Source organism: Bos javanicus, chromosome 3 (genome assembly GCF_032452875.1).
Source record: "Bos javanicus breed banteng chromosome 3, ARS-OSU_banteng_1.0, whole genome shotgun sequence".
Lineage (NCBI taxonomy): Eukaryota > Metazoa > Chordata > Mammalia > Artiodactyla > Bovidae > Bos > Bos javanicus.
In genome coordinates this window covers 83456738-83600916 of record NC_083870.1, presented here as the reverse complement: position 1 = coordinate 83600916, position 144179 = coordinate 83456738, and the positions used below count along the sequence as shown (strand labels likewise).

General features: G+C 44.3%; 1 protein-coding gene and 1 long non-coding RNA gene across 3 annotated transcripts; one reads left to right on the top strand and one right to left on the bottom strand.

Moving 5' to 3' along the window:
• Nucleotides 1–56298: 56298 nt before the first annotated feature.
• Nucleotides 56299–131929, bottom strand: KANK4 (KN motif and ankyrin repeat domains 4). 2 transcript variants are annotated; one of them, XM_061411760.1, is made up of 10 exons: nt 131669–131929; nt 91901–91988; nt 82901–84841; nt 81532–81643; nt 78463–78681; nt 76650–76737; nt 74348–74567; nt 68225–68367; nt 64635–64835; nt 56299–58399 (listed from the first exon to the last, which is right to left on the bottom strand). In XM_061411760.1, exons 2-10 carry the CDS (start codon nt 91914–91916, stop codon nt 58295–58297), a joined length of 3045 nt encoding a protein of 1014 aa, XP_061267744.1. In that variant the 5' UTR covers nt 91917–91988; nt 131669–131929; the 3' UTR covers nt 56299–58294. The 2 variants fall into 2 exon arrangements, with proteins under 2 accessions (XP_061267744.1, XP_061267745.1); XM_061411761.1 differs by lacking the exon at nt 131669–131929 and adding an exon at nt 97902–98395.
• On the top strand, nt 87849–91479 carry LOC133244496 (uncharacterized). The gene is made up of 2 exons (XR_009735417.1): nt 87849–88176; nt 91229–91479. It is a non-coding gene; the product is annotated as an uncharacterized LOC133244496 (long non-coding RNA).
• Nucleotides 131930–144179: the final 12250 nt, after the last annotated feature.

Below are 144179 nucleotides of genomic sequence, written 5' to 3'. Positions count from 1 at the left end.
TGTTCAATCCCTAGGTCAGGAAGATCCCCTGGAGAAGGAAATGGCAGCCCACTCCAGTATTCTTGCCTGGAAAATTTTATGGACGAAGGAGCCTGGTGAGCTACAGTCCATGGGGTCACTAAAGAGTTGGACATGACTGAGCGACTAAAGAACAACAACATACATGAGAGAAACCCAGAAAAGCTGAATAACTCACAAAAATAGCCAAAACCCTCAACTTAAATGATGACAAAGAGGATGTTAGGGGTATTGTACTGTGATTTCAAAGGGGGAGGAATGCAATTTATATGGAGAAGGAAAAGCAAATATTTGGTAAATAAATGTTTGCTGGATCCTGCAGAGACATGGGACACAGAGAAATTTGAACAGACTTTACTAGATTCCTCCCCGTGTACGCACTTAGTTCACACAATAGTTCTATCCATGGTGACAGCTCTCTTTCTGGAATAGGTCCTTTATCTACAGTCTTTAAGGCAGTCAGAGAGAATGTCAAAGTGAGGCAGAAAGGGAGCAAGACATAATCGTTAAAAGAACGACATAGCCATTGAAGACACAACATAAAATGCTTAGAACCAACTAGGTCCAAGATGGTGGACAAGTCAACTCCCACTACATACTTCAGTGTATGCTCATTGTAATACATCAGCTGCCAAATGACACACTCACAGGCACCATGACACTTCTGAGGCCAACCATGAAAGGCCAAAAAGTGGGAGGTGACCCAATTCCAGGATATCTCCACCCCTTCTTCAAACTACTTGGAATAATCCTCCTACTTATTAAGTTATCCAATCCATAAGAATTAACCACCCCATATTTGGGGGCCTCTCACCTTCTGAGATGGCCCACACTCTCCCAAGGCCACTCTCACTCTCTGAGACTGACAGCACACCGTCAATGGAATATGCATCTCTCTAAATAAACCTGCTTTCACTTTACTATGGGTCACTCTTGAATTCTTTCCTGTGTGAAGCTAAGGATCCATACTTGGCAGCCCATCCCAGGGACTGGCCTGGGACATAACTATCCACTCTTGCCCCACTTTTTCCTGCGACAAAAGATTCTTCTTGGTCTTTTGGGCCTCAAAATTAATCAGCCTAAATTAATACTTATGCCAAAAAAAACCACATTTTGGGGTGGCACACTTCACCCTGCTATATTATCCATGAAATTTTCTATCTTTGTATTTATACTGATTAGAAACTTAAAACAGTAAAATGTCTAGAGGAGGTAGGGGAAAGATTGACAAATTATAGTGCATTCATTTGAGGAATTATGCAGCAAATAAAAAAAAAATGAACTCAGTCTTGTCTTAACAATAGGTTATCCTGGTGCTCTTTGGGGGAAAGGCAACATTTAACAATCTCATCTGACATCTCCACCTCCCCAAAAGTTCTGAAAGCCATTTGGATTTCAGACAAAGGTGGTATGGGTTAGAGGTGCTCTGGGCAAGCCGATCAAAGACCTTAGACTTATCTTCAGCATACATGACCATACGTGATCCTCCTGGTCCCACATGTATATTCAATGAATTGCTGCTGCTGCTACTTCTCAGTCACTCAGTTGTTTCTGACTCTTCACGATCCCATGGACCATTGCCCTCCAGGCTCTTCTGTCCATGGAATTTCCCAGGCAGGAATACTTGAGTGGGCAATTAAATTAATGGTCATAAAGACTATTAATGAAACAATAGCATTTATGAGGGGACATATGCAGAAAATAAAGTTCATTGTGCTCTAAAATTATTAAATTAAATTATACATATTTATATATATAAATTAAATTAAATTATGATATTTAACTCAAATCATTTTTTTTTTAAATTAGGGTTCTAATAGAAGCTATGATGTTTTGGTGGTAAAGTAGGGGTTATTCCCCTTCCCTTTGTTATCCCCATATTGGGTTCACTTCTTGATGGATGTCAACCAAACCAGAGATAAGGAGAAGGAAGTGTTTGTTACTTACAGCAAGTAAGGAGACCGTCAGAGATCTTTCCCAAAGCAGTGTCTCCAGGAACAGCAAAATTGGGGAAGTTTTAAGCTAAGGATATATGCATACTCATTAAGGGACTTGAGCAGAAGAGAAGTCAGCAGAGAAATTGGGCAAAGGTTGACAGAATCCCAAATTCTAGTAGATTGAAGTCACAAAACTCAGGAAAGGTCAACATCATCATCCTTTTGTTGTTGTTCTTAAGTCTTTAAGTCATGTCTGATTCTTTGTGACACCATGGACTGTATCACACTAGGCTTGCCTGTCCTTCGCCCTCTTCCAAAGCTTGCTCAAACTTATGTCCATTGAGTCGATGATGCCATCCAACAGTCTAATCCTCTGTCGCTCCTCTTCTTTACCTGCCCTCAATCTTTCCCTGTATCAGGCTCTTTTCCAATGAGTCGGCTCTTCACATGTGATGACCAAAATATTGGACCTTCAGCTTCATCATCAGGCCTTCCAGTGAATATTCAGGATTGATCTCATTGAGGATTGACTGGTTTGATCTCCTTTCTGTCCAAGGGACTTTCAAGAGTCATCATCCCTTAGGTTCCTGTTGATGTAGTGATTGAGCGCTGGAGTGGGGCTTAAATTTCTGCAACAAAGCTTAAGAAAGTGCTTCAGGCTAATCTTTACCATTGAAATAGAGCTGGGAATCTTTAGAACTCATTTGTTATCTTTTCTATTCTTACTTCTCTTGCCTGATAACAGTAGTTTTGTTCTTTCAAAAGCATTATTGCTGAGACCATTTCAAGGGGAGCATTATAGCCAGGCTTAGATCATAAAATATCGTAAGGTCTAACATGGTTTACCCAATATCAAGATTTACCTGGTTCTTTTCTTCTGAGGGCCCTCTAGCCTATCTACTTCCATTTCATGAGATAAACCTTCTAAGCCTCCTCAATTCATTTTCTACAGGTTCCCAGAGTATACAGTGTACAGCACACAATTTTCATTTATAAAACTCACAATTCCTTCTTTAATGCCTGCCTTTCCCACTATGGGCTTCCGTGGTGGCTCAGATGGCAAAGAATCTGCCTGCAACGCGAGAGACCCGGGTTTGATCCCTGAGTTCAGAAGATCCCCTGGAGAAGGCGATCTTACTTAGAGAATTCCAGGGACAGAGGAGCCTGGCAGGCTCCATGGGTCACAAAGAGTTGGACACAACTGAGTGACTAAAACTTTCAGTACTTTTTCCCACTTTGAACATAAACTATATGAAGTCAAGGAGTATCTCTTAGAGTAAAGAAGATATTCATACCCTTGGTATACAGTTAGCAACTTCTGTTGTTACAATGAAAGATGGACATCACAGTTTCCAACAGCCCAGCCTTTGCTGACTGACTAGAGAGTTTAAAAGTTTAAACATAAAAAGTTTAAACATCTGCCTACTCCAAAGAAAAGCTAACAATTAAATAGAAAGTCAAAATTGCAGATTTTGACAAGATTTCTAAGCCCCAGTCATACTGAAGAATCAGGAATTCTCTGTATGAGTCAAGTCTTCTCTTCTCTGGGTTTTTCCTTGCTGCCCTATCAATCTGGAAGCCCTTCTTCCTGTCTTACTCCAGCTAGGACCCTTCAAGGCTTAGTGTGCATATCACCTCCTTTAAGACTTCTTCAAATGCAGTGCCATGCTGGATGAATCACAAGCTGAAATCAAGATTGCCAGGAAAAATATCAACCATCTCAGATATGCAGATGATACCACTTTAATGGGAGAAATCAAAGAGGAGCCAAAGAGCCTCTTCATCGGGGTGAAAGAGAAGAGTGAAAAAGCTGACTTTAAACTTAACATTAAAAAAACTAAGATCATGGCATCCCATCCCATCACTTCTTGTCAAATAGAAAAAGTGGAAACAATGACAGATTTCATTTTCTTGGGTTCCAAAATCACTGTGGACGGTGACTTCAGCCACAAAATTAAAAGACGCTTTCTCCTTTGGAGGAAAGCTATGACCAACCTAGACAGTGTATTGAAAAGCAGAGACATCGTTTTGCTGACAAAGGTCTGTATGGTCAAAGCTATGTATTTTCCAATAGTCATGTACATATGAGATCAGTTCAGTTCAGTCGCTCAGTCGTGTCTGACTCTTTGCAACCCCATGAATCACAGCACACCAGGCCTCCCTGTCCATCACCAACTCCCGGAGTTCACCAGACTCACATCCATTGAGTCAGTGATGCCATCCAGCCATCTCATCCTCTGTCGTCCCCTTCTCCTCCTGCCCCCAATCCCTCCCAGCATCAGAGATAGTTGGACCATAAAGAAGACTGAGGGCCAAGAATGGATGCTTTCAAATTGTGGTGCTGGAGAAGACTCTGGTGAGTCCCTTGGACTTCAAGGAAATCAAACCAGTCATTCCTAAAGGAAATCAACCCTGAATATTGATTTGAAGGATTGATGCTGAAGCTGAAGCTCCAATACTTAGGCCATCTGATGCAAAGAGTCAACTCATTTGAATAGACCCTGATTCTGGGAAAGGTTGAGGGCAGGAGGAGAAGAGAGCCACAAAGAATGAGATGGTTGGATGATATCACCAACTCCATGGACATGAATTTGAGCAAATTCCAGGAGACAGTGAAGGACAGGGAAGGCTGGAGTCTGTAGTCCATGGGGTTGCAAAGAGTTGGACATAATCAAGCAAATGAACAATAACAAACCCTTCTTTGACTCCCCAGACTATACACCTTTGCATGAACCAGTGAAGTTGCTCAGTAGTGTCCAACTCTTTGCAATCCCATGGACTGCAGCCTACCAGGCTCCTCCATCCATGGACTTTACCAGTCAAGAGTACTGGAGTGGGTTGCCATTTCCCTCTCTAGGGGATCTTCCTGACCCAGGGATTAAACCCAGGTCTGCATTGCAGGCAGATGCTTTACCATCTGAGCCACCAGAGCAATTAAATTATGAGAATGGATGCAAACCATTTAATGACTGTCAGAACCACAGTTCACTTCTTACCTTCTTCATGTTCTGTATGTAAAGACAAGGACACTATGTGGGTAGGGATTTAGTCCCTAGGGTGTTCATATTTCTTTAAAAATCTGGAAGTAGTTGGGAATGTAAAATGGTACAGCTGCTATATCAAACAATGCCAAGCTTCCAGAAAATTTTTTTTAATGCAAGTGCTATAGGATCCAGCAATCATACTTGTAGGTAGATATCCAAAAGAATTCAAAGCAGTATCTCAAAGAGATATTTGCACAGTAAAGTTCCATGGTGACTCAGGCAGTAAAGTATATACCTGCAATGCAGGAGACCCAGATTCAATCCCTGAGTTGGGAAAATCCCCTGGAGAAGGGAATGGCAATGCACGCAATACTCTTGCCTGGAGAATCCCATGGACAGAGGAGCTTGGCAGGATACAATCTACAGGGTAGCAAAGAGTCAGACATGACTGAGCAACAAAGCATGCACACATTCATTGCAACCTTATTTTCAATAGCCAAGAAATATAAGTAACCTAAATTTTCAGAGACAGATGGATAGAGAATAAGTGGTATATACATTCAATGAAATACTATGCAGCCTCAAAAAGGAAAATCCTGTCGTATGTTACAATATGGATAAACTTTTAGTATAGTATACTAAGTGAAGTAAGCAATTACAAACTTTTAAATATTGATGATTTAATTCATATGAGGAATTCTAGAGTAGTCTAGTCATAGAAACAGAAAACACAAAAGTGGATGGGGAGGGAAAATTAATGGCTGTTGAGTTTCGGGTTTGCAAGATAAAAAGTTTTAGAGATCTATTGGGAAATAGTTTGAACATATTTAACACTACTCAACTGAATATTTTAAAATGTTTTAGATGGTAAATTTAATGTTATGTAACTGCAACCACAATTAAAAACAAAATAAAATTTTAGACCCCTGAGGCAGTATGCTAAATAAAACACAAAGTGTAAGTTTGCAAAAGATATGTAGGCAACCATTTGGAATTTCACATTATTCATATTGCTATCTACTTCAGTAATGTGAACAGTTAGATAATCTGCATGATTTTTCATTTTGTCATCTGTAAAATGGTGGATAACAGCAGAGAAGACGTTTGTGATGATAAAGGAGATTATGTGTGTATGCAAAGCACCCTAGTGTCTACCATACAGAGAGGTTCAGGGGTCCTTACGTGTTCTCCCTCCCTGGTCCTCACCAGACTGTTCATGTGCTCAGCTGACTCCAAGGAGGAAAGAACACAAATGTCCAATAAAGGCAGATTAGATCCACAAATAAGTTGATATAAAAGGGCACTTTAAGTCATGCTTTTTATTTTATAAGACTAGTAAAGAAGATTTATGGATGGAGAGAAAATATTTTGCTTTTATCAAATCTCCAGCGATGGAGCCATTTGTGTGCATGTGTGTATATACACATATATGTCTATATATATATATATATATACACACACATATATAGAGAGAGAGAAGAGCATTGCTGTGTTTAAACTAACAACCTTCAGGGCATAAATATAACCATCTCTCTGAATCTATACATGCTTCAACTGCACACAAAAACAAAGAAGTTGAGGGGCTTTCTGTTCCCCTGAATGGTTCAAGCTCATGAAAAGAGTGGAGCTGGGATGTGGGTGACTTGGACCTGGCAGAGTCAAGCCTCTCCCCATGATGGCACAACTACAAATTATTTGGATGCTTCTTCGTTTTCATAATGCTAGAACCACCCTGAATATATTGATAGCTCTAAATCAGCAGAATTAAACATAGGCTTACTTTATGCAGCCAACAGAGGGACACTTACTCAGGTCCCTAAAGGAGGGATGGGGTGAGAATATTCATAAGTAGCATTGTTTGCAGTGGTGGGATGTTGGAGGCAGCTTGGTGTTTATCACTAGAGAAACTGATAAATAAAATATGGCAGATGCATAGAGTACTTTATTCAACTTATAAACAATGAATTATATGTGCATGAAAACCCACACGGATCTTTTTAAAAGAATGTTGAGTATAAAAGAGGTATAAAACATAGATTTACATAAAGTAAGTTTACATAACTTAGTTTAGATTTATTTACATAAATTAAGCATAGTTTAGATTTACATAAACTAAGGACAAAAGCATCCACAAAATGACATATTTTAGAAGAAACTCATATATCCAAGGACTTACACAACACACATTACAGTGGCTGAATACTGGGAGATGGGAAGTGCAAGTGAGGATAGAGAAGAAAAATGAAAATGGAGAGGGGAACCTTTTGTAGATTTAATGATAGAGGATCAGAGACTAAAGGATATTATAAGGGTATTATGAACAGCTTACTTTTAGTAGAAACTCTTACCTCTCTCCTAGTCTTGGAGAAAAAACAACTTAATAAGTATCCCTAAATAAATCTTACAGGACAAGGAGTCTTGAGGTTGTGTGGTTATATCAACGTAAGCATCCCTATTGGAGGATGCTGCAGAAGGCTTGTCTCTAGATTTGGTTATTGTAACTAAATGTGTCAGCAGACTCCTGTGGCGTGACATCCTCCGATCCTTCTCTTCTTGTATCTAGGCAGGAATTGGTTATTAGTCTAGGGGATAATAGCACAGGTTTGGAAGCTAATATGAGTTCATGACCACTGTATTAGGTTTCCTAGTACCAGAAACTGGTGGCTTAAAACAAAAACATTGTCTCCTAACTCTCCAGCGTAGATGTCTGAAATCAAGGTATAGGCAGGATCATCTCCTCTTCAAAGGACCTAGGGAAGAATCCTTCCTTGTCTCTTCTAACTTTTGGGTTTCCAGAAGTAAATGGTTCTTTCTTGGCATGTAAATGCATCACTCCAGCCACTGCCTGTCTTCACACTGCTTCCCACTGTGTATGTCCACATGTCCTTAGTTTTCTTTTCTTATAGAGACACCAGTCATACAATTAGAGGTCAATTTCATAGAAGAAAAACTACATTCAGTTCAGTTCAGTCACTTAGTCATGTCCGACTCTTTGAACCCAATGGACTGCAGTGCACCAGGCCTCCCTGTCCATTACCAACTCCCAGAGCCTACTCAAACTCAACTCCATTGAGTCAGTGATGCCATCCAACCATCTCATTCTCTGTCATCCTCTTCTCCTCCCATTTTCAATCTTTCCCAGCATCAGGGTCTTTTCAAATGAGTCAGTTCTTGGCATTAGGTGGACAAAGTATTGGAGTTTCAGCTTCAGCATCAGTCCTTCCAATGAATATTCAGATTGATTTCCTTTAGGATGGACTGGTTGGATCTCCTTGCAGCCCAAGGGACTCTCAAGAGTCTTCTCCAACACCACAGTTCAAAAGCATCAATTCTTTGGCACTCAGCTTTCTTTATAGTGCAACATTAAAGGGAGGGAACTGAAATGCATATTAAGTGAAAGAAATCAATCTGAAAAAGACACAAACTGTATGATTCCAACTACATGACATTCTTGAAAAGGCAAAAGTGTGTAGACAGTAAAGGACCAGTCCTTCATGCTGCTGCTAAGTCGCTTCAGTCGTGTCGGACTCTGTGCGACCCCATAGACGGCAGCCCACCAGGCTCCCCTGTCCCTGGGATTCTCCAGGAAAGAACACTGGAGTGGGTTGCCATTTCCTCCTCCAATGCATGAAAGTGAAAAGGGAAAGTGAAGTCACTCAGTGATTTCCGACTCTTAGCGACCCCATGGACTGCAGCCTACCAGGCTCCTCCGTCCACGGGATTTTCCAGGCAAGAGTACTGGAGTGGGGTGCCATCACCTTCTCCCAGTCCTTCATAGGGACTGGGAAAGAGGGATGACTAGACAGAGCACAGAGGATTTTTAGGACAGTGAAACAATTCTGTATGATACAATGGTGGATACATGTCACACATTTGTCCAAACTCAGAATGTACAACATGAAGAGTGAGGCATAGTGTAAGCTATAGATGTTGGGTGATAAGATGTATCATGTAAGTTCATGGATTGTAACAACGGTGAGTCTGGTGTGAGATGATGATGAGAGAGAGTGTGCTTGTGTAAGAGCTTGGAGTATGTGGGAACTCTGTGTACTTTTCAATTTGCTGTAATCCTAAACTGCACAAAAAAGGTTAACTCAATTAATTTTTTAAGAATGAGCATAAGACAACTTACTTGCAATGCTGAAGTCCAAAAAATGGAACACTAGAGACTACAGTAAGTCCCCTAAATATGAACCTTCAAGTTGTTAATTTTCAAAGATGGGAACATGCATTTTCATGTCCAATCTCATAAGTTATTACAGTTCATGAATCTGGCATATATTGTCTTATATGTGCATCCACTCCAAGAGGTTGTGCTTTTCTGTACTTTACTGTACAGCATTGTATAGAGTACAGTAGTACAGTATCTTTGTTTCAGGCTAGATCTGCAAGAGGGACTCTTCATTGAACTTCTTGCTGTTCTTACTCACTTACTGTGCATACTTACTTACTGTGAGGAGCTTACTAATGAAGGCCTTGTGGAATTAGAGTCCCAGAGAAAGGACAAAGAGAGACAAGAAGGCCAAGATGAAGAAGTAACTGAATAACCAAAGAGATTCAGGATGCAGGAAATGGCAAGATTCTCTTTCTTTGAGGAGGCACTGTTAGTTTTTGAGACACGAGACCTGAACTTTGGATGGTACAGGAAGGTTGCAGGCGCTGTTCAGAATGCAATCCAGCACTACTACATCATTCATGATGAGAAAAACAGAGCCACTACCCAGGCATCACTGGACCATTTTTTCAAGAGGGAAGACAGAATTGAATCCAACAAGGACCCAGAACCTGTGACATCAATGTCAGGCATGAATGAAATTGCAGCTTGCCCTCCAACTGCTATTGCTCATGATTCTTCAGCTCTTCCATCTCTCACCTCCTCTCCCTTCTCTAACCAGTAATTCTTCCTACCTTTTCACTTGATGCCAGCCACTATATGCCAGCTGCTGTACTGCACTGCCATATTTTTCAAGGTACTCTACTGTAAAATTAAAAATGTTTCCTTTTTTTGTGTTTGCTTTTTTAAATGTACTATTTGTGTAATAACTATTATAAACATATTACAGTACAGTATTATATAGCTAATTGTGTTTGTTGGGTACGTAGGCTAACTTTGCTGGACTTACAAAAAAATTGGACGTATGAACAGGCTCTTGGAATGGAAATCATTCATATGGAGGGGACTTACTGTCATACAAAAAGACTGGGGTGGAACTTCCCTGGTGGTGCAGTGGATAAGAATCCACCTGCCAGTGCAGGGGACATGGGTTTCATCACTGGTCTGGGAAGAATCCACATGCCATGGAACAACTAAGCCCATGTGCTACAACTGCTGAGCCTGTGCTGTAGAGCCCATGAGCCACAAATATCAAGTCTGTGTGCTGAAACTCCTGAAGCCTGCACACCTAAAGCCTGTGCTCTGCAGCAAGAGAGGTCACTGCAGTTAAAACCTGCACACTGCAACAAAGGCTCAGTGCAGCTAAAAATAAATTTTTGAAAATTATTTTTGTAAAGACTGTGATGTAAGACTCATATGAACAGCTAACACAACATTAATGCAAAAGCCAAGGAAAGAAGCATATTTACAATCAATAAGTTCAAAATTTTTCATTATACATGTCAACTAAACCAAAAAAAAATTAGGATGGCATAAAATTAAAAGATAAAGACTTCTATGTTTGTCATTTAAATACTGAAAGATGATTTTTAAATTCCAAAAACACCCATCAGCCAAAACTTAAGGGAAATTTGAAAATATTGGATATCAATAATAATAACTGCTTGTGGTAAAACTGGAAAATTGAGGGAAATTTACAAACTTAAAATAGTAGGAAACTAGAATAGGTGAAAATTGAACTAAATTGCAAGATTAAAAAAATGAACTCAGAAAGCTGACAACATTGAAACTCTGGGTGGCATGGACTTAGCTAGAAAAAAGGTACAAATAAATAACGTGATGAACAAAAAGGGGGTACAATCAGATAAAACAGGAATATTGTTGAACTTTCTCGATTAAATTTGAAAACTGAGACACAACATTTATCTTAGTAGTACCCAGACTCTTCTAGAGAACAGCAAAAAAGAAAGTATCTCAATATGCTTCAGGAGACTAGATAACTTCAATAACAAAGCAGAGGACAATGAGAAAAAAAGATATTTCCTCAAACTCCTAAATATATAGAAATGCAACAACCTTAAAGAAAATAGTAGCAAATCAAATTGCACAGCTATTTAAAGGGATTCATCAAGATCAACTTGGTTTATTCAAGAGTGCAAGGAGAGTCACTGAAAAACAAGGGGTATCCTAAAAAATTAACTATAGAATTACCATATAGTGCAGCATTTCACTTCTGGGAATATATACACAAGAACTGAAAACAGGGACAAGCAGTATTTATTTATATAATCATGTTCCCAGCAGCATTATTCAAAATAGCCAAAAGGTGGGAGCAACCAAGTGTCCTTCAAAGGATGAATGAATAAACAAAATGTGATTTATATATATACAAAATAGATTATACAGCTCTGTGCTCAGTTTCTCAGTTGTGTCTAACTCTTTGTGGCCCCATGGACTGTAACCTGTCAGGCTCCCCTGTTCATGGAATTTTCCAAGCAAGAGTACTGGAGTAGAATGCCATTTCCTACTCCAGGATTCAGCCTTTAAAAGGAAGGAAAATATGATACATGTTACCACATGGATGAACCTTGAAGATATAAAGGTAAATGAAATAAGCAAGTCATGAAAAGACCAGTATTGTGTGAGTCCAATATATGAGATACCTAAAATAGTCCAATTCAGAGAGAAACAAAGAAGAATGGTACTGCCAAGGACTGGGGAGGGGAAGGAATAGGGATATAGTGTTTAATGGGTAGAGTTTCAGTTTGGAAAGATGGAAAAAATTTGTTGTACCTGAAGCTACCAAGATGACTATGAAGAAGCAATGAGAAAAACTCACTAAGTAGAAGTTTCAACAGGGTTCCAGTGTTTTAATAACTTAGGGAATAAAATGCTGTTCCAGATTAGCAGATGGGGAGAATTATGTCCGTCTAGTCAAGGCTATGGTTTTTCCAGTGGTCATGTATGGATATGAGAGTTGGACTATGAAGAAAGCTGAGTGCTGAAGAATTAATGCTTTTGAACTGTGGTGTTGGAGAAGACTCTTGAGAGTCCCTTGGACTGCAAGGAGATACAGCCAGTCCATTCTAAAGAAGATCAGTCCTGGGTGTTCTTTGGAAGGAATGATGCTAAAGCTGAAACTCCAATACTTTGGCCACCTTATGTGAAGAGTTGACTCATTGGAAAAGACTCTGATGCCAGGAGGGATTGGGGGCAGGAGGAGAAGGGGACGACAGAGGATGAGATGGCTGGATGGCATCACCGACTCAATGGACATGAGTTTGAGTGAACTCCGGGAGTTGGTGATGGACAGGGAGGCCTGGCGTGCTGCGATTCATAGAGTCACAAAGAGTCGGACATGACTGAGTGACTGAACTGAACTATTTAGATCCTGAACTATTTAGATCCTGGCTTGAATAAGTCAGTTGGAGAAGAACAAGATGCCAGAGGGCAGGGGCAGCAGCCAAGAGGAGCTACCCCACATCAGAGGTAAGGAGCAGCGGCTGCACTTTGGTGGAGCAGCTGTGAAGAGAGATCCCATGTCCAAGGTAAGAGAAACCCAAGTAAGATGGTAGGCACTGAGAGACTGGATCAGAGGGCAGATAGACTGAAACTACAATCACAGACAACTAGCCAATCTGATCACATGGGCCACAGCCTTGTCTAACTCAATGAAACTAAGCCATGCCATGTGGGGCCAACCAAGATGGCCGGGTCATGGTGGAGAGGTCTGACAGAATGTGGTGCACTGGAGAAAGGAATGGAAAACCACTTTAGTATTCTTGCCTTGAGAACCCCATGAATAGTATGAAAAGACAAAAAGATAGGACACTGAAAGATGAACTCCCCAGGTTGGTAGGTGCCCAATATGCTACTGGAGATCAGTGGAGAAATAACTCCAGAAAGAATGAAGGGATGGAGCCAAAGCAAATACCCAGTTGTGAATGGGACTGGTGAAACAAGCAGGGTTCAATGCTGTAAAGAGCAATATTGCATAGGAACCTGGAATGTTAGGTCCATGAATCAAGGCAAATTGCAAGTGGTCAAACAGGAGATGACAAGAGTGAACACTGACATTCTAGGAACCAGTGAACTAAGATGGACTGGAATGGGTGAATTTAACTCAGATGACCATTATGTCTACTACCATGGGCAGGAATCCCTTAGAAGAAATGGAGTAGCCATCATAGTCAACAAAAGAGTCCAAAATGCAGTACTTGGATGCAATCTCAAAAATGACAGAATGATCTCTGTTCATTTCCAAGGCAAACCATTCAATATAATGGTACTCCAAGTCTATGCCTCGACCAGTAACTATGAATAAGCTGAGGATGAACAGTTCTACGAAGACCTATAACACCTTCTAGACCTAACACCCCAAAAAGATGTCCTTTTCCTTATAGGGGACTGGAATGCAAATGTAGGAAGTCAAGAGACACCTGGAGTAACAGGCAAATTTGGCCTTGGAGTACAGAATAAAGCAGGGCAAAGGCTAATAGAGTTTTGCCAAGAGAACGCAGTGGTCATAACAAACGACCTCTTCGAACAACACAAGAGAAGACTCTACACATAGACATCACCAGAGGGTCGACACTGAAATCAGATTGATAATATTCTTTGCAGCCAAAGATGGAAAAACTCTATACAGTCAGGAAAAACAAGACCAGGAGCTGACTGTGGCTTGGATCATGAACTCCTTATTGCCAAATTCAGACTGAAATTGAAGAAAGTAGGGAAAAACACTAGACCACTCAGGTATGACCTAAATCAAATCCCTTATGATTATACAGTGGAAGTGAGAAATAGATTTAAGGGATTAGATCCAATAGACAGAGTGCCTGATGAACTATGGATGGAGGTTCATGACACTGTAGAGGAGACAAGGATTAAGACCATCCCCATGGAAAAGAAATGCAAAAAAAGCAAAATGGCTGTCTGAGGAGGCCTTACAAATAGCTGTGAAAAGAAATAAAGCGAACAGCAAAGGAGAAAAAGACAGATATTCCCATTTGAATGCATAGTTCCAAAGAATAGCAAGGAGAGAGAAGAAATCCTTCCTCAGCGATCAATGCAAAGAAATAGAGGAAAACAACAGAATGGGAAAGACTAGAGATCTCTTCAAGAAATTTAGAGATACCAAGGGAACATTTCCTGCAAAGATGGGCTCGATAAAGGACAGAAATGGTATGGACCTAACAGAAGCAGAAGATATTAAGAAGAGGTGGCAAGAATACACAGAAGAACTGTGTATCTTGATCTTCACGACCAAGATAATCACGATGGTGTGATCACTCATCTAGAGCCAGACATCCTGGAATGTGAAGTCAAGTGGGCCTTAGAAAGCATCACTACAAACAAAGCTAGTGGAGGTGATGGAGTTCCAGTTGAGCTATTTCAAATCCCAAATGACGATGCTGTCAAAGTGCTGCACTCAATATGCCAGCATATTTGGAAAACTCAGCAGTGGCCACAGGACTGGAAGAGGTCAGTTTTCATTCCAATCCCAAAGAAAGGCAATGCCAAAGAATGCTCAAACTACCGCACAATTGCACGCATCTCACATGCTAGTAAAGTAATGCTTAAAATGCTCCAAGCCAGGCTTCAGCAATACGTGAACTGTAAACTTTCAGATATTCAAGCTGGTTTTAGAAAAGGCAAAGGAACCAGAGATCAAATTGCCAACATCTGCTGGATCATCAAAAAAGCTAGAAAGTTTGGGGAAAACATCTATTTCTGCTTTATTGACTATGCCAAAGCCTTTAACTGTGTGGATCACAATAAACTGGAAAATTCTGAAAGAGATGGGAATACCAGACCACCTGGCCTGCCTCTTGAGGAACCTGTATGCAGGTCAGGAAGCAACAGTTAGAACTGGACATGGAACAACAGGCTGGTTCCAAATAGGAAAAAGAGTATGTCAAGGCTGTATATTGTCACCCTGCTTATTTAACTTATATGCAGAGTACATCATGAGAAATGCTGGGCTGGAGAAAGCACAAGCTGGAATCAAGATTGCTGGGAGAAATGTCAATAATCTCAGATATGCAGATGATACCACCCTTATGGCAGAAAGTGAAGAGGAACTAAAGAGTCTCTTAATGAAAGTGAAAGTGGAGAGTGAAAAACTTGGCTTAAAGCTCAGCATTCAGAAAACTAAGATCATGGCATCTGGTCCCATCACTTCATGGCAAATAGATGGGGAAACAGTGGCTGATTTTATTTTGCTGGGCTCCAAAATCACTGCAGATGGTGAATAAAGCCATGAAATTAAAAGGCACTTACTCCTTGGAAGGAAAGTTATGACCAACCTAGACAGCATATTTAAAAGCACAGACATTACTTTGTCAACAATGGTCCATCTAGTCAAGGCTATGATTTTTCCAGTAGTCATGTACGGATATGAGAGTTAGACTATAAAGAAAGCTGAGCACTGAAGAATTGATGATTTTGAACTGTGGAGTTGGAGAAGATTCTTTAGAGTCCCTTGGACTGCAAGAGGTCCAACCAGTCCATCCTAAAGAAGACCAGTCCTGGGTGTTCATTGGTAGGACTGATTTTGAAGCTGAAACTCCAATACTTTGGCCACCTGATGCAAAGAGCTGACTCATTTGAAAAGACCCTAATGCTGGGAAAGATTGTGGGCAGGAGGAGAAGGGGATGACAGAGGATGAGATGGTTGGATGGCATCACCTACTCGATGGACATTGGTTTGGGTGGACTCTGGGAGTTGGTGATGGACAGGGAGACCTGGCGTGCTGCAGTTCATGGGGTCGCTAGGAGTCAGACATGACTGAGTGACTGAACTGAACTGAACTGAAGGCATTTTCAATGTAGATTGAGTATTCAACATTACAGAATATGCACTTTATTAGCTGGGACAATCATATTGTGATTATTTAAGAAAAAAATATATTTTAAGAGATAGATACTGAAATTTTTAAGGGTGAAATGGCATGGTGTATGTGATTTACTTTAAAATATTTCAACAAAAAGAAAAGCATAATAGATTAGGCAAATGAGGAATATAGTTCTTTTTGAATCTAGGTGATGGATATGAGAGTTTATACTTTTGTATGCTTGAAAGTACTCCTAATCTTCAAAAAAACAAAAGTCATTAAGAAAAACCACTGAGCTCTCCCAATTAAAACACAGATTGCTACTAAACCAAACTTCAGTTTTCTTACCCAAATGAGCAAATCAATCTATTGACACACAATTGTGGTGAAAGAAAGTACAGCATTTATTTGCAGGGTGCCAAGCAACAGAACTGGACATGGAACAACAGACCGGTTCCAAATAGGAAAAGGAGTACATCAAGGCTGTGTACTGTTACCCTGCTTATTTAACTTCTATGCAGAGTACATCATGAGAAACACTGGGCTCGAAGAAGCACACGCTGGAATCAAGATTGCCAGGAGAAATATCAATAACCTCAGATATGCAGATGATACCACCCTTATGGCAGAAAGTGAAGAGGAACTCAAAAGCCTCTTGATGAAAGTGAAAGAGGAGAGTGAAAAAGTTGGCTTAAAGCTCAACATTCAGAAAACGAAGCTCATGGCATCTGGTCCCATCACTTCATGGGAAATAGATGGGGAAACAGTAGAAACAGTATCAGACTTTATTGTTTTGGGCTCCAAAATCACTGCAGATGGTGACTGCAGCCATGAAATTAAAAGACGCTTACTCCTTGGAAAGAAAGTTATGATCAACCTAGATAGCATATTGAAAAGCAGAGACATTACTTTGCCAACAAAGGTCCGTCTAGTCAAAGCTATGGTTTTTCCATTGGTCATGTATGGATGCGAGAGTTGGACTGTGAAGGAAGCTGAGTGCCGAAGAATTGATGCTTTTGAACTGTGGTGTTGGAGAAGACTCTTGAGAATCTCTTGGACTGCAAGGAGATCCAACCAGTCCATTCTAAAGACATCAGCCCTGGGCATTCTTTGGAAGGAAAGATGCTAAAGCTGAAACTCCAGTCCTTTGGCCACCTCATGCGAAGAGTTAACTCATTGGAAAAGACTCTGATGCTGGGAGGGATTGGGGGCAGGAGGAAGAGGAGATGACAGAGGGTGAGATGGCTGGATGGCATCACTGACTCGATCGACGTGAGTTTGAGTGAACTCCGGGAGTTGATGATGGACAGGGAGGCCTGGTGTGCTGCGATTCATGGGGTCACAAAGAGTCGGACACGACTGAGCGACTGAACTGAACTGAACTCAACTGTGTTCAAAAAGAACCAATACCAATTGGTAGCTCCAGTACCAATAATAAAGTAAACTTGTTTGTTTCCCACAAAAGGGAGACCTGGTGCTCCTGGTGGGAAGTGGGATGGAGCATGTTTCCCCAAGTGAACTCCCCAGCTTTCTTCACTCTGTCACTTTCTCTTGTTTCCAGTGAAGAATAATTTCTCCTCCTCTTCTGCTTCCTATTTTTATGTTGGGACAAATTTCTTTTCAGTGACCCTCTTGTCTTACAATAAGCACTGCTGGGCACCCACTATAACACGTCCCCTTACGGTTTCTTTTTGCAGGCTGCCCTTCACTCTCTTGAGTCCCTAGAATCTTACCCTCTGCTCAGTTTTTTGTCTCCCCATTTTTCTCTGGTCAGTGAGTATCGCTGCCAAAATTGGCATCTGCTGCTTCATTTAAAGGGTCTCTTTTTGGTCTTGTATGCCTTCTTGACTGTGAAAAACTGAAGGCAGTTTCTATTGTATCAAAAGAGATATCAGCAGGGGGAAAAGACCCTCTATCTTCTATCAATCCAAAGAAATAGAGGAAAACAATAGAATGGGAAAGACTAGAGATCGCTTCAAGAAAATTAGAGCTACTAAGGGAACATTTTATGCAAAAATGAGCACAATAAAGGACAGACATCATATGGACCTAACAGAAGCAGAAGATATTAAGAAGAGGTGCAAGAATATACCAAAGAACTATACAAAAAAGATCTTCATGACCTAGATAACCACGATAGTGTGATCACTCACCTCTCACCTAGAGCCAGACATCCTGGAATGCGAAGTCAAGTGGGCCTTAGGAAGCATCACTATGAATAAAGCTAGGGGAGGTGATGGAATTCCAGTTGATCTTTTTCAAATCTTAAAAGATGATGCTGTGAAAGTGCTGCACTCAATATGTTAGCAAATCTGGAAAACTCAGCAGTGGCCACAGGACTGGAAAATGTCACTTTTCATTCCAATCCCAAAGAAAGGCAATGCCAAAGCATGTTCAAACCACTGCACAATTGCACTCATCTCACATGCTAGCAAAGTAATGCTCAAAATCTTCCAAGCCAGGCTTCAACAGTACATGAAACATGAACTTCCAGACGTTCAAACTGGATTTGGAAAAGACAGAGGAACCAAAGATCAAATTACCAACATCGCTGGATCACTGAAAAAGGAAGAGAGTTCTAGAAAAACATATACTCCCGTTTTATTGACTATGCCAAAGCCTTTGACTGTGTGGAGCACAACAAACTGTGGAAAATTCTTCAAGAGATGAGAATACCAGACCACCTGACCTGCCTCCTGAGAAATTTGTATGCAGGTCAAGAAGGTACAGTTAGAAGTGGACATGGAACAACAGACTGGCTCCAAATCAGGAAAGGAGTACACCAAGGCTGTATCTTGTCACCCTGCTTATTTAACTTTATGCATAGTACATCATGTGAAATGCCAGGCTGGATGAAGCACAAACTGGAATCAAGATTGTCGGGAGAAATATCAATAACCTTAGATATGCAGATGACACCATGCTTATGGCAGAAAGCAAAGAATTAAAGAGCCTCTTGATGAAAGTGAAAGAAGAGAGTGAAAAAGTTGGTTTACAACTCAACATTCAGAAAACTAAGATCGTGGCATCCAGTCTCATCACTTCATGGCAAATAGATGGGGAAACAATGGAAACAGTGACAGACTTTATCTTGGGGGACTCAAAAATCACTGCACACAGTGATTGCAGCCTTGAAATTAAAAGACACTTACTCCTTGGAAGATAAGTTATGACCAACATAGACGGCATATTAAAAAGCAGAGGCATTACTTCATCAACAAAGGTCCATCCAGTCAAAGCAATGGTTTTTCTAGTAGTCATGTATGGATGTGAGTGTTGGACTATAAAGAAAGGTGAGCACCGAAAAATTGATGCTTTTAAACTGTGGTGTTGGAGGAAGACTCTTGAGAGTCCCTTGGACTGCAAGGAGATCCAACCAGTCCATTCTAAAGGAAATCAGTGTTGAATAATCATTGGAAGGACTGATGTTGAAGCTGAAACTCCAATACTTTGGCCACCTGATGCGAAGAATTGACTCATTTGAAAAGATCCTGATGCTGGGAAAGATGAAGGCAGGAGGAGAAGGGGACGACAGAGGATGAGATGGTGGAATGGCATCTTTGATGCAATGGACACAAGTTTGAGTAGGCTCCAGGAGTTGGTGATGGACAGTGAAGCCTGGTGTGTTGTGATTCATGGGGTTGCAAAAGTTGGACACGACTGTGTGACTGTTCTGAACTGAACTGAGACAAAGGTGCTCAGGAATCTGCTGGACAGAATCTTAGAGCCACTTCCTTCCAAACAGCCATCTGCCACAAACCTGGTTGGGATGGTGGTCCTTTTATGGTCACCAAAACTGTTACATAGTTGAATTCAGGTTCACTTGCAGCAATGCAAATCTATTGACACAGGTTGTAGTGAAGGAAAAGTAAAGTATTAATCTTCAGGGCACCAACCAAGGAGTTGAGGTCCTTTGAGCATTAGCTGCCTATTCTCCTTCAGTTCAGTTCAGTTCAGTTCAGTCACTCAGTCATGTCCGACTCTTCGAGACCCCATGAATCGCAGCACGCCAGGCCTCCCTGTCCATCACCAACTCCCGGAGTTCACTCAGACCCACGTCCATCGACTCAGTGATGTCATCCAGGCATCTCATCCTCTGTCGTCCCTTTCTCCTCCTGCCAGCATCAGAGTCTTTTCCAATGAGTCAACTCTTCGCATAAGGTGGCCAAAGTACTGGAGTTTCAGCTTCAGCATCATTCCCTTCAAAGAAATCCCAGGGCTGATCTCCTTCAGAATGGACTGGTTGGATCTCCTTGAAGTCCAAGGGACTCTAAAGAGTCTTCTCCAACACCACACTTCAAAGGCATCAATTCTTTGGCACTCAGCTTTCTTCACAGTCTGATTCTCATATCCATACATGGCCACAGGAAAAACCATAGCCTAGACTAGATGGACCTTTGTTGGCAAAGTAATGTCTCTGCTTTTGAATATGCTATCTAGGTTGGTCATAACTTTCCTTCCAAGGAGTAAGCGTCTTTTAATTTCATGGCTGCAATCACCATCTGCAGTGATTTTGGAGCCCAGAAAAATAAAGTCTGACACTGTTTCCACTGTTTCCCCATCTATTTCCCATGAAGTGATGGGACTGGATGCCATGATCTTTGTTTTCTGAATGTTGAGCTTTAAGCCAACCTTTTCACTCTCCTCTTTCACTTTCATCAAGAGACTTTTTAGTTCCTCTTTACTTTCTGCCATAAGGGTGGTGTCATCTGCATATCTGAGGTTATTGATATTTCTTCTGGCAATCTTGATTACAGCTTGTACTTCTTCCAGCCCAGTGTTTCTCATGATGTACTCTGCATAGAAGTTAAATAAACAGAGTGACAATATACAGCCTTGATGTATTCCTTTTCCTATTTGGAACCAGTCTGTTGTTTCATGTCCAGTTCTAATTATTGCTTCCTGACCTGCATACAAGTTTCTCAAGAGACAGGTCAGATGGTCTGGTATTCCCATCTCTTTCAGAATTTTCCGCAGTTTATTGTGATCCACACAGTCGAAGGCTTTGGCTTAGTCAATAAAGCAGAAATAGATGTTTTCCTGGAACTCTCTTGCTTTTTGGATGATCCAGCGGATGTTGGCGATTTCATCTCTGGTTCCTCTGCCTTTTCTAAAACCATCTTGAACATCTGAAAGTATAATCCACAAATATAAATATCTGTGTGCTCCAAACAACATGGCTAAGACAAAACCAAGAAAAGACAAAATGCTGAGTGAAAGTAGAAATGTAAGAGAAAACTGTAAAGAATAAAATAAAAAACCAAGTAAGAATTTTCCTTAAAGAATCACCGTGTGCAAAATTAAGCATGAAATAGGACCTAGTGTGATGATTTTAAAAGATACATCTGTATTTCCATACAAATTGTGAAATTATTTGTTCTAGCTCTGTGAAAAATACCGTTGGTAGCTTGATAGGGAGTCCATTGAACCTATAGATTGCTTTGGGCACTATACTCATTTTCACTATATTGATTCTTCCAACCTGCCTGACTTCAGGCTCTACAACAAAGCCACAGTCATCAAGACAGTATGGTACTGGAACAAAGACAGAAATATAGATCAATGGAACAAAATAGAAAGCCCAGAGATAAATCCATGCACCTATGGACACCTTATCTTTGACAAAGGAGGCAAGAATATACAATGGATTAAAGACAATCTCTTTAACAAGTGGTGCTGGGAAAACTGGTCAACAACTTCTAAAAGAATGAAACTAGAACACTTTCTAACACTATACACCAAAATAAACTCAAATGGATTAAAGATCTAAACAAAGACCAGAAACTATAAAACTCCTAGAGGAGAACACAGGCAAAACACTCTCCGACATAAATCACAGCAGGATTCTCTATGACCCATCTCTCAGAATACTGGAAATAAAAGCAAAAATAAAAAAATAAGACCTAATTAAAATTAAAAGCTTCTGCACAACAAAGGAAACTATAGCAAGGTGAAAAGACAGCCTTTGGAATGGGAGAATATAATAGCAAATGAAGCAACTGACAAACAACTAATCTCAAAAATATACAAGCAACTCCTGCAGCTCAATTCCAGAAAAATAAATGACCCAATCAAAAAATGGGCCAAAGAACTAAATAGACATTTCTCCAAAGAAGACATACAGATGGCTAACAAACACATGAAAAGATGCTCAACATCGCTCATTATCAGAGAAATGCAAATCAAAGCCACAATGAGGTACCATTTCACACCAGTCAGAATGGCTGTGATCCAAAAAGTCTACAAGCAATAAATGCTGGAGAGGGTGTGGAGAAAAGAGAACCTTCTTACACTGTTGGTGGGAATGCAAACTAGTACAACCACTATGGAGAACAGGGTGGAGATTCCTTTAAAAACTGGAAATAGAACTGCCATACGACCCAGCAGTCCCACTGGGGATTACTTTGCCAACAAAGGTCCGTCTAGTCAAGGCTACGGTTTTCCCAGTGGTCATGCTTGGATGTGAGAGTTGGACTGTGAAGAAAGCTGAGTGCCGAAGAATTGATGCTTTTGAACTGTGGTGTTGGAAAAGACTCTTGAGAATCCCTTGGACTGCAAGGAGATCCAACCAGTCCATTCTGAAGGAGATCAGCCCTGGGATTTCTTTGGAAGGAATGATGCTAAAGCTGAAACTCCAATACTTTGGCCACTTCATGCGAAGAGTTAACTCATTGGAAAAGACTCTGATGCTGGGAGGGATTGGGGGCAGGAGTAGAAGGGGACGACAGAGGATGAGATGGCTGGATGGCATCACCGACTCGATGGACGTGAGTTTGAGTGAACTCCAGGAGTTGGTGATGGACAGGGAGGCCTGACGTGCTGCAATTCATGGGGTCACAAAGAGTCGGACATGACTGAGCGACTGAACTGAACTGAACTGAACTGAATGTTCATATGTCATTCAGTTTTCATTGTAAAGTTCCTCGACTATAAGAAAGAAGATTTAGTTCACACCATTGATAGGAATTAGCTCTTAAGACTGAGATGGCTTCTTCTAGGTATTTCTTCTGTGATTATATGAATGGAATGAGTTATATATATATGAATTATATGAGTGGTGGGTTACTCATCATGTCAATTTTTTTTAAATGCACATGCCAATTATTATAATTATAATAATAGACAGGTAGACAGGTAATGCAACTGACTAGTATTTTTGAGGCCGGTAGGTTAAGCCTATGAAGTTTATCCAGCATTCAAGAACAAAAAGCCTACACAAGATATAGTATGGTGCCAAACTGGAAGGTTAAAAAAGAAACAGAGCATTTATGAATTGTTCTTTCTAGCAACAGCCATAGTGAATTTTCTCACACTTTCTCCTTGGCTTTGTACTGTATTCTCAGTTCTGAGTCTGTGCAAGAACATGAAGGAGGAAAACTAGGGGAAAGACTGTGAAGCGAAGGCCCCCCACCCTTATGTTATGGGCCCCCCACCCGATGCTATGGCCCCCACTCCTGTGCTATGGCCCCCAAAGAGTTTAAGAGGCTCAGTTTCCAGGATTCAGGTTCCATATGTTCCAACTCTTCTGAGTCCTTGTACCCTGGGACTTCTGCTATTCAGGCACTCATCCTTCCTGATTCAGGCTGTTGGGTTGAGACCACCACTGTACCAGCTCTGTGACCTGAAGTAAATTAGCAAATCTCTCTGTGCTTCCATTTCTAAAATGTATGAAGTAGGCAAAATAGTACCTACCTCATGGTGTTGGGAGAACTTGAGATAATTCAGGTAAAGTGCCCTTCATGATGCTTAGAATTCAGTAATATATGCATATTGCAATGTTTGTTAATATGTGGAAGTATAAAGAATCAAAGGTACCCTCAACATTTGATGCACATTCTTTCAGATTTTTTTCTAGGACTTATACTTGCATAAAGTATGAACCTCTTATAACAGTGAACTCTCCTTCTTTAGGGATTTTCATGAGACTTGAGTTAAATATTAAAAAAAAACAATTGAGGAATAGTTAGATATTATTCAAGTTTTTCAACAGTGAAGATGAAATCTCATCAAGCTAGTTATTTAAGCTCTTCGTACTTTCATTTCCTATGCAATGAGAAATACGGTGGTACCTACCTCATAGATTATTGATTAAATGAAGTAAAACATGAAAAAGTGCTAGAATAGTGCTATGTCAGCCTCCTATAATCATCTAATAGTCTCATTATTATCATTTGTTTAAACTTGGCCTTTTTTTTCTCAAATAGGTCTTACATATTTTCTTTCTTTCTTCAGTTAATATTATTCCTAGGTAAATATTATTTTCACTGCAATGTGAGTGATATTTCCCACACCCCAGTCTATGACTGATAAATTGGAGAGAAATAGCTGACAGCCTTTGGCTAGTAGCTCATAGTCTAACATCTCCTGGGAAAGAGAGATCTTGTATGGGGAACACATGTATACCCGTGGTGGATTCATTTTGATATTTGGCAAAACTAATACAATTATGTAAAGCTTAAAAATAAAATAAAATTTAAAATAAATTAATTAATTAATTAACATAACACCTTAATTGAAAAAGTAAAGGCAAGCATGGTTTCTGTGAATGGCAGAGAAGGCTGTCAACCACATTTGCAGGGGGTGTCTGGGCAAGCTTCTTGGAAGTGGTCATAGGGGGCTGGGTCCTCAAGGAAAAGCATTTTTCACTTGTTTTTGGTACTATGCTCCCATCACTGCCTAACTCCTGTTCAGTTGAGGTGCCAAGGTGGTGGGTTCTACCACTGATGCCAGGAGTCAGTTCAGTTCAGTTCTGTTCAGTTGCTCAGTCCTGTCCAACTCTTTGCAACCCTATGAATCACAGCATTCCAGGCCTCCCTGTCCATCACCAACTCCCAGAGTCCACCCAAACCCATGTCCATTGAGTAGGTGATGCCATCCAACCATCTCATCCTCTGTCGTCCCCTTCTCCTCTTGTCCTTGATCTTTCCCAGCATCAGGGTCTTCAATAAGTCAGCTCTTCGCATCAGGTGGCCAAAGTATTGGAGTTTCAGCTTCAACATCAGTCTTTGCAAGGAACACCCAGGACTGATCTCCTTTAGGATGGCCAGGAGTCAAAGTGGAGGCAAAAGAAGAGAACAGGTTAGAGAGTCTGTTGTATCCATCTCTATCTGCCGGGGACTAGGCAGATAATCTAGTCTATCTAGAGACCCTGTCCCTTCACTTTTCACTCCTGTTGCTCCTAAATTCCACAGAGACCCACCCTATCCTAACCCACCTAACTCTGCAGCTAACGCAGAGCTTTCCTTTGGGGTGTAGCACTGTTTTAGCATTGTGGACATATTCTAACCTAGTAATGTTTCTCTAGAGGAAAGTGGTTTCTCTGAAGAAAGGACACCTAATTCCATATTGTATTAAAGATTCTAGTTTCTCATTTCAGGGTGAGGATGCTCTCCTGTATTTATGTAGTGAGATCAAGCAATTTCTTTTGAAGGAGATTTCATTCTGATGACATGAATCAGATAATGGAAAATGTGCACCATCTTCTGGCCAAGAGTGTAAGTAGCTTTCTTGAAACTTTCTTTTTAAAACACTGTTTATTGAAATATACTTGATGTACAATATTATGTAAGTTACAGGTGTACGGTGTACACAATTTTAAAGTTTATACTCCATTTATGGTTCTTTAGTATTAAATACAGGTTTTTCTCTTCTTTTTTAGTTGCTAAATCTAAAGCTTTGTGAACTTCAACATGTATTCAGTGATAACTCACCTGTGGAATTAGGTGAAAAGTCAGATTCTGATTCCTAAGTGTGCACCTGCCTGCACCAGGATCATCATGTAAACTGTTCATGGACAAAACTCTTGATAAACAGTAAAATTAATGGGATGAATGCCAAAATGTAAAGTAATAACGGGTTTTTAAAAATCATTTTATGATTTCTTTAAAAAAAGGACTTTTTTTTTTTGGAATTGCATGGTGGTCCAGTGGTTATGATTTAGTGTTTACTTTGCTCTGGGCCTGGGTTTGTTGCCTGGTGGGGGAATCAAGATCCCACAAGTCACATGGCCTGCCAAAACAAACAAACAAAAAGCCCCACATTTTTTCATTAAAATGTGTAAGTTTGGAAAGTACAGCAGTATTATAGATGAAAATTAAAATCACATGTAACCCAGATAAAAGTATCAGTTCTTAATTTAATTTTTCTGCATTTTATTTTTTGTCTCCAACAAAAACTCCTGTGAAAATATGGTTTGAAATAACTGCATCATTTTCTGCTGGTGACTATATGCCATGTAATGTTTAACTGATTCTACTTGAGTTATGGAAGACCTTTACGCTGGTTTCACTGTTAGAAATCATAGTATGGTATTTGTATGACCATCCATTTACAATAATCTCTGTATAACGAAAGAGACTGAAATGCAGTACTTGGATACAATCTCAAAAATGACAGAATGATCTCTGTTGGTTTCCAAGGCAAATCATTCAATATCATGGTAATCCAAGCCTATGCCCCAACCAGTAACACCGAAGAAGCTGAAGCTGAACGGTTCTATGAAGATCTACAAGACCTTTTAGAACTAACACCCAAAAAAAGATGTCCTTTTCATTATAGGGGACTGGAACGCAAAAGTAGGAAGTCAGGAAACACCTGGAGTAACAGGGAAATTTGGCCTTGGAGTAGAGAATGAAGCAGAGCAAAGGCTAATAGAGTTTTGCCAAAAGAACACACTGGTCATACGAAACACCCTCTTCCAACAACACAGGAGAAGACTCTACACATGGGCATCACCAGATGGTCAATACCGAAATCAGATTGATTATATTCTTTGCAGCCAAAGATGGAGAAGCTTTATACAGTCAGCAAAACAAGACCAGGAGCTGACTGTGGCTCAGATCATGAACTCCTTATTGCCAAATTCAGACTTAAATTGAAGAAAGTAGGAAAACTACTAGACCACTCAGGTATGACCTAAATCAAATCCCTTATGATTATAGTGTGGAAGTGAGAAATAGATTTAAGGGACTAGATCTGATAGACAGAGTGCCTGATGAACTATGGACGGAGGTTCGTGACATTGTACAGGAGACAGGAATCAAGACCATCCCCATGGAAAAGAAATGCAAAAAAAGCAAAATGGCTGTCTGAGGAGGCCTTACAAATAGCTGAGAAAAGAACAGAAGCAAAGGAGAAAAGGAAAGATATTCCCATCTGAATGCAGAGTTCCAAAGAATAGCAAGGAGAGATTATAAAGCCTTCCTCAGTGATCAATGCAAAGAAATAGAGGAAAACAACAGAATGGGAAAGACTAGCCATCTCTTCAAGAAAATTAGAGATACCAAGGGAACATTTCATGCAAAGATGGGCTCAATAAAGGACAGAAATGGTATGGACCTAACAGAAGCAGAAGATATTAAGAAGAGGTGGCAAGAATACACAGAAGAACTGTACAAAAATGATCTTCACAACCAAGATAATCACGATGGTGTGATCACTGACCTAGAGCCAGACATCCTGGAATGTGAAGTCAAGTGGGCCTTAGAAAGCATCACTATGAACAAAGCTAGTGGAGGTGATGGAATTCCAGTTGAGCTATTTCAAATCCTGAAAGATGACACTGTGAAAGTGCTGCACTCAATATACCAGCAAATTTGGAAAACTCAGCAGTGGCCACAGGACTGGAAAAGGTCAGTTTTCATTCCAATCCCAAAGAAAGGCAATCCCAAAGAATGCTCAAACTACCGCACAATTGCACTCATCTCACACCCTAGTAAAGTAATGCTCAAAATTCTCCAAGCCAGGCTTCAGCAATACGTGAACCGTGAACTTCCAGATGTTCAAGCTGGTTTCACAAAAGGCAGAGGAACCAGAGATCAAATTGCCAACATCCGCTGGATCACTGAATAAGCAAGAGAGTTCCAGAAAAACATCTATTTCTGCTTTATTGACTATACCAAAGCCTTTGACTGTGTGGATCACAATAAACTGTGGAAAATTCTGAAAGATATGGGAATACCAGACCATCTGACCTGTCTCTTGAGAAACCTGTATGCAGGTCAGGAAGCAACAGTTAGAACTGGACATGAAACAACAGACTGGTTCCAAATAGGAAAAAAGTACGTCAAGGCTGTATATTATCACCCTGCTTATTTAACTTATATGCAGAGTACATCATGAGAAACGCTGGGCTCGAAGAAGCACACGCTGGAATCAAGATTGCTGGGAGAAATATCAATAACCTCAGATATGCAGATGATACCACCCTTATGGCAGAAAGTGAAGAAGAACTAAAGAGCCTCTTGATGAAAGTGAAAGAAGAGAGTGAAAAAGTTGGCTTAAAGCTCAACATTCAGAAAACGAAGATCATGGCATCTGGTCCCATCACCTCATGGGAAATAGATGGGGAAACAGTGGCTGAGTTTATCTTTCTGGGCTCCAAATTCACTGCAGATGGTGACTGCAGCCATGAAATTAAAAGACACTTACTCCTTGGAAGGAAAGTTATGACCAACCTAGATAGTATGTTGAAAAGCAGAGACATTACTTTGCCAACAAAGGTCCATCTAGTCAAGGCTATGGTTTTTCCAGTCATTGAGTAAGGATGTGAGTGTTGGACTATGAAGAAAGCTGAGTGCCAAGGAATTGATGCTTTTGAACTGTGGTGTTGGAGAAGACTCTTGAGAGTCCCTTGGACTGCAAGATCCAACCAGTCCATCCTAAAGGAAATTAGTCCTGGATGTTCATTGGAAGGACTGATGTTGAAGCTGAAACTCCAATACTTTGGCCACCTCATGCAGAGTTGACTTGTTGGAAAAGACCCTGATGGTGGGAGGGATTGGGGGCAGGAGGAGAAGGGGACGACAGAGGATAAGATGGCTGGATGGCATCACCAACTTGACGGACATAGGTTTGGGTAGACTCTGGGAGTTGGTGATGGACAGAGAGGCCTGGCGTGCTGCGATTCATGGGGTCGCAAAGAGTAGGACATGATTGAGTGACTGAACTGAGCTGAACTGAATTGTGTATAATTTGATAATTTCTTTAGAGTACACTAGTAATGAGTGTGGTACAGATTGATTCTTAAAATATTGTCAGCTCATTGTTTCCTCATTTAATATATTAGGCAGAATGTCAAAAACAGAATTGTATAGATGAAAGGAATCAATTCCTGTACAAACACAGCAATTTTTAATTAGAATCATAAAGTCTGTCCTTCCAAATGTTTGGTGGAATTTTGCAACCCAAGAGCTATTTCCTCTCCATGTATACTTTTTACTTGTGTTCTTTGTTTTCCCTTTTTCTTTTCCACAAGGTAAAAATAATGTTGCATTTTGAAGATTTGTTATTCATTATAAGCCTAATCTTAAAGAAGAGGTTTAGTAATAGGAGAGTATAATGAGAAAAAGATATAATGTTCATTTTTCATAAGTGAATGTTATATAATGTACCAAGTTAAGTTCAGTTTTATCGAGTGCTGACTTGACCAGGCACTGTGTTAGACTTCATGAGTATGAAGTGAGCAACGATCTAATTCATGACCTAGAAAATGATATAGGTATGAAAATAATTACAAAGTGATGCACACACTAGTAAAACAATGCAAAGGTACAGATGTAGTAATAATAGTTAATTTTACTATAGAGCACAAAGGTCCATCTAGTCAAGGATATGGTTTTTCCAGTCATCATGTATGGATGTGAGAGTTGGACTGTGAGGAAACCTTAGCACCGAAGAATTGATGCTTTTGAACTGTGGTGTTGGAGAAGACTCTTGAGAGTCCCTTGGACTGCAAGGAGATCCAACCAGTCCATCCTAAAGGAAATTAGTCCTGGATGTTCATTGGAAGGACTGATGTTGAAGCTGAAACTCCAATACTTTGGCCACCTCATGTGAAGAGTTGGCTCATTGGAAATGACCCTGATGGTGGTAGGGATTGGGGGCAGGAGGAGAAGGGGACAAAAGAGGATGAGATGGCTGGATGGCATCACCGACTCGATGGACATGAATTTGGGTAAACTCCGGGAGTTGGTGATGGACAGGGAGGCCTGGCATGCTGCAATTCATAGGGTCGCAAAGAGTCGGACACGACTGAGCAACTGAACTGAACTGAACTGAACTGAAGCACAGCTACTTTTACATCTATGTCAACTCATTTAATTATTCTCTGTTATGTAATCCTGTGTTGTGTGTGCAAAGTCATTTCAATTGTGTCCAACTCTTTGCAACCATAGAGACCATAGCCCCCACCCTCACTGTACCCCCAATCTCCTCTGTATATGGACGGAAATCTCTAGCCAATAATAATGCAATGATTTGCCATGCTCTTCTCCAGAGAGTCTTTCCGACCCAGGGATCGAATCTTCATCTCTTAGATCTCCTGCATTGGCAGGCGAGTTCTTTACCACTAGCACCTACATTATCTTATAAGGTAGTTATTATTATTATCATTATCATCATCTTCTTCCCAAATTTACAGATGGAAACACTAGGCAGAGGAACTTGCTCAAAGATGTAAGAGCCAGGATGTGAATCTAAGTGTTCCTGCTCCAGAGTCCATGCACATAACAACCAAACAGTAATGTCCCTCTGTAATATCAAGGATGGTGTAATCAGGGAGGGGTAATTTTGAATTCATACTGGATCTGCTTCTGTGAATTTATCCTTTATCTTGCCCCTTTTGTTATTGTAGGCACACATAATGCCCTGCTTCAGGGAGATAGCCTGACCTTGCCCAACTGTGAAGGATTGTAAGGAAGTGAAACACATTCCCCTGCCTGAGACTTCCCACTTTAGGATATATCTGGAAGAATGAGATGGTCTTTTTACTTTGTTTCCTCATCTCAGATAGCTCTGAGGAACTGCTCCAAAGAAGAAGGGGTAGAGGCCAGTATAAATGTGGGCTTGCCTAGTGATTCAGTTGGTAAAGAATCCACCTGCAATGCAGGAGACCCAGGTTCGATCCCTGGGTTGGGAAGATCCTTTGGAGAAGGAAATGGAAACCTACTCAAGTATTCTTGACTGGAGAATTCCATGGACAGAGGAGCCTGGTAGGCTACAGTCCATGGGGTCACAAGAGTCAGACACGACTTAGCGACTAAGCCAAGCCCACCATACTTGCAATCTAGTAGAGGAGCAATACAATAAACAAACAAAAATACTGAAGAATACACAACTGCCTAAGTGTACTGACGACAAAGAGGAGCTTGGTGCTAAATAATCTGCCTGCAACACCAGAGACACAGGAGACATGGGTTTGATCCCTGGGTCAGGAAGATTTCCTAGAGGAGGGCATGGCAATCCACCCCAGTGTTCTTGCCTGGAGAATCCCATGGACAGAGGAGCCTAGTCAGAATCCCATGGACACAGTCCATAGTCAGACACAACTGAAGCAACTGAGTGTGTATACATGCACTAATGACAAAGAGCCAAGGATTAATATAAAAATAATAATACCAGGATAAGGAGGTTATGCTGGTGTTATGAAGAGATATGACATCTAGAGTTAAGGGAGGAGGAGAAGTTAATTAGGCACAAAAGTGGGAAGAAGACCTTGGGTGCAGATCCTGAGTTAGGAATTCCAGACAAGAGGAACTGAAAGAGTGGTTGCAACAGCAAGGGAAATGCTGATGAGAACAGATCATTCTAGGCCACATTAAAAGAAACTGAATTTATCCTAAAGTCAATGAAGGGTTTGAAGGAGGGGTGGAGAAACAGTTACAAGGGCCTATGAACATTTCAAAAAGTTATTCAATTCAATGGAATATGAATTGAAGGTTGAAAGACTGAAAACTGAAAGAGCAATTAGAAGTAGCTCCAGGCCCGAAATGATGGTGCCTTGGACTAGGTTGGTGGTTCTGGAGATAGAGCATTCCTGGGAATGCTGCAGCAGAAATGTGGAAGCTGGGCCAGGCAGGGCCCACTCTGCACTGACATATCTCTCTACCCATAAATTTGTTCTAAAACATCTACAATCCCAGGGGCTCACATATGCATGACTTTACCTATGAATTTCTTAAACATCTGGTCTCTTATACACAAAGGAAAGACATCAAAGTTGAGCGAACCTCACATTTGTGCAACTCAAAACCTTGGTTTCTCATCTGACTCAGATACCACTTTGCTTGATGCCCCTTGGGTGAGTCATGGAACCTCTCTGGGCCCCAGTTTTATCATCTGTAAAAATGAAAATCATTATACGACCTATCTCCTGTGGGTGCTAGGTAAAGAACAGCCAATGGAAGTCTTGGAATCCAATTTGTAATCCATGAATACTGTCTACACAAATGGCACAGCAAATGTCAGTACAACTCTGTGATTCATAAGAGAGGCTCAAAGTCCCAGAGCAGGATACTTGATGTGTGATAGTGTTGCTCAGAGAGAATGGAGCAAAGAATGATCTAAAATGCTTTAAATGGGTTTATTTTGATCTCAAAGTGCATTTTAAGAGCAGAACCCTATATTTTAATGTGCTGGTCCAGTGCTTCTGAAACTTTGATGTGCATTTGAATCACCTAAAGATCTTGTTAGAGCTTAGTCCATCTGAAAGTGAAGGGAGCTGGACAGTCTCTGTTTCTAACCATTTTTCAGAAGAAGTTGACCCTGCTAGGCCACACCACACTTGGAAACCAAGACTCTGGCCTAACATGATCGTTTATGTATTAAAATGCTGTCTCTCAATCTTTTCTGCAAAAGTTTCTTTATATTTCTGTGCTCTCAGTTCTTGGGAATTTGCAAGGTGGGTCCAATTTTCTGTTGTGGTTCTGAAGAGAGCAGTAGGGGGTCATGTCCCATGCTGCCAAATTAGAGTCTGTTTCTGCATACAGTCAGCAAAAACAAGACTGGAAGCTGACTGTGGCTCAGATCATGAACTCCTTCTTGCCAAATTCAGACTGAAATTGAAGAAAGTAGGGAAAACCACTAGAAAATTCAAATACGACCTAAATCAAATCCCTTATGACTATACAGTGGAAGTGAGAAAAAGATTCAAGGGATTAGATTTGATAGACAGAGTGTCTGATGAACTATGGATAGAGGTTTGTGACATTGTACAGGAGACAGGGATCAAGACCATCACCAAGAAAAAGAAATGCAAAAAGCTAAAATGGTTGTCAAGGAGGCCTTACAAATAGCTGTGAAAAGAAGAGAAGCAAAAGGCAAAGGAGAAAAGGAAAGATATGCCCATTTGAATGCAGAGTTTCAAAGAATAGCAAGGAGAGATAAGAAAGCCTTCTTCAGTGATCAATGAAAAGAAATAGAGGAAAACAATAGAATGGGAAAGACTAGAGATCTCTTCAAGAAAATTAGAGCTACCAAGGGAACATTTCATGCAAAGATGGCCATAATAAAGGACAGAAATGATATGGACCTAACAGAAGCAGAAGATATTAAGAAGAGGTGGCAAGAATACACAGAAGAACTACACAAAAAAGATCTCCATGACCTAGAAAACCATGATGGTGTGATCACTCACCTAGGGCCAGACATCCTAGGAAGTCAAGTGGGCCTTAGGAAGCATCACTATGAACAAAGCTAGTGGAGGTGATGGAATTCCAGTTAAGCTATTTCAAATCCCAAAAGATGATGCTGTGAAAGTGCTGGAAAACTCAGCAGTGGCCACAGGACTGGAAAAGGTCAGTTTTCATTCCAATACCAAAGAAAGGCAATGCCAAAGAATGTTCAAACCACCACACAATTGCACTTATCTCACACACTAGCAAAGTAATGCTCAAAATCCTCCAAGCCAGGCTTCAACAGTATGTGAACCATGAACTTCCAGATGTTCAAACTGGATTTGGAAAAGATAGAGGAACCAGAGACCAAATTGCCAACATCCGTTGAATCATCGAAAAAGCAAGAGAGTTCTAGAAAAACATCTACTTCTGTTTTATTGACTACGCAAAAGTCTTTGGAGAAGGCAATGGCACCCCACTCCAGTACGCTTGCCTGGAAAATCCCATGGATGGAGGAGCCTGGTGGGCTGCAGTCCATGGGGTCGCTAAGAGTCAGACACGACTGAGAGACTTCACTTTCACTTTTCACTTTCATGCATTGGAGAAGGAAATGGCAACCCACTCTAGTGTTCTTGCCTGGAGAATCCCAGGGACAGGGGAGCCTGGTGGGCTGCCATCTATGGGGTCACTTTCACTTTTCACTTTCATGCATTGGAGAAGGAAATGGCAACCCACTCCAGTGTTCTTGCCTGGAGAATCCCAGGGACAGGGGAGCCTGGTGGGCTGCCATCTATGGGGTTGCACAGAGTCGGACACGACTGAAGCAACTTAGCAGCAGCAGCAAAAGTGTTTAACTACATGGCTCACAACAAACTGTGGAAAATTCTTCAAGAGATGGGAATACCAGACCACCTGACTGGCCTCCTGGGAAATTTGTATGCAGGTCAAGAAGCTACAGTTAGAAGTGGACATGGAAAAACAGTCTGGTTCCAAATCAGGAAAGGAGTACATCAAGGCTGTATCTTGTCACCTTGCTTATGTAACTTTATGCAGAGTCCATCATGCAAAATGCCAGGTTGGATGAAGCACAAATTGAAATCAAGATTGCTGGGAGAAATATCAATAACCTCAGATATGCAGATGATACCACCCTTATGGCAGAAAACAAAGAAGAATTAAAGAGCCTCCTGATGAAAGTGAAAGAGGAGAGTGAAAAAGTTGACTTAAAACTCAACATTCAGAAAGCTAAGATCATGGCATCCGGTCCCATCACTTCATGGCGAATAGATGGGGAAACAATGGAAATAGTAAGAGACTTTATTTTGGAGGGGCTCAGAAATCACTGCAGATGGTTAGTGGAGCCATGAAATTAAAAGATGCTTGCTCCTTGGAACAGAAGGTATGACCAACCTAGACAGCATATTCAAAATCAGAGACATTACTTTGCCAACAAAGGTCCCTCTAGTCAAGGCTATGGTTTTTATAGTAGTCATGTATGGATGTGAGAGTTGGACTATAAAGAAAGCTGAGCACCGAAGAATTGATGCTTTTGAACTGTGGTGTTGGAGAAGACTCTTGAGAGTCCCTTGGACTGCACGGAGATCCAACCAGTCCATTCTGAAGATCAGCCCTGGGATTTCTTTGGAAGGAATGATGCTAAAGCTGAAACTCCAGTACTTTGGCCACCTCATGCGAAGAGTTGACTCATTGGAAAAGACTATGATGCTGGGAGGGATTGGGGGCAAGAGGAGAAGGGGATGACAGAGGATGAGATTGCTGGATGGCATCACTGATTCGATGGACGTGAGTCTGAGTGAACTCCAGGAGTTGGTGATGGACAGGGAGGCCTGGCATGCTGCGATTCATGGGGTGCAAAGAGTTGGACACGACTGAGTGACTGATCTGATCTGAGCTGCGTTATCAGGACAATCACACACAGATACGCACACATGTCTAGGATTGTCAAGTATTGACAGTTGCTCCAAGGTACTTGATGTTGTGGTCCCAAGCTGTGGCTATCTGGAGTTGTTTTTTTTTTTTTCTTTCATATATGGTAATATACATGTTTCAATGCTATCCTCTCAAACCATCCCACCCTCATCTTCTCCTAGAGAGTCCAAAAGTCTGTTCTTTACCTCTGTGTCTCTTTTGCTGCCTTGCACATGGGATCATTGTTACCATCTTCCTAAATTCCATATATATGTATTAATATACTGTATTGGTGTTTTTCTTTCTGACTTAATTCATTCTGTATAATAGGCTCTAGTTTCATCTACCTCATTAGAACTGACTCAAATGTGTTCTTTTTAATAGCTGAGTAATACTCCATTGTGTATATGTACCACAGCTTTCTTATCCATTCGTCTGCTGATGGACATCTAGGTTGTTTCCATGTCCTGGCTATTATAAACAGTGCTGCGATGAACATTGGGGTACACGTGTCTCTTTCAGTTCTAGTTTCCTTGGTGTGTATGACCAGCAGTGGGATTGCTGGGTCATATGGCACTTCTATTTCCAGTTTTTTAAGGAATCTCCACACTATTCTCCATAGTGGCTATACTAGTTTGCATTCCCACCAACAGTATAAGAGGGTTCCCTTTTCTCCGCACCCTCTCCAGCATTTATTGCTGGTAGACTTTTTGATAGCAGCCATTCTGACCAGCATGAGATGGTACCTCATTGTGGTTTTGATTTGCATTTCTCTGATAATGAGCGATGTTGAGTATCTTTTCATGTATTTGTTAGCCATCTGTATGTCTTCTTTGGAGAAATGTCTGTTTATTTCTTTGGCTCATTTTTTGATTGGGTGGTTTATTTTTCTGGTATTGAGCTGCATGAGCTGCTTGTATATTTTGGAGATTAATTATTCAACAGTTGCTTCATTTGCTATTATTTTCTCCCATTCTGAAGGCTGTCTTTTTACCCTGCTTATGGTTTCCTTCATTGTGCAAAAGCTTTTAAGTTTGATTAGGTCCCATTTGTTTATTTTTGCTTGTATTTCCATTAGTCTGGGAGGTGGGTCATAGAGAATTTTCTTAATTTCTTCTATGTCATTAACTTTTTTAGGTTTTCCGTGTCTTTCTAATCTAATTTTCATAAGGTATATTTTCATAGATGAGCATCAGTTTTATTTGCATTTTCAAATATACTAATTATATTAGTACATAATAGTCTCACATCTATCTGTCCTTCCTCTGCATATGGGGCAAGTTTCTCTTTGTCATTATTTTGTGTTGCTGTGCTTTTTCCCTCCTGTTTCTTCTTTAAAGGTAATACCGCCATCCATATTTTTCAGCTATTCAAATTTTAGAGTTACAAAGATAGCTTTTAGAGTTACATTTTTTTGTTTTCTTAATCCTTAGTTTCTGATTTTACTTTACTGTCTCCTTATTCTACTTTCTTTGGAATTTATTTTACTTTTCCTAACTTCTTGAAATAGTAATAGGTGAGTCCTTTTATACTTTATTTTATTTATTTATTTTGGTCACACAATGGAGTATGCAAGACCTTGGTTCTCCAACCAGTCGAACCCATGCCCCCTGCATTGGGAGTGCAGAGTCTTAACCACTGGACTGCCAGGAGAGTTCCCTTCATGTATTTTTTTCTCTTTAATGGCAATTAATATAACTGGGCTTTCCAGTTAAGTAGTGGATAAGCATCTTCTGTTTAACTTCTAGGATATTACACTCACTGGAGATAGCTTTTGGAATTTATTTTGCAGCTTATTATATTTATTGTAAGTACTTTCCAAGAAACTTTTAACACAAAGGACTAGATAAGAATGCTGGATAAGATCTGAACATGCAGAAATTGGACATGAAAGATTGTAATAACTGAGGAAAAATTGTAAGAAATTCTCAGATATAGGAAAAGATTAGGGGTATTGTCTAGCTGGAATGTATGGCAATAGGGTAGTGGTAGACCTTTGGAGGGGCTCCCCAGGTGGCTCAGTGGTAAAGAACCCATCTGCAATGCAGGAGCTGATGGAGAGGCAGTTTCCATCCCTGGGTCAGGAAGATCCCCTGGAGTAGGACATGGCAACCCACTCCAGTATTTTCACCTGGAGAATCCCATAGACAGAGGAACCTGGTGAGCTACAGCCCATAGAGTTGCAAAGAGCTACATAGGACTGAAGCAACTTAGCACACATGGAGACGTTTGGAAGCCAGACCAACTGGCTCTTGAATACAACGCTAAAGTTGACTACAAGGCTAAAGAATTTCTATAGTCTGAGGGAAGTCCTTGATGGTAGGCTTTTTTAGTATAGCATGCCACAAGCTCAGAAGGGGTTCTGGAGATGCTAGGACTAGGAATGTCAGATGCAGTGGATGGGGCAAGATGCCAGGGATGCCTGCATGATCAGAACTCAAGTCAGGTGAGATGAATGGGTGAACAGAGCTCTGAGGGTCAGGACAGGGAAGTAGGACTGAGGTGGTTTGTATGAAAGTAATCACAGGAGTCCTGATGTTCTAAGGCAGAGAAGGGAAGAGAGAAGTTGAGGATGAAACTGTATATAAAGGGATTTAAACAGAGGAACCCAAGAAAGGGATCTGGAGGAGGAGACCATGGAGAGCAGTCATAGAAGCCAAGGGGCAGAGCTGCACTGAGCCACAAGGAAGCAAACGGGTGGAGGAGGGAGGGTGGTGCTGAAGATGCCCCTTTCTAGAGGATGCCCTCACTGCTAATACCAAACCAGTGAGGCTTAGAGAGCAGAATGGAAGCACTGATGGGAAGTAAATTCTGAAGAGAATGGATTCTTAACCCTTCAGATCTTTTCATTTTATTCACAATTAACAAACAAAATATTAGAGAATTTCTGTTGCTATTGTTGAGACTAGGAGGTCAAACTTCACCTTACCTATCTGGGTAGCATGTGTTCAGTGGAAGATATTAACCGATGTCTTGTCAAAGAGAAGTCAGCCTAAAAAAAAATAATAATAAAACCAAGTAGATGTTCTAATTGTAGAAAAGATTTGCTACAAATTTATTTCAAACAGAGGTTTGTAAGAGTACTAAAATATTATTTGATTTCAAAGATTGTGGATATGCTGAGTTTTCCATGATGTGATGTGTATAAAAATAGCTTGCAGGCCCTCAATCAATATTAGTTATCTACAACCACCACCCACCTTCCACCCGCCCCATGTACCCCTCCCAATACAAATCTAGACAAATCAGGCCTGGTGTTTCTTCAGAAGGAGCTATTCCCTGCTTACAAATCAGATTAGATCTTCTTGTCTGGGGCCAGACACAGCATTTATCCCTTCTCGGCCTGCTCATTTTGCCTGAAGTCTGCAGCAGGATAATCACATTGGAAGCTTCTGGGAAGATTCCAGAATGGTATGGAGGGGTATGGAAAAGGTCACCTGTATAGTCTTTTGTGACTTACCTACCAGCAAATGTTCACACTGGCCATGGTGGGCTCTGGGACAAAAAGGGGAAGCCTAACCAGATTTTAGACACCTATGTAGCCCCATAATTGAGTCAAGGCTACACCATGGCCAGAAGGAGAGGGAAGGTGGAGGAGAGAGAACAAAGGGATTCCTCTGGGGTCAGTGATGAAAAGTTAATGCCAAGAGAACAGTGTGCATACATTCACATTATTGTGTTATATGGTTATGAGGACAAGGTTTCCCGTTGCAAGATTATTTTTTAGCATCCTGATAAGCAGCTGATCATGTCTGGGCCCTCCAGCTCTGAGCATCCCCCACTGTCTCATCTCTCATGTGGGTCACCTGATTCAAGAGAACTGAAACCATCTACAACCACCCAGAGACTATCTACAGTAACAGAATTTTCCTATTCTACTCTCTGCATCAACAAGGGTTGACTATTTCAGAGAACTCTTGCCCAGAAGATGAAAGCTGAAACTATTGCTTGTTCCTGCAAGTTTCCCAAAAAAAATGATTTAAATGAACATTCAATTATTCAACTTTTCAAAAGAAAACATCAACTGACAATTTACTTTCCAAAATTCTTTGAATCCTTGCTGCTTCTCTTGCTGTGGCCATCGATCTTAAACTCTTATTTTGTGATCTTTACCCAATCTTAACCAAGCCCTTCCTTGAAAGAGTTTCTGAAACAGACTCCAGAACATTACAGACATCCTGACTTTGCCTTCTCCTCTCCAAGACACTACTAAGATTTTGCCTCACTGAGAAAAGGATGAACTCAGACTTAACAACAGGTTGTCCTGGTGCTTTGGGGGAAAGGCAGCATTCGACAATCTCATCTGTCATCTCCACCTCCCCACAAGTTCTGGAACCCATCCAGGATTCACTCAAAGGGGATATGGGTTAGAGGTGCTCTGTTCAAGTAGTACAAAGACCTTAGTCTTACCTTCAACATACCATAGCCCAAGGTGATATGCCTGGCCCTACATGTTTATTCAATGTATTCCTGCTGCTGTTGCTGCTCAGTCGCTGTTATGTCTGACTCTTTGTGACACCAAGGACTATAACTTGCCATGCTACTCTGTCCGCAGAACTTTCCAGGCAGGAATATTGGAATGGGTTGCCATTTTCTTTTCAGGGGATCTTCCTAACCCAGGGATCAAACCTGGGTCTCTTGTGTCTCCTGCATTGGCTGGTGTGATTTTTTCTTTTTACCAGAGCCACCTGGGAAGTCCTAGTCAATGTATTATTGTCTGCTCTTTGTCAGATCAGAGACTAGGCAATGGGACTTAAAAGCTGAAGTTACATGGAGTTTCCCTGTCTGCCTTCATTCCACATCTCCTTAGTGAGAAAAGAGAAATTAAAACAAAGTACATTGTATTATGTGCAATGATATTATGCAGAATAATGCTTCTTAAACAACGTGTATTTAAGAAGAAATCCCTCTCCACCTCCAAATCCATTGTGGATCAGTGCTATTATAAAATGCCATTGTGTTCATTATCTATGCCTGCTACAACACATTAGCACAAATTGAGTGGCTTAAATCAACAGAAATGCATTCTCTGGCAATTCTAGAGACCAGACATCTGAAACCAAGATGTTGGTAAGGATACACTCCTTTGGGGGCTCCCAGCTACTTGTGGCTCCAAGTATCCCTTGGCTTGTGGTTGTTGTTGTTCAATCACTAAGTTGTGTCCGACTCTTTGGGATCCCATCAACTGCAACACGCCAGGCTTCCCTGTCCTATCCCAGAGTTTGCTCAAACTCATGTCCATTGAGTCAGTGATGCCATCCAACTATTTCATCCTCTGTCACCCCCTTGTCCTGCTGCCCTCCATTTTTCCCACCATGAGGGTCTTTTCCAATGAGTTGGCTCTTTGCATTAGATGGCCAAAGTATTGGAACTTCAACTTCAGCAACATCTTGGCTTGTGTTTGCATCACTTTAACCTCTGCCTCCAATATGTGTAACTCTCTTAAGAACTCTCAACATTGCATTTAGGGCTCACCTGGAAAATCCAGGATGATCTTATCTTGCCGTGCTTAATTTAATCACATCAGCAAGATTTTTTCCAAAAAAGTTCACATTCACAGGTTATAAAAAACAGGACAGGGACATCCCTTTGAGGACTGCCATTCAACCCACACTATCCATAAACATGAATACATAGGAAAATGAAATTAAAGACAAACTCAATAGAAGCCCACAGAGTGCACAATGTCAAATTGTTGTAAAGTTTCTAGCCACATTTTGAATGGCACTGATGTGGAGCTCACAAAAGGTGCACATCATCCCTCCAGATTTGGAGTATCCATGGAAATCCGGGAGCCACCAGGAGGTCACAGAGGTCATGGAGTTTTCCCAGAGGAGGTTACACTGAGGCATAGATTTAAGAAATGGTAGGCATTAGCTGTGAGGAAAGTGAGAGCTAAGGGAAGAGCATCTTCAGAAGAGAGGGGGAAAAGTATGTGTTTTACTTTGAATTGTATCCTACCTTCCCCCCTCAAAACACATCTGGAAGTCCTAACCCCTAGTACCTCACAATGTGACCTGATTGGAAATAGATTCTTTACAGAGGTCAGTTCATTTCAGTTCAGTCACTCAGTCATGTCCAACATTTTGCGACCCCATGGAATGCAGCATGCCAGGCTTCCCTGTCCATCACCAACTACTGAAGCTTGCTCAAACTCATGTCAATTGAGTCAGCGATGCCATCCAACCATCTCATCCTCTGTCGTCCTCTTCTCCTCCTGTCTTCAATCTTTCCCAGCATCAGAGTCTTTTCCAATTAGTCAGTTATTCGCATCAGGTGGCCAAAGTATTGGAGTTTCAACTTCAACATCTGTACTTCCAATGATTATTCAGGACTGATTTCCTTTAGGATGAACTGGTTGGATCTCCTTGCAGTCCAACAGACTCTCAAGAGTCTTCTCCAACACCACAGTTCAAAAGCTCTAATTCTTTTGATAGTGCTCAGCTTTCTTTATACTCCAACTCTCACATCCATACATGACTACTGGAAAAACCGTTGCTTTGACTGCACAGACCTTTGTTGGCAAAATAGTGTCTCTGTTTTTTTATATGCTGTTTAGTTTGATCATAGCTTATCTTCCAAGGAGCAAGTGTCTTTTAACTTCATGGCTGCAGTCACCATCTGCAGTGATTTTGGAGCCCCCCCAAAAAGTCTCTCACTGTTTCCATTATTTACCCATATATCGACCATGAAATGTTGGGACCAGAAGTCATGATCTTAGTTTTCTGAATATTGAGCTTTAAGCCAACATTTCACTCTCCTCTTTCACTTTCGTCAAGAGGCTCTTTAGTAATTCTTCACTTTCTGCCATAAGTGTGGTGTCATCTGCATAAATGAGGTTATTGATATTTCTCCTGGCAGTCTTGATTCCAGCTTGTGCTAAATCCAGTCCAGCATTTTGCATGATACACTCTGCATATAAGTTAAAGAAGTAGGGTGACAATATACAACCTTGTCATACTCGTTTCCCTATTTGGAGCCAGTCTGTTGTTCCATGTCCAGTTCTAACTGTTGCTTCTTGACCTGCATACAGATTTCTCAGGAGGCAGGTCAGGTGGTATGATAGTCCCATCTCTTGAAGAGTTTTCCACAGTTTGAGGTGATCCACACAGTCAAAGGCTTTGGGGTATTCAAAAGTAGGAGTTGTTTTTCTGGGACTCTCTTGCCTTTTCAGTGGTCCAAATAGATGTTGCTAATTTGATCTCTGGTTCCTCTGCCTTTTCTAAATCCAGTTTGAACATCTGTAAGTTCATGGTTCACATACTGTTGAAGCCTGGCTTGGAGAATTTTGAGCATTACTTTGCTAGCGTGTGAGATGAATGAAACTGTGTGGTAGTTTGAACATTCTTTGGCATTGCCCCAGGTCAGGAACTGTGGCTGTACTTCGGTGGAGCAGCCAGGAGGAGATATTCCATGTCCAAGGTCAGAGAAACCCCAGCAAGATGGTAGGCACTGGACCGGTGGCTGCTCTGTGCTGGAGCAGCTGTGAGGAGATACCCCATGCCCAAGGGCAAAGGGGAAGCCCCAGCAAGATGGTAGGAGAGGTGAATTCACATTTAGAATCAAACCCCATACCAGCCAGAGATGCTCAGAGGGTTCAAACAAATCTTGTGCACACCAGGACCCAGGGACCCCACAGAAACTGAGACAGAACAGTGTTTGAGCATCTCCTGTGGAGGTACGGGTCAGCAGTGGACTGCCACAGAGACAGGGGCTCTGTGTGCAGCTGACTTGGATATGGTATCAGCCCTCTTGGAGGAGGTCACCATTAACCCCACCATAGACTTGTTAGAACTTACACAGGACTGAGAAATAGGCTCTTGGAGGGTACAAACAGAACCTTGTGCACCAGAACACAGGAGAAAGGAGCAGTGACCCCACAAGAGATTGACCCAGACTTACCCAGGAATGTCCAGCAGTCTCCAGCGGAGGCGTGGGTCGGTGGTGGCCTGCTGCTTGGTTGGGGGCAGTGAGTGTAGCAGTACATGCATGGGATCTTTTGAAGGAGGTCACCATTACCTTCATTACCTCCACCATAGCTTGCTGCTACTGCTGCTGCTAAGTCGCGTCAGTCGTGTCCAACTCTGTGCGACCCCATAGATGGCAGCCCACCAGACTCCTCCGTCCCTGGGATTCTCCAGGCAAGAACACTGGAGTGGGTTGCCATTTCCTTCTCCAATGCATGAAAGTGAAAAGTGAAAGTGAAGTTGCTCAGTTGTATCCGACTCTTAGCGACCCCATGGACTGCAGCCTACCAGGCTCCTCTGTCCATGGGATTTTCCAGGCAAGAGTACTGGAGTGGGGTGCCACTGCCACCATAGTTTGGCCCCAGGTAAATAGCAGAGAGGGAACACAGCTCCACCCATTAACAGAAAATTGGATTAAAGATTTACTGAGCATGGCCCCACCCATCAGAACAAGACCCACTTTCCCCTTCAGTCTCTCCCATCAGGAAGCTTCCATAAGCCTCTTATCCTTCTCCATCAGAGGGCAGACAGACTGAAAACCACAATCACAGAAAACTAACCAATCTGATCACAAGGATCACAGCCTTGTCTAACTCAATGACATGATGAGCCATGCCGTGTAGGGCCACCCAAGACAGATGGGTCATGGTGGAGAGTTCTGACAAAATGTGGTCCAAAATGTGGAGAAGGAAATGGCAAACTGCCGAGGTCCTGCCCTGGCTGATCCAGGGTATTCGAAGCGGGGACGGCGTCGGCGACCTATTTATTTATTTAAATATTTTATCAAAGATATAAAGAGTAATAGGATGAGGATAGCTCAGTAGGAAAATTCAGTGGAGAAAAGAGGCTGAGTAGCTTGGTTTACGCGGGAGACCAATAAAACTTCAAGACAAGAAGTTTGCACCACTTACGTAGGCCGCAGGCGTCCTTCCGTTCTCCCGAAGGAGAGGAGACACTGAGGCCTCCCCGGTCGGATCTTAGAAGCCCAGGCATAATTAGTAAGCATGGTGGGTTCCGCGCTCCAGATGGAGACTCAACCAGAGTGAGAGAGAGAGCGACATGGGGAGACCAGTATTTCGAGAAACTGATCCCAATTCTTTATTTTCCATGGTCTACTTTTATACACTGAGATGTTATGCAAAAGTCACATGGGGACAGCAGTCCTGACTTTTATTAAAGTCAGGTGCTTCACACAAATGTATACAGAGGTCTTAGGGGTGTTACATCATCTTCTGGCCAGGGGGGCCTGCTGACAATTTACGACCCTCTCCTTGTGACAGCGGTCAGTCAATCAGGACACTTATTTCTCCAGGGCTGATTATTCTCAAAACAGACGCCACCCAAATAAAGTTACATTCCTACAGGGTGAGGGTGTAGTGGGTTTTAGTTAAGGAAAGAATTTACTTAGCCTAAGGTCTAACGTGATTAATATCAAAGGTTAATTCTATATATTCATTAATGTGTGTAAGGGCAGGGGATATGGAGACTTAGCAACAAACATTGGCTCAACAAATGAAAAACCCTTCACCAACACAATTTCTAATTAGCCCATTATACTTATACTAATAGTTTTCTAACTTTTCTAAGGAACCTGTTTTTAGAAGGTTTAAAGCATCTTGTGCCTCTCACGGTTGGGAGGCTGTAAGCGATCACATGTGGCCGGACAAGCCTGTCAGGCAGGCCAGAGAACCTTCAGAGGAGTTTGTAGGTTAAAACACTCTTATCACGCCCAGGAATTATTATAAACTGGAGGTCTAAGTTAACTCCTTCTCCAAAAGAGGTGGTGGGGGACAGCCCCCCGTAAAGTCAGAGGTGTAGGTGAGCACAAAGTAGTAAAGTAGGCAGGCTCTGGTTATGGGGGTAGATGCTCGAGGATTTCCAGGGGGACTCCTGAGGCTCGATCCCGCCTTTGCGTATGTCGAGCCTCCTTCCTCATGACCTTTGCCATGGGCGGAGTACCTCACTCTGGCCCCCAACTTCAGTGTTCTTGCCTCGAGAAACCCATGAACAGTACGAAAAGGCAAAAAGGACACTGAAAGATGAACTCCCCAGGTCGGTAGGTGCCCAACATGCTACTGGAGATCAGTGGGGAAATAACTCCAGAAAGAATGACAAAACACAGCCAAAGCAAAAACAACCCCAGTTGTGGATGTGACTGGTGATGGAAGCAAGGTCCAATGTTGTAAAGAGCAATATTGCATAGGCACCTGGAAAGTTAGGTCCATGAATCAAGGCAAATTGAAAGTGGTCACACAGGAGATGGTAAGAGTAAATGTTAACATTTTAGAAATCAGTGAACTAAAATGGACTGGAATAGATGAATTTAACTCAGATGACCATTATATTTATGACTGTGGGCAAAAATCCCTTAGAAGAAATGGAGTAGCCATTATAGTCAACAAAAGAGTCCGAAATGAGATTGGTTGCAATCTCAAAAACAACAGAATGATCTCTGTTCGTTTCCAAGGCAAACCATTCAATATCACAGTAATCCAAGTCTATGCCCTGACCAGTAACACTGAAGAAGCTGAAGTTGAACAGTTATATGAAGATCTACAAGTCCTTCTAGAACTAACACCCCAAAAAGATGTCCTTTTCATTATAGGGGGCTGGAATGCAAAAGTAGGAAGAGATACCTGGAATAACAGGCAAATTTGGCCTTGGAGTACAGAGTGAAGCAGGGCAAAAGTTAATAAAGTTTTGCCAGGAGAAAGTACTGGTCATAGCAAACACCCTCTTCCAGCAACACAAGAGAAGACTCTACACATGGACATTACCAGATGATCAATACCAAAATCAGATTGATTATGTTCTTTGCAACTGAAGATGGAGAAGCTCTATACAGTCAGCAAAAACAAGACCAGGAGCTGACTGTGGCTCAGGTCACAAACTCCTTATTGCTGAATTCAGACTTAAATTGAAGAAAGTAGGAAAAGCCACTAGACCATTCAGGTATGATCTACATCAAATCTCTTACAATTATACAGTGGAAGTGACAAATAAATTCAAGGGATTAGATCTGATAGACAGAGTGCCTCAAGAACTATGGACAGAGATTAGTGACATTGTATAGGAGGCAGTGATGAAGACAATCTACAAGAAAAAGAAATGCAAAAAACAAAATGGCTGTCTGAGGAGGCCTTACAAATAGCTGAGAAAAGAAGAGAAGCTAAAGTTAAAGGAGAAAAAGAAAAGATCTGCCCATTTAAATGCAGAATTCCAAAGAATAGCAAGGAGAGATATGAAAGCCTTCCTGAGTGGACCAATGCAAAGAAATAGAAGAAAACAGTAGAATGGGAAAGACTAGAGATCTCTTCAAGAAAACTAGAGATACCAAGGCAACATTTCATGCAAAGATGGGCTCAATAAAGGACAGAAATGGTAGGGACCTAACAGAAGCAGAAGATATTAAGAAGAGGTGGTAAGAATACATAGAAGAACTATACAAAAAAGATCTTCATGACCCAGATAATCACGATGGTGTGATCACTCACCTAGAGCCAGACATCCTGGAATGCGAAGTCAAGTGGGCCTTAGAAGCATCACTACGAACAAAGCTAGTGGAGGTGATGGAATTCCAGTTGAGCTATTTCAAATCCCAAAAGATGATGCTGTCAAAGTGCTGCACTCAATATGCCAGCAAATTTGGAAAACTCAGCAGTGGCTATAGGACTGGAAAAGGTCAGTTTGCATTCCAATCCCAAAGAAAGGCAATGCTCAAACTACTGCATGATTGCACTCATCACACACTAGCAAAGTAATGCTCAAAATTCTCCAACCCAGGCTTCAACACTGCATGAACCGTGCACTTCCAGATGGATTTAGAAAAGGCAGAGGAACCAGAGATCAAATTGCCAACATCTGTTGGATTATCGAAAAAGCAAGAGAGTTCCAGAAAAACATCTATTTCTGATTTATTGACTATGCCAAAGCCTTTGACTGTGTGGATCACAACAAACTGTGGAAAATTCTTAAAGAGATGAAAATACCAGACCACCTGACCTGCCTCTTCAGAAATCTGTACGCAGGTCAAGAAAAAACAGTTAGAACTGGACATGGAACAACAGACTGGTTTCAAATAGGGAAAGGAGTATGTCAAGGCTGTATATTGTCACCCTGTATATATGGGTGACAATATTTACCTTATATGCAGAGTACATAATAAGAAATGCTTGACTGGATGAAGCAAAAGCTGGGATCAAGATTGCCAGGAGAAATATCAATAACTTCAGATATGCAGATGACACCACACTTATGGCAGAAAGCAAAGAAGAACTAAAGAGCCCCTTGAAGAAATTGAAAGAGAGTGAAAAAGTTGGCTTAACGCTCAACATTCAGAAAACTAAGATCATGACATCTGGTCCTATCACTTCATGGCAAATAGATTGGGAAACAATGGAAACAGTGAGAGACTTTATTTTGGGGGGACTCCAAAATCACTGCAGATGGTGACTGCAGCCATAACTTAAAAGACACTTGCCCTTCAGAAGATAAGCTGTGATGAACATAGACAGCATATTCAAAAGCAGAGATATTACTTTGTCAACAAAGGTTCATCTAGTCAAGGCTATGGTTTTTCCAGTAGTCATGTATGGATATGAGAGTTGGACTGTGAAGAAAGCTGAGCACTGAAGAACTGATGATTTTAAACTGTGGTGTTGGAGAAGACTCTTGAGAGTCCCTTGGACTGCAAGGAGATCCAACCAGTCCATCCTAAAGGAAATCAGTCCTGAATAATCATTGGAAGGACTGATGTTGAAGCTGCAGCTCCAATACTTCAGCCACCTGATGCCAAGAACTGACTCATTGGGAAAGACCCTAATGCTAGGAAAGACTGAAGGCAGGAGGGTAAGGGGACGACAGAGGATGAGATGGTTAGATTGCATCACTGACTCAATGGACATAGTTTGAGTAAACTCCAGGAGCTGGTGATGGACAGGGAGGTCTGGTGTGCTGCAGTCCATGGGGTCACAAAAAGTTGGACACAACTGAGTGACTGAAAAGAACTGAACTTGCCATTGCCCTTCTTTGGGATTGGAATGAAAACTGACCTTTTCCAGTCCTACAGCCACTGCTGAGTTTTCCAAATTTGCTGGCATATTGAGTGCAGCACTTTCACAGCATCATCTTTTGGGATTTGAAATAGTTCAACTGGATTTCCATGACCTCCACTAGCTTTGTTCATAGTGATGCTTTCTAAGGCCCACTTGACTTCACACTCCAGAATGTCTGGCCCTAGGTGAGTGATTACACCATCATGGTTATCTAGGTCATGAAGATCTTTCTGTACAGTTCTTCTATGTATTCTTACCACCTGTTCTTAATATCTTCTGCTTCTGTTAAGTCCCTACAATTTCTGTCCTTCATTGAGCCCATCTTTGCATGAAATGTACCCTTGGTATCTCCAATTTTCTTGAAGAGATCTCTAGTCTTTCCCGTTCTATTGTTTTCCTCTATTTCTTTGCATTGACTGCTGAAGAAGTCTTTCTTGTCTCTCCCTGCTAGTCTTTGGAACTCTGCATTCAAATGGGCATATCTTTCCTTTTCTCCTTTGCCTTTAGCTTCTCTTCTTTTCTCAGCTATTTGTAAGGCCTCCTCAGACAACTATTTTGCCTTTTTGAATTTCTTTTTCTTGGGGATGGTCTTGATCACTGCCTCCTGTACAATGTCACTAATCTTCATCCATAGTTCTTGAGGCACTCTGTCTATCAGATCTAATCCCTTGAATCTATTTGTCACTTCCACTGTATAATGGTAAAGAGTTTTATTTAGATCATACCTGAATGGTCTAATGGTTTTCCCTGCTTTCTTCAATTTAAGGCTAAATTTGGCAGTAAGGAGTTGGTGACCTGAGCCACAGTCAGCTCCTGGTCTTGTTTTCGCTGACTATATAGAGCTTCTTCTTTGGTTGCAAAGAATATAATCAATCTGATTTTGGTATTGACCATCTGGTGATGTCCATGTGCATGTAGAGTCCTCTCTTGTGTTGCTGGAAGAGGGTGTTTGCTATGACCAGTGTGTTCTTTTGGCAAAACTCTGTTAGCCTTTGCCCTGCTTCATTTTGTATGCCAAGGCCAAATTTGCCTGTTGCTCCAGGTATCTCTTGACTTCCTTCTTTTGCATTCCAATCCCATATAATGAAAAGGACATCTTTCTTGGGTATTAGTTCTAGAAGGTCTTGTAGGTCTTCATAGAACAGTCCATTAAATAAAGTACTGAGGGTGGGCCCTAATCCAATATGATTGGCATCCTTATTTAAAAAAAAAAAAAAAAACAGATGCAGAGATAGACATGCATAGAAAGAAGATGATGAGATGACAAGGACAAAGTAGCCCCATGAAGGAGGAGGCAGAGATTGGAGTCATGCTGTCAGACACCAAAAAGTGCGTGGGGCCCACAGAACCTGGGAGACACGCTCTGGCTGACCTCATCCCTTGGGTCACATGTCTCTTCCTTACTCGGCTGTTACTGCTTTTAAACCTAGATTGTGTTGACTGGGGGGTCACACTCAGGTGGCTTTATAATTGCCAGCCTGAATTGTCACCCTCCTTGCTCCCTAACTGAGCCCCCTTAGACCACTGACTCCCTCCTCCTGAGTCCCGGATGGGCTCCTGGTGTGCAAACCTTGCCCTTTGGTAGGATTTTAATTACTTGTATCTCAGTTCTGTGACCTGCCTGACCAGACCTCTGAACCCTGAGACCCAGACACCCCAAATTATCCACCAGTGAGGCTCTGTCCAGCCTTTCCCTGACTCAAAGCACCATGTTCCAGCCATCCAGGAAAACATTGCGCCATCTGTGAATGGTAGCTCCTTAACACAAGGACAGAAGGTGTTGGTTACTAGGACACTGAGGTGATGCCCCCTGGAGTTGTGCAAGAGAAGTGACTAGAGTCACTGTAGGCTCAAACATCCTTTGAGTGTGCCAGTGCCTCCTTCAGACAAGATCCCTTCTCTACTGCTGGACCCCTGCCCTTCTTTTTCACCCCACTTCACCAACTGGATGAGACCTGACCACATCCACAAGACCACTGTGCTGCCCAGTGAGTGTGGGGTATTTGGGGCAGGAGTTCAGGGAAATGACTTGGAGATGAGACAGCAGAGATGTCAACTTTATTACTGATCACAGCTGGAAAGAAGGACATGACTTAAATGTACACAGTAAGTACCTCACACTTGAACCCAGAATCCCATGTTCACTCTGGTCACAGGAAGAGAGCCTCAGTGTCTAGTGTTCCCATGATATTGTCATTTATAATATAAAGATATATAGGACTTTGTCCCATTTCTGGCACAGAGCTCCTAAAACCATTGGAATCTCTTAAGAGATGAGAGCCATAAAGGGGTCTTCTGTGTGCTAATGAACAACTTCTGGATGGCAGCTAAGGATGGGGACTGATTGCCAGGAGAACCAACATTGTGATTAAAGGGTTGGAACTTCTCAATCATACTCCTCTGTCCTCCTGACTTCTGAGGAGATGAGAGGGGCTGAAGATTAAGATCACTCACCATTGGCCAAAGATTTAATCAGTCATGCCTATGTCAAAACCTCCATAACAACCCAAGGATCAGAGTTGGTAGAGCTCCCCGGTTTGTAAATTCATGGAGATATAAAGAGTAGCGTGCTCTGAGAGGATAAAGAAGCTCTATGCCTTTTTCCCACTCCTTAGCCTATGTGTCTCTGCTGCTGCTGCTGCTGCTAAGTCGCTTCAGTCATGTCCGACTCTGTGCGATCCCATAGACAGCAGCCCACCAGGCTGCCCCGTCCCTGGGATTCTCCAGGCAAGAACACTGGAGTGGGTTGCCATTTCCTTCTCCAATGCATGAAAGTGAAAAGTGAAAGTGAAGTCGCTCAGTCATGCCCGACTCTTAGCGACCCCATGGACTGTAGCCCACCAGGCTTCTCCATCCATGGGACTTTCCAGGCAAGAGCGTCTCTACTGTTTTTTCCTGAGTCATATCCTTTAATGATAAACCTGTGATCTAGGAAGTAAATGTATCTCTGAGTTCTGTGAGATCCGCTAATAAATTAATTGAACCCAAGAGGAGGTCGTGAGAGCCTCTAAGCTACAACCACGTGATCAACAGCACAGGTGACAACCTGGGTTTGTGATTGGCATCTGAAGCGCAGGGCAGTCTTGTGGGACTGAACCCTTAACTTTTGATATCTGGTTCCATTTCCAGGTACATAGTATCAGATAAGTTGAAAGGTAGTACACCCAGGTGGTGCCCAAGAATGGTTTGGATGAGGGGAACATCCCACACACTGGAGCTGGTTATCAGAATCTTAGTTGCTTAGTGAGGCCTGGCTGGGCCTGCCCTGCTGAGCCAGCAGTGGGTGGAAAGCAGACCTGCGTGCATCCTCTATGGGAAGGCAGAGCAGACAGGTCCTGGCCTTTGCTCCCACCCTGTTCTGGATCTATAGTCCCCTGTGCTACACATAGGACCTTGTTTATCCATCCTACAAATAATAGTTTGCATCTGCTAATCCCAAAGTCCCAATCCTTTCCTCCCTTAGCCCCTTGCAACCACATATCTGTCCTCTATGTCTGTGAGTTTGTTTCATAGACAAGCTCATTTGTGTCATATTTTAGATCCACATATAAGTGATATCGTATGTGCTGTGTTTCTGTTTCATTGATAAGTTCATTTGCATCATAATTTATATTCCACACACGTGATAAATGATATTTGTTTTTCTCTTTCTGACCTACTTTGCTTGGTATTATATTTCTAAGTCCATCCATGTTGCTTTAAATGGCATTATTTCATTGTTTTTTTAGGCTTCCATTTCATATATGTAATAAATATATATATATATATACACACACTCATATATATTCTTTATCTCTCATCTGTCTTTATCCATTCATCTGTCAATGCTCATTTAGGTTGATCCCAATTTTTGGTTAGTGTAAAGAGTGTTGCTATGAGCATAGAGGTACATGTACCTTTTTGAATTATAGTTTGGTCTGGGTAGTGGGATTGCTTTCAGTTCAGTTCAGTTCAGTTCAGTCCAGTCATTCAGCCGTGTCCGACTCTTTGCAACCCCATGAATCTCAGCACGCCAGGCCTCCCTGTCCATCACCAACTCCCGCAGTTCACCCACACTCACATCCATCGAGTCAGTGATGCCATCCAGCCATCTCATCCTCTGTCGTCCCCTTCTCCTCCTGCCCCCAATCCCTCCCAGCATCAGAGTCTTTTCCAATGAGTCAACTCTTCGCATGAGGTGGCCAAAGTATTAGAGTTTCAGCTTTAGCATCATTCCTTCCAAAGAAGGGCTGATCTCCTTCAGAATGGACTGGTTGGATCTCCTTGCAGTCCAAAGAACTCTCAAGAGTCTTCTCCAACACCACAGTTCAAAAGTGTCAATTCTTCGGCGCTCAGCCTTCTTCATAGTCCAACTCTAACATTTTTAGTTTTTTTAGGAACTTCTATACTGTTCTTCACAGTGGCTGTACCAATTTATATATTTACTAACAGTGTATAAAAGTTTCCTTTTCCATACACACTCCAGCATTTGTTATTTGTAGACTTTTTAATGATGGCCTTTCTGACCAGTGTAAGGTGGTACCTCATTGTGGTTTTGATTTGCATTTCTCTAACAATTAGTGATGATGAACATTTGTTCTTGTGCCTATTGGCCATCTGCATGTGTTCTTTGGAGAAATGTCTGTTTAAGTTTTCTGCCCATTTTCGATTTTTTGTTATTGAGTTGTATATGTGTGTGCTTAACAGCTTAGTAGTGTCTGACTCTTTGAGTTGTATGAGCTGTTTGTTGGAAATTAAGCCCTGGTTGATAGCATCACTAGCAAATATTTTTTCCCAGCCTGTATAATCTCATTTTAGACCCTTTAGATTGCCCTGGGATGCTGAGTGTATTTGTCCTATTTCTCCTGAAACAGATTAGAAATGTGCAATGGTGTAGACAAGTTAGAGAATTATTTGTTACTTGCATAGCAGATGGGGAATAAATAGTCAGGAGTACATAGAATCACTTATTCTATGATCCCTAGATTGTTGGCCTCATCTTCATGGATCAAGATTTATTGCTACCACATTCCAGCCAGTGAGAAGGGAGAAATGTATTTCCACTCTTTAAATGCAGGAGCCAGGGTTTGCAGGGGCTCCCTGGTAGCTCAAATGGTAAATAATCTTCCTGCAATGGAGGAAACCCTAGTTTGATTCCTGGGTCAGAAAGAACCCCTGAAGAAGTATTCTTGTCTGGAAAAATCCATGGACAGAGGAACCTGGCAGGCTATGGTCCATGGCGTTGGAAAGAGTTGGACATGACTGAACAGTTAACTGTTATGTGGCCACATCAAGCTGTGAGGATTGCTGGGAGATGGAATCTGTTCTGGGTAGTGATGTGTCCAGCTAAAAGTTGGGGATTCTACTACTAAGAATGATGGGAAGACTAGATACTGGGGACAGAGGCACCAACATTTCCCTGTAACTCATTTTTGACCCTTCTCCACAATCCATTTGTCATTTTTGACCCTTCTCCAGAATCCATTTGTCATCACATCCTGGCCCATGACCACTCCTGGTGTCTTTCCCTAGTCTTTATCCCTGCTGATACCACAATGGAATGGCCCTTACAGCTTCATACCTTTTGTCTTATGGGAACTTTTTAGCAGATCTTTTTGCCTCCAGTCTCGTTCCACCCTCCTCCAGTGACCTTTCTAAAGTGAAAATCTGATTGTACGACTCCACTGGTGGTAAGGTCTTCAAAGGCTCCACTGCTCAGAGAAGTGAGATTTTAACTGCAAATTACTGAATCCCTGAAATTATATGCATATTTGGCACACGTGCATTTTTCCAAAGCAAGCTTCAGATTCAAGGAGTCCGTGATTACCCCTCAAGTTATAGGCTCAAGTTTAAATCCCTTATCAATGAAAAAGTGAGATGTGCCTACCAACCTTCTTCTCACATCTCCTCTCTGGACACTTGTCCTGTGAAACCTAAACCCAAGACCTCCTGAAATGACTCTGAAAGAGCAGACCATGCTCTTTCACACTCCACGTCTTTATGCCTACTATTCTAACTGGAATGCCTGGGCAAACTCCTACACATCCTCATGGCTTAGCTTAAAAGCTGACCCCTCTGGAGTCTTCTCCACTCCCTCTGGTCTGACCAAGTCAGTTACCCCAGCACTATTTAGACTTCCATTATTCATCGTAGTTGCTGTCAGCCTGTCTTTCTCCTCCACCAGACCATGAACTCTGGAGCCTAGGACCCAGCATAAATAGTCCACAAATGTTTGTTGAGACAATGTCACTTATGCCCTCAAGCCTGGAATGTTCTTTCTAAAATGTAAATCTGAGCATTGTGTATTATGTCCCTATTTCCTTCATGTCTTGTTACAGTGGCTTTCTCTCTGGTCTCATCTTGCAATCCCTCCTTTTTTCTACTCCAGGAACACTGGAGTTCTTCTAATGCCCCGAATGTGTTCTCCTTTGTCTTGAGTCTTTAATGCACACTTCCTTAGCTCTTCTTTGCCAGACTAATGCCTAGTCATTCTTCAGAGAGCTTACACAGTCCTCACGAAGCCTTCCTTGATCCCCTCCTCACCCTCGACTAGGCTGAGGATCCCACCTGTGTGTCCCCATCACACCTTATATTTTCCAAGTGGCAGCATGCATAATTCTGGGCCAAAATGATTTGTCTCTCTTGCCTACTAACCTATAAGTTCCTGTGCCTAACTTGCCTACCAGCATGTCCCTAACCCCAAACACAGGTTTGGAAGGGAGTAAGTACCTAAGAAATCTGTGTCAAATGAAAGTTAGACAAATTAATTTCTCTTTCATAAATCAATAGCTTTTCATTGCCTTTAGTACAAAGAAATCACAGGTTTAGGATCCTTTATGATCTGGTTACCATGTATTTTCAGTCTCATCTCTTCCAAACCCACCCTTTGGTCTCAGGGTCTCTCTCAAACTCTACACGGCAGTTCGATCAAATTGAGTGAAGGTCCTCCTTGCTGGCTCTCAAATCTTTCAGCCTTGGCAACTGCCAGACTCGGTTTTCTCCTCACCTCTCACTCACTCCTCTTCCTTTTCTGACTAACATCCAATAATGTTTGTGTTTTCAATTAGACCCCTCTTTCTCTAGCAGCCTCCTTTGACTTCCTAAGCTCTGGTGCACTTCACAGGCACCCCTGTAGTGTTCTGGGCTTCCTTCTCTCCACTCTGTTTCCCCAAGTAGATGCAATGACCATCTGAACTGTGTCCCCGATGTCTCTAATTTGAGCCCAGCACCTGTCCACAGTAGGCACTCCAAAAATACTTGTGAAATGAACTATTAGCAAGTATGTCTTGTCTTTCAAAAGTAGATTGCAAGAATTTCCTGCATTGCAGTGAGGGAAGCCAAAGTACCTGTGGGTCCCTCCCTAGGCCAGAGGTTAATACCTGTCTCCAGGAAGCCCAATTTATGCTGCTTGGAGGTTGTGCCATCAGATACTTGACAATTGAAATAATCAGTGGAACCATGGCTTAAAGTCCTCCAAAACCTGAGACTGGGGTCATGGTAACCTTAGACACTGGTTTTCAAGAGGGGACCACAGCTGCTTTGTAAAAGCCGGTACTGGGAAGAGTGTCAGCCACCTAGTCAGTCTCTGCAGATATTTGAGGAATGAATTCTAGAGCAGTGACAATGTAAAGAGGCAAGCTGTGCTTGTTCATCTCACCATGTTCTGGGCTCAGACATTGCAACGGAATGGCATGCTTATAAGGGCTGAGGTCACATGGTGACCTCTATTCACCTGTATTCACATTCCAGACTCAAGATGAAAAGAAACTTATTTAAAATCTCAGAAAGGGTGGACAAGATCTTTTCGATAATGATTCAGTGGCTTCAAACTAAGAAAACCAGTTTGCCTTCTCTGGTAACTAAGCTGTATTTAATATAATAGCTGGACTCAAATGAGATAATTTTTTAAAATGTGACCAAATGCAAGTTGCCACCCAACATGAAATGCAAAAACAGACTCTAAATTGGCAACATGGGACATGGACCCCTTACTGCTCTCTGTAGAATCATAACAGAAGATAAGACTCACACTGCAAGTTCCCAAAGGCTGAGAACAAAGAAATGCAAAGAAATTTTGAGACAAAAGATCGAGAGGCAGCATTTTAATACATAAACGGTCAGGTTAGGCCAGAGTGTTATTCTCCAAGTGTGGTGTGGCCCAGCAGTATCAGCATCCCCTGAGAACCGGTTAGAAATGTAGACTCTCCAGCCCCCTTCCCTCCCAGACTGACCGAACTCTAATAAGATCTCCAGGTGATTCGTATGCACATTAAAGTTTGAGAAGAACTGGGCTAGGACATTATTAATGTGGGGTTCTGCTCTTAAAATGCGCTTTAAGGTAAAAACAAACCCATTTAAAGCATTTTAGATCATTCTTTACTCCATTCTCTCTGGGCAACACTGTCACACATCAAGTCCTGCTCTGGGACTTTGAGCCTCTCTTATGAATCACAAGTTGTACTGACGTTTGCTGTGCCATTTGTGTAGACAGTCTTCATGGACTACAAATTGGACTCTAAGACTTCCATCGGCTGTTCCTTGCCCAGCAACCCCAGGAGTTAGTTAGGTTGTATGATAACTTCCGTTTTTAGAGATGATGAAAATGAGACCATGACTCACTCAACGGGCATCAAGCAAATTTGTATCTGAATCAGATGAGAACTCAAGCTTTTGGGTTGCCAATGTGAGGCTCACCCAACTATGATGTCTTTCCTTTTTATACAAGATGGGATTTTTTGCATGAGAGATTTTTTAAAAAGAACAAATCCATAGATAGAGCCATGCACATGGTGGCCCCTGGGATTGTGGAATCTAAGAAGGAGCTTTTCAGAAGAGATATATGTCTATGCAGAACACGCCCTACTGGGCCCAGCCTCCACATTCCTGTGCAGCCCACACTGGCAGGTTCTGCATCCAGGAGCCTTGGAAACCTCAGAACCTCATGAGGGCTCATAGTCCGCTCATAAAGGTGGAGTGGAAATGATCCAGGATTACCATGAGGGCCATGGGTACTGCTGCTTCCTCGGTGGGTAAAGAATCTGTCTGCAATGCAGGAGACCTGGGTTCGATCTCTGGGTAGGGAAGATCCCCTGGAGAAAGAAAAGGCTACCCACTCCAGTATTCTTGCCAAGAAAATCCCACGGACTGGGGACAGAGGAGCCTAGTGGGCTACAGCCCATAGGGTCACAAGAATCGGACAAGACTTAGCAACTAAACCACCAAGGATACTACTACGAAAAAAAGAGGTGGCATCTAGATGACAAGAACCTACCCTGAGAAGGATGCTCACTCTGATTAATTTGTTTCTTTCACAGATTTAGAAGAGCTTATGTAACTGGGCTCTGCCTAAATACATGTGATGGGCTTCACTAGTTTGGATAACTTTCTGCTCAATTTCAATTTCCCTGGTGCAAAGTGGAGCCACCTGATGACTTGGAAATGGTCAAGACTGTGTATCTGGCACTGACACCAATGTGCTTCTTCCTACCTCATCTGAATTTAAGATTTCTCTGTCAACCCCAACTAAACAAAGGCCCCAGTGGGATTTGTTCAGTTTCACCTGCCTGCATGGTGATTCTCCTAAGGTCCTCCAGAGAATGATTGCCAGGGCAGCTGCTTAAATCCCACCCCTTCCCCACCCCTCCTCTCTAGACATGCATGTCCAATGGGACATCTTCCTATATAATTGATTAAAAAACAAAAAGACAGTACATTTTAAAATTCCACGTAAAAAGTATTGCTTTGCTACTGTGCTCCTGCCTGCTTGCTCACTACACGGTTTGGCAAAGGATAGAGTCATGAGGAATTCAAGGCTGAAGATGTTTGGGAATATTTTTAGCCGACACCAATGTACCTGGCACCTTGCACCCCTCTACAGCCCAGAGTTTTGGGGCTTGGCCTAAGGCAAAAACTACAAAGCAGCCTAATGAGCAAAATTATACAACAGGAATGTATGTGCATATTCGACATTGTTTCTTCTTTTCAGGGGCAGCCCTCTGGCTATGACCCATGCCCTCTCCAAGGGCAACGGAGAAGTCCAGACAAAGCTTCTTCTGTTCACAGCTGCCAGCTCTTCCACAGCCCCTATGGCCCCAGGGACCTGCCCTGCTTCAAGTGGGCCCGAAGCAGCCCTGCAATTTCCACATGGGCGGGCGATTTCAGAGCGATGGACAAAGCCGTTTGGCCAGCCTACAGGAGAGAAAGAAAAGGAAAAACAAATTTTTATCCCACCGCAGAAAGGAAGGGTGAGTTGGGAACCAAGGATATACAGGGCATAGAAGTCTGTTTCAAGCTTTCTCAGAGGAGAGGAGACTCCAATGACATGAGGGTCAGAGAAACGGGCTCCCTTCTGTGGAAACAGCATTCACTCCTGGGAAATTTGTGCCAATGAAAATAAAGAAGTGTCACTTGGTTTTTAACACTTTTTCTTTTTAAATCGGAAAACAGAGGAATGAAAACAACTCTTCCATTATTTCATTACACAGACCTAAATGAAAGTTAGCATTTTGGTGAATTTCCCTCCAATCTTTTCTTCTATGCAAATGTGTTGTTGGTTTTTATGTAGAGGAATGATCATGTGTATCAATTTTGAATGTTGCTTTTATTTTTAACTCATCATGATATGCTATGAGATTTTCCCTGCTCTTACACAGTCATCAGAACATATCATTTTTCTTATCCACTCTATAATATTCCATTATTGACTGAACTATTTTCCTTCTACTGGAGATTTAGGTTGTTTCCAAGTCTTCACCATCATAAACTTAGTGCAGAAAGCATGCTCCCATTCCTAATTATTTCCTAAGGATCAATTCTTTGAAGTGGGTTTGCAGCTAGAAAGGGCACATTCATTTTTACCTCCTGATATTTAATACCACGCTACTTTTCTCACTTCAGTTGCAGTGCAGGGAGCTGCATCCTGCTATCTAAAGAAGCTGCAGGCAGAGCAACTCTCAGTAGGCAGCACCATCTCTACACAGAGATGAGGGGAAGGGCTACCATGATGCAGGAGATGCTGAGCTCCATGAGGGCTCCAGCCTGTACCCAGAATTATGAAACCATAACAGCTCCAAAACCCACTTTTTTGGCAACTCATTTGGAGGCAAAATCCAACCTAAGGTTATCTCTGGTTCTTACTTAGCCCATTTAAATGTGTGAATATTTTTACATCTTGCAGCATAAACATTAATAAGTTGACACATGGGGGCCACCCAAGATTCACTAGAGTGCTCTCTACTGCAGATGGGGGAAACTACTTCCTAAAATGTGGAAATGCCACAGAAGCAGGTGGGAAGTGTTCACACTCAGCTAAAACCCATTCAGTCTCTTCTCTGAGCTTCAGGATGGAGTCCAGCTGCCACCAGGGCCCCACACACACGTAAATAGCTATAATGCATGGCCAGAGGCCAAACAAGCAGCAGAGAAGCAGACTGAGCTCCAGAGAGGATGACCACCCTGTGTGTATGGGGGAAGGGTGGGGGACAGGCCAAGGAAGTGGCCTTTCAGCAGACAGGCTTCCCCAAACAGACAAAGATGAAGTTTTCCCTGAAAAGGCCTCGTGACTCCTTGGGCCCTGCTTTTATCAGTCTTTGTAACTTGATATTTGTGGGATTATTTGACAAATCTCGGTCCCCACGAGGTCAGACACTGGATCTGGCCTGTTCTGCTGGCCCAGCCCCTGGCCCCATGCCTGCGGTCTGGTCGGTCCTAATATGCACTGTTGAAAGAGGGAATGCCAGTGACATAACAGAGAGTATTCAAGTTGATCAAGAACTTGAGCCACCTGAATCCTAACAAATATGTTCCTAGACTGGACAAGTCTGGAAGAAAGCAAAGATGTTCCTCAGAGGCATCTTGTGAAAGCCCCACAGAGGCACTGGGGTTTATTTAGGCCTGTCCCCTGCTATACTTCATCAACCCGGGGGCTCCACATAAACACAAACAGTGTGATTAACCGGGCAAGAATCACAGGGCCAGTCCCAGGGGACACGTGCAACTTAGACAGGGCCCACCTGGAGATGACGGCCTACATCTATGGGCTCTTCAACTACAGACATAGAAAGTGGGGGGGCCCATTCAGTTCAGAAAGTGTGGCCAGAGAGACCACCTGAGGAGGGTGTGTCCCTGAGATGACTCTGCCCAAGCACTGGGAACAGGTCCATGGCATGCAGCTCTGGTGGAAGTCAGGAATGGCAGGTCCCTATTCATCTCTCTGCAGGCCCAGAGAGATGGCAGGGGCTCGGGCAGCCAGCACACCTGTGTGTGTGTGTGGGTGTGTGTGGGTGTGTGTGTGTCTGGTGGGGGGTTATCTTGCAGTATGACAAGAACTCAACAAGAAGCCACTGCACATCAGGCAAAGATGGGCAAGGCATAGTCTCTGCCTTCTCAGTTCAGTTCAGATCAGTCGCTCAGTCATGTCTGACTCTTTGCGACCCCATGAATTGCAGCACGCCAGGCCTCCCTGTCCATCACCAACTCTCGGAGTTCACTCAGACTCACGTCCATCGAGTCAGTGATGCCATCCAGCCATCTCATCCTTTGTCGTCCCCTTCTACTCCTGCCCCCAATCCCTCCCACCATCAGAGTCTTTTCCAATGAGTCAACTCTTCACATGAGGTGGCCAAAGTATTGGAGTTTCAGCTTTAGCATCATTCCTTCCAAAGAAATCCCAGGGCTGATCTCCTTCAGAATGGACTGGTTGGATCTCCTTGCAATCCAAGGGACTCTCAAGAGTCTTCTCCAACACCACACTTCAAAAGCATCAATTCTTTGGCACTCAGCCTTCTTCACAGTCCAACTCTCACATCCATACATGACCACTGGAAAAACCATAGCCTTGACTAGATGGACCTTTGTTGGCAAAGTAATGTCTCTGCTTTTGAATATGCTATCTAGGTTGGTCATAACTTTCGTTCCAAGGAGTAAGCATCTTTTAATTTCATGGCTGCAGTCACCATCTGCAGTGATTTTGGAGCGCAAAAAAATAAAGTCTGACACTGTTTCCACTGTTTCCCCATCTATTTCCCATGAAGTGATGGGACCAGATGCCATGATCTTCGTTTTCTGAATGTTGAGTTTTAAGCCAACTTTTTCACTCTCCTCTTTCAATTTCATCAAGAGGCTTTTTAGTTCCTCTTCACTTTCTGCCATAAGGGTGGTGTCATCTGCATATCTGAGGTTATTGATATTTTTCCCGGCAATCTTGATTCCAGCTTGTGCTTCTTCCAGCCCAGCATTTGTCATGATGTACTATTCTAGAAGGTCTCAATTTGATAAGTGTTTTGGAGGCACAGACCAAATAAGCCCTTCCAAGGGTGAGCCTCGGGGTTGGGGGCAGGCATCCATCTTCACCACCACCTCCCCATCTTTCATCACTCTGGCTGCCCCAAGAGTCTGGGTGATCAATTTCTCCAATTATCTTCCAAACTTGGGGAAGACACCTTGCTGGCTGTTCTGGGGGTTCTGCATTCACCACAACCTTTAAATGTTGGCAGGATGAAAGAACCCAATTTCAAGACATGATTCCTCTCTCAATTTTCCAACAGAGCACCTAAGTCTCCATTGGAAACTGAACATTGAAACAAGATGGTGATCATGATAAGGGCTGGATGCCACCCCTCTATGCACAGCAGGAGGCACAGGGCTTGGTGCTTGCTGGGTCCCCAGTCAGCTGTCCCTATCTCCCACTGACATTTCTCACCCAAGTCAATTTGGGAAATTTCTGCTGGGAAACGTCAGCAGGCAGTAGGAGATTGACCTCTGTGAGCTGGGATCTAGAACCTTCTGTGGGCCTGCTGTCTGACTGCCCGGGCAACCCTCTGCTCACTGGGCATCACCTAACCCTCTCCACCCTCCCCTAGGACAGGCTTCTGTCACCATCTCCGGTTTAGCTGCCCTGTTCCTACTTCCCCAGCTTCCAGCCCTCCCCCAAACTGCAGCCAGCCTGTTCCTCAACCCTGGTCTGGCTCTTCCTGATCCAGCACTTGACTTGGATGGCTTTTCATCCAAGTTCAGTACTTCAGTATTCACCTATACCAGAGTTTCTCAGCCTTGGCACTACTGACATGTTGGGCCAGATAATTTGTAATTCTTCACTGATGCTGTACATTGTAGGATGTCCAGCAACATCCCTGGCCTCTACCCACTAGATGCCAGGACTGACCCCTGCACATACTTATGACAGATAAAAATGTCTTCAGACACTGTGGGATCTCCCCTGGAGGGAAAAATCACTCCCGAATGAGAATCATGTCTCCCTTTGAGGACCAGTCTTCTCTGATTGGCCCCTGCTAACTCCAGACCTTCATCCTCCCTATTCCCTCCAGACACTGTGCGCAAATGCCCTGGTCCCTACTCATTCATGTGGTGGCTGCTTTGCATTTGCTATCATGGTTCACCTATTCACAACAATAAACAGTTGCCATTAACTAAATATTTCTTAGATATCTAATAGGGGCTTTACAAATGTTACCATATTAAGGTCTGGTCTATTACCATCCTCATTTACAGACCAGCATACTGAGGCTCAGAGTGGTTAGGTGACCTGCCCAAAGGCACAGTTACACAGCCCAGTTTCAAACTCATGGGTTTTTAAAAGTCCATGCTTCTAACCACCACTCAATTTGTTGGAAGAACCATGGAGTCCTCCTGCCATGGCTCTTCCTCCACCTCCTGAAGGAAGCCACTGAGCTCTCTAGTCTGTGGCAGACTCTGCAAGATACCCTCAGTCTCACTGCTTGATGATGCCTGCTAACCAGGGACTTGCAAAGATTCTGTCACCTGTCCTGCAGGCCTGCCCTCTCAGGCCTCCTCCATTGCCATGGTTACCCGTAAAAGGGCCCTGGGCCTGTTCCAGATTAAGGGGCTACCTCCTTCAGCCCCAGGCCAACCCTACAGGGAGCTCATTGACACAGAGCCTTTGTCTGACTGTATCCCATCTGGAAAAGGAGGCTCTTACTTCCAGAGCCCACCACTGTTCCCAGAGGCATTTCAAGAGGTTCTGTGCTCTCCACTGATCACAGAAATGACTTTGGACAAAGCTGGGGTTCGGGGGACCTGAAGACAAGGGGCGGGCCTGCCTGCTGCCTGAGTGTGGTGGGAGAGACTTGGCAGCTTGAATCACTGATGGAACAATGGTGGGGAGTTCAGACGTGGCCTAGTAAGACAGGCTGTCCCTGGGTGGGGAGGGGGCTCTCTTTCCCTCCCCAGGCCTTTGTCCCTTTTGAACTGTGGATGCTAAGAAAATACAGAGAAGTCTGTTTAAAGCATTAAATTATAATGCCAGCATTAAGGACACTGGAGTCAGACCTGGGCTTGAATTCTCACTCCAAGAATAAGAAGCTTGTGACCTATGACTGCTACATAAGCACTCAAGGCCTCTGCATTCTTGTCAGTACAAAACAGGGATGGCAGGCTCTACCTCACTGGATCTTTTTGATATTTATTGATTGATTTATTCATTTATTTAGTCATTTGGCACCCAGGATCTTCAGCTGTGGCATGAAAACTCTTAGCGGCAGCATGTGAGATCTGATTCTTTAACTAGGGATCAAACCCAGGCCCCCTGCATTGGGAGCATGGTGTCTTAGCTACTGGATCACCAGGGAAGTCCCCCTACTGGACTATTGAGAGGATTCATGAGGTAGTGCATAGAAAGAGTTAGTTTTTATGAGTGTTCTTAGGAGTCTGATGGAGCTGGTTCTACTAGCTAGCTGTGTGACCTTGAACATGTTACTTCACCACTTGGTACCTCCGTTTCCTCAAGAGCAAAGAGCAAATTGATGGGTGGCATCAAACGGTGACTCCGTTGTTATGGGGTTTAAACAAGATGGTCTGAGGTAACTGCTTGGTATAGTACCTGGCACCGAGCCATCACGTGACATGGGTTAACTCTTCACTACTGTTATCTCATTATGGTCACTACCACCATCATCACCATCCTCATCGTTGCCATCACCATCGCCTTACAAGAAGACTGTCTGGCAATGCAGCTTCAGGCAGGGTGTCTCCATGAAATGGGCCCCTCTGTAAGGTGGGCCACTGTCCAAGAAGGGACATGGTTTGCAAACATGATTTGCACATGGTTCCCTCCTCCTGCCTTTTGGGAGCCCCATAGACAGCAGAGCTTCCTTGCTCAAGCTGTGCCTCAAAGGACACATACTGTTATTGCCATGATCAGATGTGCTTCAGGGCTGAGAGCAGGCCTGGACATAACCCGTCAGAATGGTGTAAAAGGCTAGAGTTTGGGGTTTCCCAGCTGCAAGTCTCAGCATTTACATGGGTCATCTCATTTAAACCCAAAAACAGCCTTATGAGGTTAAATCTGTTGCTGCTGCCATATGCTTCCTTGAATTCTGCTGGCTGGCAAGGTACTTTTCAGGAAGGAAAGTGGAACACCCACTTGTTAATTGCCTATAAGTCTCACCTTGTCAGTAAGGCTGCTGTCGCAGGTTGGATGTGCCAGGAGCAGCCGCACCATGTCCGTGTTGCCATGGCAACAGGCCAGCATGAGGGCGGACAATCCATCATGGTCCTGTAGGTTGACATCTGCCTGGCAGCTCAGCAGTGCCTGGACCATGTCCCCCCTGTCGTGGCTGACTCCCAGCATCAGCGCCGTCTGGCCCCCCTGCACACAGAGAGCAGGGGTGTGGTCAGGTTGTGGCTGATGGGAAGGACCCCCTCTATAGCCTACGTGTAAGCAGGAAAGACTTCTCTGGAAAGTGACAGTTGATCTGAATCTCCATGGTATGGGACATATCTTCCTTAGCCTGGCAAACTTCTACTCTTTCCAAGACACCAGTCAAATGTACATCCTCTCTAAAGCCCTCAACTTACACGCCAAGCACAGGTTTCATAACACAACACTTACCATTTGGTACTGCAACCTCTCTCTTTCTCATGGGCTGTGACATCTTTGATGGCAAGGACTAAGTCTTTTTCATCTCTCTCTCCAGCACCTAGTCCCAAGTACATGCTGATAAATGTTGAATGATGGAATAAACAAAGGGTTTAAAAATCAGGAACATGGCTTCTGACTGCCTGCCCCAGCCTAACTTCCTCTAAGAAGCCTGGGATTGCTCTGAACGCCTCTGATATTTTCAGCTGAATGATACCCAGAACGCTCTTTTCTCACCGAGCTCTCTGCATGGTACTAAGGTCATCGCTAACCCACAACCATTGACAGCACTCTTTCACTTGCTTGTAATAATCAGTGCACACGGCAATGGATCAGAGTCAGAAAGTGAGACAAAGCTCTGCTTCTGCTGTTTCCTAGTGTGTGACCCTGGCCACGTCACTTGGGGTCCCAGAATCTTGGTCAATCTTGGTCAGAGTATTTGTGAAAGTCAAATGAAATAAAGGGTATAAATATAAAAATGTGTGGTAGCTATTTTTTCTGATAACAAACTGATCATCATTTCTCCTGGATTTTCCTGTATATACACAGTACTCTTATATAACTTGATTATATATTTTGCACTCATGATTCTCTCCTGGGTTCCAGGCGGGTCAGGTGGGTCTCTCTGACTGAGTGTCAGGCTTTGTAAGGTTGTAAGAATGAGGTAAGGGCTCTGTTTTCTCTCCCTTAAGGTCCCCTGTGACTCTGAGCACAGTGTCTTACATGTAAAACATGTTGGCTGACGTGTTCACTGATTAAGGCTCCAAAATGCCGTCACTGATAGATTATGTTTCCCTGCCCAGAAGGCTGGGGCTTAGAGAAAAGGGGGTTTCAATCAGAAAAAGGCTGTCCCTGTCATATACTGCTTATGTGAGTCTGGATAAGTTAACCTCTTGGTGATTTTTGCTGATCTGGTAAAACAGGAATGCTTAAGGATATTACGTACCCCCTGGGACTATTGTGGGACCTGCATGCGGCCCAAATGTTATGTGTGTGAATGTGTTAGTCACTCAGTTGTGTCCCACTCTTTGTGATCCCATGGACTGTAGCCCTCCAGGCTCCTCTGTCTGTGGGATTTCACTGAAGTGGGTAGCCTAGCCATTCCCTTTTCCAGGGGATCGTCCCAACCCAGGGATCAAACCCGGGTCTCCTGCATTGCAGACATATTCTTTACCATCTGAGCCACTAAAGAAGCCCACATGTTGCATACATTTTAGCTATTGTTGTCTTTATGAGTGTTAGAGATAATGTCTGACCACCGTGGCAATGTATCATTAGATGTCCTGGTTCCCCATTTCTCTGGAACTCAGATCTTTCCAGAGAAGACTCTTTGCTCTTTGGTTTGCTTATACCTGGTCCTGAGGTAATGCTTGTTGACTTGTTGACTGGTACTAACCAGACCACAGTTTTCCCTCCAGGCCCCTCTCTCCGTGTGGTATGAAAGCCAGATGTCATAGACAGACGATTTCCTGTCTGCCCCCTGCCTGACTTGGGACCCTTTCCTTCCTCACCCCCCTCCTGGCCTGGTTCCATACAATTTAATTCAACAAACATTTACAGAGCACTATTACCAGCGCGGTGCAGTGCCAACCCCGGAGATACAGGAATAGGTAGCTTAGCCCAGGAGACTCCTGGCCTCCCAGCTCACTCCTATCTACCCTGATGCCCACGGCTCCCTTAATACCTAAAACCCCCAGGGGGCGCTGAAGAGCACAGCTACACTGTAATCCCTTTCTTCCCCTGGCAATGTGGGATGGGTCCCTTACTCTTCTAGAGCATTGGTTTCTCCTCTACAAGAAGGGCATATATTTTGATCATTAGCGAGCATTCTGCCTTCAGGAGGACCAATTGAGAAAAAAAGATTTACTATGTTTATGGAAAACATTATTTGAAGTGAAAACAGCTTTATTGAGTCCTACAGTGTAAGCTATAGGTGAGTGAAAACACTTTAAAACCAGAAAGTAAGCTATGAATGCCTGATTTTTGCCACCAATAGGATCGCTATTGTGTGAAGTGGGCAAAAGGACTTTGCCATCAGGTTTAGCTGCGATCACCTTGGGCTGGGGTGGAGAGCAGAGTTAAATGGATCGTTGGGAGACAGTTTTCTATGGTATCTTGGTTTGCTGCAATCCTGTGAGTGAGGGACTATCTGGCCTTTTGTTTCACTGTCTTTTTAAGGAAGAATGTACAGTGAACAGCACTGGAGGACAGAGGTAGTGTCTCCTTCAGAACAGAGGGTAGTCATGCTTACTACCCAGTATGGAAGATTCAGGTTCCCTAAGCTCAGGGTTTCTCTCTAGTAACACAGCCCTCTCTGTGCACAGGGATCTGCTCCTCCTCACAGCGCCCTGTAGCTATTGGGACTCTGGGAACAGGTATAAATAGTGATGCTCTGACTACTGTTACCACTGGAAGTACCACACTGTCCTTTGGCAATAGGAGTCCTGTGTCTTCTGCCAGCATCCATGACACTGTGGCAGCTAACTTGTTAGCTTTAAGGGAGAGTACAATATCAGACCCTTCATAGTTCTTGAGAGTAGGGCTATACCTATGATCACTCTAGGGGGAAAAGGAGAGTGGAATGCACTCCACTTATTCTCCTCTTGGTCAAAGATGGGCAAGTGGCCTCTTGAAGAGTTCCCACTGTTCCATATGGAGCTCCATCTGACTCAAAGCCCTACTGGCTAAGGGTTACACCTTTGTTCCATATTCTCAAGTAGAAGGGCCCTGCAGCTGAACAGAGACAACCCAACCCTCTGAACTGCTCTGTGATTCATGATCCCTCTATGTATCACCTCCAGGGGCTTTCTAGATCACAAGTAGCAAATGCCTTGTCCAGATGCTATCTGTGGGAACTTTCAGTTCAAGGAGTCCGGAAGGAATTTGCCAAGTTTCAGCCCAGAACATAGATTACAAGTTCATAACCTCTGTCCCAGCCTGTCTGGGCCTCAGGAGGCTCCAAGGAAACCAGAAGTCCAATCTTTGGATAGATGCCAGTTGGAGGGCCCAGACTTCTCGGGCTAAAAACTGGATCTGCATGGAGTTCCTCACCCCACTGGCAGAATAAAACTAGGAGGAGCCACATTCATTAAAGAGGAGATCATGTTCACTCCTCCTACCTGAGTAGCTTGGATGTTCACATTCCCTTCTCTTAAGAGCTTCCAGACAACAGCCATGTCTTCATCGGTCTCGGCAGAAGCCAGGGGAGTGATCATCACAGCAGTATAGCCAGCTTTGTTCTGATGGTCCACGTTGCAGACACCTGCAAGAGAAACATTGAAGCTGGAAGAGCTCTTAAAATGCCGGAAGCCAGGCTTTAGCCTGTTCAATAGGAGGCTTCCCGCTGGTTAAAGGGCCACAGAATAGAGCAATTCTTTCCCAGTGGTGGAATCTGTATTCTACATTTTTAGCAGCCTTTAACAGTGGCTACTTTTCTGAGGCTACCTAGCAAAAAAGGTGCAGAGGAGAGTCAGAGATGACCTAGGCCTATGACCTTGACTTTACTTCCTAAAGTGGGGCACTATTATTCATATTTTACAGATAAGGACACTGAAGGTGTCCTTCAGTGGAGTGAAGAAGGTGAGTGAAACTCTATCAATGCCCCAGTGAAGGAGAATCGAGAGCAGGACTCACTCACTGGGTGTCAGGTCTATCTGATGCTAGAGCCCATCACTCACACAGCCTCACGTCGCCCTCAGGTGTGCATTTCGGGTCTTGCTCTGTGTCTACGTATAACTCATAAACTACTGGCTGTGGTTGTAGGTCCTTTCAAAGGCCTAGTGATACCTTGTGAAATGGACCAGAGGACATGAAAAAATGCCCCAGGATAAACACAGAAATCTTCTGGGAATAACCAACTCATTTGAGAAGTACAATAGAAAAACACTTCACAAATCTTTATATTAAAGCAATTAAGAATATACATTTCACAAAAGAATGGAAAACTGGCATATTTTTAAGATGAAGTATTACATGAGAACTCAAGGGAAATTTCTGCTTCATAACCCTGGGGATATGCATTCACATCCGTCCCCACCAAAGGAGATGGAGGAGATCATCAGCCTGTTGCCTGAAGGCTCCCACCTTTTAAGGGCAGTTGTTGTTGCTTAGTTGTGTCCAACTCTTTTGTGACCCCATGGGCTGTAGCCCACCAGGCTCCTGTCCAGGGAACTTTCTGGCAAAGAATACTGGAGTGGGTTGCCATTTCCTTTTTCAGGGGATCTTCTTGACCCAGGGATCGAACCCATGTCTCCTGCAGACTCTTTACCACCACTCTTTACCACCACCACTTTTAAAGGGCCACCAGGGAAGCCCTTTAAGGGGTGTACAACTTGGAGAAGGAAATGGCAATCCACTCCAGTATTCTTGCCTGGAGAATCCCATGGACAGAGGAGCCTGGTGGGCTACAGTCCACGGGGTCACAAAGAGTCGGACACGACTAAGTGACTAACACACACACACACAGCGTGAAAAACTAAATCTTCCCTGTGCTATTGCTCAGGAGAAAAACTCTGTGTCTTTTTAGGCCAGTAATAAAACTACCTCAGTAGAGTAAGTCTGAGACTTCCTTAGCATTTTTTCTGTAAAAGGGAGATAATAAAAGAACCTGTAAGGTTACTGTGAAATTTAATGAGTTAATATATTAAGAGCACTTAGAATGGCAGCTAGCACATAATAAACACTCAATGAGCATTAACTGTTCCTGCTATTATTGTCCAGAATGGTATTCTTATCGTCACATCCTTACTACTTGCTCTTGAAGACCCAGATATTCATTAAAACAAATCTGGTTTATGACAAAGTGTTAGTTAGACTTACTCATAAGTTCTGTGCAAGGGGAAAAAAATAATATTTGGCTGACAGTCCCTCCACCCCAAACAATTCTTCAGAAATGTGTCATAATGGACCAGGATGCCAATGGATACAGTTGTGCTCATGAATCAGCAGTTTCCTCACTGAAGCTTCCCTGACCACTGTCATGACCAACTGAGCTATGAAAGGCAAATATCAGCTCCATTCAATGCCTTATAACCCCGTTCTGATAAAGATGGGAATATTTATCTGCATTGCCTGGTTAATGACTTTAAAATTTTTACCCCATGACTATTTTATGTTTGCTTTTAAGATGTGTAAATGAGCCTCAGGTTACGACTCTCTATGCTCTCTTCAGAAACGTGACTCAGTAGAATGACTAATTCCCCCCCCAGGGGCTCTGAAAAAGGACTGAGGACCCCCACACACACACTTTCAAGGCAATGTTTCTGAGCAGCTCCAGTGAGCAAACCAGCCCTCCCCAGAGGTGAGGGGCAGACTCTTGACTGAACATTCTCTGAGTCAGCCAGCTTCTCCTCTACAGAGGTGTCGCGGTAAAATAGAGCACGGTTCACAAAGGACTAGGCTGGTGGAGGTGCACCCATGACCCTGTTCTCAATAACGATGAGTCACTTCGGTGCAGCCTTTTACAGTTTGTAATGTGCTTTCCAGATTCTGCACAAATGGCTGGGAAGGGGGCCCAGTTGGGACTGGGACAGATCTGCCCTCCTCGACACCCCTTCTACAGTGAGGGAAAGGAATGGGACTCTCAGACCGTCTCCCCAACCAACCCACCCACCCCATTCTTTATGCTTGTGGCTGTTTAGCTATTTCAGCATGTTAAAGGGAAAAGCTTCCAAACCACTTTATGGTTGATGAGTATTGACTGGATCTCAGAAAACATCAGCAGAAATTTATAACAACCAAATCAAAGGTGATCTGTTCTTTGCGACTTCATGGACTGTAACCCACCAGGCTTCTCTGTCCATGGGATTTCCCAGACAAGAGTATTGGAGTGGGTTGCCATTCCCTTCTCCAAGTGATCTTCCCAACCCAGGGATTGAATGTGTGTCTCTTGAGTCTCCTGCATTGGCAGGAGGATTCTTTACTACTAACACCATCCAGGAAGCCTTTTAAGCAGTAGCGTTGCTGTTATACATGTTCCATAATGAAAAGCCCTAAGACTGAGCACAATAATTGGAACCCAGAGGCATAGGAGGGTGTCTTTCTCAACTGAGCTACCATTTTGATGGTATCCATGGAATGGTGAACCACTCCAGTGTTCTTGCCTGGAGAATCCCAGGGATAGGGGAGCCTGGCGGGCTGCCGTCTCTGGGGTCACACAGAGTCAGACACGACTGAAGCGACTTAGCAGCAGCAGCAGCAGCATGAATCCATGAAGAATGTTAGAAATGTAACTTTATCTTCCTCTGATGATGTGGGATGCAGAAAGAACTTGAGGTTATCATTACATACATCACCTTTCCATATAGGTAAAGAGCCTCAAGGCTACTTAAGAGAATTTTGAAGAATGGGAAACTTACTGGAATTTAATCTAACTCCCAGGGGTCATCCATCCACTCTTTCATCTAACAAATATTTTCACTCAACACCCACCATGAGCCAGGAAATGGACCAAGTGCTGGTGATACTGAAAGGAATGAGACAGGCAGAGCCTCTCCTGCGTTAGCTCAGTTCTATTAGAACTCAGATAGAAGTGACAAGCAGAGATCACCTAATGAAAGAAATAGGATGTTCCACTAGAGAGAGATGGGGCAGCCACTTTAGATGGATCACTTTCTGAGGTGACATCTGAGCTGTGACTTGAACAATGAGAAGGGACCAGTCATGAAAAGAGTTTCAGGTGAAAGGATCCAGATGGAAAGAAAATGCAGAAGTCCCAAGGTGGGAATGAGTGTGGTGACTCTGAGGCCATGTGGCTGGAATGGAAGGAAGGAGGGTACATGGTAGCTGCAGAGAAAGGAAAGGCAGACAGGCCTGGACCATCTGGGATACCTGAAGGCCAGGCTGAGGAAGCCGCCTTCTGATCCAAGAGTAAGGGGAAGCCATGGGAGGGATTTAAGCCGGTGGAGGGGTGAGGGGAATAAGATTCACATTGCAGGAAAGTTGTTGCATCTGGAATTTGGACTTCCTGACACCTGTTTAAACTTCCCCTGTAGTCTCTAAATTAGGATTACACATCTAGCATGTGCTCTGATTCCTGGATTCCACAGTATGGACTTCAAACCCCAGCAGTGCGCTTAGTCATTGCGTGATCTGTTGACTTTTCTGAGAGTCACTTTCATTGTCTATAAAAAAAGGGATAATCATTCTACTAACAGGATAGTTATGAAGACTAAATGAGATCTCAGGTGCCAGAGGCTTAGTAGAGGGAGGGCCTAACCCATGGATATCATCTGGGGTTTTATATCTCTTGTAGGTACCATCCTAAATATCCTTCATACAGCTTTCCTAAACTCACAGATGACATTTGACTGGGACCCACACACCTTCAGTCAGTCCCATCACCCTGCACTCATACCACCACTCCTAGACTGCTTGATATTGTCACACCCTCCGTTGAAACTCCACTACAAGCCCTGTGGTATTGTATCAGCAGACACAAAGGTCTTTATTTGACTCTTAACTGCCTTTTCCAGCTCCTAAGAGGGTCAAGGCCATTTGCAATGATTCTCCACCAGAGGGAAGAGTCTTCCCTTTCTCCAGATCCTGAACAATGAAGAATCTAATGCTCACTTCCCTTTTCTCCTCCTCAACATCTCTCTGGACCTTCGCCCACCTCCTTTCCTTTTGCTTCCATCTCAGAAAAAATAAATATCCCAGCAGCTTGCCTAGGCTGATCTCATCTGTCTCTGCTGTGGATTCCAGGTTTTTCCAGCTTCTGAAAGACCATGCTCTATCAAGCATCTTCTCTCCTCTGTATCTTTAATCTCTCTCTTCATCTCTCTCTCTCTTTCTCTGTGTGTCTCTCTTGAATTCTCAGACAACAAATATATTCAGATCTCTGCAATCCAGTTTCCTTCTAACAATCCCCTGAAACAATTGTTTCACAAAGTCACCAGTGACCTTTTTCCAAACCTGCCAAATCTTGGCTTCATCTGCCAGAGACACTATAGTACAGTATTTGACCCAGTGAACAATCTTTTTCCTTCTTGACATGATCCACTTCATTAGCCTGGGACATTTCTCTGTCTGCAGGAAACTACCCACTGCAGTGCACCTTCCCTGCTCTCTAAGTGTTGTGTTAGTCATTAAGTTGTGTCTGACTCTTTGTGACCCTATGGACCATGGCCCACCAGGCTCCTCTGTCCATGGGATTTCCTAGGCAAGAATACTGGAATGGGTTGCCATTCCCTTCTGCAAGGGATCTTCCTGATCGAGGGATCGAACTTAGGGCTCCTGCATTGCAGGTGGATTCTTTACCATCTGAGCCACCAAGGAAGCCCTTCCTGCTCTCTCAGCAGAATGTTATCTCCCTTCTTTTCAGTCCTGAAATCACACTCTACACCTCTCTCTTGGGAGTCATCATCCTGCTCCATCCTGACTGTCAAGCTGTAAACTCCTGGGAAGGCAAGAGCTCCATGTAGGTCACATCTGTGGTGGTAGGCAGTATGGACATCATACATAGTCTACACATATCTGAGGAAGGATGAATGAATCAAATTGAGTTAAATTGATTAAATGGAGCTATGGCCTTAAACTCTTGAGAATCCCTTGGACTGCAAGGAGATCAAACCAGTCAATCTGAAAGGAAATCAATCCTGAATATTCATTGGAAGGACTGATGCTAAAGCTGAAGCTCCAATACTTTGGCCACCTGATGTAAAGTGCCGATTCACTGGAAAAGGCCTTGAGGCTGGGAAAGACTGAAGACAAAAGGAGAAGGAGGTGGTAGAGGATGAGATGGTTAGATAGTATCACTGACCCACTGGACACGAATTTGAGCAAATTCCAGGAGATAGTGAAGGACAGGGAAGTCTGGCATGCTGCAGACTCCAGGGCAAAGAGGTGGACACAACTGAATGTCTGTGTGCACATTTGCATGGCCTAAGTTAAAAAGTACTTATGAAGATGGTAAAATGTGACCTTTCCTAGAGGAAGTGTGGTATAGCACTGGAATTGGACAAACTGAATATAAAGTCTGATCTACCACTTACCAGCACTGTGATCTGAGCAAATTTTATAACTTTCTGAGCTTCAGTTTCCTCAACTGTAACATGAGAATAACGGTACCTACATCACGAATGTTGTGAAGAATACATGATATAATAAAGGCAAAATGGTCTGGCCCAGCTCCTAGAGTACCAGAGGAATTCAGAACAGTGAAAAAGCTCCTTGCTGCAAAGAAGTGGTAACAGAACTGCCCTTCAGAGAGGGACCCAAGCAGCACAGGTGCCAGAGTTTCTGACCTGTCTCCAGCAGCAGCTTCACGATGGAGAAGTTAGAGTGGGACACGCTGTAGTGAAGAGCTGTGTTCCCGTTGCCGTCAGCCAGATTGACAAGCAGCTTTAGCAAGTGTGAGGAGTGAGGCTGGACCCCGTGGAGGTAGGAGGCCACTACGGCAGGGCTGGATGACTTCCGGCTGGAGATGCGGAACCACTCTTGACTGATGGTGTTCAAGCTCTGCTTCTGAAATACCAACACATTCCAATTCCAGAAGGTTACCTACCCAGGTGCTCCAGCTGGGGTGTCAGTTTCCACTGGGAAAGGTCAGCTTAGGTTCCTTCCATGTGTATCCCTTCAATTCCCTCCAACTCTCACTGCAATTTACTCCTGCAGGGCTCAGAGCTAGCAGGGTGCGGGGGTACCCAGCACCACTCTTTGAACCTGTGGGATTGGCTCCCCCATCATGTCAGGTAGACAGGAGGACTGGGAGAGCAGCACAACAACCAGTAACACGACACTTGGGGACAGCTTGAGTCCACTGTACATTTAGATCACATTCCCCATAAGCACAGGATAACCAGGACCCCCTCTTTCACACATTTACACCAGCCTGTGTTGACTAGCCCAGACTCCACTGGGGTACCTGCATGTTTTTAACAGGCATAGCTGGAGAGTCACGACACTAATGGGAAAAATGCACACTGAAAGCTAAGACAAATAACATGCCCAACATATGCATGAAGTAAAATCCAAACAGATGTGCTTGAAATATTTTTGGCTTTGAAGCTTTGCTAGGACTTTCAGAGAAAATGGTTAAACAGCTCATGGCAGGATCCCACTATCTGCAGTATTCCGAGTAAGGAGAGTCCCAGAGCAAATGACACCAACTCTGCACATGACATGACCTAAGTGTTTTAAGTGGAATATGATTAGATTATTTTCCTAAAGGGAAGGAGAAACAATGGGCCTGTGATTGTAAGAGATGAGTTCATATTCATTCCAGAAAGGGCACTGGATTGGGAGTCACTAAACTTGTAGGGCCCAGGCTTAAGTCCTGGCTCAGCTGCATGGCCTTGGAAGTTCTAACACATTTTGAATCCTTCTCGTGCTATCTACAAAATGAGGTTGAAAAAAGGGCTTAGTTTCCAACCTCTCATGCTCTGCCAAATGAGGTCCCTGCACACCCTGCTTTGTCTCTAAGGTGGGGAGGGGTGTTCTGTGCTTTGATCCTAATGTGTGTGACATCAGGTTGGCATGTCCTCTAACTGCTTTTCTACACAGAATCAGTGGACTCTTTTGTGACTGAAACATTTTTTATGTATCAGAATATCTCCTTTACCTATGGAATCTTCAGAAGAATCTGGAGAAAGACCCTAATATTAAGGAACATACTGGAAGATTTTAATTGAAGATCTAGGAAATAACTTAGCTCTGTAATTCATTGAAGAATAAGTAGCAGGAGTTTTAATCAATATCCACATCACATATTGGTTCTTTAACAATCTGGGAACAAGTTATTTGCCAAATCAGCAAAGATAAAATACTAATGAAAATGGACTAATCGATCGTTTTTACTCCTAAGGCTTTTCTGCAAAGGAGAACAAAATGGGCTTTAAAAATGCTTACATACTGTTACATATTGGGTCTTATCCGTGGCCCTCACGACATGGGAAAATGCGTCTATATCAGTACCTCTTGATTCAAGCAGAAATTAATCCTTAAATGTTTAATCTCTGTGGGCCATGATGGTGTTAGGGAGCAAATAGATGTATTTGCTTGCTTTTGGTCTCTTGACCCACAGGTGCACTTCAAGAAAAACAGTCAAGACTACATAACAAAATGCCAGGGCCTGAGGAAGTGGAGACGTGCGGTTCACCACCCTCATTTTATTAATGAGGAAACCAGAGCCCTGAGCATTGAACTGACTCACTCAGTATCTCACAGATGGCAGTCCGGGGAACAGAACCAAGGTTTCCATTCCACCTGCTCTTTTTCTCTCTACCCACAGTTCTATCAAACTGTGAGGTAATTTTGAGCCTAAGCCACAAATGATCCCATGACATATTCGGGGCGGGATGCCTAATAACATTTGGTAAATGCCTCTGAGCCCCAGCTCTGGTTCCTGTACACATGCACAGGTTCCACTTTCTCAACACAGTCCATCACCTTGGGCAGCAGAGTTTGGGCAAATGAGATAGCACACAGCAAAGAGGGGTCCCAAGCACACCCACAAAGCTTCCTCAGTTGCAAGACCCAAGTCGTCGAGTGGAACTAACAGCTTAAACAGTACAGAAATCTTTACATGATGATGACAAATCAGAGTACCAAGAGCTGGTCAGTGGTCGTCCCAGTTTCTGGCAGATGTTGGCTCAATACCCGGCATGCATTAAGGAATTCTTCTGAGGGTTTATATCTAAAGAAAAAAATTAATTCATATATATATATATGTATCAGTCTCCATCTTGATAAAAAAAAAAAGTTCCCTACCTTGACTTTCACTCTCATTTTTCACTTCTCAGCAACTCAGACATCCAAACTAGGCAACTTCTCAGGGTCAGGGGCATTCCTCAGAAACACTGAGTGAATACAGCCTCCTGTCGAACAGGGCTGACTTCTGAACAGGGCTGACTTCTGAACTCTTCTGAAGAATGAGCCAAGCATATTTCCCTTTGGATCCTGCTGTTTTCAGGGGATGAGGTCAGATCACCAAAGCATTTTAGGGGGCCATGGGCCCCACTGTAATTCCTGACATCCTGGGAAAGGGAGGGTTATCTTTCTGACTTTGGAGCAAACGTTTTCTGCCTGAGTGACTTAAAAAATGCAAAGGACCCACTCCACAGCATCAAGTTTTTTCAGGTTATTCTTCCATGAAGGATATAGTAAGCACTAATAGAGTCAATCGAATGGAAATTGATAGCACCAGGGCACTCTCAATGATACGCATTATTGCTGCACTGGTAAAAGGGCAGGCTTGGCACTGAGAGGCCTCGGCTGGGAGTCAATGGCATTGGTCACCATGAAGCCCCACTTTCACCAAGTCCTTACAGCGCTGCTATGATGGAGCAGCCCTGTGGCCCTGCTGGACAGTCAGCTGCCATTCACTCCTGTCTCTTCTTCAGCAACCGGGTTGAGGATGGTGATAATGATAATTAATGGCACTTACTACTCTCACTTCTCCCATTTACGGGGAATCTACTATGTGGCAGGCCCTGCACCAGGCATTTTACATACTTTTTCTCATTTAGTCCTCAGACCAAATCTATCAGGTTGCTACATTTTACAGATGAGGAAACTGAGGCGACCACAGCTTAAGTACCTTGTCTAAAGTAATACTGTGGCAGATGTAGGATTTGAAGCAAGTATGTCCACTCCAAAGACAGTATTCTCATCATCATGCCAAATGACCTCCCATCACTTTAAAAGACCAGGTTATGTCAGCATGGCCAATGAGAGAGGCAGAAAAACATGTGGGAGAATTACAAAAGACCTAAATCAAAGGACTTCCCTGGTGATACAGCGTTGAGAATCTGCCTTCCAATGCAAGGGACTCGGGTTCGATCCCCGGTTAGGGAACTAAGATCCCATAAGCCACGGAGCAACTTATCCCATGCTATGCAACTACTGAGCCTGTGCACTCTAGAGCCTGTGCTCCACATCAGAAGAAGCCATAGCACACCACAATTAGAGAAAACCCACATGCTACAATACAGACCCAGAGCAGCCCAAAAGGAAGAACCAAAGTTGAAATACTCACTCTGCTAGTTGTGCCACCTAACTTCTCTAAGCCTCTATTTCTACATCTATAAAGTGGGTCTTCTAATAATTACTACCTTACAGATTGTTAAAAGGATTACATTAAGAAAATGCATGTCAAGTCCTTTAATTTTCAGTGCTAGGACCATGTTAGCTTCATATGCAGAGCTCTGTCTATGACAGTATAATCCATGAAGGCAGGAGTTAGATCTGTTTCAGTCAACCAATGCATAGAACCTGGCATAGACTAGAAACTCAAATAAATACTGTTGAATAGATGGATAAAAGAATTAACAAATAAACAAATGACTGGATACAAAGGTGAACAAATACACTCACTCTTTCTCAAAGGATCATGTGCCCCATGGGTCCCCATCTAACTTACCTCTCAGTCTTGGGATGAGGGAGCTCTTCGCCAGGCCCAGTTTCCTGGTCTGTGTCGCGGGTGCCCTCAGGGGTGCCTTGGCCCACCCTACAGCTGAGGTGGGCATCCTTGCCCCGCCTGGGTTCTGGGCCATCACATTTCTTCTCAGCCTCGCTGTCAGACAAGTCTTCTGGGGAGCTGTCCTCACCACTGGTCTCCTCACTCGAGGTGGTCTCATAGCTGTCGAAGGAGACAGGGTCACTCATTCTGTGCTTCCTGCCCAGTGCTCATGTCAACACAGGTGAGAACTCAGTGGATTTTAGATAACACTGGCCTGCTCACTAACCTTGTCCTTCATTGTCTACGCCTGCAGGCCTGGGCAAGGGGACTCCCAGGAAATTTACTGTCAGAGGAGCATGCTTTTAAGAGCTCTAACACTAGAGGCCATTGGAGAGTAAAGGTAATTAACTAAGCTCTTTGCAACAAACATACAAATAGCCCATGGCCTAATTGGCCATGCATTCAGATGATTCAGAAAGGCAATCCAAGGTTCTCATGAAAGCATTTAATTCTGGAATCCTAATGTCCCGTACAAAGAGGGAACCAGATCTAGGCAAACATCCCCGACCCCTACACTGAATTCTCTGAATTGCCTGACAAATCCTCACATCTCCAGGTGATAGTGAAGCCTCCCTTTAGACCCCTGTTCTAGCCCAGCTTACCCCTGGCAAGGGTGGAACCATCTGCATCTACTCCTGGGACACAGCTGGGAATCCTGAACCTAGCACCTGCCTTTCTCAGTCGCTATTTCATCCACAGCTTGGAAGAGCAAAAGTGTGGGTGTAGGTCACGTGACTCGTGGCCTTCCCACCCTAGCAATGATCCTTATGTTCAGTTATATGCAACTCTATAGAGGTGGTAGACCAGACACCATAGAGGAAAGTTCTGGAAGACTTATTGATCTCTCTGCTGATGGTCAACAAGAGACCTCTGATGGAGGATGCTCCAGATAAGATGAAGACTTCAGATTCTTGGCCCACTGGACACTTCCACAGAGACGAGGCGAGACCGGTGCCATTCTCATGCTCTCTCTCTGAACAGCGGTCCCTATGCAAGGACCCTGTGCTGAATGAATTTGCAGACCCAACCTGCTCGCTGGTATGCTTGCATTCTGTCTTGTTCAAACCCCAGATATTTCTTCCTCTACTGTGCTTGGAACAACCTTTTGTTTTTGTGATTAAGAAAGTGGGGGGATATATTAAATTTACCAAACAGTTCTTTATCTTAGAATTGTTTCCATGAAAACTCCAAAATCCCTGTCCTAACTGAGCTGAATCTCTAAGTAGGGGGTGGGAGAAAATAAACACATGAACAATGTATTCAGATAATCATAAGAGCAATGATAAACTAGTAGTGGGCCATGGGATACTGTGATGGGAGGAGGGGCCGCTTTATTTAGAGCAGAATTTTTTAACATTGGCAGCATGTTAGAACTATCTGAGGGTACTTAAAATTTCCAATAGCTGTACTGCACCTGAGACTAATTAAACCAGAGTCTTTCATCTGGGAGGGGCTCAGGCATTGATATTTTTCAAGGATGCCCCAGGGTTTCCTAGGTTCAGTCAAGGTTGAGAACCATCACATCAGAGTGACATGTACTGACAGTTATCTGCAAGAGGAGCATTTAAAAAAAAAAATCAATATCTTGGGATAAACCATAACGGAAAAAGAATATTTTAAAAAGAATGCATAAAAAATAAATACATGTGTAAAAAAAAAAGAAAAGAGCACTTTAAATGGTGTGTGTGCTCAGTTGCTCAGTCATGTCCACCTCTGCGACCCCATGGACTGTAGCCCACCAGGTATCTCTGTCCATGGGATTTTTCAGGCAAGAATACTGGAGTGGGTTGCCACTTCCTCCTCTTTAAGTGGAGGGAAAGGCAAATGCAAAATCCCCAAGCTCAGCCTAACCCAGCATGTTTGAGTGAAGAAAGGCCAGAGCCTGTGGAGGGGGGCGAGGAATGTTATAGTTACAAGACAGACTTCCAGGTTTTGGCACAAAGCTGGCACTTTTGCAAGTATTTAAGCAGGGGAAGAGGCAGGACCTGCTTTAGGCTTTGAGATTAGGCTGATTCTCCTTTCTGGACACAGAAAGAAAAGTGGTAAAAGAAAAAAGTGGTTTCTCCTGGGCCACAATATCTGACAGCTGAAGGAGTGGGAACAGCAACCCACCTATGACCCCACTTTGTCTTTTCTGATGTTGCCCTCACAGAACATCAAACAGTGGTGACGACACCCTTGTCTGAATCTGGTGTCTTCCTTCTGGTCTAACCCAAATTAGCCAGGGTTCCAATCTCTTCTGGGCACTTCCCAGGCACATCCCTGTGGGCTTTCCTACCATCCTCTGCTTCTTTCTCAACTAGAGTTCAGCTCAGCCTGTCCAAGCTTTCTCTTTACTTTTTTGTTTCAAGTCTACCCAGGTCCATACTGTGAGTTAAGGGCAAGGACCATGATTTATTTGAACTTTTTTATCCCTACCACCAAACACATCATTGGTATTTAATAAATGTTCGCTAAATGACTGACTGAGAAAGTATTCTAAATCCAGTGGTTTACTGTCTACCCTATATAAGGTCTGGTTCAAGTTCTGAGTCAACAGACATTGGTTGTTTTCCTTCATCCTAAAAAACATCAGTTTGATTTGCCATAAGTTAGTCAAAGGAAGGAAAAAATTAAAAGGATGAAATTTTAAATTCTACAAAATAAGGGTTTGTCGATTCAGTGTTGTGGTTCAGATTAAATGTCTTCCCTCAAGGGCTCATGTGTCCCCCAACTCCCAGAAGGTACTGAATTCTGGCCCCAGGGACACAAAAGCCAAGACATATTAAGAGCACAGGATCCAACAGAACTACCACGTCTGGCAGGCAGCCAAACATATGCAAACCCGAGAGGGAATTTTAAAGGGCCGTTGAGATTAATTCCCTTGAAGAAGAATGAAAACCAGATGCTTTCCCCTAGGAAAAGAGTGTTCAGGACAACAGTGGGAGAGGTGGTGTGCAGGACAGTCTGGGCTTCACGAGCGATGCTTACCCACCGTTAACCCCAACAAACTGAAGGTTCTTTTTGGTCCCATTACCTCCTGCACGGAAGCCATAGTCTTTCTTTTTCATTATGGATTTAAGGCTGGTCGACGGGGAGATCTCTAGGCAGACACAACATCATAGGTTAGCATGATCTGGGGAATACCCCCAAGTGCAACAGAACTGTGACCCTCGCTTTGAGGGGACACAGGCTGGAGGTATGTGAAGGGGTAGAACAGGAACTAGGCAATATAAATAAAATATTCTGAGGGTCTTTGAGGGGCGTCGGACTTCTGGTCAATGCTAGTCAAATTGTTCCTGTTTACAAGCCCTCTACATGAAGATGACAGAGAAGAGTTATTGGAGAGTTATTGAACCATGTGGGTGGCGTGGGTGCCATTGTTGTCCCTAACTCAGTCTGGGGAAATCTGAGGCTCAGATGTGCTGAGTGAATGACAGAGCAGCAGCAGAACGTAGGCCTCCCGACCCCTGATCCAGCACCCACTTTTGCACCTCAGAGGCCCTTCCTGGCTCACAAGTCAGTTAATATTCGTGATGTGGGGCAGGCATGGAAAACACATGAGCAAGAGCACACATCTTATTTTGCTGTTCTCAAAGGTACAAGGGGCAATTCACAAGGGCTAAGACTAGAACTAGCACCGAAATAATGAGAAAGCCAATTTGTGCTCTGCGGCAGGAAGCAGACTAACACGTTGCTGCCCGTTTAGCAAAGCAAAATATGGTTCCACTTAACAGGGAAGAGTGTGTGATCTGTTACAGGAAGAAGCACTGCTCAGCCAAAGGGTCGACTTGCACATGTGAGTATGGAAGTCTCTCTTTCTATCTCTCACACACACACACACACTGAAGTTCAGTAAAATATTTCAGATCTCGATAGAATGTTCTTCCAAAACAAGGCTACAAAAAACCTCTAATGTGCAAGAAGTAGGGAGGACCGCAAGAATGCAAGAGCCCAAGACACAGTCAAGGAAGGCAGAGGTTTAAAGCACTCACAGCCAGTGCCAGGGCTGCCTGCACACAATGCAAATGAGAATGAGGCACCCCTCTGGGCAGACACAGTGCTGCGGACTTGGCAAGTGTGGGCTGTTTCAGCTCCTATTTACCCTCTGGCATCTTTGTGCCCTGTGCTATCTGAACAGCTGTACGTGGTGGCCCTGCAGTCAGTCCCAACGTTAGAGCAAGAACAAGAGGAGGGGTACCAAGCCTCCAGTGTTCCAGAGATCAGTTTTTATTCCATTGGGCTCCCGGATGTGTTTGAATCTTTTTAAAAAACATATGCATGCAATTAAAACCCTTTTTCCCATTTGACTCCTCAAGTAAAGGAGAAATGGTTCCCAGTCTCAGGCACCAGTATTTACCCATCGTTGGGGAGGAGGAGGGGCCTGGGGGCTCCTTCTGGGGTGGAGCCTGGGCCGAGTAGGCAGACAGAAGCAGGTTGAGGGAGCTCTGTAGCTGGCTCTGGATGCTGCTGAGTTTGGAGGCAGGCTGCTTGATGGCGCGGGCCAGCTCAGGGTATCCGTGTTCCAGGCAGCTCCACTGCTCCTGCAGGAGCTCTTGGATCTTCTTAACGTATTGCCCAATAGTGGCGTCAGTGGGGGAGCTTGGTGGCCTTCCAAGGTGCTCCTTCCCCGACAGCTCTGGACCAGCCTCCTCCCTCTCTGCTGGGGGAGCCTTTCTCTCACCACTCCCTGGAGATCCTCCTACTCCCCTGTCCAGACCCTTAATTCCCACCGAAGGACCTCCTGCCTGCTCAGAACCTCCCTCTTCGATCCTGAGCTCAGTAGAGAGGCAGCTGTGTAAAGAAGGCATGAGGACCGTCTCAGAGCCCTGTGGCAGTGATGGCTGGGGTGGTGACACAAGTCCTGCTGGGCTCCCATCCCCTCGTTTGTGACTTTCCCACCCCCACAGGAGGCCATTCCCCTCTCCCCTGGCTCCCCAGCTTTCAAATCCCATGCTGCCCAGAAGGCTGACCCCAATGCTCTTGTCACACGACTGTCTGGTCAAGAGCCCTTGCAGGGGGTCAGTGTTGACCATGGCATCAGTCTGGCCCTGAGCATCTTTGGTGTTCCCACCGCTAAGCTTTTCTACCAGTTGAGCTACAGTGCACTCTAGCTCTTGAATCCTCTGCCCCTTCGCCTTGATTTCCTCTTCCTGCCGCTGGAGGGCAGCTCTGACCTGGGCCAGTTCCTCAGTTCTTCCAGACAGTTCGCCTTCAAGGTCCGAGATCTGCTGCTTCAGGCAGGAGATGCTGCCAGGATCCAGGGAGGCAAGGCCCAGGCTTTCCTCCGTGACGCGGATCCCGACGCTTCTCACGTCCACCTCTACAGGTGGTGGTGGTGGGATTTCGCTGATGTTGAGCTCAATTTCTTCTAGGGGGAGCTCATTCTCAGGGATGGGTGACGGCAGAGGTGGGGGGCTTGGTGTTGGAGAGCTGGGGGTTGTGACCACCACCTGGGCTTCTCTGCTTTCCTGTTGGTCTTCTGCATCCTCTAGAACCACAAGTGCATTCTGGGACAAGAAAGGTGGACTTGGGAAAGAGAGGTGATTTGGAGCCTCTTTTTCGCTTTCTGGAGGCTCAGGCCCCTCCTGGATCAGCTCCGGAATCCCTGGTACTAGGTCTCCCGACTCTCTGACTTCCGGTTGGGTTGCCGCTCGCGGAGTGAAGTTGGAAAAACCTGCAAACCCTTCCGCGGGCCCAAAGGCACCATCACAGACAACATCTTCGCCCTGAAGTGGAGGGAGGACGGGCGGGGTGGGGAGTCCTGAGTTTAGGCTTGGGTCCTCCGAGGCCCTGGTTTGCAGCAGCGTGGCCGGCATGCTGGATGCTCTCAGAAGCTGGGGCCGTCCACTCCCGGAGGTGAGCTCAGCCTCCCCGGGAGCCGCAGCAGCCTCTAGCTGTCTGGCCGTCTCCATCAGCAGGGCCTTCCGGTGGTAGCTCACCTCGCTGCCGCTGGCGGCTTGTGGGGCTTGGGGGTGATCCCCGAGGAGCAGTGGCTGGGCTCGGGCCTCTGTCCCCAACACTTTCCTCGACACCATGGGGGACCAGTTCGGGTGGGAAAGAACAGCATGGGGGCGAGCCCCGCTGTCGGGAAGGCTGAAGTTTCGGGGCAAAGTGCTGAACTTGGCTTGCTTGGCCCTTCTGTGGATAGGAATCCTTTTGATGGTGTTTCCCTTCTCGATGTCATCCACATACTTGAGGAAGTCCAGGTCCAAATGGAAGCCATATGGGGTCTCCACAGAGTAGGGGTGGCTCTTTGGAGGGTCTTTCTCTTCATCCCCCTGAGAGGACTGGTCTTTGGCTGGGAGACAGAAGGCGTAAAAAAGAAGCACAAAGTTAATAAGAAATGTGGGACGGTGAGACCTAATATGTGCGATTTTTACTTAATGCTCTTATATAAGTGTTCTCCTAAATGTTCCAACCTCTGAATTATGCTGAGATGTTCACGGACTTTTGGCTGTGCTGAGAAACCCTGTTATTAAATCAATGTGGACTTAGTCAATGTCTGCAAGGAAATAGGTGAAGGGAATAGTTTCCAATCTGCACTACGTCATCTCAGCTATGATTGTGGAATGGGCCTTCAACTCAGAAAAATAAAATAGTCTCATACTGTTTTTCTGTGGTTTGAGTCATGTAATTGCTGAATTGAAGTAGCCAGGAATTTGCCAAATAAGGGTACTAATTGGTAATTGTGACTATGGATGTTTTCCCCGGATGAGATACACAATTTTCTCAACATTAAAAAGAGAACCTTGCATTATTCAAATAGGTACTACTAAATCCTGCTAAAGCCAGAGATATCAAGGAGTCATGCTTCCTACATTATTTAAGCTTCCTCTGATGGCTGAGCCTCTAGGTATGTGAAGCTCAGAAGGAAAGGGAACATATAGTTCCACTCAGCCTATACTCTCTTCACCAGAAAGAAGCATGGTGCTTAACAAACACGTTTTACTTTCAAAAGCTCATGCCAAGTAAGGAAATATCACGTTTTTCACAAACTGGAAAAAAAAAAAAAGTGGTGGAGGAATATGGGACAATTAATGTAAAAAGAGACATTGACAAACATCCTCCAAGAAGTGTGGGACTCGTGATTTTTCAGGGCAGCCCAAAGTATCAGGGAATAGCACAATGAAAAAGGTCTCTATCATACCAAAGCACACTGATCTTGACTACAACAGAGGATGCTGAGAACAAGTCAGTTCTTTGATTATCTGAATCCATAGGGATTTGTCTCCAAGTAGCCTCTTCCTCTGAAGAAGGCAATGGCAACCCACTCCAGTACTCTTGCCTGGAAAATCCTATGGACGGAGGAGCCTGGTAGGCCGCAGTCCATGGGGTCGCTAAGAGTCAGACACAACTGAGCAACTTCACTTTCACTTTTCACTTTCATTCATTGGAGAAGGAAATGGCAACCCACTCCAGTGTTCTTGCCTGGAGAATCCCAGGGACAGGGAAGCCTGGTGGGCTGCCGTCTATGGGGTCGCACAGAGTCGGACATGACTGAAGCGACTTAGCAGCAGCAGCAGCAGCAGCCTCTTCCTCGGGTTAAACAGTCTTCGTTCTTTTGATGTTCCTCATGTGACACCCCTTATTATCTCTGTGACATTCTGCTAAACATCCTCTGGAAATGCTGAGCTCAGGAGAGAACATTATTGAAGAGCACAGAGGCCAAGAATATGGACCCTAGAGCCTGGTCTATATCTCAGCTTTGTGACCTTGGGGAAATTGCATAGCCTCCCTACATCTAATCATCTGTAAGATGGCAATAATAATAGGAAAGATGAGACTTGTGGACTGATTAATTAATACATATAACATGCTTAGAACAATGCCTATCACATGATAAACATTTAATACACACTCAATACTGTAATTACTATCTTTGTGGAAGCTCAAATCAGAGAGAACTGAAGCCCTCTAATGGAAGCTGATTTGCTGGGTACACAAGAAGGGATTCTCAAATTTCTTTTGTATCTAACTGGTTGCTTGACTCTAAGAGTGATAGGCCTTGGGGGCAAAAAAGACAAAATAGCAGTAGTTCAGTTCACTTACCTCAACCACTAATTTATTGAGCATCTGTGTTGGTTGCTAAGACAGATCCTAAGGACACTAGAGATAAATCAGGTATACCACTGCTCTCAAAAAAAGTATGGTCAAGTAGGAGAAACACCAACAAGTATGATGCAATGTGACAAGGATGGCAACAGATACATGCTCAAGGGTCAGTCTTCCTTCCTGACTTATTTTCCTAGTTTCTTCAGAATAACTTCCTTGGACTTAGAGGCTAATTATGCCTTGGTTGGAGAGAGATGACTTCACAAGAGTGAAGCCATGTAACTGGGTGTTAAATGAATAAAGAGCAATTTTCCAGGAGAATAAGAGAGTGAAGGACATTGTGGCTATATATTTCCAAGGTGGCCATTATCAGTTCCTACCTTCTCTAGACAGGCAAGGGAATCCCATATGAACACGTGGCATCTATTTCTTCACCCTTTTGAATCTTAGCTGGCCTGTGAGTGCTTAGACCAAAAGAAAATAGCAGAAATGACACTGAGAAAATCCCAAGGGTAGCTCATAAGAAGTTTCTTAAGTGTCTTGTGGGTCTCTTAGAATGCACACTCAGTGGGAAGCCAGATGCCACATAAAGGGATCCAGCATCCCTGAGACTGCCATGCTGTGAGGAAGCCCAAGTAGCCCCATAGAGAGTTCATGTGGAGAGAGGGAGAGAGATGCCTAGCCAGCCTGTGCTGTTCCAGACATCCTGGCTCAGGTGCCAGGTATAAGTATACTGCCAGTGTAAGTCAACTTCCAGATGACTCCAGCCTCAGCCCTCATCTGACTTCATTGACAACAGGGACTCCAAGTGAGAACCATTCAGTTGAGCTTGTGTTAATAATGCATGATTATTTTTCTCCACTGAACTTTGGGGTGGTTAGTTATGCAGCAATAGATAGCCAGGGCAGATCAGATATATGTCAGAAAATGAGCAAATGCTTTGAGGTGTGAAAAGTGAAAGAAAGTGAAGTCGCTCAGTCCTGTCCAATTTTTTGCAACCCCATGGACTATAGCCTACCAGGCTCCTCAGTCCATGGGATTTTCCAGGCAAGAATACTGGAGTATGTTGCCACTTCCTTCTCCAGGGGATCTTCCCAACCCAGGGATCGAACCTGAGTTTCCTGAATTGCAGGCATATGCTTTACCTTCTGAGCCACAAAGGAAGCCCCTTGTGTGAAAATCCATGGTAATTCAGGGTTCTGTAATTGCAGTCATATGGCTGAAACTTAAAATGTGGAAGAGAATGGTGAAGAGTAGGAAAAGACAAAATTGGAAGGTCATCAAGACCCAGATTAGGGAGCCACTTGTATGCTCGCCACCAAGCTTTGACTTTACTCTCTAGGCAGTGAGAGCCATCAAAGAGTTTTACACAAGGAAGTGACTTGATAAAATGTGACTTCACAATGATCATTCTCGCAGAGGATTAGAAGATGGACAAACCAGAAACCCAAGGATCAGTTGGGAGACTGCTGACATGATCCAGGTGAAACAAGCTAAGGGAATGGAGAGAAGGGGCAGGTTCAAGAAGAGGTGCACGTGATGGCATTACCTGGGGCACATAGGACTGCTTTTTCCTTAAAGGTGATGACATATTTGGGCTGAGCTCTTCCCACTTGCCGGTGTGATCTATCCTTCTGGCCAGTGTCACATGCTTGTCACTGTGTTTATGGAAGTACAAGTATCTCCAAAGAACTAAAGAAGTCAAGTAGACACACGAAGTCTGAACCCTTGAACACTGACACAATCGACCCTACCAGCCTCAATGCTAAGTAAAATCTCAAGGCCTGTGGGCGATTAAGTCACAAAAGGGAACAGAGCAAGGCATTGGTGCTGACCTACAGGGATGGGTCCAAGTTGGGTTCCAGAGTTTCTGTGCAAATACCTGGACTCCAGGCAGAAAAGGAGTAAATACTCCTCCAGCATCCAAAAAATTCCAACTAAGTTCCCATTCACCCACTTAATTTTTTTTAAATCAACCTGCTTTTCCTCAAAGAGGCACACTGGTAGTCTCAATAAATAACAGCCATTGCTCTCTGTTAGTTTCCCAGCTGCACTCTGCTATACTCTTAAGCCTACTGGTCAACTTAGCAGCCTTCCGGACTTCAGGAACAAGCCAAATCAGAGACGAGGTATTTGTCTAAAGTTAAATAGGGAGCAGATTTATGACCCAGAAGGCAAAGAACACTACAAAGGAGAGACTGCATTATTTATCTGCTTATTGCCTCAATTCGGTGGAAATGCAGTGATTTGCCCATCAGCCGCTGGGAGCAGGGCCAGAGCACAAATACAAAAAAGGCATCAAATGAGAGACAGCAGATTGAAAGGGGAAGTATTCCACAAGCGAGATTGAGGTGAACCAAAGAAGTCTGTAAGACTGAGTAGTTACCCCGATGATGGCTTTAATAGGTGCTTCCCAAGGTAGGGGTATATTTCTCTCTCTCACACACACACACACACACAAGTACACTGTACTGTTGTCCTGCCACCTACCACTCTGTGTTCCTTCTCTTTCTCCCACTGCAAGAGGAATGTTGGACCTTGAATGAAGGATCTTGATCTTATATACTGGGAGACCTGTGTTCACATTAAGTTCTGCCCCTTTTAATTCTACCTGGTGATAGGTATGCAGGAGCTCAGAATTCCAGGCATTGGGCCAGGGCACGAATTAATTAGGAGGGCTGTCTTCTCGAAATGAACTTCAGATCAGACACACCACCACATAGCCAAACTGGCTGGAGTTGAATCCTGCCTCTGTCATCTCCTACCTCTGTGATTCTGGGCAAATTACTTAAATTCCCTATACTTTAATCTCTCCATTTGTAACACAGCAATAACAAGACCTAACTCAAAGAGTTTTTGTGATTGTAGGCACTGATGAGCAGAGAACATGACACAGGTACTCAACAAAGGGGCCAAAAAACAAGGATGAGCTGGTTCCAAATGGGGCAGTGGGTTTTCACTGAGACTGAGCGCTCTCTTGGAATATTTAACTCTGTGTTAGGATGACAGCTTCAAGAGGGAGTGAGAGTCCAAGAAAACAACTCTGAAGAACCTGGGGAAATCAGTCAGGGGAGAAGGAAAAAGTAGGATATATGAGGCTCCAGTATTCTCACCTGGAGAATTCCATGGACAGAGGAGCAGGCGGGCTACAGTCCATGGGGTCGAAAAAGAGTCGGACACCACTGAGCAACTAAATGGCAACAAATATGAGGCTCAGAGCCATCTAGGATTCCCTAGAGAGTCTTGGTCTGAAAGCACCCACATCACCAGACCTTGAAAAGGAACCTGCAGATGCAGTCATGAGCCTAAGAGTTACACACAGACTCGAGAAAAGAGATTAGAAGTAGACCAGGCAAGGAGGGAGGTGCCGCAGTCATTGCCCTGAGGGACAAAGTGAAGTGCAGGACAGGTAAGTGAAGGCATTTAAAATGATGGGGAAAGTCCAAAAGCCTATACTCAGTTTCTGGAGGAAATAGGAAAAACAGAATGGAGAGAGAAAATAGCGAAAACTACAACCGGAAAGAAGAGGAATTAAATGAGCCTCCTCAAAAGGCCAAGACAGCGAAAACTCTTTTCCCTCTTCTGCCTTTATTTTGTGAGATGTGTGGGCCTGAAGGGAGGGGTGCCTTTCTTAGCTGGTTGTGGGTGATCACGTGGCAAGCAGCTGTGCCGAGGATGCTGAGCAGGGACAAATGAGGCAAGCAGAAATGACAGGCCCCCGGGGCATTAAGGGAATTAGCTGGTGTTCTGTGGGACCACTTCCAGGGATGCACTGAAAAGGCAGCTCTCTGGGGAGAGAGGCAGACTTTTGAAATAGATGGTAACTGCGTTTGGAAAGGAGGATAGAGCGGAGCTGGAGCTGCTGTCCAGAATTTAAGCCCTGCACCAGTGAAGGGCCATCTAGGCTCTCCTGTTTCCTGTCATTCAGTGATTTGGAAAAAAACATTTCATTAGAAGTCAGGGGATCGGGGTCTAGTCCATGACGTTTGGCATATTTCCTAGAGAGGGGAAAGGAGGATCATTCCTTGAGACATTTGTTGGGCTAGATAGTGATTACTCAGCAACCTTACATGCATTATCTCATTCAGTCCTTCACCATCCCTGTGAAGTAGGTATTAGTATCTGCTTATAGACGAGGTGTCGGAGAAGGCAATGGCACCCCACTCCAGTACTCTTGCCTGGAAAATCCCATGGACGGAGGAGCCTGGTGGGCTGCAGTCCATGGGGTCGCTGGGAGTTGGACACGACTGAGCGACTTCACTTTCACTTTTCACTTTCATGCATTGGAGAAAGAAATGGCAACCCACTCCAGTGTTCTTGCCTGGAGAATCCCAGGGACGGGGAAGCCTGGTGGGCTGCCGCCTATGGGGTTGCACAGAGTCGGACACGACTGAAGCGACTTAGCAGCAGCAGCAGCAGAAGCATAGATAAGGTGTAGCAGACTATTAATAAAAATAGCCACAATTATAACCCACCCTTGTGTACTTCCCTCCCACACTGATCCTAGCTTGGCTTTGTGACTTGCTTTGGCCAGTGGGTCAACAGCAAATGTGACATATGCAGAGACTTGAAAGTTGCTTGCACACAGGAGTTTGTCTATTCTTACTGTGCTTGAAAACCCTTCTGTCAACAGGTGAACATACCTCAGCCAGACTGCTGGACAACAAAAGAGACACGGCCAAATCATCGCCAGTGCCCCAGGTGATGTGGGGTCAACCACCAGACATACGAGTGTGGCCATTCTAAACCGTCAGGTCAAGTCACCCAGAAGACCATAGACACATAAATAAGTCCAACAGCGATCAGTCACATTGGCCCAGCTCAGAACAAAGGCTCGGCCAACCCAAAGAATCTTTTGAGAAATAATAAATACCTTTAAGTCGATATTTTTTTTTGAGTGGTTTGTTATGCATCAAAGCTAACTGATACATGAAGGAAGTGAGGCTCAGAGAAGTGAAATGCCTTGGAGGATCACTCAGGTAGGAATGTTGGCTCATTTTACCATATCATGCCTTGTCTCTAAAATGAGGTTAATGAGGGAGGTCATCCTGCTCCCTTCTTGGTGCCAAGAAAGGATGAGAAACACTCCAAAATTACCCAAGTCCAATATAAACATAAGGCTTCATTTTCATTCCCTACCACCTTCTCTTGTTCATGCCTGAAATACATGGTTTGGGTTTCCCAGCACCGCCTATATGGGGAAGGTCTCCCATGTTTCCCCTAAGCTATCCAGTATTTATAGTAATAATCTCTTTCCAACCCAAGTGCTCACTGTAGACCAGGGAATACAAAGAAGCCTGCCTACCATCTGTCTTCTCCATCTTAGGGATTGTTGACCACCAATGTCTCAGGCACTCTTCATCCGGTAAGTCTGTAAAATTCGTTGGAGAGTTCTGAAAGGAAGAAGGAAGGAAAAGTGGAGATTCTCATTACAGTTAGAATAAGTATAGAGGACCCCTCCTTACCTTTCTCCCAGGGTGCTCATGAGCTCATAGCCCTCCAAGGAGGAGGGCTTTACACAATACCTAGAGTCCAATCTTGGGTGTGTCTTCATGGGATGTTAGCAGTGGTTGACACCAAAGGAAGTCTCTGGTCAGACTCCCTCACTGGGCAGATGAGGAAGCTGAAGCTTAGAAGTAAACTGTTCTGTGCACCACCTCTCAGCATATTAGTGAAGAAACTGGGCCTGCGGCTCCAACAAGCAGCTATCCTTAATATCAGGAGCTGAAATCTACTCACTTCCATCACAGAGAACGAATTTTAAACCATTTTGTGGAAAAGTTGGAACCAGAGAACCTTCAAATGATCTGTGACATCCCAATCAGACTCAAGACAAAGATGAACTAACTTGAAGGACCAACAAGGAGCTGATAGTTCAGGGTGATTTCTAACCATGGGCAGAACAAGGAGGCGTTCATTTGACCTAAGTGGCTGGAAGACATCGGTGACTATGCAAGCAGAATACTCTCCTGACTCGGAATTAGAGTCTCTTGAAGTTTGATCATAAATTCTCCCCAAAGTTTCAATCCTTTTCCAGAACTATTTCTTCAAATGGTATACAGCCTGGCTCCTGCCCCCAATACAATAAATCACCCAAGAAATTGGCTTTTTATGATTGTAACTCCACACACATCAGAATAATAAATAATCTGTGACACCTCAGCAGTGGAAGCAGGGTTGTTTTAGGAATCCCGATGTGCTTGACCACAACCTCTGGATCAGAAAAACGTACCAGGGATGAGGGAAAGGCTGGGGGGAATTGAAGTGAGAGAAGGATGACAGGAAGCCCCCAGCAACCCGAGATAAAAAATGGGAAACAAACAAGCAAACTGGAGAAGAGGGCTGGGAAATATGAGGCCTGCCAAATTAAAGGAAGTCTGAAGTCTGCCTGACGGAAAGTTTGGTGTACACTCTTTCTGTAAGCAAGGCTACTGTCTCCAAAGCTATCACCCACTCCTGTCTTGGTCTCCCATAACCACAGTCCACTCAGAAGCCAGAGGGCCTCTGCCACTGCAGAGTGATGGAGCCTGGAAGGGCAGGCAGGGTTTCTATAGGCAGAGACACTCCTTACAGAAGGATCACAGAAACTAAGTCACTTACCTTGTGGCAACAAGTACTTGAATTGGGGGGCAGCGTGGAGCTGGAGTAGAGAAATTAGGGAGAAGAAAGATAAATGCAGATGGTCCTGGAGGCTAAGAGTGGCCCCTAAGGAGGCAGACAATGGGAAGTCATGGAAGGTCCTAAGCAGGGGTGAGGGAGGGTCACCCTTGCTAGAAAAAGGAAGTTCTGAAACAACCTATGTGTCCATTAACAGATGAAGGAGTAAAGAAGATGTGGTGTCTGTGTGTGTGTGTGTGTACAGGTATATACACACGGAGTGGAATATTATGTAGCCATAAACAGAAGGAAATCTCACCATTTGTGATAACACAAACATGTACTGTATTTGTCTTTGACTTAGTCCACTGACCATAATGCCCTTAGGTACACCTGAGGACAAATACTGTATGGTATCACTTACACATGAAACTTCATTAAAAAAAAAAATGTATAGACACAAAGAATAGATTGGTGGTTGTCAGAGGCAGGGGTTGGGTGGGTGAGGGGTAGGCAAAATTGGTGAAGGAGCTCCAAAGATACAAACTTCCAGTTCTAAGATAAATAGGACCTGGGCATGTAATGTACAGCATAGTGACTATAGTCAGCAACACTGTATTGTATTTTTTGAAAGTTGCTAAGAGAGTAGATCTTAAAAGTTCTTACCACAAAAAAAATAAAAATAACTAGGTGACATAATGATGTTAACTAAACTTACTGTAGTGGTCATTTCACGACATATACAATAATCAAATCATTATGCCGGACACCGTGCTAGATGTCAATTATACAACTACACAGTGTTAGATGTCAATTATAATTCAATTGAAAAAAGAAAGAGAAGGTTCCTGGGCAGAGGACACTGCTGCCCATCTCAGTGCTCCGGCTCTGCAGTCCACAGCCGATGACGGGGACTCCCAAATGCAGTGGGGGGTGGGGGGGGGCGGGCAGGAGAGGCCCAGTGGCTCCAAGGTGAAAAGTGTGAAGGAGAAGGGTGAGGACAAAACCCTATACATGGCCCCTTCATCATCACAGCCTCTTCTCTCCCTTTGTATCCCTCTTCCTCCCACCTCATAACATTACTGAGTAACAGGCAGAGCTTGGAGCCCTTGGCATACTCGAATGACATCATGCAAGCCTCACCATAACCACAAGAGGGTTATTATTGTCACCCATTTTCCAGACAAGGAGACTGAGGCTATCTACAGCCATACCACCCTGAATGCGCCCAATCTCATCTGATCTCAGAAGCTAAGCGGGGTCGGTCCTGGTTAGTACTTGGATGGGAGACTGAGGCTGAGAGAGTTTAAAGGCCTGCCCCAAGTTACATAACAAGCCAGAGTTGGTGTAGGATTTGCTCTTAAGTCAAGTTGACTCCAAGCCTGTGCTGGGAACGAAAGTGATCTGTAAACATTTGTCCACTAATATAAGCAAGCCTGAAGACTGAGCCCTAGCTCTCTTTTGTGAGGGAAAACGTTCCTGACTCTGCTTCTTTGCTTCTCCCTCCAGTGCAGATGACGCATCTTCTGGGCATGCATAAGGAGGACGGCTCCCTTTGTAAGTCCTTCTGGCCAAGTGCAATCTGCTTCTCTGAGGCTGGACACCAAGTAACAAAGCTCCTCCTAAGCAAGAGGGTGCAGGTGAACCTCCGGCTGCAGAAACTCACTGTCACCTCAAGGAGTTCAGTCACACCCACTGCCCTTGGTTAGAGTTACAATTCAGTCCTTCATATACCAGGTCATAGAGCTTCAGATAACTTTGCAACACACTTGGGGTCAAATTTCATTAAAAAAGAACTCTATAGAGACCTCTAATTGTTCTCTTAGACTTGAATTTTGCTAAAATTAATCATTCCAAGGCAAGAGAAATTAAATGGAGCTGATACCCCAACTCTCTGAAGAACAGGGCCAAGCAAGCTTTCATTCTAAAGCTCTAAAGAAAAGGGAGCACTGTCATGTCCGTATCATGCCACTTCCATCCCTACCCACCCCAGCCTTCTCCACTTTGGCCCAGGGTCCTCACTGTGAACATCTCAGAATTTAGCTAAGGGAGTTTTCTTCCAGTGAGTGGATGTTTGATGTGGTTAGGAGAAGGCAATGGCACCCCACTCCAGTACTCTTGCCTGGAAAATCGCATGGACAGAGGAGCCTGGTGGGCTGCAGTCCATGGGGTCGCTAAGAGTTGGACACAACTGAGTGACTTCACTTTCACTTTTCACTTTCATGCATTGGAGAAGGAAATGGCAACCCACTCCAGTGTTCTTGCCTGGAGAATCCCAGGGACCGGGCAGCCTGGTGGGCTGCCGTCTATGGGGTCACACAGAGTCGGACACGACTGAGGTGACTTAGCAGCAGCAGCAGGGGAGTGGAATCAAAGACTAAATGCTCTATCAACACACGCTACTTTGTTTGCAATACAACAGAATATGAAAAATAGCTTTGTTGGACAGAATTTCCCTTTAAAATGGAATTTTGCAACCTCCTGGAGCATTTAATATTTTGACATAGAAGCAGGTTTATTACATCTTCTGTTAAACTGTCTGCCCAGTGTTCGAACCTTGTAACACCTAGTCGTGTTATGTAACTTTCATTTGTTTATGGCCTATCCCAGGATCAAGTATGCCCAGTTAGCTCCCAACCTCTCTCACGAGCTCATCATATTCTAGATGTTTTGAGTATGTACAACTGTATCTTTTTCCAGTTTTTCTCCCCTATTAAGCTTGTGAAGTTCAGAACTCCTACACAATTTATTTTCTGTAGACACTCCCCCAACCCCATCCACCTCCATCCTAACATGTGGCAGATCATCTCCAAGTTGCAGATAAGGAACAAAGACACAAAAAAGCTATGCGGCCAATCCAAATTTATCCAGTTAATTAGGGGCAGTCCACCCTGCCTCTCAAAGCCAATGTGCAGTGAAGAGATGAGGACTGAGGCTTTCAGTTCAAAATTGACCAGAGGCAGTCATTGGCAGACAGCAGTGATGGCCCATATGTAACTACCAGGCCACGTTAGAAACGGTTCCAGCACAGCCCATGCCCAGGAGCATGGATTTCCTTGGGTCAGCCCAGCGCCAGCAGTATATCCCCACACTCTCTCCCTCCACACTGATTCTTTTTAATGACACCATTTTTAACCTCAAATCCAAATACAAAGAAACCTTCCTCTATTTAGCCCTGAAACTGAAACCTAGCTCTGTACTTGTGTTCCTTTCAAACGTCTCTTTATTCTGCAATAATAAAAATGCCATATTTCATCCCAGAACAGGCTGCATGCCAAAATAAATAGCACCTTGGATTTCCTTAAAAAGAAAACTTGGCTCAAAGCACAGCCTTATTGCCATGAGAATTCTTGGAGAATTCAACCTAACAAAGTCAAATATTTAGCAAGGTAGTGCACCAACAGCAATCTGTCAATCCCTGCAAGACCTCTTGCAGAGGCAAAAACGCTTTTTCCAAAAGAGGAAAAAATATTACTTATACCTGGTTCCGATCTCCCCAAATGATGAGAGCTTCCCGCTTTCCCACTACAGGGCCCCACGCCTCCAAGTGGAAATGTCCCCTGTGCTAAGAATCCGGAGGCATCTGACAGAGCTGCTTAAGAGGGCTGAAGCACAGGCACCTGGGGAGTGAGACACACTCCTGGAAAAGCTTCCACCAAACGAGTTCTCCAGCGGGCTCGCTCCCCACCGACCCCAGGAAACAAAGAGATAATTCACGCTCAATAAATAACACATTAACACAATCTCATTAACACAATCTCATTAACTCTGTTCCCACATTTTTCTGCATGTGTCTGTCATTTTTGCCTGCATTGCAGCAGCTGAATCTGGAGCTTCATGAAGAAGAGAGAACTGTAAGGAGGGAAGCAGTGACCACAGTACCTTCCCTTGGCATCCTTCCCCTGCCCCAGCCTGGAGCCAGAGAAGTCACTTCTTCCCGGGGGGTCTGCTGCTGGACCGGAGCTGATCGCTCCTGAGTTCAGCACGACAGCACTGGCTCCCTAGCTGTTAAAGATTTGGTCAGGTGATCTGTGACCTTGCTGGAAAAGCAAACACTGACTTCATTTTGGCTCTCAGGAAGAGGGGACTGGGGTCAGAAAGGAATTTGATGCTCAATAAGCTGAGGATCAGAAAGGAATTTGATGCTCAATAAGCTGATACTAGATCTTGCAGAAAGAGGAAAACAGCACAGATCATTCGATTAGAAAGTTTGTTCTCAGAGCTGCTAGCAGTTTAGAGGGATGCATCTGAAGATGCTGAAATGGTACACACCTTTCTCCCTGGACTCTCCCAGAGCTAGGCGCTCAACTGGGACAGGGGTCATAATTAATTATGCTTTTCCTCCTCCCTCCCTGCAGCTGAGCGGCTCATTAATAAAATTGTTCCTAATGAGAACACAGCATCCTAAAGAGCTGAAACCCTCCACTGATGCATCTCTTTCTTCCAGTCTCTGTCTTAGAAACTTCCTCCCCCACCCACCCACCTCCTGGATCCCACAGCGGAGCAAGGCTTCTGTGAGCAATCCCCAGACTGCTCACTGCCTCCATCAATCAGCGACTGGAAGTCTATGGGGCAGAGCTGGAAGAAACAATGACCAGTGAGCGCCTGGGGCCAGACAGGCAGCCCCCGCTTCCCGCTGCTCTACGAATCTGATGCCCCAGCACTGATACGCACCCAATTCTGGCAGAAAGAGAAAGGCAAGGAAGTACCTTCTGTAAGGATCCAGCTCCAGGCAGGGCTTCCAACTGTAGCGCGGACCAGTGACTTCAGAGGGGCGGGTACAGGAGCCGGGGAGAAGGCAGCTGTGCAAGAGCAAGGTCTCAGGGTGTCCCAGCCAGCCCACTGCAGCCGCAGCTCTCTGGAGCAGAGGCAGGTGTGAGGCGCAGGCACAGACGCTCTGCAAATCTAGCACCACTACCAGACCTGAAGGAGATACAGGGGGGTGGGTGCCTTCCAAATGGGCCAGGAAAGCATCTGGGCTCCCGTATACAGTCTCAGCAAAAGGATTAGAGGACCTTATCCCCTTGACCTTCCGTGGCTCTAGTCAAAGGAGGCTGTCCTTGGAAATGAAGCCCTGTCAGGAAGACATGTCGAAGCAGCTCTGACCTTTGCAGACACTGCCTGTCAAGATGTGTTCTCAGAGGCCAGGGCAGATTCCTGTTTAACCCACACTGAAACTGATGCCAGAGCTGAGTGTCACCCTGAAGTGCTGACTACATCCAGCCCGGGACACTGGGAAGCACTTCACCTCCAGCTTAAGGCAGCCGGGCAGGGCTGAGCGTCCCCACTGGACAGGTGAAGCAAGTGAGAGACAGTGACTTCCCTTGGCTCACCCATGAGCGAATCTGGATTAAAATGAAGATTCCTGGGATAGAATTCTGTGTTTTTCCTACTACACTGGATCATACTCTTACTTTCCTTGGCAGACTCTAGAGCATCTTGCTCAAGGCAGAGGTTAACAAACTTACTGAAGGGCATGGGATGATGTGATGCACAAGGCTAGGAAACGCCAACATTCACTTGTTTCAACTGTTAAAAGTATTTAACTAGCATGCAGACCAAACCATCAAAATTTAAATCAGAAATACACTTTGCGGTTATACGAAAAAATATACAGAGGTGCAAACTGTCTCTCTGATAGCTTTTAAATGACCATCAACCATCCCCTCAGAATTAGCTAGAGAAATGCTAGAAGCATAAGACATTTCACCAGGAAGCTGAGTTAAAAAGAGCTCTCCATTCACCAGGTCCTATGACTTTCTAGCCACCTACTCTGCCTCTCTGATTTTTCTATGTGACAGAGGTAAGCCCTCCCATTTCCTCTCCCAAGATAAACTCTTCCTTATTCAAGACAAAATGGTGAGAGGCTTGCTCGCAGAACTGAGTCTTTCTTGAAGCAACTAACATTCTTCTGGGAACACTGGCCAGTTCCCATCTGTCCCCTCAAGCTCTGTTCAGCATCCCCCCACCCCGCCGAGTGCTGTAGCCAGCCTTCCTGTTTCCACTGCTCCTGTCAGCCCTCGACTGCCGCAGTTATCACCTGAATTCTAATTGCTGCCTCTGCGTCTGTCTCCCAGACCAGCATCATGAGCTCGACATTCCATAAAGGTTGTCAAACTGAACTTATCCACGATACCAACGGCTATAAACTCAGGTGACCTCTTCAGATACTCCCTTAGGTACCAAGAAAGCACCTCTCCTTTCCAACAGGTGCCAGGCCTCTCATCAGACTGAAAAAAAAAAAAAAACTCAGCAGAATAAGGGAAGGAAATAATAGCCCCTAGCAGTGCCATGGAGAAGGCAATGGCACCCCACTCCAGTACTCTTGCCTGGAAAATCCCATGGACAGGGGAGCCTGGTGGGCTGCAGTCCATGGGGTCGCTAAGAGTCGGACACGACTGAGCGACTTCACTTTCACTTTTCACTTTCATGCATTGGAGAAGGAAATGGCAACTCACTCCAGTGTTCTTGCCTGGAGAATCCCAGGGACGGGGAAGCCTGGTGGGCTGCCGTCTGTGGGATCGCACAGAGTCGGACACGACTGAAGCGACGCAACAGCAGCAGTGCCACAGATCAGCTTGGCTCAGGTATCAGGACAGCAGAGTCAGAGGAAAATACATACACGCACACACGTATACCTCGAACCAAGTCGCCCTTCCTCCTTCAGATCTCTTTCTGAAGACAGGTAGCACTTTCAGTTCTCTGCACTCCACACAAGGTACTGGTTTAGGCACGGTGCTGACTGCCTATATCTCTAAGAGGAGAGGAGATTCTTCGGTCTTTTCTGTCTTTTGCCCTTACCCAGTACACACAGTTTACTCCATGGTCAAGCGTAAAGGTGAGCAGAAACAGGAATCTTATCCCCATCTTCCAGATGAGAAAACAAAGTTGGTTCCCATGGTTACAAAGGTAAGAAAAGGCAAAGCCTCGATGCAAACTCAAATATTCTGTCTTCCACTCTAATACTCTTTCCTCTAAATCACACAGCCTGAACTGGGCATGCGGGTGAATTCAGGAGACACGGGGCTCCAGGATGTAAGCTTCAATGCTAGTGCTCTCAAGGCAGAAGGTGATCTCGCATTTAGGGAAGATCTTCATGGGAAAAGCCAACGACCTTGGAGAGGAAATCTGAGCTTCCTCTCCACAGCCTCTGGCCCTTACCATGTTGGGACACTGGCATGTCTCCACCCCTACACCTCACTCAGACACATATCTTAAGACTAGTAGCCAATTTCATGTTACCACCAAGCTACCCAGACACACTTATCCAAGAAAACTTTTCCATCAGGGATCATTTGTCTGGGGGGAGGTTTGACTCCTTTTGCAATTTAGAAACCTCCAAATTCTTTGGCCCAGGTCCCTTTTGCTCCATGATGAAGAAAAGGTAGGCATCTAAGTCAGACAAGATGGCACCAGGCAAGAGGGAAAAGAGGTGGAACTATCTGAAGAATGTGCCTTTTATCTAAGCGGTTCCTTAGGCTTTTGCACTTTGCCCAGAGAGGTCAGGTATTTGGCAGTCTGTGCGATTACACAGGGCTGGGAAGTAGCACACTGCTTAGGGACACGTACTGCTGAAACAGCTTCAGAGCAGACTGGTTACAGCCATTCTGATGGAACACAATTTCACTGGACGCAGGAAGAAGTCACTCGTGGGAGATCGGTGGGTGTAGCAGTCCAGTGGGAATGAGCTATTCAAATGACTGACCCTTTAAGGCAGATGAAAATTTCTCAGGGAGGAAACAGGGCCTGTTGCAGGGAGTGAGGAGGCTGCAGTAAACAATGTTCCTTGGAAAAAAAGAAAGGCATCAGGGTCCCAGGGAAAAGACCTCTACTCCGCATCCCTCCCCTCACAGAGACCCTTCCAGAATGCCCTTAGTCTCTGACTTAAACACACTGTAAAACTGAGACACCAGTAGACAAATAAGGAAGGGGCTGCTGCTGCTGCTAAGTCGCTTCAGTCGTGTCCGACTCTGTGTGACTCCATGGACGGCAGCCCACCAGGCTCCCCCGTCCCTGGGATTCTCCAGGCAAGAACACTGGAGTGGGTTGCCACTTCCTTCTCCAATGCATGAAAGTGAAAAGTGAAAGGGAAAGTCGTGTCTGACTCTTAGCGACCCCATGGACTGCAGCCTACCAGGCTCCTCTGTCCATGGGATTTTCCAGGCAAGAGTACTGGAGTGGGGTGCCATTGCCTTCTCCGTTAGGAAGGGGCACAAGCAACCAATTCAGGAAAGAAGAAATACCGGTGTTTACTATTAGAAAAATGTTTAACCACATGAATTAATCATCAAAAAGATGCCAGAGAAACATCAGAAGGGCATACTATTTATCTACCCTACACTGTGCCGGGCACTCTAGGTCCATTTCGAAACCAGCCAATTTAATTCCCACAATGACCCTATACAGTAGTACTGGTTATTTCCATTATTTGAGGACAAAGCTGAGGCTGAGAGCAGTTGCCCAGATACTGAGACCATCAGCGCCAAGATTCGAATCCAGGTACCGTTTTGCTTTCAACCACAGTTTGATACAGACTCTCTCACAAGTTAGAAAAACAAGTTTTTTTTTAAAGAGAGGTCCTCAGTGTTGAGAAGTGTGATAAGGGGACACTCTCCTCCCCTTCCCAGAAGATGGCAGCAGAGTCAGGGCAGCTGCAGCCCACATAGGGGCAGGCCTCTCCCAGCACCCGGCTTGTGTGTGCAACTGCTCTGGCTTAGTCTGTGCATGCGCACAGGCAACTGCAAAACCAAATACAACAAAATGAAACAGTGATTTCTTTTGTTGGTCTAAAAAAGTCATCACTAATATGACGTATTCTTGGAAAACAATAAATTACTGGGGTTGTTGGGGGGAGTGGGAAATCACCATCATCCCCCCATCTTGATACAACTCGTTTCATGCCCATCTATTTTGCATATTTTAACATAATTGAAGAGCAATTTGTATGGTGGCTAAGAGTCTGGACTCCAAGTCAAGAAGCCATGGCTAGAATCCCAGCTCTGCTAATGACTGGGCAACCTTGGACAAATTACTTAAACTCTCTGTGTCTTCCCTGGAGAAGGAAATGGCAACCCACTCCAGTACTCTTGCCTGGAGAATCCTATGGACAGAGGAGCCTGGCAGGCTACTGTCCACGGGGTCACAAGAGTCGGACATGACTGAGCGACTAAACTAGTAACTACTACTCTGGGCCTTAGCCGCCTCACTTGTAAAATAGGAATAGTAACACACTGTACACATCATGGATCTGTCAGGAGAATTAAACAAGATGACAGGTCAACAACTTAGAGGCTGGTATATAGTCTGTGTTTAATAAATAATACATATAGTATCTATTAACATAATGATACAAGTTTAATTATGAATTCAATTTTGTATTTAAAATTTTATCATGTAACATTTAGAAAATACAGTGATACCCGATTTATAGTGATTACTATAAATGGCTGTGCAAGATTCCATGGACTTAAGCCTTATTTTCCAAACGCACTTCCTCCTGGAGATCATTTCATCTCAAGTTTAACCCTCCCTGCAACGCTACCCAGATCAGCCAGCCTGTCAGACAGGCCGATGTGCAGGTCTCCAGGGAATACCCCAATTTCAGGTGCTGGAACACAGCTGCCACATATGGTGATGAATGATTAAGAGCAAGGATTTCAAGGTAAGATAGACCAAGTTCAAATTCTGATTGTGTGACCCTGAGCACATTTCCTTATTCAAGAAGAACCCAGTTCAGTACACAGCTGGGAGAACTGCACAAGATAGGTACATTTAAGTGCTTCTGCCAATGCTCAGGATTTAGTGAACACTCAGTAAATGTTAGCTATGATTACTTTTTAAAACCCACAGTGTTTTAAGCAAGGAAAGGCCAGGAATTGCATTTATTTTATTTATCTCCTTATTCCTAACAGCTGGCACGGTAGGAACACAACAAAAATGTGTTGAATTAATGAATAAATAAACAGATTAATGGATACATCATAGAGACTGCCAGAGCTGGAAAGGATTTTTTAAAAGCCTTATTTAGATATAATCTATATACCATACAATTTACCCATAAAAATTATACAATAGCTGCAGCATACTCAGAGATGTGCCAACATTGTCACAACCTAATTTTTTAAATTGTGGTAAAATATTGTTCAGTCGTTAACTTGTGTCTGACTCTTTTGAAATCCCATGGACTATAGCCTACCATGCTCCTCTATTCATGGAATTTTCCAGGCAAGAATATTGGAGTGGGTTGCCATTTCCTTCTCCAGGGGATCTTTTCGACCCAGGGTTCAAACTCGTGTCTCCTGCATTGGTAAGTGGATTCTTTACCACTGAGTCACTAGGGAAGCCCATGGTAAAATATGTTGTGTGTGTGTGCTTAGTCACTCGGTCGTGTCCGACTCTTTGTGACTCCATGGACTATACAGTCCATGGAATTCTCTAGGCCAGAAAACTGGAGTGAGTAGCCTTTCTCTTCTCCAGGGGATCTTCTCAACCCAGGGAGCAAACGCAGGTCTCCTGCATTACAGGCAGATTCTTTACCAGCTGACCCACAAGGGAAGCCCAAGAATACTGGAGTGGGTAGCCTATCCTTTCTCCAGTGGATCCTCCCGACCCAGGAATCGAACTAGGGTCTCCTGCATTGCAGACAGATTCTTTACCAACTGAGCTATCAGGGAAGCCCAAAATAAGTTAATACATACCATAAAATTTACTATTTTAACCATCTGTAAATGTAGAATTCAGTGGCTTTCACAATGCTCTGTAATCATCACTACTATCTATAACCCAAACATTTTCATCATCTCCAACATGAACTCTATATCCTATTAAAACAATAACTCCCCATTTCCTCTTGCTCCCAGCTCTGGTAAGACCTATTCTACTTTCTGTCTCTATAAACTTGCCTATTCTAGGTACCTTCTGTAAGTGGAATTATGTAATATTTGTCCTTCTATGTCTGGCTTATTTCATTTAGCATTTTCAAGGCCCATCCAAGTTGCAGCATACACCAAAATTTCATTTCTTTTGATGATCAAGTAATATTCCATCATATGTACATACCACACCTTGTTTATCCATTCATCTATCAGTTGACACTTTCGTGGTTTCCATCTTTTGGCTATTGTGAGTAATGCTGCTGTGAACACTGGTGTACAAGTATTTGTTCAAGTTCCTGCTTTCATTTATTTTCGATATATACCTAGGAATGAAACTGCTGGGTTATATGTTAATTCTATGCTTAAATTTTGAGTAACTGCCAAAGTATTTCCAAAACAGCTACACCATTTTACATTCCCACCAGCAACACATGAAGGTTCCAGTTTCTCCATATCTTCACCAACATGTTTTTTTTTTTCAACTAAAAAAAATCACTATAGGAATCCTAGTAAGTATAGTAGGTGTGCAGTGTTAACTCATTGTGGCTTTGATTTGTATTTCCCTAATGACTAACTAATGACTTCCCTTAGAAGTGGCTTAGACGGTAAAGTGTCTGCCTACAATGTGGGAGACCGGGGTTCAATCCCTGGGTCGGGAAGATCTGGTGAAGGAAATGGCAATCCACTCCAGTATTCTTGCCTGGAAAATCCCATGGACAGAGGAGCCTGGTAGACTACAGTCCATGGGGTCGCAAAGAATCAGACACGACTGAGCAACTTCACTTAATGACTAACTTATATGCAGAGTACATCATGAGAAACGCTAGGCTGGAAGAAGCACAAGCTGGAATCAAGATTGCTGGGAGAAATATCAATAACCTCAGATATACAGATGACACCACCCTAATGGCAGAAAGTGAAGAAGAACTAAAAAGCCTCTTGATGAAAGTGAAAGAGGAGAGTGGAAAAGTTGGCTTAAAGCTCAACATTCAGAAAACGAAGATCATGGCATCTGGTCCCATCACTTCATGGCAAATAGATGGGGAAACAGTGGAAACAGTGTCCGGCTTTATTTTCTGGGGCTCCAAAATCACTGCAGATGGTGATTGCAGCCATGAAATTAAAAGACGCTTACTCCTTGGAAGAAAAGTTATGACCAACCTAGATAGCATATTCAAAAGCAGAGATATTACTTTGCCAACAAAGGTCCGTCTAGTTAAGGCTATGGTTTTTCCAGTGGTCATGTATGGATGTGAAGGTTGGACTGTGAAGAAATCTGAGTGCCGAAGAATTGATGCTTTTGAACTGTGGTGTTGAAGACTCTTGAGAGTCCCTTGGACTGCAAGGAGATCCAACCAGTCCATTCTAAAGGAGATCGGTCGTGGGTGTTCTTTGGAAGGAATGATGCTAAAGCTGAAACTCCAATACTTTGGCCACCTCATGCGAAGAGTTGACTCATTGGAAAAGACTCTGATTCTGGGAGGGATTGGGGGCAGGAGGAGAAGGGGACGACAGAGGATGAGATGGCTGGATGGCATCACTGACTCGATGGACATGAGTTTGGGTGAACTCCGGGAGTTGGTGATGGCCAGGGAGGCCTGGCGCGCTGCTATTCATGGGGTCGCAGAGTCGGACACGACTGAGTGACTTAACTGAACTGAACTGAATGACTAATGATTATTGAGCATCTTTTCATGTGCTTATTGACCATTGGTATATCTTCAACGGAGAAATGTCTATTCAAGTCCTTTGTCCGTTTTTTAATTGGGTTGTTTGTTTTTGTTGTCAGAGTTCTTTATCACATATCTGATAATGGGTTAGTATCACTAATATCATTAACCCATAATCAGATATGTAATTTGCAAATATTTTCTTCCATTCTGTAGGATATCTTTTTGCTTTCTTGACAGTGTTCTTTGATACACAAAGGTTATGAAGTTCAATTTATCTATATTGTTTTTTGTTGCCTGTGCTTTGGTATCATGTCCAGGAAATTACTGCCAAATTCACTGCCATAGAAATTTTCCTCAATGTTTTCTTCTAAGAGCCATATAGTTTTAGCTCTTAAGTTTAGGATTTTGAACCATTTTAAGGTCATTTTGAACCATTTTGAGGCTTAAGATAAAGGTGTCATTCTTAGGAATGTGAATATACAAATATTCCTGGAACTGATTATTGAAAAGTCCACAATCAAATTTTAGAACATTTTCATTACCCTCAAAGGAAATTTCATACATGGGATTTCATTTTTATAAGGAATTAGGAACATAATAAATTATTAAGAATTAATAAACCTTGGCATTCATACATGAAAATTAGTTTATTAGAAGAATTTACTGAGAATATTAATTCTCTGTTCTACAAAAGTATGACTTCCATCCATCAGTAAACAACACTGCAGAACTAGTGTGTACGCATGCAGGCAAAGAGCTGGAAATCCTGCACTTTTCAGGAAGGGTGCTTTGTTATTACTGCAAAAGATATTTGCTGTGTTTTTTTGGGCTACCCAGCGCCATGTGAACACCCTTCCTATGTCTGGGTTATTTCCTTCCTTAGGAGTTCTACGTCTTCAGGGTAGAACACAGAATTTACAGTGCCAGCCTCTTTTACAGTTAGGACCCCGTTGTGGGACCTGCGCTCAACATGCAGAGCCTCCCAGGCCAGGCCTCAGCTTAGAAGTGCCCTGGAAAACCCAGGGCTGAAGGCAAGCAGTTCTGGGGAGGGTGGTGGAGTGACTTGACATCCTCTAATAAATTCCTCTTTGACGTAAACTTGCTAGAATCAGTTCTGTTGTTTGCAACTGTGACCCTTGAGTGCTACAATGAGGCATCAGCGTTGGCTGGGTTTTTAATTGTTCTATTCCATTAATTTACATTACTTGCAGAATTACCCTTCAGAGTTCCTGCTGATTGTTTTGTCCTGAGGATTTACTGCACGACCATGTCGATTATTTTTCTCTTCCCCTTTGTCCTTTATTACCAAATTCTTTCTCACCCAAAAGTGAGAATCAGTGGGCTCAGTGGGCCACAAGATCTTTCACTTGGCCAAACTGGGCCACAGTCCAAAGAGCTTGGAACCACAACTGGGAGTAAATCAAGGAATTCAGCCTCTTCTCCTCCCTCCTGGGTCACTTCAGTGAAAGTATCATAATAAGCACATGTACACCCTCTGCAGTGGGCTGCCCCTGAATCTACCCTCTTTGGGCAGCCCCCACTCCCAGCATCACGGTCTTGATCAGGGTCCAGCGGAAGACTTCATAGGCATCAGGCTGGCTTCAGAACACGGCTGCAGGTGCAGACACTTGAGGGCTTGTGTGGGCTGCGGCATCTGCCTTCTGGGTTGGGAGGAAGATTTTTCTTGGCACAAGGAAGTCCGTTAAACAAAACTGAACCTGATAAGTCATCTCCAGATACCTGGGTGAAGCCAGTGATGTTTCCAAACTTTCCAGGCAAGTTGGAAGGCTTTTTATTATTATTTCACAAGGTCCCGCCTGGCCCTCTAGCTAACACAGTCGATAAAGGAGCGGGCACCTGCGATGTGGGTCAGACAAGGGCGATGAGCATTCAACCTCAGCAGCATGTGGCTGAAGACAGGCTGGGTGTCATTAAAGATGAAGCAGAGAGAGGCAGTGAGAGAAGAAGGGCTCGAGAAACTTCTATCAACCTAAACTTTCCTTGTTGATTGGTTCATTGCCAGTGTGCCACATGGCAATACAAAGGAAGGTTATACGCTATTCTGGTTTAGGTTTTGTTTTGATGAGTTTTGTTTTAAAGTCATTAAGGAAAGGTGTTTCCAGAACTGACATCCCATGTTTGTATCACCCCATAGCAGCTCAAAAGTGTCACAAAATGGTTACACATTGGGAACATATAACAGGTAGACATTCATTGAAAGTGAAAGTGTTAGTCGCTCAGTTGTGTCCAACTCTTTGAGACCCCATGGACTGTAGTCCACAAGGTTCCTCTATCCATGGAATTCTCTAGGCAAGAATACTGGAGTGGTTTGCCATTCCTTTCTCCTGGGGATCCTCCCAGCCCAGGGATTGAGTGTGAGTCTCCTGCATTGCGGCTGAATTCTTTACCATCTGAGCCACCAGGGAAGCCCAGACTTCCATTCAGTTTAGTTCAGTTCAGTCTCTCAGTCGTGTCCAACTCTTTGCAACCCCATGGACTGCAGCATGCCAGGCCTCCCTGTCCCTCACCAACTCCCGGAGTTTACTCAAACTCATGTCCATTGAGTCAGTGATGCCATCCAACCATCTCATCCTCTGTCATCCCCTTCTCCCACCTTCAATCTTTCCCAGCATCAGGGTCTTTTCAAATGAGTCAGTTCTTCGCATCAGGTGGCCAAAGTATTGGAGTTTCAGCTTCACCATCTGTCCTTCCAATGAATATTCAGGATGGATTTCCTTTAGGATGGACTGGTTGGACTTTCATTAGGTAACCCCAATTTAAAAAAAAAAACACACACACACACACACACAAAGATGTTCACATTTTTTCTTCCAGTCAGATTTTAGGAGTTTTTTTTTTTTTTTAATTGAGGCCCCTCTTTTATACTTTTGGGTCTCCTTTAGGGCACTAGCTCAGAGCAATGCAGGTGGTGGAGTGTGCAATTAGTCCTTCTGATGATCTGCTGTTGTCTGCACCTGAAGCCGAGAAACACAACACAGGACCTTGGACCTTATCTTCATTTACTAACGGGGAAACTGCAGCTCAAGGAGTTGCCCATACCATACAGCAAGGCCAAGGTCAGATTCTGCCCCCTAGCCGCCTGCTTTCCTTTATAAACCTCGTGCTGATGGCCCTGGTCTGCAGGGTAGCATTGTAGAACACCACATTGATGGTTTCTTTGAAAACAAACAATGTGGCTGGTGTCCCCAGTTTATACAGAGGATAATGCACCGATGTGGGTAAATTGAGCAGGTGACCTTTGCTTGCAGCCTCTAGCCACAGGCAAAGTGTGATGCACAGCAATGGAAATAGTTGCCACTGGCAATTAGGCACATCTTGTGCACTGGGTCCTTGACCCACCCTCATTCAGCCCTGGAATGGTACTAGCTCAACTCCCCTGTAAATGAAGTAAAGATGGCCACCTCATGGCCCGGCCTCAGCTCGGGATGTGTTCAAAGAAACAGCAGTTAAGTAGAAAAAAATGAATTGGAGGCAGTCCAAAGCTTCACTGCAGTCTCTAGAGAAAACACGAAAGGGGAAGTGCATTCTTAGCACAAAGCCAAAGTCTTAAAGTTTTTCTTTCCTGTCTCTGCTCTTCTCAGTATCTATTTCCAGCAAAGCAACTGCTCCAGCAGCCATGTGCTCTGTTCCCCAGCATCCCTAAGCAAACTCTCCACCTGGCTCTTCCCTCCCTCCCCTCCCTCACCTCTGGCATCCACTCACCCATCCTCTGCCATCTCTCTCTCTCTTCTTGTCACAGTCCTAATACTGGCTCCATTTGTCCAGAGATTTCTTGTCACTGGATGACCCCAGGTGGCATAATAATGGAGGGGCAAGAGCCAAGCAAGCTATGCCAGAAGTTTTCTTAGAAGGGAATTACTTGAAAGCTCTATGGGCAAAGAAATTTTGACTACTTATGCATTTACATTTTTAATTCCCTGTCACATCCATTTTACAGATTCAAAAACTGAGGCATCATCATCATAATAGTCACTACTCCTTTGTTATAATAATAAAATTATTGTTAGCCAGACACTGTCCAATGTTGTACAGTGATAATGTTCAATTTCATAATGACCGTATTTGGTAGGTACTATTATATCCTTTTCACAAATGATAGGCTCAGGACAGAAAGCTAGTAAGCTGCAGGTTGGAATTCGAATGGAGATATGTCTCACTCTAGAAACCAAGCTTTAAACCACAGTGTTCTCTGCTTTTCAGGTTTTAGTTCTGCAGTTGTTTGTGAAGTGAGTTGCCGGTGGAGTCAGAATAGAAAGAGAAGGAACAAGACAGGATTTAGCAAAGGAACAAATTTACCGTTTAATTCCATCACCACTCACGCTCATTAAATATAGGATCATTATTAACATATAAACAACATTTGGGGGCGTGCAATAGGTCTATAAATAAGATGCATTTATTTGCAAAGGACTAGACTAAGAAATGCAGTGACATTCTGCTTAACTTAAAATTATTTAATCAATACAATACAATTACTTTTCAAATAATCTTTGAAAGTTCCAAGGAGTCTTGAAACATTTAATTGCTATTTAATCAGATAGCAGCAGTCAAATTACACAGATGTCAATTTTAGAGAAAATGCTCTTTGCAGATCTATTGCTCTGTCAAAATTTCCATTGCAAGCATGTATTTTCAGAGTTTTAGGTTACAAATTAATTTCCTTTCTTTTTTGTTCACAGGGGTGAGGGTGATGTGGCCGCTGCAGGGCTTCACAGCTCCTTTCTCATGTAACTTAGGAAAGAGATGCCTTTCCTGAGAGTGGAACATTTCCCCCCAAAGCAGTAGGATGCTGCTGCCAAAGACTTAGTGCAGGACCCAAGTCCAGCCCAGATTCCCCTTAATGGCTCCACATATATAAACCAGGAGCAGCCTTGGGCCAAGACGTGAGCCAGAAGTTTGCCTGGATCCTACTCACATCCACTACACCTATTCTGAGGAACCCATGAAGTGAAGGCAATAGATAAGAATGGAACAAATACCCAGAGAAACCCATAAGTCAAAAAGACTCATGCACTTTGCACCCTAATCTTCACTGCAGCACTATTTACAATAGTCAGGACATGGAAGCATGGAAGTGTTCTTCCAGAGAGGAACAGATAAAGATGTGGTACATATATGCAATGGAATATTACTCCACCATAAAAACAAATGAAATTGAGTCATTTGTAGAGACATGGATGGACCTAGTGTCTGTCATAGAGTGAAGTCAGAAAGAGAAAAACAAGTATCATATATTAACACATATATGTGGAATATAGAAAAATGGTATAGATTTATTTCCAAAGAAAAAGAGACACAGACATAGAGAATAAACATATGGATTCCAAGGGAGAAGGTGGGGGGCGATGAGATGAACTGGCATATTGGGACTGGTGTATATGCACTAACAATATTATGTATAAAACAGATAACTAATGAGAATCTACTGCATAGCACAGGGAACTCTACTCAATGTTCCATGACCTAAATGGGAAGGAAATCCAAAAGGGAAGCAATTTGTGTATACATGTGGCTGATGCGCTTTGCTGTACAGTAGAAACTGGCACAACACTACAAAGCAACTATATTCCAATAAAAAAAATTTTTTTTTAAAGACTAGAACAATGAATACAAAAATCAGGATCTCTGGGACAGGAATCAATGTTTTACAAGCCCTCCAGGTAATTTTTAGGCACTCTATAGTTTGAGAAGTCCTGCTCTAACTTACTTTTTTTATTTTTTTTTTTTCATTTTTTTTTATAAATTTTATTTTATTTTTAAACTTTACATAATTGTATTAGTTTTGCCAAATATCAAAATGAATCCACCACAGGTATACATGTGTTCCCCATCCCGAACCCTCAAAACACTCTGGGACTCAGTTCAGTGCTTCTCAAACTGTATTACGTACATCCAACACCAACAGATCTTGATAAAATGCAGATGCTGAGTCAGTGTGGGTGGGGTAGGGCCTGAGAGTCTGTATTTCCAACAAGCTCTCAAAAGATGCTGATGCTGCAGATCCCAGCACCAAGAAGCCAGCCTGTGATGGGTGTCTGTCTGGTTGGGAAGTGATGGGAAGGTATCCAACAGACCTCAGCATAATTCCTCACTTCGTGCTTGCAAGCTATGTGACCTTGGCCATGTCACTCTACCTCGGAGCCAGTTTCCTCAGCTATGAAAGGGTATAGACAGTAGCACACACCTTAGAGGCTGATGTTCTGATGGTAACATGCCTGGACTTAACACAGCATCGGCATGCAGAAAACACTCCAAGATAAGCCGTGGTTGCTGTGGTGTCTGAGGGAAGGAAGGGACTAGTAAGTGCTCAATAGTTGTTCCTTGTATGGTCATTATTCATTGAGAGCTGCCATGTGGCAGGACAGGCCCTGTCCCAGGCAGCACCATACCACTTCCTCCTCCCCGACGGCTCTGTGTGCGAGGTCAGGTGTCATTTGTCCTGTTCTGCAGATTAGGAAGCTGAAGTTCAGAGAGCTTGAGGAACTTGATTCAAGTCACAAAGACAGTGAAAGGCAGAGCTAAGGCTGAATCAGGTCTTCCTGCTAAGTTTCTATGCCCAGACTGAGGCATGCTTCTGCCCACACCGGCCTGCAAGCCTAGGTGGGGGGAATGGTGGTGAGCTGAAAACACGTACCTCTCGGGGGTGATACTATGCAGGACTAGGTGGTAGAGGGGGCGGACAGGCAGGGCAGACAGAGTCCTTGAGGTGGGAGTGCTGAGCTGCGGAGGGACATCAGGCCCCAGAGAAGGAGTGGGGCCAGGCTTCACAAGAATGTGGACACCCAGCAATAAGGAAGTTGCTTCCCTGGTAGCTCAGATGGTAAAGAATCTGCCTGCATTACAGGAGACCCAGGTTCAATCCCTGGGTCGGGAAGATCCTCAGGAGAAGGAAATGGCAACCCACTCCAGTATTCTTGCCTGGGAAATCCCACAGACAGAGGAGCCTGAGGGCTACAGTCCATGGGGTCACAAGGAGACACGACTGAGCAACTAACACTTCACTTCAATCAGGAATAGAGCCTCAAAGGGATGAGGGCTGTGTCCCTCATGCCCAGGACAGTGATGACCCATACCCGTGCTCCTTGAAGATGTCACAGTGACATGAATCAATTGATGGATGAATTAATATTTCAAAGGCAGCAACCGATTTGGAATTGGTAGACAGGATGTGTTAGAGTGGAGAGAGATTTTCACTTCTGGACTTTTCCCCTTTAAAAGGGGAGCAGTTCCAAATAGAAGAACAACAGGAATATTTCCCTTGGAGGGCAGCCAGCGCACACAATGCCTCCTTTTCTTCCCAGGGCAGGAGGCGTTAGAGGCCCAGGCCCTGGGCAGGCGTGTGCAGCCTGGAGCCTGCCCGACATACTTACCCACTTGTGCTCTGGAGCACAAAGCCCCCTGCCTGCCAAGCCCAACACAAATGCCTCCTTCACCGCAGCCCTCTGCTGGGTGCAGTGTCAGCAGCTGCTGCCTTTGAAAGTCCCCCTCCAGGGCTATAGTGAGGCTCTTGTGGTGGGGTGTCTCCACTACTGTGTAGAGACAGGAAGTAGTGATGCTTTCTCAACCATCCAGTCTGCTTTGCAGGCCATGAGGCATGGAGTTAAACAGCCCAGCAGTTTGAGAGAAGGAAAGGGAAGCTTCCTGTTCAAACAGCAGCCTCTATGAATGATGTTCAATTAGCCACTGATCAGAAACTATTCTTCAGGCCCAGGGATAGGTTCGGTGGATTCACAGATGAAGAAGCCAGGGAATAAAGATCCTTCAAGGAATTCATGGTTCAAAACAAGAGGTGAAGACCTAAACAAAGACACATGGTGTCACAGCAGTGGGCAAAGGCATGATGGAGGACCATGAAAGCATCACAGTGCAGTATCTCGGCTGGGTTTTGAAGGATGAATAGAAGTTCGCCAGGTAGGCTGGGAAAGCAGCCCTCTATCCCAGAAATGAATACAGGTACACTGGGCTTGAGGAATGACCAGTGCCCCGGGCCTAACGTGCAGGTGTGAGGGGCCCAGAAGGAAGAAGGCAGGAGCTGGAGGTCAGCTCGTTTTATCCTGTTAGAGAGTTGGAAAGTTGCAAAGGTTCTTCTACAGGGAAGAAACCAGATGAAGGCTGGGTTTCAGATATAACTCCAGCTACAGTGAGGGAGGGTGTGTGTCCTCAGAGCCTGGCCCATTAGTAGACAGTAAATATTTATAGAATGATTTCAAGAGGGAAGAGAGAGGAGCAAATCCAACCAGCAGGCTGGCCAGACTTCATGCTTTCCACTAACTGCTCCTTTTATGTATGTAATCTTTTTTCTTTTAAGAGAACAGCCGCTTTTCTTCTCCTTTATTGAACCATCACAAATGTATATAATCTGAGATTGCAGGCATAATTACATAATGTCTTATACTGCTGGCAGGTTCCTGAATGTTGGCTTGTCTTCCAGAATAGTTTTGTCAACTCCTTGACAGCTGGGGCAATGTCTCTGTGCTCTCTCTGCACAGCCCACAGCATCCATCGTGTGCTGAGCACACAGTAGGCCCCCAGGAAGCAGAACCATGAAACAGATTCGTGGAGCATAAGGGTGGGACAGGCTCTTGCAATTAACGGAAGCAACTCTCTCATTTTACAGATGAGGAGCCTAAGACCTCAGAAAGGGAAACAGATAACCTCTTGGAAAATGTGTTCACATTCCTACTTCTAGGCACTGACACTTCACAGCAGGGGACTTGGTCTCAGTGAAGGTTTTCAAGTGCTAACACTAAAGGTTAAGGCACAGACTCAGAAATAAACCAGGGATGAGCCTGGATAACAGCAGGTAGAACAACAACACGCAAACCACATAGGCACAGAAGGATGTGTTCTTCTAAGGATGAGTATATAGACAGTACATACTCAATTCTGAAAACAGCATAGCCCAGTGCTGGAACTGCCAGAGGCAGGAGAGCATGAAGATCAGCAATGTGGGCTTTAGAATAAAGCAGGCTTGAGTTCGATTCCCAGCTCTGCCACTTACCAGCACGCGTTCAGCAAATTCCCTAAACTCTGCCAGTCCCTGTGTCCACAAACTGAAAATAAAAAAACAAAAACAAAAGCGAACACCCGCAACTTCCTCCTTACAGGGCTGTACAGATGAATGGGGATGAAGTATAGCAAATGCTTGGGCTTCCCAGGTGGCATGAGTGGTAAAGAACGTACCTGTCAATGCAGAAGACGCTGGTTCAATCCCTGGGTCAGGAAGATCCCCTTGAGAAGGGAATGGCTACCCCACTCCACTATTCTTGCCTGAAGAATCCCATGGACAGAGGAGCCTGGCGGGCTACAATCCATGGGGTTGCGAAGAGTCTACACGACTGAAGTGACTTAACCATTTGTTAATGGTCCATTTGGAGGCTGGACCATTTGTCCTCAGGAACGAATGTGTCTGCCTAGTGTGTTCACCCAAAGAGAAGGGTTTATCCTCCAAGGATGACCCAGCAGACAGTAGAAAAGGTGGGCCTGGAGCAGGGGAGAAGCTTGAAGACAAGAGTGTAGATTCTAGAGTCATCCATATTGGTATGATTGGTGTGATGGTTATAAAGGTGGTGGGAGTGAAGACCAAGAGCGAGCAGGAGAGGAATGTGGGAAAAGTTCAGTGAGGAGCAGGGGAGGAAGAAGAACAGTGTGCCTTGCATCCTAAAAACCCAAAGGTGTAAGTCTTGAGAAAACCCATGTCAGCAAAGCAGGGGGAAGATGCCCGGAGTTGACAAGTGGGTAGAAGCAGCAGGTGGGGTTACTCTTCACTACTTCAGTGGAATGCAGGAGAGACAGGGCAGTGCCCAGGAGCACCCCATTACCATCACAAAATAAGCCTTCTTGGTTTAATAGTGAATGAAGCCTCATAACTACTCTTGCCAAAACCATAGCCACGAACTACATGCAGCTACTGAGCATTTGAAATGTGGCTGGTTTGAATTAAAAACTTCCCTGTAGCTCAAACAGTAAAGAATCTGCCTGCAATGAAGGAGACCCGGGTTCAATCCCTGGGTCGGGAAGATCCTCTGGAGAAGGGAATGGCAATCCACTCCAGTATTCTTGCTTAGAAAATCCCATAGGCAGAGAAGCCTGGAGGGCTACAGTTTATGGGGTCACAAAGAGTTGGACATGACTGAGCGACTAACACTTAACACTTAGTCTGAATTAAAATGTGATGTGAGTGTAAAATACACACTTAAGATGAGAAAACAAATGTAAATATCTCATTAATTTTTTGCTATTGATTTCATATTAAAGTAAGTGAGGGTAAAATGTGCACTTACGATGAGAAAACAAATGTAAAATATCTCATTTAATTTTTGCTATTGATTACATATTAAAATAATGATATTTTGTATGTACTAGGTTAAATAAAAATATATTATTAAAATTAATGTCACCTGTTTCCTTTTTATTTTACTTAATACACTACTAGCACATTTTAAATGTGACTTGCATTATATTTCTATTGGGAAGAGCTGGTCTATAAGGCTACTCTGATACTAAACACAGCTATATAAATGGAACCGGCCAGTACTCTAATAGAAGCAAATGAGGTTATCTGAAGATCTCTCTCCTCTATTCTCTGAGAGAATGGGAAACAGAACTGATTATTTTGATCTGTTGGATATGGGAATAGAGGGCCCGAGAGATGTGAGCTAAATTAGAAAAGGGATCCGCTGTGGGATGTGGAAGAGGATTTTTATGGTGCACTACTGACTGAGGCCAAAAAAAAGGGCTAAATACCCAAAATGAGACTGCATCATGTTGGAAAAGCCCATAAATCTGCAAGTGACCACAAAGGCCAGCCTCCCTTTTGGCATCCAGGCTCTGCACCAGGCTATTCTCAACCCGCCAGCTCCCAGCCTCCACTGACCTTGGGGTGACCTCCAAACATGTCCCCTTCGTCTGCTCTCACCAGTCCCTCCCAGTACACTAAGCCCCACGACTACATGCATTCCAAAGAGTCTTCCCCACTGGCCAGAATGAGAGCCCCTCCCGCAGCCCCCGCCTTTCAGGAGCTTCCTGCCAACAATTAGACAAACAGGCAACATGATACAGCACGACTAGCGTGGACTTCGAGCCAAGAAATCCCGATTTGTCCAATTTCTGCTGTGTGAGCTTGAGTCGTATCACAGCTCCTCTGGGCCTCCGCTGCTTCATTTGTTACATTATATGGACCTAAACTTAAAACAAGCGCTCGACTATCACATCCAGGGAGATCCAGACTGCCGTGCGCTTGCTGCTACCTGGAGCTGGCCAAACACGCCGTGTCCGAGGGCACTAAGGCTGTCACAAAGTATATCAGCTCCAAGTAAATATAATATGCCTGGCCGCTGTTAACGGAGAAGGCAATGGCACCCCACTCCAGTACTCTTGCCTGGAAAATCCCATGGACGGAGGGCCTGGTGGGCTGTAGTCCATGGGGTCGCTAATAGTCGGACACAACTGAGCGACTTCACTTCACTTAAACTTGCTAGAGGGTTCATGAGATATCAGAGTAAGAAGTCTTTGTTAATGATGTGTTACACAAAGGAAAGAGAATATGGTAATCTAATGGAAGGGGAAAGAGAGAAGTGGAGGAGAGAACTGCGTAGCAGGAGGCTGTGCCATTTGCAAAGACAAGGTATGAATCCTCCTTGTACTAAGAGGGGCAGACTTTGCCCACTAGTAAGAGGACGCCCCCACGAAGGGCAGGCGCAGGTCACAGCCTTCCTATCAGACATACCCTCCTACCAACATACCTGGCTTCAGGAATTTTCCTGCAGCTGAATAAATAAACATGAGTCCAGAGAAAACTTCCTAAACAAAACTGGAATGTGTCTGCTAATGAACTGTTTGAGATTTTAATGTTACCCAGCACTGTAAAGAGGATTTTAAACTCCATTGAGAAAAGCTGTAATTCACCCCAGATTCACCTTCATCTCTCCCAACTCCCCACCACTTCTCTCCCAAGGGGGTGAAGGGTGGAGAATGAGGAATCCAAGGAATGAAAGACATTTTCTCGATGGTGTAATGGGCTCTGGTGACCCGATATCCAATAAACTGTGCTGAGTACATTAGCGTTCTATTTAACCCTCATCCGATTCTTGGAAGGAAGGAATGAGTATCCCCATTTTATAGAGGAGAGTAGTGAGGTTCAGGGGAACACAGCAGGGGACTCAAAGCTAGCACTTTCTATCCAGTGGTCTCTTCCATTGCAGCCTCTCCTTACATGGGCCTGGAGGGGATGTAATGACCTATAACATGCTCAAGATAGAGGTTTAAGAGAAACACATAGCAGGACAGTATGTAAAAACCTTTTTATTAAAAATTTCTATCCAAATAGCTATGTCAGCATTTACCTAGATATATACAAGGACATGGAAAAGGCAATGGCACCCCACTCCAGTACTCTTGCCTGGAAAATCCCACAGATGGAGGAGCCTGGTAGGCTACAGTCCATGGGGTCGCTAAGAGTCAGACATGACTGAGCGACTTCACTTTCACTTTTCACTTTCATACATTGGAGAAGGAAATGGCAACCCACTCCAGTATTCTTGCCTGGAGAATGCCAGGGACAGGGGAGCCTAGTGGGCTGCGGTCCATGGGGTCACACAGAGTCAGACATGACTGAAGCGACTTAGCAGCAGCATACAAGGACATATCTATAGCTCATATATAACCACATCCAAATCTAGAACAATAGACCCCATAGACTGCAGCCTGCCAGACTTCCCTGTCCATGGAATTCTCCAGTCAAGAATACTGGAATGGATAGCCATTCCCTTCTCCAGGGGATCTTCCCAACACAGGGATTGAACCTGGGTCTCCTGAATTGAAGACAGATTCTTTCCCATCTAAGCCACCAGGAAAGCTTGTACCTCATATATAGCCATATCCAAGTCTAGAACAATACACTCCAAATTCTCCCATATGCCATCACCACCATATTTTGACAGTTTATGGAGTGTTTTCCTTCATATAGTTTTACATTATTTTAAATGTTTACTACTAACTGGTATAATATTTTAAATAATTAATTAAAAAGTAAAGTCAGGTATGACTAAGTATAACAACAGTAACAGTAGAGTTTATTGAGCCTTTCAAATTATAAAGACCACCCACTCACATACACACACACACACACACACACACTCCAAAAATTATTCAAAAAATAGAAGGAATTTTTTCTTTTCCACTTTTTTTCTTTATCAATTTTAAAAACCACACAAATTTTACCTTGTCCTTCAAGAGTCTAATTTTTTTACGATTAAAAGTCAATAAAATAAGGTAGCAAATGTCTTAAAATGCAATAAATATTTGACAAGGACAGGTGTTTTGGTGTCCTTCCCCAGCAAAGACCAGAGAAGGCGATGGCACCCCACTCCAGTACTCTTGCCTGGAAAATCCCATGGACAGAGGAGCCTGGTGGGCTGCAGTCCAGGGGGTCGCTAAGAGTCGGACACGACTGAGCAACTTCACTTTCACTTTTCACTTTCATGCATTGGAGAAGGAAATGGCAACCCACTCCAGTGTTCTTGCCTGGAGAATCCCAGGGACGGGGAGCCTGGTGGGCTGCCATCTATGGGGTGGCACAGAGTCGGACACGACTGAAGTGACTTAGCAGCCCAGCAAAGACAGAAGTCGCCGTGACTGAGAGGACCGGGTATAATGACTCACACCAGGGCCCCACCATCTCCATCTTTCCAGGTGTCCACTTCCACCCTTCACTTCCTAGAGTTTCCTTCTCAGGCTATCATGCATCAAGCATTGCATTTTCCCCACCTAACTGCTACTCCTCAATTAAAATTTACCCAAGGAGTAGTAAAATTCATTCCCTAATCTAGTAAGGAACTACAATGGCTTAGTTTCTTTCTCTTTCCTTGTAATGCATTTTACTAGGAGCTTTCTGAACATACTGTTTGAAGATTGGATTGATGGAGTTTTCAAGCTAATTGGCCAGCAGGAGATGCAACCTGTGACTGAAGGCTGTCATCCTGAACGTCCACCACTCAGCCTCCAGCCAGGTGTTGTCACGTGGGGCCAGTGTTGCCAGATCTGATTGTTTTTTCAAAAAACGTCAGGAATGTGGATTTATGTAAAATCTGATCTTTAAAAAAAAAAGAATAATATTGTGCAGATCCACAACAAAACTCATATGCAAACCAGATATCATCTATGTACTCACCGGTTAGAGATCAAAGTGGTCTCAGCCCACTTTTCCAGCCTCACTCTCAACTGCTCTGGCCCTGAAAAGTACACCCACACCTCACCTTATGCCTGAACACCTCCATGTTTTGGCTCACCTTGTACCAACCCATTAACACGCCCTTCTCTAAGCCTTCTCTACCAGCATCCTTCCCATCCTTCAAGGATCTGCCTAGATTGTGCCAACTGTTCCCAATCTTAAATATCAATCTCAATTAATAATGCCCATCCTCCAAAATGCTACATCCTGCCATCGTATTTCCATTGACTCCAGCACTTAGTATGTTTTGCCTCTCATTGCCATTTTTCCTGCATGGCTAAATATTGCTGGTAAAAAAATAAAATAAACTGGAAGAAAGGAAGGACTTTTTTGGTGTGTGCCAGCTATGACTTTGGTATTATTCTCATTTTACAGGGGAGAGAACCAAAACTCAGTGAATCAGTGATTGTCTTGAGCTTTCTGTACATCCTCTAGCTGTGCGTCTTCTAGACTTCCTTCTGCTCCATCCACACAAAATCTTACCCCTTCCTTCTCTATTTGGTGACTCCTACTCAGCCCTCAAGATGCTTTACCTACCAGCATCTTCCCTTCTCCACCCACCAGTCAGGAGGGGTTCCCCTCCCCCAAGTTCTATGTACCAAGAGCATCCTGTAAGAACATCCATCAGGGCACTCATCAAACTGTCTTGCCATTAGCTAACTAATTCTTTGTCTCTATTGAACTGGAAACTTCTTATCCAGCCCAGTACCTAGCCCAGGCACTTAGGGCTTCCCTGATAACTCAGTTGGTAAAGAATCCACTTGCAATGCAGAAGACCCTGGTTCAATTCCTGGGTTGGGAAGATCTGCTGGAGAAGGGATAGGCTACCCACTCCAGTATTCTTGGGCTTCCCTGGTGGCTCGACTGGTGATGAATCTGCCTGCAATAAGGGAGACCTGGGTTCGATCCCTGGGTTGGGAAGATTCCCCTGGAGAAGGGAAAGGCTATCCACTCCAGTATTCTGGCCTGGAGAATTGCATGGACTGTATAGCCCATGGGGTCGCAAAGAGTCAGACACGACTGAGCAACTTTCACTTCACATCACTTCACCTAGCCCAGAGCAAGTGATCAGTATTTATTGGATGGCTGGAAGGAGGGGAGGAAAGGAATGATGGAGGGAAGGAGGAAAAAGGGAAAGAGAATAAAAAGGATAGTAACAGCCCATAGACCACCAACACATGGGAGCTGTAATGGAACTTCACAACTGCAAGCCCCATTTCTGGGCTAGAATTGATGCTGGCTCTTTTGTGCTCTGCCTCGAAGTGGAAGACTCCCATTGCAGCCCCTTCTTTGCCACTCCCACAGTGGGGCAGGCAGATGGCAAGGTGGCAGGTTGCTGCTTGGCTTCGGGGTCCCAAGAACCAGCATTCACCTCCACTTCTCAACCCTGGTCTCCAGCTCGAGGGAAAGCGATTTTGTGCATCAGCCAGGCTCTGCTTTAGAAGGATAACTCCGGTTTGATGGATTGAGAGTGGGGATAAGCCTTCCCCAGAAGCTGGCAGGAAAGCACACTGGAGAAGGCCAGGGCACGGGGAAGGGAGGACAATCCTCACTGCCCGAGGGGGAGAGGGCCATCTTTGTTCCCAGAACCCTGGAAGTGTGGCGCCCTGCTCTGGGAGTTGCTGGGAAACTCCTGTGCCCCCCACCCATTCACCCCTCCTATTCAAGGCCAGGAAGCTGGGCCAAAGCTGCTTCTGCTCCCGGATCCTCTCCCTGCCCCAGCCCGAAGAGAACTATCCTGCTCTCCAGAGACACTGCAGAGAATCTCCCCTGGCTTGATGTTCTCAGAAGCCCAACTGCCTCTCAGAGGAGCAGTTTATACCACTCAGTGAGACCAGAGGGATAAGGAAAAACTCCTGTCTCCTCACCACCACTCCACCAAAGTCAAGCTGGGGAGGGAGGCCAAGGATGCTGCTCCTCCTGGGAATGCATAACCTCAGAGAAATTGCCTAGAAGGCAAAGGATCCTCGATCCAGGGAGAGGAAAGGTTACAGGGTCCACCCTCTCCCAGGGCCCCTCCCACCCAGACTCCACATCCAGGCAGCTGGGGCAGAGGAAGCAGAGTGCCCCTCGTTTCCCCTTTCTCCTCCACCGCCTCCCTAGTGACCCACCCAGATGCTCCCCCAAGCCCTCAGGGGCTTTCAACCGCACCTCCAGTTTAAGTGAGAGCCTTGGGCAGGTCTGGCACCCAGAGTCAGCACTTTATCTCAGTAAATCCTCAATAAACCAATAAGGTAGGATCTTTCACCCTGTTTTAAAAGTAAGAAAATGAAGATCAAAACCATCTTATAATTAGAAAGGGGAAAAATATCTTAAAATGAAAGGAGACTATATTAAAACAAAATTCTTTAAAAACCAAACAAATAAGTGCTGAAACTTTAGCTAGAGAACCAGATAATCCTAACTGCTTAAAAAACAAAACAAAACAAAACAACCCCCTCCCCCTAATTTTATTGACTGTATTATGTGTACACGCTTTACGTGTACTATCTCATTTCATTCTTGGGGTAACCCCATAAGCAGTCTCTTATTGTCTTCATTTTACAGATGAGAAACTGGAGGCCAAGGAGAGTGTGACTTAACCAAAGCCCTGGGACATTCTGCTCCTCCAAGGGGCCACAGTAGTTGGGTAACTGGTTACCCTTCAGGGTAACATATTTGCATTTTAACAATAGCTCTATGGAGAAGACTAAGTAATTTAAAGGAATGAAATGACTCTAATGCCAGGAATTTCGGGCCTCAGCTCTGCCAGTGGGCAGAGTTCTTAGATCAAGAGCCTTTTGGCACCACAAGGCATCACCCGAAGGCGGCCACCTACAGGCCTGGCTAACACGGGGCTCCATTCAGCAGCTGGCAAAGCCCAGGGCTGCTGCTGCTGCTAAGTCGCTTCAGTCTGTCCGACTCTGTGCGACCCCATAGACAGCAGCCTACCAGACTCCCCTGTCCCTGGGATTCTCCAGGCAAGAACACTGGAGTGGGTTGCCATTTCTTTCTCCAATGCATGAAAGTAAAAAGTGAAAGTGAAGTCGCTCAGTCGTGTCCGACTCTAGCAACTCCATGGACTGCAGCCCACCAGGCTCCTCCATCCATGGGATTTTCCAGTCAAAAGTACTGGAGTGGGGTGCCATTGCCTTCTCCGAGGGGGTAGAATGGGAGAGAAGATGAGGTCAGAAGGCCAGGCCTGAGGCAGGGACTCGTGTGGGGCAAGTAAGCAACTGCAGAAGCAAGTGATTCCAGGTGCTCCACAAATGTCCCCTCACCCCCAAAATATTAGCCTGCTTACCAGTGTGGAAGGGCTTCCCAGGTGGCAATAGTGGTAAAGAATCTGTCTGCCAATGCAGGAGACTTGAGATGTGGGTTCGATCCCTGGGTCGGGAAGATCCCCTGAAGAAGGGAATAGCAACCAACTCCAGTATTCTTGCCTGGAGAATCCCACGGACAGAGGAGCCTGGCAAGCTACAGTCCATAGGGTCACAAAGAGTCAGACACAACTGCAGCGACTTAGCACGCATGCCCGAACACCAGCGTGGAAGAGACACTTCCAGCATTAGTGTCAGGACCAGGCAGTGGGCTGGTGTTAAGAGGTCTGTGTTCTCATTCCAGCTCAGGTCTGCACTCCCAGACCTGCAGCCTACCCACACCAGTCCTCAGTATCCTCTCTGCAAGCAGAGGGGGGTGGTCCAGGTAACCACTGAGGTTTCCTAGAGACCAGCTCCAGGTGATGGGACCCAGAACAAGTGTTAAGGGTGGGAAATGGGATGCTGAAAAGGGGGCTGAAGGACACTGTTCACTAGCTTTCATCAAGCCTCTACTGGAAAGGACTCTGCACGAGATGCTGCACCAAGCACGGGGATGAGGAAGGGAGCGTCTACCCAAGCAACACTCAAGTGTCTCACAAGTAACACTCAAGAATTCTCCAGTAAGAGAAGCGATGCCTGCTGCCCACAGGCCAGGTTTGGGGGTTTCAAGGAAGCCCTTCTAGAACAGCCCGTGTGTGAAGAAGATGGGGACAATGTCCCACTGTAAGCAGAGAGAGGAGGCACTTAGCCAAAAAGAAGCACCAGAGAGAAGACATGCAAATTTAGGAAGGGTGCACTATTACGCCCCATTTCACAGACAGGAAAACCAAGGGTCAGCACAGTCAGAGCCAGGTGACAGAGCCGGAGTTAGGACACAGTTCTGCCTGACCACAGCTTTCCTCTTAACGTTTATTCTGTCCTCACTCCTGGAGCATGTGTGCATGTGAGTGGATTCAGGGTGGAAAGTGGAAGCAAGGAGGTGTGAGAACAGGCAAGAGGCCAGAGGGAAGGGTGGGGAAGACAGGAATGGATAGTAAGCACTTTCTTACCAAAACAAATTGGCAGCCATAGTTTTCCCAAACAGACTCTCCTGTGGTTGCCTAGAGCCGTTTTTAAGGGCACAGGATTCTGGAATCAGGCAGATAAGTGCTAAGCTCCAGGCTCCACCAGTTAATACCCTTGTGACCTAGAGCAAGTAATCAACTTCTTGGAGCCTCACTTTACTCATCAATACAATGGGAATGACAACAATTATCCCTTACTGAGTAGTTGGTAAAGATTAAATCACTGCTCTGTTTAAAAGGCTTGGCATCGTGTCTGGCACATGGTAAGCAATCAATAAAAGATAGCAAAAAAAACAACCACTAGTCTAATATTGCTCCTGGTGACCCTCTTCCCTCCAGGCTTCCTCCTCAAAATCAACATCTGGTGAGTCCTCCCACATTCTCACGGACTCCCTCCCTCCTCCATTCAGCCTTCTTCTATTCCCGCCATTTCAGAACCCACTTCAAAGCTATCTTTCCCACTGCTTCTCTTTCTTCCTAGGATCCTAGCTTGCATTTGGTTGAGTGATGATTCATCACTTAATCTACACAAGCTCCTTAACTTCTCAAGAACATAACTGTCCATTCTGTGACTGCTTCAATGGACAGGTTTGCATGGGATTGGTGATCAAAGCTCAGGTTGGTGGGTCTGCTAATAAGAATTACTGAACTACTTGCCCATGTGCGCCTGCAATTTGTAAACTTATCTTTGGATATATATTAAAACCTTCTACCCAAACCACAAATTATGTGCTTTTGCAAATTTGCCAAACTATTAAATGAAATTTACTGCTGCTCAAGAATGTCTTGTACTAATTAGACAGAGATAGATGAGTATATGAAAGATTAAGGCAAGGGAGGGTGGGAAATTGGGAACTAAAGCTTACTGATTTTCCATGACGGGGTGGTCTTAACCCTTTTTTGTGCCACGGAATTCATTAGCATACTGAGTAAGCCTACTGGACCCTTTCTCAGAACGTTCTAAAATATATAAAATAAAATACATAGCTTGACCACAAAGAAACCAATTACAATGAAACATAACTATTAATTTTTACAAAATGAGTGTGCAATACAGTAGTATATGTTCTTTATTAATGCATTAAATAACAAGCTCTAGCGGCAGGTGTAATAACTGCTCTAATTTCAAAGCTGCGATGAGCATAAATCATAGTTCTAGATATCTGCAGCAGCTGAAATGTGATATGAAAATATCTGTGATTTCTCCTGGTGACAATGTCACAGGTACTGTAAATACTCTGCTCTGTTGCCTACATTCATCATTGAAGAAAATGCTAAATAAAGATGCTATATTTTTTCCCCATCCGAGTTCACAGACTCCTTTGAATTCCGCAGATGGGCCCCTTGAGGCTGTTAACCCCAAGTAAGAATCTCTATTAGAGCCTTCATAACTCAATAGGTATCTGTACTAGGTATATCCCTGAGTTCCTGCTTGCTTTCATCTCCTTCTCAAGGGATCTTTACCCACACAGCCCTTCCTGCCTCAGAAGGTCAAGTTATGCACATACGACCCTCCTCTGGCCTCCCCTCCCAGCTGATTGGCCAAAGCTGACCAGAGACTTGCCTGGAGAGAAAGCCTCAGCTTCCAGAGAATCAAGCTCAGACAATAGGATTCTCCCTGAAACTTGAACTCAGAGACAAAGGAGAGGACCCTGTGACAGTACAGAGAGGTGAGGGTGGGGGAGACGGATGCAGTGCAGGTGCTGAGTTGAGCCAATGGCACTCAGAGTGAAGACCAGTGACCAACAGCACCGAGGGAATAACCTCAAACTCAGAACCTTGCCCCCCGCCCCCCACCCCTACCCCACCCCCACCCCGGCAACATCTTGAGGATGCCTGGCCTCCTTCCAGGCCTCTGCTTAGATATCATACTGCATTCATGGTTTCTCACTCTTTTCATTAGAACCAGCTTAAGGGAGTCTCTTTTCTGTATCAGAATAGCCCTGAGTCAGTATCATCAACAGCAAATACAGATGAGGAAGCTGAAGGAGTCACTTGCTTGGGCCCACAGGGCTAGTAATCCTTTTCTGAGGAAGAGAGAGGTGATGGCCTTTATTATTTATCTAGTTAAAATTTCACAAATAATAAATGAAAACAATCTCTTAAAAAAGTCAGCCATTACTGCTAAAATGTCCTTCTGCTACACATCTGTACTGCCCTAAGAAGTACGGCCCTGATCGCAGTAGGCTCTACTCAGCCACCACCCAGCGTGAAGTGCCTTGTCTTTTAAACCTTTCCCCAGTTGTAGGATGGCTATATTTTCCAAGGCGGATGACAGTGGGGTGTTACGGACCAACCAATGAACATAGCACCTGGAAACACTCAACCCTGCTGTCCGGTCCCCTGCTATGAAAATCCAAATCGATTTCACTGAGAGTCGGCATCTCTGGCTTCTGGGCAGAAACCAAGCTGTGAAGGAGAACCAGCACCAAAGGCTGCTCTTTTATCTTTGCATGGAGCAAATTCTCCCCAATGTCATAATTCTCTCCCCCTTGTCACTTGACGTCAAAGCAACAAGCTAGAAATACAAAAACATACCAAAAGAGACACCAGAGATCCTTCCACACAATGGAGGGAAAGCCACAGTCACATAAAAGAAGACAGATACATATACATACATCCATATATATATGTATATATACACATAATCCCCAGAAAGAGAATCAGGATTTGTGTCTTTTCCCACAGTGCTTGTGTCCCCAGAAAGCTAAGTGAGGGGCAAGCCCCAGGCCCCAGAGGCCCAGCAAGGTAGTGAGGCATTCTTTTGAAAACAGACTTCTTTCCCTTGGAGAAGGAACCTTCAGCCAGCCTCTTCAGACACCACCAATCTATAACCGCGTGTATATCACATTAAGCATCTACTTGAAATCTTAGGAAACTGTGACAATCTTATTTTCATTGGGAAGGTACTTCTTTCCTTTAATTGTACTTTGAAATATTATCCATGTAGACTGGAAACTTCACAGAAAGGCTTATTATTAGTTATCTAAATCTAGTCTAAACAGTCTAAACTCTGGGTCTGGGTGATTAGCATTCTGAAGCACAGAGAGGTTATCGGTCCAGTTGAAAATCACACAGCTGCTGAGCAGTAGATCGAGGCTCCAATCCTGGAGCTTCCCACATACTCTACCACAGAATAGCACCAAGTGACCTCCGGAGACAGAGAACTCTGTCAGTCTCAATTTTATCATTTATTAGTTCCGTACACCTGGGCAAGTCATTTACCATCTCTCATTTTCATCATTTATACATCTGAGATTATGACTGCAACTGTCTCTAGGATCACTGCATGCATGAAATGTGCCATGGCTTGACACATCTGGACCCATTATTAGATTGTACTGCTCCTGTCTCACATACAGAAGTGAGTGTATCTGCCATTCGAAATGTGATAACTGTATCCACACAGCTGCCCAGAGATTAGCAAGAAAAGATTGTTATCAAACCCATCTTACAGTTAAGAAAACTTAGTATCCCCAGAGATGACCTAACTTGCGTGAGACCAGAGTTTTAAAAGTGAACACATTCTTAACTATCCTTACTGTCCTCCTTACCACATTCCCTGAGGAAGGGTTACCTCTTTCCCCTTCCCCTACAGAGCAGCACCATCTATCACTGGCTCACCCTCCACAACCATTCCTTATAAACTGCAGTCAACACAGTGTCTGGCACAACACAGAGACTCGATGCAGTTTTGAAGAATGCACAAAGTAGTGAATCATTGAAGATCCTGATCTGCAGTTAAGAAGGCATTGCATGGGCGCAGCTGCCTGAAGCACGTGTCTTGCTGCAGAAAGCAGGAGGCAGGCAGGCAGAAAGCAGGAGGCAGGCAGGCCAGAGCTCCAGTTGCAGTGAGAGAGAACCCCACTCCCTCCATGCCTTCTCCCAGCCAGCTCTACGGGGAAGAAGCCTTTGAAAAGATGGAAAGCTGGGCCCCTGATCTCAAGAGTCCTGTCCATAGTGTTTCCAAACCTGGCTTACATGGCTCAATCCAGAGCCCAGAAGACAACTGTGGTGCACACGTGACCCTCCTCCAGCTAAAATAGATGTAATAACATTGTAGGCAAAGGGCAGTAAACAGGCCGGGGAGATGGCCCATCTGTCTTCCTAATTGTCAACTCTGCCCATAACAAGATTTGTCTCCCTGTCACACCTTAGGCTGCCACTGAACTGAAGCAAAACCAAGATATCCATCTTCCAGCAGCGGCCTTCACAAGGGGCCAGGGACAAAAAGAGGCTACTTGACTACAAGAAGCAGAGACAGCTGGAAGGGGCACTGGCCTGAGAGTCAGGAGGTGGAGGGATGGGGGGATGACGGGGTGTGTGTGGAGACTGGGATGGGGGTGTGTATCCATACTTCTGACCAGCTGTAGGTACTCAGGCAGTTACTGGCCCTCATTGGACCTCCATTTCCTATAAAATCGAAGTTCAAAGTTCTAGAAAGTGGGGTCAATGAGGGGGGAGGAGGGCTGTGAATCACATGATATTGTATGCAAGGCATTTTAGGTTATATGCAAGACATTTGGAAGAGCAGATCCATAATTTGCATCAGAATCTCAAAGATATATGTAATACTCAACACCCACCTTCCATAAAAAAGTTAAGAAATACTAGGCTAGATGGTTTTCATCCAATAAGCAGTTACTTGGCACTTCTATGTGCCCTTCTCTGTGCTCAGCACTTGAAACACAAATATGACAGGAAAGCCCTGTCTTTAAGAAGTTCAGAGCATTTTACTGCTCAATGTGACAGAAGCTTAAGAAACAAAGAAGAGGGAGCATTTGACTCTGATCCAGAAAAGGCCTTCAGGGTCCTGGGGGAATCCTAGGTTAAATGTTGATATTGAAAGTTGAGTGTGCGTTCACTGGGTGAGTAAGTAGGAAGAGTATTTTAGCAAAAGGGCAGCAACTGTTTCAGAAACTGAAGTATAATTGTGAGTAGGACAAAGAAGATGCTCACTGAGGGAAGGGGTGGAAGGAGAGATAGAAGCCAGAAATGAGGCTGGAAAAGCAAGGAGGGTCCAGATTAGGAAATGCCATATAAACCAACCTAAAGAACTTTACATTGTAGCCAATGAGTTCATTCAAGTTTTAAAAGTCTAGGATGAACTACCATGATCAGAATGAATCTTTATGAATTTTGGCAGAAGCCTTAGTCCTTTGTGAGCACAGTGGGTAACAGGGAGCAAGTAGAGGAAAGAACTGCTGCCTCTTGGCAATCTGAGGGGGCATGGGCTGTCTGCAAAGGTGCTGGTTGTCAGTGCATGCATGACTCACCCTCCATGACCCTTCCTTATAAATGTCAATCAGCACAGTGCCTGGCACAACACAGAGACTCAATGCAGTTTTGATGAATGCATGAGTTAGTGAATCATTGAAGATCCTGATCAGATAAGAAGGCATTGCATGGGCGCAGCTGCCTGAAGCACGTGTCTTGCTGCAGAAAGCAGGAGGCAGCCAGGCCAGAGCTCCAGTGGCAGCAAGAGAGAACCCCACTCCCTCTATGCCTTTTCTGCACTGGCATGTCAGTCTCTTCTTCTCTCCCAGACTGGGTGACTCCAACTGCTGGTGATTATAGCTGAGAAAGGAAGGTAGTGACTGGCCCAGGTGATGGGGTTCAGAAGTAAAGCACATGCCCATTTGGGCCCCAGGTCATCACTTGGTAAACAGTCTTTCAACCCACCTAAAGGACTCTGCCACTTGCCTCAGGGCTCTCTCACATGCTGCTCCTTCTGCCAAGAAGACTCCTTCCATCGTCTTCAAGTAGTTACTTCTTCTTTTTCATGGGAATATAGTTGCTTTACAGTGTTATGTTACTTTCTGGACTACAACCAAGTGAATCAGCTACATGTATAACATACTTTGTATCAGCCTTCCGAGTGAGTGACTACAGTATGTATCACAGATTCTTATAGCACCTTATCCTTTCCTTTCAACCAATTCAGCAATTTGTAATCCTATATTTATTTGAGTGATTTTATTCTTGGCTCTGGACTGCAAGCTCCATGAGACCAGACATTTCTGTATCTTACTCCCTTGCTGGTGCCTGGCACAGAGCAAGTATATGTTGACGAATTATAGACTGGTGTGGACCATGAGCCATTCCCCATTCTCACTGCCTTTAACATATCCCATAACTCACATTTTGGTCCAGTGAAGACGAGGTTTGGAGAGGGGCAGGAAGGTTGGACCTGAAAAGGCAATATCAGAATGAACTTTGCCTCTGTTGCAAATATAGCTCTGTGTTCTCCTGTGTCCTGTCTTGAAAGACTCTAAAAGAACCCACATTTGGTTTACCAAGGAGGATCCCTGGGAACCCTTTTTAAGATGCTGTCTCTCCAAGCCTCAATCGGTCACTGGCTGCATCCGATCCTCTCCGAACCTACTTGGTCAACAGGACCTTGTCCTGCTTCAACCGGTCATCCTCCAAAAGGAGAACGGGACTCCTCCGCCCTCTGCCTCTCCTCCTCCTGACCCTCCAAGCCTAGGGCGTCTGACAACCAAAATCTCTGGTTCCCTGGATCTGCAGCCCTGGTAGATGCTCAGGGCAAATGCAAATTCAGACCTGGTGTAGGGGCTATGGGGATTGACTTTCCAAGTCCCAAGCTAAGCAACTGGCCACTCGGCAGGTTCAAAGTACTTGGGGTCAAAAGTTTGACCTTAAGGGAGAGGTGAGAGGGAAGGAATCTCACCAAGCCGCGTGCAGGCTCGGTTAAAGCGACCTCAGCGGGGCGGCGGCCAGCACATCCGGCCCCCCAAGAGGCCCCTTTGCCTCCACCCAAGGTCGTGGTCCTACAGGAGCGCTGGAAAGTTCAGCCAGGGGCCGAGGGGTACCAGGGCAGGAGCCAGCCGGGGGCCAGCTTTTGCGGAAGAAGGGAGGCTAAGAGCTCGATTCCAGGTACAAGAAGGAGCCGGCGGCAGGGCGCCCCAGTCCGGCACGCTGCATCCCGGACCGCAGGGCCAGGCTCGAAGGCGCTGGGCGGGGGCTGCACCATCCGAGCCGCAAGGGCAACGCGGCCTCCCCCATCCCCATCGATCTCCCCGGTCCCCGACACAGGGGCGCAAGGAGAGGGTGGGGCGGAAGGCGAGTGGCGCCTGCCCTTGGACAGCCCCTTCCCCGTGCGGTCTCAGACCTCGGGCGGGGGCGCCTGCTTGGCCCAGGCTGCCGCAGCCTCTGCTTTAGGGGAGCGGGGGCTGCGGCGCGTAGAGGGGACGAGGCGGGTGACAGAGACAGAGAGGGGCGGCCGAGCTCCAGGGCCAACACCCGGGTCGCGCCGGGCCAGTACCGGCAGGGCCAGGGTGGCCGAGCGCCTTACCTTGAGCCGCGGGGAGTCCCGCGGGGGGCGCCGACTGTGCCTGGGGCTTCGGGGCGCACGCAGCCTCCGGGTGCACAGTCCCCGTCCCGGGCGCGCTCCCCTAGGCTGGCGCACCCTCGTCGTCCGGGGCGCTCACCACTTCGGACGCCCTCTCGCCGGCGGGCTCGGCCTGAGCCAGGGGCGCACACCCCGCGGGGCACACCCACCGCGGCCGCTGCGGGACTGGCCAGGCGCGGGCAGCCCAAGCTGCGCCCGGCTTCTCCGGCTGCCAGCACCACCCGAGTCCCCGCCTTCGCCAGGGGGAAAAAAAAAGACTCCTGACGCGGCGCGGGCTTTGGTGTGTAGGAAGGGGCGGCATTGCGAAACCGAGGGGAGGGTCTTAGCCTTGGGAAAGTCAAAAAGCTTTTGGATGGAGTTTGGAAGAAAAACTTTTTGAAAAAAGACCCAAAAACTCCTAACCTGTGTATAACGCTTTGCAGATTTCCAAAGTGCCTTTATATGTATTTATCTTAGTTCATCTTCACTACAACAGTAACTAACTGTTGGGGCATTTCTATCCTCTTAGGTTTGGGAAGACACCATCACACAGGGTAATCATTTGACCAAACCAGGACTAGAATCCAACCTGGGTAAGGGAGTACAGCGAGGGGATATACAGCCCTCTGGGGGTTTCTCATTGCAGAAGGGGAAGCAAGGTGGGAGTGAGTGTAACCCAACTTTTCTCTCTCCTAAGTCATTTCCTTTTCCCTTTGCTTTTCTGCTTTCCAGCCATTGCTTTGGCCCCACTCTCTCACTTCACACTTGCACTGCCCACAACACCTTTTATCAGTTCGAAATATTTGCATTTCAGTCACTAGCCTTGAATGACCTGCTCACTGAGTACAATACTGTGCACAACAAACAGGAGAAAGGAACTGTTACTGCCCCATTTTGCGGGTAGGGACAAGCCAGTATGGTAGGGGTAGAATGTATGAGTCTGTGGGACTTCAGACCCCAGCACTGACCCACTGTGCACACCTTTCGAAGGCTCCATTGGCGCCAGGTAAAACCTAACCAAAGGTGTTTCATTTTTGAGATTGAAATTGTGAAGGGGGGGAGATAATTTGGGGCAAGAGACACTTCTGGGACTTCCTTTTTCACATTTTGATGGAAACACAGTTATAATGATGTTTTGCTTCCTCTAGGGCGCCCATATAAACAAACTCATGACCCTGGAGTCACAGTAAATGGTGCAGTCTTGGCCTCAGTACTGGGAATGATAGGGGGCAGTGAACTTGAGGGCAGCTCCAAGCTCCTTCCCAAGTGAAGGAGCTGCTGCTAACCAGCTCTTGCCAGTTTTTGCCAGTCAGGGCAACAAGTTAATATGACCAGATGGACACAGAGAAGATGTAAATCCAGATATCTAAGTCAGGTTTCCCAATTTATTGATAACTCAGGAAATCAACCCTGAATATTCATTGGAAGGACTAACGCTGATGCTGAAGCTCCAATACTTTGGCCATGTAATGCAAAGAGCTGACTCATTGGAAAAGATCCTGATTCTGGGAAAGACTGAGGGCAGGAGAAGGGAGCAACAGAAGATGAGATGGTTGTATGGCATCATGTACTCAATGGACATGAGTTTGAGCAAACTCCAGGAGATAGTGATGGACAGGGAAGCCTGGCAGTGCTGCAGTCCATGGGGTCGCAAAGAGTAGGACACGAACTGTTAGGTAGTTAGAATAGAAAACAGGAGTCCAAAACGGCAGTGGCTAAAAGACAAGGAAGGGAAAAGCCCACGAAAATAGAACAAAGGAAGGTCTGAGGACTGAGGACCCAGTGAAGACCTCAGGGAGAACAAATAGCACTCCTGGCTAAGCCCAATTTGCATAGGGTAGGCCCAGGGGGAGGGAAAAAAACATATAAAAGGAGGAGCCAAAGCGCTTTCTTTCTCTCTCCCCCACATGCGAGCTCTTTCTCTCTCACTCTCTCTCTCCCTCACGCTGTGGGGCACTCTTCTCTTCGCATCTTTGGGTCGACATGCCCTCATGCCTCGAGGATGGATTCTCCTGTTATTATCTAAATAAAATAGAGCTATGACACTGAGCTATAACACTGATTTGTCTAAGAGCTATAACACGGTCCATTCCAGACCTGAGAGCTAATAACATGGTCTGTCCAAGACCCAAGAGCTATGACACGCCGAGGGCTTTAATGTCCGTCACTCCAAATCTTTGTTGTGACGAGACAGAACTGAGGAGTATACACTCACCTGACACGACTGAACAACTGAACAACAACATTTTGAAAATGCTAAGCACTTGATTTATAGGCCAACAAGTGCTGGGCTATACTGTCTCTTCAGTAGTGTCCGACTCTTTGAGACCCCAGGGGCTGTAGCCCGTGTAGGGCAGAGACAGGCTCCTCTGTCCATGAAATTCTCTAGGCAGGAAAACTGGAGTGGGTTCCCATTTCCTTCTCCAGGGGATCTTCCCAACCCAGGGTTCGAACTCACCTCTCTTAAGTCTCCTGCACTGGCAGGCCAGTTCTTTACCACTAGCACCACCTCGGAAGATCATAGGTCAACATGGTTCAAGTCAAATGAAATTAATTTATGGAACAGATCCAGCCCATGGAGCAGGGGTTGGTGCCCCTTGGGTATGTCACAGGATTTCATTTAGGCTTCCCATGGCCCCTGTAGCTTGGACCCAGTGCAGATTACTATTTCCATTTTATGTAAGAGGAAACCCCGGTTCAGGAGGTTTCCCTAAGGAGCTCAAGGTTGCACAGCTAATTGCTAGCGTTGAAAGTGAAAGCTAGGCAGTCTGAGTCCTGATCTTGGAGCCTTTTCTTTTTGCATCTTTTAATTTCAAGCTTTTCACCCCCACACCCCCACCCCCTGCCTGGTTTCTAGGCATTGTGAGCCAAGTTCGGCATGGGGCTGGCATTAGGATGTGGAGACATAGCACCTTTCCTGGGAAGACGAAGCTGGAGTGCCAGACTGCTGTCCTCGAAAGCTCAGCCTGATGACTCAGAGAGGAAGCTGTGTCTTGAGGGTAAAGCTGAGTCAGAGAAAACAAGGCCTGAACTGGGACAGCCTCAGCTTCTAAATCCCAGATTAGACTGAGAAACAAACTAAGCAAATACATCCAGCCCCGCCCCCCAGCCCCTCACAAAATCAGCAGCCATGGACACAGAGACAATGACTAGAGCGCTGCCTATTTCTCTTGTCATGACTAGGAAAGCACCAATCAGATCAGCCGCTCAGTCGTGTCCGACTCTTTGCGACCCCATGAATCGCAACACGCCAGGCCTCCCTGTGCATCACCAACTCTCGGAGTTCATTCAGACTCAGGTCCATCGAGTCAGTGATGCCATCCAGCCATCTCATCCTCTGTTGTCCCCTCCTCCTCCTGCCCCCAAACCCTCCCAGCATCAGAGTCTTTTCCAATGAGTCAACTCTTCGCATGAGGTGGCCAAAGTACTGGAGTTTCAGCTTTAGCATCATTCCTTCCAAAGAAATCCCATGGCTGATCTCTTTCAGAATGGACTGGTTGGACCTCCTTGCAGTCCAAGGGACTCTCAAGAGTCTTCTCCAACATCACAGTTCAAAAGCATCAATTCTTCGGCACTCAGCCTTCTTCACAATCCAACTCTCACATCCATACATGACCACAGGAAAAACCATAGCCTTGACTAGACGAAACTTTGTTGGCAAAGTAATGTCTCTGCTTTTCAATATGCTATCTAGGTTGGTCATAACTTTCCTTCCAAGGAGTAAGCGTCTTTTAATTTCATGGCTGCAGTCACCATCTGTAGTGATTTTGGAGCCCAGAAAAATAAAGTCTGACACTGTTTCCACTGTTTCCCCGTCTATTTCCCATGAAGTGATGGCACTGGATGCCATGATCTTCATTTTCTGAATGTTGAGATTTAAACCAACTTTTACTCTCCACTTTCACTTTCATCAAGAGGCTTTTTAGTTCCTCTTCACTTTCTGCCATAAGGGTGGTGTTATCTGCATATCTGAGGTGATTGATATTTCTCCCGGCAATCTTGATTTCAGCGTGTGCTTCATCCAGTCCAGAGTTTCTCATGATGTACTCTGCATATAAGTTAAATAAGCAAGGTGACAATATACAGCCTTGACGTACTCCTTTTCCTATTTGGAACCAGTCTGTTGTTCCATGGCCAGTTCTAACTGTTGCTTCCTGACCTGCATACAGATTTCTCAAGAGGCAGATCAGGTGGTCTGGTATTCCCATCTCTTTCAGAATTTTCCACAGTTTATTGTGATCCATGCAGTCAAAGGCTTTGGCATAGTCAATAAAGCAGAAATAGATGTTTTTCTGGAACTCTCTTGCTTTTTCCATGATCCAGCAAATGTTGGCAATTTGATCTCTGGTTCCTCTGCCTTTTCTAAAACCAGCTAAAAAGTGGACCCTTGGCAGTCCTAGGGAGAGAGGATCCCTTGAAGACAGCAGGTCTTCTAGAATCTCAGGTTTGGGCATCTCCACTGCAAGACCCAACCTGGACCTTTCATATAGTGAGTCTGAAAATCTGATTTAGAATGAAAACACCACCCTGCTGGATTCTGGAGCTCCATAATCAAGGAACTGAGCAACAGGCAGAGAATGGAGTACCTCCTTGCCCCCACCTTTTGCTCGAATTTGAAGAGGTGTGGCTCCGACCATAAAGAATCTTCCTGCAATGCAAGAGACATGGGTTCGATCCCTGGGTCGGGAATCCCCTGGCAAAGGAAATGGCAATCCACTCCAGGATTCTTGCCTGGAGAATCCCATGGACAGAGGAGCTTATCGGGCTGCAGTCCATCAGGTCACAAAGAGTCAAACACGACTGAGTGACTAACACACAGACACACAGTAAGAGAATTACCAAGTAGCCGTCATCCGCCTTGAATATGCAAGGCTCTGGGTCGAGGATCTTACATACATGATCTCACTGGGGCAATTTAAGCTGTGAAATGGCTATTAATATTATTAATTTAATATTACTATTATTCTCCTCTCAAGGATGCTGAGGCACAGTATCACTTGCCTGAGGACACAGCTAGTAAGATGGGGAGATGGGGGTCAAACATGGGTTTTGGTGACTCCAAAGGCTAAATCCTCTCTAACTGAGGGACTGGAAATTATAGCCAACCTGGAAATAGGTCACTCAGATCCTTCTTTGAGAAAGGACACCCCAGGCAATGGTGTGTTGATAATGTTTAGTAACTGACTCCCAAGGAGGAAATGTGTGCATAGATACTCATTATTGGAAGTAGTTCGGTAAAGTGGCAGCAAACACTGAAATTGCTAGTATTGAACAATTGATCCCAGGGGAAATACAAAGTTAGGGCACATTTTCATCAATTGATCAATACATAGCCTTGTTTTGTGTTTTTTAAATAATATATATATATATGCATTATATCTTGATTATGTATCACTGATTCATTAACACTAAACTAATGGCCAACAGTGCTATAACTCACAACTGAACAAAGGTTACCAACACACATATTTTCTCCAAGAAACAGTCTTCTTATGCTTAGGAATACTGGTAGCAGTTTAGCACTCTGCTGTGGTGCTGTCTTAAACATTGAAATCACCTGCAAACGGCATGAAAATGCACAAAAGCACCACCAAATAGATCATAAATAGGATGCTTGCTTACAGCATGAGACTAAAATATGAAAGCAGAGGGTCACCTTGCAACCTCTGCTGGGAACATGATTCAAAATTTTGGTAAAAAATTTGCACATAACTGCAAATGTGCTGCAAGCATTGATTTGGGGTTACAAATAAATGTTAGCAAACAAGTGAATTTGCAAATACAGTATCCACACATTATGAAGAATGGCTATACACCTATATATCCATATGTGCCCTCCAACCTTCATATTTGCTAGCTATCCCTCCAGGTTTATCCTCCACTATCCTGTAGTCATGTATGGATGTGAGAGTTGGACTGTGAAGAAGGCTGAGCGCCGAAGAATTGATGCTTTTGAACTGTGATGTTGGAGAAGACTCTTGAGAGTCCCTTGGACTACAAGGAGATCCAACCAGTCCATTCTGAAAGAGATCAGCCCTGGGATTTCTTTGGAGGGAATGATGCTAAAGCTGAAACTCCAGTACTTTGGCCACCTCGTGCAAAGAGTTGACTCATTGGAAAAGACTCTGATGCTGGGAGGGATTAGGGGCAAGAGGAGAAGGGAACAACAGAGGATGAGATGGCTGGGTGGCATCACTGACTCGATGGACGTGAGTCTGAGTGAACTCCGGGAGTTGGTAATGGACAGGGAGGCCTGGAGTGCTGCAATTCATGGGGTTGCAAAGAGTCGGACACGACTGAATGACTGATCTGATCTGATCCTCCAGTCAAACTGGACAGTTAACCACTTTCCAAATATGTTTCACACTTATCTAGCTTGTAACTGAGTGCGGGCCATTGCCTGTACCCGGACTCTTTATTATCTGCCTACCAATACATACACACACATTGTCTTCCCATGTCTGAATAATTCAGCCATGCAACTGTACCATCTCCATAAAGGGCTTCCTGATGCCCCAATAATGGGATTTCTCCATCCTTAGAACCACAGTGGCATACATCAGACACCACTCATGTTCTACTGTGTGGTCAGGGCCACTCAAGATGGCTATTGTCTTGCTTTCTGTACATCCCCTGCTGTCCAGTCCCTGCTTCACCTACACCCTACTCGCATGACTATTCAATCCTGTTAATCATAGGGCTTAATGTAATGACCTGTGGTGCTTACCCCTACCCCAGTTGCTGTTTTCCCTGGTAACTGAAGAGCTTCCCGTAACTGATAGGTTCCCTCCCCAAACCAGAAGATAGCTGTTTTGTGCTGCCTGTGTCTGCTGTACCTGGTGGGGTGCCACACCAGGACTTCGCTTTGGACTTGTACAGTTTCCTCCCATACAGCATCCCTGGTAGCTCAGTGGTAAAGAATCTGCCTGCCAATGCAGGAGGTGCGGGAGACACAGGTTTGATCCCTGGGTCAGGAAGATCCCCTGGAGTAGGAAATGGCAATTTGCTCCAGTATTTGCACCTGAAAAATCCCATGGACAGAGGAGCCTGGCGGGCTACCATCCACGGGATCGAAAGAGTCGGACATGACTGAACCACAAGAACACATGCTATCCAGTGTATCATTAATGTCTCCGTCATTGTCTCTAGGTTCTTTCTTTGCCCTTGCCGCTGGGCTATGACAAGCTTTGCAGGTTTGAGAGGTACAGCCTAACATCTACCTTGTTTTACAAGGCAGCCTTAGAGATCTTCAAAAAACACAACTCTGAACATGCCACTCTCCCGCTTAAACCCCTCAATGGCATCCCATTGCTCTTGGGATAAAGTCTAGATTCCTTTAAGAAGGCTTAGGAGTCTAGCCCCTTCCTACCCCTCCATGCTCATCTTGTGTCACACTCGTCTTCTCTCCTCTAGCCATGTGAGACTCCTCTTAGTATCTCAAACACCCCAGGTTCTTCCTTGCCTAGAGTTTTCTGTGTGTATTGTGTTTTCTTCTGCTTGGAATTTTCCTTCCGCCAAATTCTTTGTCTGGATAATTAATACTCATACCATGAGTCTCAGCTTAAACATCACTTTTGTAGGGAATCTCTCCGATGGACCCCAACCTCCCGCTGAATTAAGTTAAGAGTTCCTGGTCTCCAATATCGTCTCTACTTTTCTCATAACAGTCAGCACAATTTAAATTACGTGTTATTGCCCATTTCTCCCACAAGACTGTAATTACATGAAGAGAGGTCTGTATCTCCTTTGATGTATTTCATCATCTAGTTCAGAATATGGCACATATAAATGTAAATCTCTCAATAAATATTTTATGAATGAATAAGTAACTAAACCTCCATTGTCTTGAGATCCATTGGGGAGTGATAGGATAGCGGATAGGTTTTGAATAATCAAAATAATTATGGGGATTTCAGATTTTCTTTTACTTACTTGTGATGTTAAGTTACTAGTATGTTGGGATTTTCTACCACACACTTATTAATAATTATAAATTCATAAAGGTTATCATTATTATTAAATCCAAAAGGAAAATGTCCCTACTATATTAGAGCAGTCATAAAAATCATTTAGATAATATAGATTAAAATGTGAAGGATAACCAATAAGCTTTTAGAATATAACATAGGAGAAGACTCGTGTCCTAGAAGGAGGCCAATATTTCTTAAACAAAGCACTAACCCTTAAGAAAAGTATTGACAAACTTGGAATACTTTGAATTTAAGAACTTCTACTCATCAGAGCTTATTGACACAAATAGCAACCATTTTGTTCCCTCTTGGGGAATGAGTTGACTGGGTTCAGCTGGGAAAATCTGCTGCTCCATGTGATGCTGGTTGGGGTTGAGGTGTCTAAAGCTCATCTGAGCTACAACATCCAAGATGGCTCTTTTACATGCCTGGTCAATCCATGGTGGTTACTGATGGGGAGCTCCGCTATGGTGATTGACTTTGGAATACCTCCACATGGCCTCTCCACATGGCTCAGACTTCTCAGAGACTGGAGTCTCAAGAGTAAGTCTTTCAAGAGTGAAGAAGTAGAAACTGCCCAATTTCTCAAAGGCTAGGACCAGAAGTGGTGCAGCATCACTTTCAACATGTCTTATTGGTTAAGCAGTCACAGGGCAAGCCTAGATTCAGAGGAAGGGAGTAATGAACACCAATTCTCAATGGGAGAATGAAAAAGAATTTATAATCATCTTTAATCTACCACAATACCATTAAGAATGTCACAGCAAGCCACAGATGATGAGAACTAATGTTCAGAAATGTTATCAGTTGGGATGGACATAGATATGTCATATAGAGTGAAGTAAGTCAGAAAGAGAAAAACAAATATCATATATTAATGCACATAGGTAGAACCTAGAAAAATGGTATAGATGATCTTATTTGCAAAGCAGAAATAGGGACACAGACATGGAGAACAAATGTATGGACACCAAGGGGGAAAAGAGAGAGTGGGATGAATGGGGAGATTGGGATCGACATATATACACTCCTGATACTATGTATGAAATAGATAACTAATGAGAACCTACTGTATAGCCCAGGGAACCATACTTTGGGCTCTGTGGTGACCTAAATGGGAAGGAAATCCAAAAAAGAGGGGATTACATATAGCTGATTCACTTTGCTCTTCAGTAGAAACTGCACAACATGGTAAAGCAACTGCTGCCGCTGCTGCTGCTAAGTCGCTTCAGTCGTATCCGACTCTGTGCGACCCCACAGACAGCAGCCCACCAGGCCCCTCTGTCCCTGGGATTCTCCAGGCAGGAATACTGGAGTGGGTTGCCATTTCCTTCTCCAATGCATACATGCATGCTAAGTCGCTTCATTCATGTCCAACTCTGTGCGACCCCAGAGACAGCAGCCCACCAGGCTCCTCAGTCCACAGGATTCTCTAGGCAAGAATACTGGAGTGGGTTGGTAAAGCAACTATGCTCCAATAAAAATTAAAAAAAAAAATTATCAGTTGAATTGTGTTCCTCTCTCTCAACTTCATATGTTGAAGTCTTAACCCCTACTACCTTAATATGTGACTTTATTTGGAAATAAGGTCATTGCAGACGTAATTAGTTAAGATGAAATCATATTAGAGTGGGTCACTAATCCAATATGACTGGCGTCCTTATAAAAGGAGAAATTTGGATATGGAGACATGTACACTGGGAGAACACCATGTGAAGATGAAATCAGAGATTAACAAGCCAAGGAATTACCAAAGCTTGCCAGTAAACCACCAGAAACTGGGAGAAAATTGTGAAATAGATTTTTTTCTCCTAGCCTTCAGCAGGAACCAACTCGGCCAACACCTTGATCTCAGACTGCTAGCCTCCAGAACTGTGAGACAATACTTTTCTGTTGTTTAAGCCACCCAGTTCGTAGTACTTTGTTATGACTCCCCAAGGAAATTAGTATAATATATAAAGAATGTCTACAAAGCAATAAGAAAAAAAATCCAGTAGAGAAATGAGAAAAAGTTTAAACTAACACTTCAAGAAAAAAGATATTCAAAGGCCAACCATATGAAAAAATGCTCAACATCACTAATTATAGAGAAATGTAAAGTAGGCCTCCATGAGGTCTCACTGCACACTCTTCATTCACTGCACACTCTTCAGACTAACTTTTATTTTAAATGTTAATAATGAAAAGCATTGGCCAGGATATAGAGCAAATGGACTTCATAAACATTGCTCCTGGAATGTAAGTTGCTAAAAACTACTCATAAAAATAGCAGGGGACTTCCCTGGTGGTCTAGTGGCTGTGACTCCAAGCTCCCAATGTCGCGGGCCTGGGTTCCATCCCTGGTGTTGGAACTAGATCCCACATGCCACAACCACGAGTTTATATGACACACCTAAAGATCCTGAGTGCTGCAACTAAGACCCGGTGCAGTGAAATATAAAAACAGTAATTTTTTTTAAAGAAAGAAAACTGTCAGAATCTAATGGCTCAGTAAGTCAGTCCATTCACAGACATAGACCCAATAAAAAATGTGTACATATACACAATATGGGGCATAACCATGCATGGTTATGGCACTACTGTTCTTAATTTCCCCAAACTGGAAACACTTTAAATTTACATCCAGTGCAGAATGGATAAACAAACTGTGGTTTAGTCATGCAATGGAATACTATGCAGCAGTGAGGATGAACGAAGCTTTGCTACATTGAAACAACATGAATGAGTTTCACAGACATGAACAATGAGCACCAGCTACAAAAAGTATAGACTGTTTCCATTTAATAAATTTCAAAGGCAGGAAAAATTGCTCTGATGAAAGAAATCAGTGTACTGGGTATCTTTGGAAAAGATAGAGCAATTAGGAGGTAGCACCAGGGAGTTTTGAGAAGGGCAATTTGTCCTTTCTTTTTCCAATCTGGGTGATATTTATAAGACTGTGTTACTTTGTGAAAATTCATTGAATTGTACTTTGTGCACTTTTTTGTGTGTGTTATATTTAAATGTAAATTTTTTGTTTAAAAATTAAATAAATACATTCCAGAGTGTCAAGTCATCTTTACCCGCTGATAACTGGAAATACTAGTCATGCTTTAAACATTTGTAATGATTTATAAATGTGTTCTACTGGAAAGTTGTTCTGACCGTGTTTGAGGTTTTGTGAAGAAGAGATTACAAATTCAATCCCTCTTTTTATATAATGAAATGTTGTTTTATATGTGAAACATTCAATGTTGATTATTTAAAACTTGATTAAATTCATAGAGTAGACAATAGTACATTAAGCAAGGAATTTGTCGTTAAGTTGGGAAGCACAGATGATCCATTAGATGGCAGAGTTAGTTGTCAAACACATCTCAACAGCATTAGCTTGAATTCTAATCTCCATATAGATAGCGGCCTCCACTCCAACATTCTTGAACATGTAATTCCTCCAACCCCAGGATCTCTCTCTCTGACCTCCAGGTTATTTCATTTATACCATTGTCTGCCTGGGACTATCTTACATAGCTCTTCATCTAGCTAACCCCTGAGTGTAGTCAGATATCACCTGACCCTTGTGATAGACAGTCTCTGAGATGGTGCCCAGTGAGCCTCTTCTCCTGGTCTTCATGCCCTGTGCAATCCCTCCTCTCGAGTGTGGCCTACACCTAGTGATTCATTCCTAACAAGTGAAATATGACAAAAGTGATGAGATATCACTTATAAGACTAGGGTACAAAAAGACCGTGGCTTCCATCATGGCTCCCTCTCTTCTTGCCTTACTGTCACTCTCCTCTCAGAACCCGTGCTCAAGGAAGTCAAGTGCCTTGTTGTAAGTAGCCCACATGGCAAGAAGCTGACATGTCTGGCCAACAGGCGGTGAGGACCTGAGGCCTGCCAACAGCCTGGTGCGTGGAGTATTGATTCAAGATGAATCCTCCCCAAGTTGAGCATTGAGATGACTGCAGTCCCAGATGACATCTTGAGACCTTGAATCAGCTAAGCAGTACCCAGATTTCTCACCCACAGAAAGGTGACCTAATACATGTTTGCTGTTTTAAGCAGCTAAGTGAAAGTGAAAGTTGGTCAGTTGTCTCCGACTCTTTGTGACCCCATGAACTGTATAGTCAGGGGGCCTGAATTCTCTGGGCCAGAATACTGGAGTGGGTAGCCTTTCCCTTTTCCAGGGGATCTTCCCAACCCAGAGGTCGAACCCAGGTCTCCTGCATTGCGGGTGGATTCTTTACCAGCTAAGCCACCAGGGAAGCCCAAGAAAACTGGAGTGGGTAGCCTATCCCTTCTCAAGCAGATCTTCCCACCCCAGGGATTGAACCAGGGTCTCCTGCATTACCAACTGAGCTATCAGGGAAACCCTTAAGCAGCTAAAGTTTGGTGTGATTTGTTACACAGCATTAGATGACTAATCAGCCCCCAACTTCAGTTTTCCCACTCCAGGCTGGACTCATTTTCTCTGTTGTACCTGACACTTCCCAGAATCACAGCATTTATCACACATTATAGTA

Coding starts and splice junctions, on each gene's coding strand:
- KANK4 (XM_061411760.1), bottom strand. Junction 76,738..78,462: donor CCTCATCCCAAGACTGAGAG/GTAAGTTAGATG, acceptor TTTTTTCTTTAG/ATATAAACCCTCAGAAGAAT. Junction 64,836..68,224: donor TGAACATCCAAGCTACTCAG/GTAGGAGGAGTG, acceptor CTCTGTGTGCAG/GGGGGCCAGACGGCGCTGAT.